This window comes from Rattus norvegicus, chromosome 3 (assembly GCF_021556685.1).
Source record: "Rattus norvegicus strain SHRSP/BbbUtx chromosome 3, alternate assembly SHRSP_T2T, whole genome shotgun sequence".
In the NCBI taxonomy this organism is placed as follows: domain Eukaryota; kingdom Metazoa; phylum Chordata; class Mammalia; order Rodentia; family Muridae; genus Rattus; species Rattus norvegicus.
Window position 1 is genome coordinate 45,235,903 of NC_141536.1, and position 144,179 is coordinate 45,380,081.

General features: G+C 40.3%; 1 protein-coding gene across 18 annotated transcripts; it reads left to right on the top strand.

Annotated features, from left to right (window-relative positions):
• Window positions 1-43,418: 43,418 nt before the first annotated feature.
• Tank (TRAF family member-associated NFKB activator) lies at window positions 43,419-119,907 on the top strand. Of its 18 annotated transcripts, none has more exons than XM_087649299.1 (9): window positions 57,996-58,058; window positions 78,785-78,932; window positions 92,159-92,270; window positions 94,302-94,420; window positions 104,844-104,974; window positions 109,424-109,494; window positions 110,069-110,184; window positions 115,428-115,978; window positions 119,065-119,849. In XM_087649299.1, exons 5-9 carry the CDS (start codon window positions 104,951-104,953, stop codon window positions 119,239-119,241), a joined length of 939 nt encoding a protein of 312 aa, XP_087505425.1. In that variant the 5' UTR covers window positions 57,996-58,058; window positions 78,785-78,932; window positions 92,159-92,270; window positions 94,302-94,420; window positions 104,844-104,950; the 3' UTR covers window positions 119,242-119,849.
• The last annotated feature ends 24,272 nt before the right edge of the window (window positions 119,908-144,179 follow it).

A 144,179-nucleotide genomic window follows, 5' to 3' on the forward strand; every position in this document is an offset into this window, starting at 1 on the left:
TGCTGCTTTCTACTTCCAATGCAATAAACCTTGATTTTTTGCTTCCAAAGGTATGGGACAGAGTGAATAGCTGACAAGACTTCCTAGGGATTCAGAATAGTATCAAGTGAATTCGAGTGAAAGAACTAGAGAATTTAACTTGAACATGACCATGTTGTTCTGATGTTCGAGCTGGTCCTACCTCTCAGTAGTTGCTGTAGGAGGAAGAGCTGGCCCTGCCCCTCACCTGGGCAGCATGTGAGAATTGGCCTGTAGGGCATGAGAGCAGGTGGTGGTTCGGGCACATGAGAGCCAGTGGGCTGACCAACTCAGCTTCCACCCAGGCCCAGATTGAGGGCTTCGAGTTGGCTCACCCCAACATTGATCTACCCTATCTATGAACTGCTGGAGTGTATGAAAGGGACTGGTCCTGCAGAACCAAAGCCAAAGCCACAGGATCTCCATGGAACAGGTCAACAACAGGCTATCTGAGAGAAGCCCTGATGAGGATCCAGTATTGAGAGTGTAGAAGTCAAAGGCCTCAAGCCAATCAGCGACTCATTGCAAGGCACATTTGCAAGTAAAACTGTTCAGGCAAAAGGGTATATATACTGTGAGACATCATCATAGCTTCCAGAGCTTCCACACAGAGATTTTGTTGTTGTTTTGCTTGTTTTGTTTTTTTGTTTTGTTTTGGTTTGGTTTGGTTTTTTTGGTTCTCTTTTCTTTTGCAGGGGAGGTTATAAGGATGGAGGGCAGATATGTAGGGAGGGGTAGATGAATGGGAAGAGGGAGCAAGATATGAAATTCACAATAAATAAATAAATTTTAAAAGGTTAAAAGTGTTTAAAAAGGAAAGAAAAAGAAAAGAGACAGATAATCTGCACATAACTTCCGTTCTGCCTCATTGGTGGAATCACATGGCCACACTTAGGGTCAAGGAAATTTAGAACTTGTATTTGGATCATCACATGTCTAGGAAGAATGAATCTGGGAGACAAGTGGCCTGCTTGGGGGCACATATTTTTGTTATTGCTGCTGCTGCTGCTGCTGCTGCTGCTGCTGCTGCTGCTGCTGCTGCTGCTGTTCAAATGCAGAAAAAATACACTCAAAATGTTCATAGTAACCATCTCTTGTTAGTGAGATTTGGGGGGACTTACTCTGTATATTTTCTGAATAGTCTAAACTTTTTTCAATGACTTTTCTTCATAGGGAGATAGCTCGAAACTTTATTGAATTAAAAGAAAAAGGACTAGAAATGAATACTCTGAAACATTACTCGCAGTTGTGTTTGGAAGACAAGATCCCCTTTTCTTCTTGCTTTCCTGTGTTTTCTGATTTTTTTAAAAATTTATTTGAAATTTTAGAAAGTAGTTCACCAAATGTCTTAGTTCTTACAGGGGCAGGTAGAAATGTTGTCACGGACTATATTTGGGCTTCACACATGGTCACAATTACAGTGTACTTCTGTCAAAGCCCTCTGCTTTCTTTGTTCTAAAATAGAAAGTAAACCTGTTTATATATGACTCTTGGTAAGATGATGAATAGCACAAAGATCTGCAGCCTAGCCCCATAATGCAGCCATTTTAAGGAAGTCATCTGCTTTATTGTAGACTGGAAGATCTACACACCTGCTAAGTAGTTCTCCTCATACAAGTCATAACAATTTTTCAACTCCTTACTCAGCTATCCCTATGGGACATAGCTGTCCCTTCTCTCTTACCTGTGATCTATCGCAGTCTATCATGCATTCAAGTAGGGTTAGCTCACTAAATTATCCTCTATGGTTCCAAATGGACACTTAAGAGCCATCTTGATGCTGCACTTCATATTTCAATGGCATTCATGAAGACCTGAAGAAATTAATCCTGATTAATAAAGATTGAAAGAGAAAGAACCTAAACTATCATGAACAAAAATTATTAGACATGGCCAAGCAAAATAGCTCAACAGAAAATGTGGGGAAACCATGATAATTAAGGTCCAAGTCTACTATGACCAGATCTCCTCTGAGCGCACGCAAAATGGAGGATTTCCTTTACAAGCAGGGATTCTCTGCTTGTCTGGGGAGCCCAACCCCCTACACCCTCTACCTGGGGAAGGTCAAGTAGTTTTTGGCAGACCTACAAGTTTAACTCCCCAGTCCCTTATATAAAAACCCACCCAGCATGTACCTGGGATTCCTGGAATGGCCTCTTCATGCAAATGAGGCAATCATAGTACTTTAAACTCTAGACAATGATTTACATTTACCCTGAAAACTCCTTCCTGCTCTCCAAAATTCATATATAGCCTTTTCCATCCTGAATAAAATGTATGCATACAAGCCTACTGTCTTAGGATTTCCATTGTTGTGAAGACACACCATGATAAAGGCAATTCATATAAAGGATAACATTTAATTGAAGCTGCCTTACAGGTTCAGAGGTTCGATCCATTATCATCAAGGTGGGAAGAATGGTAACATCCAGTAAGAGGACTGAGTTATCCAGAACCAGGCAGACTCCATGACATGCTACAAACTGGCAGTTTGGAAGACTAGGCCTAACTTTCTGTCTCCCAGAAATGAGAACCTGGATCCAGAAACCTTTGGCAAACCAACCACATCCTCAGGCAGCCAATCCAAGGATACCTTGTCATTTGGCCTGAAGCCAAATAAGAACAGGTAGCTAGAATGAGTAAGTAACCACCCAGAAAGTTTCCAGAGTCCTAACCAGTTATAGAATCAGACAGACCCCTAAAGATAGAGCTAAGTAATCAAGATAAAAGGGCACACGTACCCCTCCTTGGAATTCCCCTGCAATAAAAGCTGGACCTGAGAGTCCACCAGGGGTCTCCAAATGGGGAGACCCCCTACATGCAATGAATAAATGCTCTTTGCTTTTGCATATTACATGTGTCTGGGTATCATTCTTCGGCGATTCTCAGCCCCTAGCACCAGACAGACATGCTGGAGGAGCTGAAAGTTCTACATCTTGTTCCAAAGGCAAAGAGGAGGAAGACTGTCTCCCATGTGACTATGAGGAAGGTCTCAAAGCCCACCCCCACCGTGACATACTTCCTCCAACAAGGCCACCCATACTCCATCAAGGAAACACTTCCTAATAGTGCCTCTCCCAGGGACAAACATACTCAAAACACCACATTCTATTCCCTGACACCCACAGACTTGTTCAAACACATGAGTCTATGGGAGCCATACCTAGCATAGCATAATGCAAACTACATTTAGTCCAATTCAAAAATCCCATAGTCTATCACAGTCTCCTCAGTGTTAAAAGACCAAAGTTCAAAATCTCTTCTATGATTCATGCAATCTTTTATCTGTAATCCTCTATAAAATCAAAGTGCAGAGCACATCCCTCTAACATCACAGGATACACATTATCATTCCAAAACTTCATAGCGAGAAAATACTGGGCCAAAGCAAGACTAAAACCAGATGGACAAACTCCAAAGTTCAAATCTCCATGTCTGATGCCCAACTCCTTTCTGCTATTTTGACTGAAGCACAATTCCCTTTGGCTGGTTCTACTCTCTGTTAGCAGTTTTCCTACAGCTCTAGCATCTCGGACATCTTGGGTTATCTGAGGCAACTCCAAGGAATGTTACAGCTTTTTGTTCCAATGTCTGGGATCCACACGTGATCTTCTGGGTTTCTCAAAGGGGCTCTGCCTCTATAGCCCTCTGGTTGACCCCATTCTACTACTGCTGCAGTTCTTGGTGGTCATCCCATGGTAATGGCATGACCAATATGCTGGGGTCTTCTGCTGTGACTAGTCTTCACCAATAGCCTTTTATAGGCTATCTCCATGGTGCCAAGCCTCAACTTCTTTTTATGACTCCTTCAGCCTGGACCATCAACTGCAACTGAGGCTGCACCTTCACCAACGGCCTTCCCTGACCCCACACAATGCCAAGCCTCAGCTGCTCTTATTGCCTTCAAAACCAGTACCACCTGGGTGATTCTTATGTATTTCCAAGTCCAGCTGAAGCAACCTTGGCACTCTGGAACACAGCTTCTTTGTGCTCTCAGAAAACATTTCCCAGATTTCACCTCAGGGATGCTGCTGGTCGCTTCCTAATCACTGCTAATTTCTTAGCTCCGCCTAGTCAGCATCAATATTCCCAGTAGTTCTATTTTTTCTGGACTCTAAAACCAAGCCACATGGCCAAAGCTGCCGAGTTCTGCTGCTTATGGGGCTGGAACATGGCTCCCCTTGCTCTACTACATTATCACCAGCTTTCTGTTTTTCAACTCTCTCTCTCTGCTTAAGCTTGGCTGTCCTGGAACTTGCTCTGTAGATTGACTCAGAGATCTGCATGGCTCTGTCTTTTGAATGCTATGATCAAAGTTGTATACCACCACACCTGGACTTAAGCTTTTCCTCACCTAGAACTTGCTCTGTCCCAGGCTGGCCTTGAACTCAGAGATCTGCTTGCCTTTGTTTCCTGTATTCCACCATGCCTTAGCCAAAGCTTTTCATGGTCACTATTCCTCAAGATCCAGGTCAAAAAAGCTTGTATCTTCCAGCCTCAAGATCTGGATCACAAGTGTGCCCTCCATTTCTGGATTGTAGTTTATTCCAGATTAAAAGTCCAAATGAAAACAATAACCAGGTAATAATGCTTAACTATTCCTTGTTCAACTGCAAACACATAAACTATAACCTTAGCTGGATGAGATCTCGTCCCAAGGTCATCACTTCCGTAATCTATCTCCTTGAACACAGCATTCAGCTCCATTCTACTTCTTTATTCTTTGAGGCATACATTTTGTACTTTTCCTTATGAGGCTTGCTACGCTTGATCAAAATGTTCTTCATGAGACTAAACCAGAGAACAAAGTCTCTGCTGGGCTTCTTTGAGACATTTGCTGTCACTGCCATTAATATAAATCTCTTTACCTTAGCCTCAGGTAGACTCTTCGGACAAGGGCAAAGGGCAACCACATTCTCCACCAAAATACAACAGAAACAGTCTCTAGGCCACATAACTGAAATTCTTCTCCACTGAAAACTCTTAGACCAAGTCTGCACAGTTCAAACACCTTCAGCCTCAAAGTCTTCCATATTCCTACTAGGATGGGCCACTAAATACCACTTAAAGCATTCCACTGCTTTTCAAAATCCCAAACTCCACATTCCTCCAAACAACATCACGGTCAGGCCTATCACAGTACCCTAACTCTGGAACCAACTTCTGTCTTAGTCAGGGTTTGCATTGCTGTAAAGAAACACCATGACCAAGGCAACTCTTATAAAGGACAACATTTAATTGGGGCTGGCTTATAGGTTCAGAGGTTCAGTCCATTATCATCATGGCAGAAAGCATGGCAGTGTGCAGGCAGACATGGTGCAGGAGCTCTATATCTTGTTCCAAAGGCAAACAGGAGAAGGCTATCTCCCATGTGGCTAGGAGGAGCGTCTCAATCCCATCCCCTGAGTGACAACTTAGTCCAACATGGCCACGCTTTCTTTTTTTGCCCTTTTTTTAATTGGATATTATTTATTTACATTTTAAATGCCATCTCCTTTCCTAGTTTCCCCTCCAGAAACCCGCTATCCCATCCCCCTTCTCCCTTCTTCTATGAGGGTGCTCCCCCACCCATCCACCCACCCCTTCCTGCCTCCTCACCCTGACACCCCCCTACATTGGAGCATTGAGCCTTCACAGGACTAAGGGCCTCTCCTCCCACTGATGTCTGATAAGGCCATCCTCTGCTACATATGCAGTTGGAGCCATGGGTTCCTCCATGTGCACTCTTTAGTTGGTGGTTTAGTTCCTGGGAGCTGGTGGGGGAGGGGTCTGGTTGGTTGATATTGTTGTTCTTCTTATGGGATTGCAAACCTCTTCAGCTACTTCAGTTCTTTCTCTTACTCCTCCATTGAAGACCCCCAATGGTTGTCTGCGAGTATCCACCTCTGTATTTGTTATGCTCTGGCAGAGCCTCTCAGGAGACAGCTATATCAGGCCCCTGTCAGCATGTACTTTTTGGCAGCCACAATATTGTCTGGGTTTGGTGTCTGTATATGGGATGGATCCCCAGGTGGGGCAGCCTCTGGATGATGGCCACACTTCCTAATAGTGCCACTTCCTGGGCCAAGCATATTCAAACCACCATACCTACCCCGAATAAAGTTATGTGCTAACTCAGTTCATCTAAGAGAGCTGTTTCACTGAAGATCATTAGAGAAGGTTTCCAGCCTTCATCTAAAAGAGCTGTAACACTAAGGTAAGATCTTAGGAGAAGCACCTATCCTTTCACTCTCCCACCCCTCACTCCCCCAACCCTCACCCTCTGAGACACACTCATTCCCAAACAGTATCCTACAGATCCCACAGCTTCCAGACTCTGCTTCAACCATCTAGCCCGGTGTGCACCATCTGGACTCCCTGAGAGGGAGGAAGTGAAGGACACACAACCACAGCTGGACCTCAACACATGCACCACAGCCAGCACCTGGAGTGTAGGGCCACAGCTGGAGGAACCACATACCTGATCCCACACTGCCAACCCTGGTGACCTAAGTTTCTTCCCAGGGAGTCACAGGGTGGAAGGAGAGAACCAATTCCCACAAGTCATCCTCTGACCCCACACGTGCACTGTGGCACACATAAAAGTATAATAAGACAAAATAAACAAGTATTTAAAAGCAGAATTCTCAGCAAACAACGAACAGCTCACTCACGAGGTGAGTGCGTTTAGAAGCATTCGTGGGGGCAGAAAGCCAAGCAAACAAAAGGAAGGCACTACACCTGGAAAATGCAGCAAAACTGCAAAATGCTTTCCTTCCTTTTCTCTTCCTCTTATCTATTTCTCTCCCCTTGAACTCAGGATACCTGAATATCACCTTAAATGCAAGCATCACGACATAACAAACAGCAGGAACACTTATGACACACTGGTACTTACAAACATCTTACCTTCCAGGGGCCCAGTGACTCTCCCTGCCCGCTTTTGGCATGATGTGTGTGTGTGGAAGAAGATCTGGAGGAGAGAGAGTGACCTAGAAGAAGTCAGGTCCTTTTTACCTCTCATCTTAGATAAGATTGCAAATGTCTGCTTTCTTTTTCAGACACATCCAAGTATTTACAAAATCCACCCCTTGCTTTATGTTCAGCGGCATTTTTGTTTCATTTAATTGTTTTGATACTACAGGGCTTTGGGTTTGGCCATGTTCTGGCTGTTTAATCAGCTGCCCCGGCTGTCCTTTGTTCCTCTAGATCTCTCTTTTCCATCTCTGAGAAACACACTGAGCACATCGATTCCTGGCAGCTGTTCTGCATCTCTTTGTGACGACTGAGACAAAGAGTTAGCTAGGTCTGGTGTACCTGTCAATCAAACTGTCCTGGGAGCTTGCATTTATAAATATTTCATTTATGAAAGCTACTATTGCTGTACTTCATGTTTTCATTTTCTAACCTGTCCTTATTACTTATGAAGCACAATACATAACCAGTATAACATCCTTATGTAAGAAAAAAAAGTCAGACATGATGGCATGGAGCATGCATACACACACACACACACACACACACACAATCCCAGCACCAGGCAGGCTAAGGATCGCAAACCCAAGCTCATCCTGAAATACCAAACAAAGAACAAAACAGCACAGAGAAGCAACACCTTCCTCAAATGTCCTGAAACTCTGGATTTTTTAAAATAATTGAAGATCAGTGACTTTGCAGAATAGATTTTTATGGTTCTTACCCCTTATGACCCCCAGATCCCAGAGTTTGCTCTAGAAACTAATTAGAACTTTCACTGAAGCCCGTTTTTAGCTTATGTTGACACTGTAGGTCACTGTTGACTTTTTAATAGCTAGAAAACTTTTTCTTCTAAAAATGGGTCTTCTAGAAGAGCGTCACACCCATGAGGATGTATTTGATGGCAAAGAAATGTGCTTCTTTGGTTTATGGCAAACCATGTATCTCTTTGGTTTACTTGGGCCCTCTTCTGTTGTCTGACAAGAGAAAGGTCCTGCAGTTCACTCTCAGCAAAATAGCAGAGGCCTAAGCTGTGGGAGAAGGCTCTCCTCACACTGTTTGCATTGTAAAGGAAAGAAGAATTTGTTGTAAATTTTGCAAGTTGGTGAAACAATAATAAATTGTTAGGACCAAGGAGCTTTATTCTGTCCCCCCCCCCCCCAAAAAGAGTGCTGCAAAATTATGAATACAGTGCAGGCAGAGAAACTTTAGTGGTCCTTTCTACCATGAGGAAAGGAAACTAAGGCCTGCGAAATGTGGATGAGCAGACACATGACTAGTGGCTCCTTTCCCAAAGCTGTTGACTTTTTAACAACCAGCAACTTCCAGTCGTTTATCGAATGCTTTATTGATTATTACTTTTATCAGCATATGATGGCAGGATATAACTGTGCAGAAGGGTTTTGAACAGAGAATTGTGTGTGTGTGTGTGTGTGTGTGTGTGTGTGTGTACTGGGGAGGGGGAATGGCAACTTTAAAAGACAGCTCTAAACAAGAATAGTGAGTTTTGATTCTGTATCAGTCAGGGTTCTCTAGAGTCACAGAGCATATGGAATGTCTCTCTATACTGAGGGAATTTATTGTGATGTTTTACAGTCTGCAGTCCAACTAACCCAACAATGGGCAGCTGTGGACGGGACATCCAAGAACCTAGTAGTTGCTCAGTCCCACGAGGCTAGCTGTTATTGCTGGTCTATATAAGCTGGAATCCTGAGGAAGTAGGCTCCAACAGATATGCTAACAAGTAAGTGCAAGGAGCCGAAGAAGATTGATTCCTCCTTCTTCCAATGTTGTTTTGTAGGTCTCTGGCAGAAGGTGTATCCCAGATTAAAGGTGTGAACCGTCGAGCCTGGATCATGAACTTGCTTTGTCCCAGGCTGACCTTGAACTCAGAGATCTCCTTGCCTCAGTCTCCTGGGATTAAAGTTGTGGGTTACCTTGCCAGCTTTCATGGCCACTATGATCTGCAAGATCGGGCTGACAGGTGTGCCCTCCAGTTCTGGATTGTAGTTCATTCCGGATAGATAGTCAAGTTGACAACGAGGAATAGCCTTTACAACATCCACAACGAATTCCATATGAGGTAAATCTCGAAACTCACACTCACTCGCCTCTGAGTACTGAAGTCTGCCTGGATTCACATGGCCCCAGTACAATAGCATTAAGAACAGTCTATCATTGTTTATTCTTTGTGAGCAGTTGTTTATCCGGTGTTAAACAAATATTGTGGGAAGAATAGATTGGAACAGGCTTCAGAACTACTCCTTGGAAGCTCATCAACAGAAACACACAGAGACAGCAGAGCTCAGCACTTGGATAGATAGAATCCAACAGGAAATCTAAAAGAAAACTGACTCGAATTTTAAATCTTCAACAATGAATAGAGTCATGGGATTACTGGTATAAATGCAAACCTGATGCTGCAGAAAATAACTCTGAATTTTTGTTTCCAAAAAATAAATATATCAACTTGTCTTTCCAAGGAGATCCTTAATGATACATGTGCCAGGGTAATGTATGCATATATATATATATATATATATATATATATATATATATATATATATATAATGTGTGTACTTTATATATAGTCTTTTTGAAAAAAAAGCAGAAGTAAAAAAAAAAGCATGAAGAACATATAACATATGGCATTCTCTGTCGCCTCAGCTGGTGTTTGCCATTTCCTGCTTGTAACTTTCTTAATTTTACATCTTCTTCTCAATTTCAATATACTAGACATTTAAATCAGAATTTTGAGTTGGCCTCCCCCCTTTTTTCCCATTCGCTGTTCCCGCGCCTATTAATGTGTTCAGCTGCGCGATGCACTATATCTAATTTAGAGCAGAGTCAGTGATTGCTCTGAGGTATTGTCAGGGTTCACGCTGACATGACTGCCCAGGGGTGGGAGATGCTCAGGGGACAGCGATAAAATAAAAACCTGTTTGGATATCCTAATCAAATTCGGTAGGACTTTCACTGACATTAGGGAGAATGAAAACCTGTGACTGTTACAGAGCCAGTCTTCAAAATAAAACCCAAAAGTCATTCTGATCGGCTTACACATCGCCCCTCAGAGTGGTGCCTCGCTTTCCTAACTTCAACCAAAGCAAGAGCACCTGAGGAAGAAGCCCTCTTTAGAAAACTCAGGAAGAAGGGGTTTGCAACCCCATAAGAAGAACAACAATATCAACCAACCAGATACCCCAGAGCTTCCAGGGACTAAACCAGCAACCAAAGAGCACACATGGAGGGACCCATGGCTCCAGCCACCTATGTAACAGAGGATGGCCTTGTCGGGCATCAGTGGGAGGAGAGACCCTTGGTCCTGTGAAAGCTCGATGCCCCAGTGTAGGGGAATGCCAGGGCGGGGAGGTGGCTGGGAGGTGGCGGGGAGTGGGGGGGAGCACCCTCATAGAAGCAAGGGGAGGGGAGATGGGATAGGGGGTTTCGGGAGGGGAAACTGGAAAAGGGGATAACATTTGAAATGTAAATAAAGAAAATATCCAATAAAAGAAAAAGTACATATTAAAAAAAGGGAATTCCTACTCAGGAAAGTAAAAGTATCCTTAACCCTTGCACAAACAAGTTCTTCCTCAAAGAACCTTACTAGGATTCCAAAGTAATTAAGAGCATGGCCTCGGCTGACTGCAGAAACATTTCTCATCAATTCCGAAAGTCAAAAGTGAAGGAGAAGAGAACAAACAATAAAGCCACCTTACTCCTACAATGAATCTTAGGGGCCAGCCGGACGGCTCAGAGGGTTAAGTTATCAGAGCCTGAGTCTGACGCCTGGACCTACGTGATAGGAGAAGAGAAACAGCTCTCGGAGTTGTCCTCTCACCTCCACATGATTGCCCGGCACATAGGAAGTAAGTAAAGAAATGCGATATAATAATATCTTGGCGGGGTGGTGGTGGCACACGCCTTTAATCCCAGCACTCGGAAGGCAGAGGCAGGCAGATCTCTGTCAGTTCGACCAGCCTGCTCCACAGAGTAAATTCCAGGACAGCCAGGGCTACACAGGGAAACCTTGGTATCTTGTTCTACACTGGAAATCGGTTGCTTGGAAACCGCAGCAGTTTGGGGTTGTCCCCCACTTCTATCAGAGTTCTCTCCGGGATGTTGCGTTTCTAAAAGTTCTTCTAGTTTGTTTCGGTAACTAACTCTTGTTCCCATAGGTATTCCAAGAGGTGTTCCTGATAACAAAACAAAAAGACAGTCACCTCAAAGGCACTCTTTCGTACTCAGGCCGCAATGCCTAAGATGGGACGGTGTCCGCTAAGGGCTAAGGCGGCTAGACCGGATTCCAACTGCATCTCAGCTGTCAAAGTGTGCCTAGCAGCTCTTACTCGAAATTCCTAAGCATATACATATACATATACACATACGTATACAGGGATCCCACCACACCCCTCCTGCTTCATTAGCTTTTAGAGAATCGAGGAAATTATCTTAAAATCTTAGTACTTGCGAACGCAAACTCTCACCAGCACCTCTGTTCTTCGCTTCCTCAAAGTTGTCTGATGGCGTTACGCTTTGCTCTTTTGTAAATCCTTTTCCCACGAGGATGGCCAGGTTTCAGTGGAGATAGGAATAGCCGGAGAGAGAGAGAGAGAGAGAGAGAGAGAGAGAGAGAGAGAGAGAGAGAGAGAGAGAGAGAGAGAGAGAGAGAGAGATCAGACTGCTGTTGGCCCGGAGCTTGGTTCCTGGTACCCATGTGAGATGGCTGGCAGTTTCCTACCACCCCAGCTCCAGGGGACTCTAAAGCCTCTATTGTCTTAGGGTACTGGCACTCACAGACACAGATGTAGACACACGCACATAGTTAAAATGTTAAAATAAATGTTTAAAGGCAAAAGACACATTCCAGGCTACCAGTCTTCCTGAGGTATTGAGGGCAGCAATTCCCTCAGTCTGTTGATGCTTTTGATGTTAACAGTTCATAAGTCAAAGCACGAGTCTCCATCACAGAACCGAGACTTCAATAGACAAGCCGGGATGGAAGAGAGTCAAATAAAATAGCCAAAAGGGGTGGAGGTGGGGGGATGGTCCAAAGCAGAGAACTCTAGTGTCCTTTCGCCTTGAGTTACCTATCTGCAATGTGGAATTACAGGCATTCTCGTCCAGCAGCCATGAGCACGACTAATCCTTATTGTTAATATTTTCATGATCACGAACATCTAGTTTAGAATTTCTAAAAGTTTATTCATAAAAGAGCAGTCACTGCCTCATGCCACTGTGAAATTTGCTTCTCTACAAAAGTAAAGGAAAAGCGACAAATTTAAAACAATGCATCTCAGACCTACACGAGGATCTGGGTTCCAAAGCTAACAGCAGAGATTAGGGCTAGAGATGTCAGAATGAATTCCTAAGTCAAGTGAAACTTGGACTCTGTAAGAAATCAGATCTATTGCTAAATATAAGAAATTTCGTGTTACTAAACGAAAAGGCTAAAGATTACACAATTGAAAAAAAGCCAAAACTTAGAGTGTGTCTTCACACAAAATTTAATGTTTTCAAATCTTGCCCTCATGCCTTACCCCAATATGGAACCGAGGCTTAAGAGCATTAGTTCCCAACACCTATAAATCACCATGAAAATGCACTATTAGAAGATTGAGGAGAGGGAGTTCTTATGGTGAACATTTACAGCATTCAAAAAAAATGATGCCAGATGTCAAAATATGTATTTAGTGACTCATAAAATTCCATTGCCCTAACACGGAAAAAAAAAAAAAAAGGAATACCACAGTTAAAAAATCTTTTCTGCAGATGTCCCTGAAATACTTGTAATTTTCAAATGATTATTCTTCTTGGCACTTCCTCCTTCCTTTAAGTATTCTCACTTCACTGGTATTCTCCTCGCACTGTTCTTTAGGATAAGGTACAGATAGATCTAAAGGCAGGAGAAAAGGGACTTGAATGCCGGGCTCTCTCCCCGTTTATCCCCATCCTTCTCAACCTTCCCAGACACACAGGCAGACAGGGAGATCGGAGGCAGAAGGAGAAAAAACAGGAGTGTTTTTAACCACATCCCTCACTTCCCTCTTTGTGTAAAATGATGTACAGTTTCCTTATCACATATAATGTTTTGAGATTGTTTCGTGGTCCGTCAAAGTAAACACCATTAGCAAAACAGCAATTTCAAACTGAAAAGGATGAAGAGATCATCTATACAGGAGAAAAAAAATCAACACCAAAGTCCCTCCTTTCCCCTGCCTCTGACGGAGATAATCTGTTACAAAAATCGAGACCAAAGGCTAACTAAATCTGTCTACAGATGGGTGTTCATTGTCGTGTATTTTGTTTGCTTCCCAATGGTTTTGTTTGTAAGACGGTGTCACGTAGCCCAGGCTTTTGCAGAGATGGACGGTCTTACACTCCCTCTTGACCCTCCCTCTCCCCCTACCAACACTGAGGTTACAGACATGCACCACTTTGCCAGGGCACAGCTACATTCCTGACAAATGAAATATCTTTCAAGAAATCTTCCCGATTTGACATGGTCCTTACCACCACCACCTGACTTTCGCAGGCCCCTCCACACATTCACCTATTTTCTTAGTCTCTGTATGGACTTCTGATTTCGGACCTCAAAGTTAAAAATCACCTTTTATTCACTCACATAACCTCAGCACTGGCAGGGGCTTCCAAATCCATACTTAAAGACAATCATCCGTTAGATAATTAGATTTTACACACACACACACACACACACACACACACACACACACACACACACAAGCTTTTTGCAAATCAGAAATCCAAAAGGACTTTTGAAAAATTAGAAGATTGTGCCCTATCTATCTCCCACTGAACTAAAATAACCAAGGATCAGGAGGAGGGAAGCCCCTCATCCATTCGTGAGGTGAGGAATCTACCTGGTGAGCAGCCAGCCCACTGCTATCTATTCGTTATATCTAATACCAAAGAGCTCACAGTTTGTTTTCTGGGTTGGTTATTATGCCCTGGGGTAGTTTGACAGTATACCACAGAGCCTTGTCAAAACTTGAGGGGTTTGTTATCAAATCTAGTCTTAACTTCTTCATCCTGTTGTACATTTCACTCCCTGCCTGCTCAGTCTAGAGAAAACTGTCCATCTCTTTTTTTTTGGGGGGGGGTTCTTTTTTTCGCAGCTGGGGACCGAACCCAGGGCCTTGCGCTTCCTAGGTAAGCGCTCTACCACTGGGCTAAATCCCCAGCCCCAACTGTCCATCTCTTCGTCCATGTGAATACCTATTTAGGTATCCACCAGCTGTCACCAACAATATCTTGGAGATGGAATGAAGACGATTTTGCTTCCCAAACCATGAAAGAGAGTTGGCGTGCAGAAATGACACGTTATGAAATGAAGAACGACATCTGGCTCAGGCTGAGTCATACAGGTGCTGTCAACAAGATAAACAGGAAGCTTCCATACAGAGTTAAACTTCCAGGCTATTTTGGACGATATACGGGCCTATTAATCAACTGAGTAAAAATGTAATTAGAATGGATTTGACCAGATGTTTGGCTGAACTAGTTGAAGCGATGATCATTATAACATGGCAAAAATTCATCCACACAACTGACCACAGAAATTTAATACCCATAGCTAATACATTATAACTTAGCATAACATAATATAATATAATGTGCCGGGTAGAAAGTATAAGGTACTTGATACTTTTGCACTTACAGATAATCTTTCTGCAGTAATAAGTAAATCCAGTGTCAAGTGGTAACAAACCCACAAGAAACAAAGAACAGACACCTGTCACAAGATTTACTCATTTAAAACTAGCGCCCACTCAGATAACTAAATTCCCAAATCTGACACCGATGCTCACGCCCTGCATCATCTTTCTGGTTTACAACGTCTAAGAGGAAGCTGGGAAGAGAAGGAAAACTTAGGCAACATAAACCAAACCGTGATTGTAGGAAACACATCCCCAAACAGAGGAAAAGCAGGAGAGAAAATAAACCTGAGAACTAAGTGGCGACGTACTGCTGGGACATCAACACCTGCAAGCAATTCCCAGGCACATCAGGAACTGTCAGAGACACAGAAGCAGGGCCACAGACAGGAAAACGGCACCGCCCCGCCGAGCAGCCGTGGCACTGCAGTACAGAAGAAAACTGACACTTTCCCGTGCAAGACTGATCCTGTCTAAGGAATTGAGCTCTGGAACATCTGCAGGAGGTAGCTGGAAGCACCTGACGATCACTTAACCATCAGAGTGGGAGACACAAAGTAGATAGTCCATTCTGCAAAGAAATAACTTTGTAAAAAAACAATGGATAGTTATCTGGTTCTGCCACAGACACATTTTGTTTGCAAGCAAAGGTCCATCAGGAAAAAATGAGGAAAACCAGTCTCTTCTTCTATGTCAAGATGTTAATTTCTTCTAGGGACTAAATCCTGGAATTATCAGTTTGAAACAAACAAGAAAAAAAAAATGATTGGCAGACCTGGTGGCATACAGCTTGAATTCTCTACTCAGGAGGCAGAAAAACAGTAGACCTCTGTGAGTTCAAGACCAGCCTGATGTGCATACAGAGCCCCAGACTAACTAAAGCTACAAAACACAACCCTGTCTCAAAAAACAAAACAAATAAAAATATTAAAACCTGACAGTAAAACAACATAGTATTACATGCAAATGTATGGGGATAGACTAGCTGTGGACTGATTCCTTCTTCCCTACACTTCTTCAAGAACATGATATTAAAACTCTGCTGTAGAGTTGGAAACAGGTCACAGATCTCTTGGAGGTTTATTTTTGTTTCGTTGTTTGTTTCTTTGTTTTCATTTTTTGAGACAGAGTTTCTCTGTGTAGGTCTGCTTTTCCTAGAACTCACTTTGTAGACCTCAAACTCAAAGATCGGCCTGCCTCTGCTTCCCGAGTCCTGAGATTAAAGGTATGTACCACCACACCCAGCTTTCTTTGAGGTTTGAAATATTTCAGTTCATTTCTTTCAGTTTTTAAATTTTACTAGTTTCCAGTGTTGGTTTAAAGATAGATAAACTTGCTCTAATTGTCATGTGTACCTATACTAATACTTATTAATAAGTTTTATATGTATATGTGTGTACACACGCCTGCTTTAGAAAAACAGAATTTTAATACACAGGGGAAGCCAAGATAACAAAATTTAAAATATTAAAATCAAGTCAAATCGATTATTCACCTATGTCCCCACGAAGTCTGTTTTGTGTTATAAACTGTGTTTATTGGAAAGATGTAAATTGGAATACAAGTAAGGCATATCTGAAATGCTTATGACCAGAAAGCCTTCAGGTTTCAGAATGTTATTTAGATTTTTGGAACATTTGTATAAGCATTATTAAGTAAACTTCAGTATAAAGTACAGAATACTTCTCTCTTAAGAGCCTTACTATGAAAAAAAGAATGTTATGGGGTTCACAATGAATAAAAGGATGAAACTATAATGGTATTCAGAGGAAGGGAATGACACACGACAGTTGTCAGGATTCTGATTGAAAAGCTCTCAGGGAGAACTTTCCCTCGGGATGGAGATCCTCTAACTCCAAAGACCAGACCGAGACACCACAGGATGCAATCAGCAAGAGGATTTGGTTTATTGTCGGGATACACAGGCACAGGCACCTGCGGGCGCTTCAGTCACTTGGGGGACTGGCGCGCCCCACGGAACCAAGGATGGGCTTTTATAGGATTTTGGGGAGCAGAAGCAAGCATACAGAAGCAGATGCATGGTTACAGGGATATAATTGGTGGATTCTAATATGGCAAGGGTTTAGCCCGGGGGCAAGTTTCCTAGCTACCTTCCTGAAACATAACGGCTGACTCGGCCCCCCAAGGGTTCAGCCCGGGGGCAAGTTTCTTAGCTACCTTCTTGGAACATAACGACTGACTCGGCCCCCCACCAGGGTGTGGGACCTCTCCTGGGGCTTTTTTTCATTGTCAGGTGCTCAACCGAAGTCGTCCTGTTGCCAGGCCTTCAACCAAACATATCTTGCTTGGCAGCCGCTGTGTACTCAGTGTTCTAACCTTTCCCTGAACCAGTCATCTTAAGTACAGCCTTGCAAAATGGCGTTACTGCTGTTAAGCTGGGGTCTTTCATGATGATATAATATAAAGTTAGTTATCATCAGGCAGGTAGACATTTTACTGTAGGCAAGAGCCATTGAGAAGCTCTAACGATAAATGATTCTTAATATTGTATTTCTTTTTCTAAAATTTTTATTGGTTATTTTGTTTATTTACATTTCAAATGTTATCTGCCTTCCCAGTTTCTCCTCTGAAACACCCCCATCCCAACACCTTCCCCCCTGCTTCCACGAGGTTGCTCCCCCACCCAACCACCCACCCACTCCTGCCCCACTGCCCTAGCATTCCCCTACTCTGGGATTCCACTATCAGACAACAAAATAGTTAAAAGGATCAAGACCAGACATAAGGAAACCAAATACCAAATCTAGAGTTCACGTGATAGGGTTAAGCTTGTGGTTCTCTCTCGTTCTCTCTCTCTCTCTCTCTCTCTCTCCCTCTCTCTCTCTGCATTTCAAAGTAAAATGGCCAGGTCTTAAAGTAGAAATATTGAAAGGAAATAGAATTAGAACAGAGGAAGAGTAGAGTAGAGATGGATGTAAATACATTTATTTATTAGACTCATATAACGCTTTGAGAGGATCTCCCTCTACACAGTATCTCAAGCTAGAAAAGCCCTTGCTTTCTAACAAGTAATAAGATAATAGTTCAAGAATAAGCGACTTTCTTTGTGAGACTGAATGTCTAAAAAGACAGGCAGAAAAGAATGTATAAAACCCACAGTACAGAGCAAATGAGACGTAGCTACGGAAGCTTACTGAGTCAGCATAGGAGACTCCGCCCACAAGATGGGAGTGGGTGTCATCGAAGGAAAAAGATACCAGGCAAGGGATGTGAATCAATTTCCTCCAAAGGAGATACACAAATGCCCATTAAGAATCTAAAATGATGTTCTATATCACAAATCTTCAGAGAAATCAAATCAAAACCACAATGAGCTATTGTCTCACCCACTAGAGCAATGGGAGGGGGATAAGAAAGCATGTTAGTGGGAATGTGGAAAACGGAAAGCTTTTTACACTCTGTTGGGATGGCAGGATTGTGAAATGGTGCCACTTCCATAGCATCTCCTTTAAAAATTAAAATTAGAACTACCATGTGAACCAAGAATCCCAGTTCCTGGTATTTGGAAGAATTGAAAATAGTTTTAAGGAGAAATATTTAGATTGTGTTCAAAGTGGCATTTACAATATCCAGGGATGGGGAAAAAAAAAACTGTGTACCCGTGGGCCAGTAGAAGAATGGGTAACAGTGGCATTTCACTCAGTCTTAAAAGGAAGGAAAGGCTATCATATGCCAAACATGGATGAAACCTGAGAGCATCATGTTAAAGAAAGCAACAGGAAAAGGCTATAATCCATTCCCTTCCATGCGATGTACAGATCAGTGCACAATTGTCTCAACGATTCACCTACAGAACCCAGCACTAGGGAAGACCTCTGTGAGTTTCAGGCCAGTCAATTCTACATAGTCTTAAATAAATACATAAATAAAATCCCCTACAAAAAGAGATTCTCAGCACTCTGTTCCCCAGGGTCAACTTGTGGCCAGGACATTGAAGATAGCTCACAGCATTGGCTGTCAGATTCTTGAAAGAATTATCAGGAGCCATGATGACTTCCAACAGAAGACTGCACAGAAAAGGTTGAGTAATTGCCTAGGGGACCGCTTTCAAGGTGCACGTTATCGGCACAATCAGTGCGCTCTACCATCAGTGAGAAGGAGGTCTCCAGAGTACATGGGAATCAGTTGTAGAAAATAAAATGAAAACATGAGTCTTGGTGTGTAAATTTCTACCACCTGCTCCATTTTCCATGTTCTGAGACGGAACAGTCCCTGCAAACTGCACGGATAAGAATAGGTTTCTGGGAGTCTTGTTTTGAGTTTTGGTGCTGAGTTTAACCCAATGCATGCCCATAACAACATGAGAAAAAAAAAGAGTACTTGAAAGTAATGTATATGGAGATGATCACGACCATCTTGTATATCTCTTACTTTTCCTGGAATTACAACATATGTCCTTGAGCCAAAAGCAACTCTGTGACAGAGGATCATCTCAGAAGGATCGTGAGGCCCTCCCTCTTCCAACTACATAGCTGTGCGAGGCTGGATTTTAAAAATATACACTTCAACCAAAACAACATTTCACAACAGATTGAACGCAGGAATAGACACGAGAATCCAGCTGTCTTCTAGTGAGACAGACATTAAAGAGCTTTGCAAAGATGTAAAACAATGCCACTCTCCACATTGATTTTTGTTTTTAAAAATAAAATTTATATATATATATATATATATGGTTGTATAATATATAACTATGTTACTAGGTTGATAAACCTGTCACATTATTTCTCAATAAATTAATAAATCTACTTAAGTTTCTCTAATTTCTACCATGATTAACATTAGTATAAAACATAAATCATAGATTTGGATGTCTCTTCAGTAATTTTCAAGAGCATCAGGTTACCAAGGATGAAAATTCATGCCCTTAATCCCAGCAATTTGGGAGGCTGAGGCAGAACAGTCGGTCCTTTTGTATTGCGAGCTAATGTGGGATGCAGGCAAACAGTTTATAAATTAAAAATTAACCCAAACTTAAAAGTATCTTGAAAGCAGAGAGAGCCATTGTTCCTAAGCCTAAATGTATGCTGTATATAAAAGACACTGATTGACTTTGTAACACAGAGGAACCAGCAGACACTAAGGGTACATGAAAATCACAAATACTATATATATTAAGTGGCATTAAGCTTCCTCTTTAATATCACCCTCACAAAAACACTCCATTTGAAGTAGTCCCCACTAGCAGAAAATGACATGGACTTCAGGGAGCATCGAAGACTAATAGTACTTGACCACTCATTTATCAGATTTTACTACTCTGCTTTGTCCAAGTTTGTTCTAATAACTGGTTTAGGTTCTAATTTGAGAAAATCATCAAAAAGTTCAATGCCAAAATGTACACAATACATATACACAAACATGTGTGAGCAAACATGCATGTATGGATATATGTATGTATATATGCACGCACATCTACACACACTCATGCATATATTGAGACCCGCCCCCCTAGCATAGCTGTAGCCATTTTGTTCCACACCCACCAGCTATTTCATATCGTTGCTGTAATATGCCTGACAGCCATTGACACAGAAAAATAATTTGACTTGTGGCAGGGTCATACTAAAGAACATACCCTGCTATGTTCTGCATGTTATCAGGTTTGTTAATCTTAAACTCCACGACCATAAACCTCACGTAGGATCCATCAAATTAAAGGTCAATATGAACTGTATGTCTAAAATGGCTTGAGTCAGGGCTGACCACTAGGCAGCACTTCCAGCACCTGCATATGAACTCATTGTGGTTTTTTTTTTTTTTTTGTAGTTTTAGCCTTTATAAGCTGGCTCTGAGAAGTGTTCAGTGCACAGCTTTTAGCTCTAGAGCATGAGCTGTTGTCCTGGTTGATCAGTCTTCAATAAATTATCCCTGTCTGACTGAGATCAGTGTTTGTGTGATTCATGGGGTGACTCCTGGACCCCGACATACGGACAAGTATGCACACACATATATGAGATCAGGCTGATCATACTGAGTGCATTTCAATGAAAGGGGGCAATGTATGCTAGGGGAAACAAACAAGGGGTATTTATTAAGGCATTTACAAAGAACACAACACATATTCCTATACACACAGTTAGCATCCCCTTAGAGAGAGGATCTGATCATTTCCCGCAAGGTTATGAACAGCACTTACTGGATCATTAAATTCTAGATTCTCCTAGATCTTTAGTTTACAACATAACCCGAGAGTTCCAAGGCCAACACGTGGTATACATTCCTGGTTGAATCTGAGTTTGCCTCATCACAAAATTCCTTGCCAAGGTGTTTTTGTTTGTAATATGTAGATAATAATATCTGCCTCAATAATTCATCCTAAAAGGATGCTACAAAGGGAGATAAGATTAGTGGCAATGCTCTTTGTTTGAAAGGTACTATTTAAATTTTTAAGTGCTATTATTAGGGCTCTCTGCAGTGCAACAGATGGGACCTGGAAGACGCTTAGTGTTGTTGATATTTCCTTTGAATATTTCTTCTTCCCATCTCTCTCATTTATTATTTATTAAGAGTCTAGCTCTGATGTGCATAATAATAAAAATATAGAGGTTTCTGTATTTGAGCTGAATTTACCAAGATAATCTTATCCAGCCAGACAGTATAAAGTGTGTTCTCCCATCCTTTGGCGATGACCTGTACAATTGGATTACTGGCCTGCTAGGACTTGATGCACATAAATGGATGGATTGATTTTAAGCTATTTTCTTTATAAAAAACATTGCTTCTTATAGTTGAAAAAGAGAATATGAAGAAAAAGCAAAGACACACTATTGGTAGGGCTGTAAATTAGTATAGTCTTTATGGAAAATACTAAGGTGCCTCCTCAAAATATTTAAAATAGAACTATCACGTGATCCAGACTCCTACGTCTGGATCTACATTAGGGTAGTGCAATTAGTTTATCAGTATATGGGTGAGACATCTGCACTCCCATGTTGGTTGCAACATGATTCGCAGTAGCCATGATAAATCAACTTCACTGTCTGCTAAGGAATGAATGGGCAAAGAAAATGTGATGTGTATACACCACACTCAAGCCACAGTGAATGAAATCCTGCCATTCGTGATAACATGAGTCAATCTAGACAACGTTAAGGACGAAAAAATAAGGATAAACACAGATAAACAAACACCTGGGGATCTCATTTATGAACTCTGCAAAAGTAGATTCTACAGCAATAGCAGAATGGTGGCTACCAGAGGCTGAAGTAGTTGGAGGAGGGCAAGGAAGAGCTATTGACTAAAGATTATAAGAATATAGTTGGGAGGAATAGTATCAAGTATGATAACTGTAGTTGATGATTCTGTTGTTACACAATCTTAAAATGCAAATATAATGGGGGTGTTAAGTATTCTTATTATAATAACAGCCACATGAGGCGGCACATTTGTTAATACCTAGACTTAACCACTATGTGTGCATGTGCTTCAAGATATTAGATTGTGTATGAGAAGTGTATAGTTTTAAAACTATATTATTTAAAAAAACTATTTTATTTAAAAATAAAAGTGTTCTCGATTGGCACTTAATGCTTGTGGAATGGAAATAGAGCGATCCAACACCTATGATTTAGATGTTGACCTGGGATGGCTAAATGAATTTTGTAACTGAGAGCACCACAGGTCAATTGTCACTAAGTACCAGCAATTCACAGCAAGGAGGAAGGGAGAGCAGGGAGGCTCAGGAATGGGGGCACTGGCCAATAAAGGCCAGTATTACAGCAGAGATAAAAATGGATTTCCTATAAAGGCCTGATTCGAGAACCTAACAGAATCAGATCATACTTCTCTCTCTTACACTACCTCCACCTCCAACTTGGTTTCTGTGAAAAGTCACCTCTGGCCAAAGCAATTTTACTTCAGGGCTGACTTATTCTTCCTTTTAATTTAACATAAATTGTTTCTGCAGCCAACTTACTGCTGTGATACAGTTCCGCACTGAAGATTTGACAGGGGAAAAATGCCTAGGATGAATCTTTACCTTGCCCGACTTGGATTAACACAGTCACAGAGAGGAAGATGCTGCTTCTGAAGCAATCCAATGAGCAGGCTGCTGCTGGGCAGAATATGAGAGAAAAGAACAGGTTGTGCCTGTTTATTGCTGCTTGGTGTTGTTCCCAAATAAATGGATGCTAATTGAGAGGGAGTGTGGCTTCATATTTTATGACACCCCGGGTATATGCTAGGAAGTCTCAGGAGAGGTGATTTAAATTAAAGCTAATGTTGAACTCCACTTAATTAGCATTGCTGTGGATGGTTTCATCTCTTCCCTGTTAAGGGAAGAATGTGCTAGGTTACTGTTTTCCTGTTGCAAATACGCAAGTATATGACGGAGGTGAAGAAGTTATTTCAGAACTGAATGACTTGCTGGCAAAAGAGAACCAGACAGGACGGCACGTTACTAATTAAGATGAGCGATGCCCGAGCCAGATGGAAGGAATACGGACTAGAACAATGGAAAGAAATCCTCAGAATGACACCATTACTTTGGAAACTATTGTAAATCAGCCAGGGGTAGAGACTACAAGCAACTTCCCTAACAAATGAACCAGTCACCCTGAGCGTCCCGTGGGAGGCACATTAGAGAGAGTCCATACTAAAACCTTTGAATTGAATATTCATCTCCACCTAATGGAAACCAAAAAGTCTAGCAGGAGAGTGAATAGCCCTTATGTTTGCCAAATCCTGCCAGTCGGTGTGACAATTACTCTAACATTGGCCTCCCTTCCTCGCAAGCTCTGCCACTTGCCTTTATTTTTTTCTCACATTTATGTGTATGCTGTGCAGGCTTCCTGCATCAGATCAAGTTTCTTCCTTAAGTGCCAGGGAAGGAGTTGTCATGTTGTCTACAACAAAAGGGCTCAGACGGGCTCTGATCTCCTCCTCCATGAGATCATCTCTCAATTTGGAATCCCAGCTTCCTTCCAGTCAGACAACAGTCCCGAATTCACCTCCCAAGTTTCTCAAGCCCTATCTAAAGCACTTCACATCCCTTGATATTTTCATATTCTGTATTAACTCTAGTCCTCGGGAAAGATAGAATGACTCACCCTTCCTTAAAAACCAACCTTCCTTGTCAAACTGAACTTAAAAGCACATGGCTGAGGTGTTGTGATTTGGCCACCTGACCCTAACCTCTGACCATGACACCAGACACAAATGTGCCAGAGGCATTTTTGCAGATTACTAGAGCAGTAAGTGGGCCAGAGAAGAAACGCAAGTGTGTAATGATCCTACAAACTATTTGCTAAATGGCCTGTCCTGCTCAAAGTCTCAGGAGAAAAATTCTGAAGTTGGCCAGTACTCAGCTGCCTACCTCTGCCAAAGTGGACTACTGCCATCTCGGAATCAAATGATTATTCAGCTCTCTGACGCAAGTCAAACACACTCCCATCTCCTGCTCACAAGGCGCCAACATAAAATGGATGCTGAACTGGGAGAACAGGTGTGTTTGTGCTTGGAGAAAGCAGCCAGGGATATGAAAATGACTTAGCAGCTGGTGGGAGAGAAGATTGAAGTTGTGCCAGGCAAAAGGTGCTTTTCCCTTAATTATGCACAAGCTTTAATTTCATTGATCATATTGTTCTCTTCTTTCTCCCTCTAAATGATATGAAATCTATATAACAACTCTTTGGGGAAGTCAAAATCATTGCCAGGGATGCTTAATAAGGGAGTGAGGGTTAGGAAACACTCTCTGGTAAATGACCTTGCTATTTTATGAGGATTTGTGAACTGTGGTAAGATTAATTAGCAGGGAAAAGACATATAAAATGAGATGTAGTCATTAGTGCTGAAAAATATGTCAATAGAAAGTGTAACCTTTGAAAGCAAGACCCAGGAAACCCAAAAAGCTCTTTAATATCCCCGCTGCTATTAAACTATTGACATTTATTCATTCTTCTCATTTGATAAAAAAGTATCAACCAACAGTGCCTTGGCGGGCACTGCACCATACTTGTGAAACATAGGATGAAAAGTAGTTTCTACTTTCTATAGTGGCTCACAATGTAGGCATGAGAAAAATGCTGTGCCCCACTCCTCTGAGGTGAGAAAGACACAGCGATTTACATGGAGCACGATTCTAAGTCAGTCTGTCTTTTTACTGACGGGTGCAAACTTAATTTTTTAAGTTGAGTCTTGGGTGAACTTGATGATTTGTAAAAACAACAACAACCTGGTAAAGGATTTTAATTAAGGGCAAGAACCTTGCTTACTCACATGTGACACTGACCCACGGGTTTATGGTTTCCCCTAGCATCGCTCTGTAACGTACAAGTGGCCCCATATAAGTATGTTTGCAAGTTATGCTTGGCTTTTCTAATTAAGGTTTAAAAAGCAGGGAATTATAAAATCGCACGCACGCACACTCACACACACACAGGCACATGCACACACATGCACAACCGTGCACACATTCACAGCAAAGAACAACTGCATGCAAATGTGTTGGTGACATTGTTGCTCTTAGTCTCACTTCGTTCCCATTTAAGAAAGTAACGTGTGCCAAGTCACCAAGTTAAGGCTACCTTCTGACTCTACAGCTTGTGGTTACGAACCAACATTACACATCTCTCCACACTGTCAAAAAACTGTATCAGCCGTCCTCGGAGCTGGAAACAGCAGTCGCGGAACGAGGTTCCGTATCTCTGTTTGACTTATAAAATGTCAATCATTGTGTGGTCTCAGATACATTGACTTGCTCACTGTTTGGTAACATTGCAATGACAATGTGTTTTAAATATATGCTGGAAGGACAATTTAAACACTTCACAGCAGTGAGAGTCAAGACAGACCATATTTTCTTTGCTCAATCTAGTATGCAAGAGAATCTGCACATACTGCCAGTGTTTTATTGTCATTTACATAGTCTTGGAATGTGAAAGTGGCAGTTCAGCAAGCATTTTGCTGGGTGGATTTTACCTTGAGAGCCTGACATGTGGAGGAGAGTGTTAGTGGGGAGAAAACAAAGAAGACATAGCGTAAGGAGCCAGCCTGTGGGTACTGCCCTTTTGTTCTGCTCACTCTCTGCAATTAATTAATTAACTAGTTTTTATTATTGGAAAAGACTCAAAGGGAATATAAAGAGCAAGGTATAAAACACAATGTAGCCATAGTCTTTGTTGAAATAATAAACTGTGCTTTATTGTCAAATGTTTCTCTCTCTCTCTCTCTCTCTCTCTCTCTCTCTCTCTCTCTCTCTCTCTCCCCCCACCCCTCCCAGAATAAGAGTCATATACTTATATACTTTAGATTCTAAGCAGCATGGTGGTGCACTTTTAATCCCCTGTGGAGGTGGAAGTAGGAAGATCAGAGGTTGAAGGTCATCCTTGGCTATGTAGAAATTTTAAGGCAAGCCTGGGCTACGTGAGGCACCATCAAAAAAAAAAAAAAGGTATTTTGTTCTCCTTTGCTCCAGAGTGTTTCCTTCCTGACTTTGTCCTCAGAGAGTATGAGCTTCTCAAAGAGAAAATATTCACTGTAATGTGGGAAGAAAGGTGGAGTGCTTAAGACTTGTACCTCCCTCCCTGGGCAGAGTCTCACGGCTAAGATCATTATAGAAGCAGCTGGGGCTACCTACATCAAGGGAACCACAGTGACTTAGACAAAGACATGTCCCAGGTGAGCATAGTGGGCCAGACCGACTCTATCCTTATTTTCTAGGTACCATATGGACAATAACTTGATTTTCTACTAGTTCAGTATTTTACTACACTATAATAAATTTGGTTGATACAAGTTGGTTATTTCCAAACTCAACAACTTGAAATACCAAGAAAGATTCATCATCTTTGTTAATTATCCTACACAAAAAGTTTTCCTTTTCTGTCTCACTCTTGTTTTGCTCACTGTCTGCAGTTGATTAATTAATTAATTAGTTGATTAATTCTGGGAATATTTGGCTTCTCTTGTTTTCTTTATTGCTGAACTTTGAAGGCCACATGCTATGGATTTGGAGTAGAGGACCTAGATTTTGCTGGTGTCATATGATTACACTTCTATTACACAGACTTCAACTGAACTTCTCTTTATTTATTTATTTATTTATTTTTAATTTATGCGCTTTGGTGTGAGGTAACTCTGGAACGACAGTTATAGATAGTTGTGAGCTGCCATGGGGGTCGGGAGCGTGCTAGGAATTGAACCCGGGTCCTTCGGAAGAGCAAACAGTACTCTTAATCACTGAGCCATCTCCCCAGCCCCTTACCTCCAGTCTTTAATACAAATAACTGCCTGTAGAATTTAATTTTACTGATTAATAAGTTAGCCTGCCATGATTTAATTGGATCTTGCTGACTGATGACATCTTGGGTCAAAGACAACAAATCATATAGCTGATGGTAGGAAGCTTCTTGAGTGCCATGGTTTATGTGAGTGTATGTTGTTTGTTTGGACAGTTCTTTCCTGCCTTTGTGTCTCAGGGAAGCCGTCTCAGTGTGTCCACATATATGTGTGTACATGCCGTGGGCTACATTTCAAGAATGTCGTGCTGAACTTAAGGGGCTCTAATCTCTTCTACATTGAGCGTGTTTGTTTTAGGCTCTTTAGGTTTGAAGACTCTGTCTTCAAAACCTATTTGCTGTACAAGCCATTTTGAAAACGCATCCAGCAATACCAGATTATACCTCTGTTCCTACGGAATACAGAAATGTCAGAGACCCCTGGAAAATTATCTCCCCGCAGTATTAATCCTACTGTAACATTTACAAAGGCTTAGAAAAAGAAAATGCATGACCTCAGCCCTTCAAGAATCCCATAAAAGAACTCAAATTAGCTGATGCAAGACAGCAAGCAAAGAGCTTCACTTTTCGGTGCTCCTCGATTATAAAACAGAAATGATATCCGCCCACTCGTTGCTTATTTTGAGAAATAAAGGGAAAAGAACAGTTTGACAAATACTTTGGGTTCCGTGATGGACACTAAAATAGGAGAAGAGTATATACGAACATATTGAGTTCCAATCACACTTTTATCCTCGGATGCTTTGGAAGGAAGTATGATAACTCTACAGATATTTTGTTCTGATAAGGTGGAAAGCACATTTTTGGTTAGTGTTAGTGTTAGCATAAGTTTAAGCCTTTAGATTCATCAAACTATAAAAGTCAATCAGATACATTTTAAATACTCTGTTATTATTGAAATCACTAAGTGATGCCTGAGATCACATGGTCCTCCTTACAGCTTGTTCCCTGTCCCCCTCATTATCACACACACACCTGGTGGCCATAGCGGCTGGCCTCCCCTCCTCCCTTCCAGCTCAGAACTGGATGTTATCTTCACTTTTGTTTTTCTGTCTTAACATTCTCTCTGCTATCTGGGGAGTGTGTGAATAAACCCAAAGTAGACTTTAGAGGTCTAGTAAAAGATTCATGTAACTTTAGCAGCTGCCTTTTCCTTTTTATCTGAATGTAGACATCCAGCATTCCATGGTTAACCTGCTAACAATTGAGATAGCCCGCATGTCCCTAGAAAGTGTTTGCCTACATGCAGTCTCTAACCCTCAATATGAGAATGCCTCCCTCACACCCCAGATCAACTGAATTAGAGTATCTGAGGATGGAGTCAAGAAATAAGCAACCTAGGTGATTCTGAAAGTCTCTAGGGCTTGAGTACTGCTCATTAAAATAATCACTAATACGATTCCAATAATTATGTTAACCTTATACATTTTAGGATATAAGACACATGCATAGGCTACTCATTAAAAGGAAAATGAGACATAAAGAAGCTGTGTTTTAAGTGAAACAAAAAAAGACCAAGTGTATCTTGATGATGCACTTTTGTTAAAAGGACGATGAGCTAAAAATAATTCAACAATGGGAATGCAGCTTAAGTATCCATTCAATGACAATTTTTCAGTTATTATAAATGGTCATTATGGAACATGAACAAAAATATGCATGACTGATACTAAATATTTCCTGTATTTGGCAAAACCGGATAGAGAAAAGGTCAGAGTTATAAGATTATAAGCGAATTCTCCTCCCATTTTTATTTTCAAAAATACATTTGCTTGTATAATTTAAGCTGAAGCAATAGAATGTAACCAAACAGGAATTCTTACCAATCTTATGAAACAATAGATAGTGGTGGCTAGTTCTGAGCATATATTTCATATTAATATTTGAAATAGTCCCATTTCTTATACCCAGTCGCTTATGACCAAGACCTAAAGTCACTTGTCAGTCTTGGAATCACATATTCTTGTCTCTTCTGTCCACTACTGGCCTCCAATGATTGCCTCTGCCAGGCATTCACTGTTTCTCTCGAGAACTCTCAGTAATCACTTTCCAGAAAGTACCTGTACTTTTTTTCCTCTGAAAACCCACAGACCTTATGGCCCAACCTTAGAATTCACAGTGAATTTTGTTCTGCAGTGCAAAGGTCACTGACACACCTATCAAAACTGAGTGTATAGTTTTGGTTGTTGCTGTTCCTTTTAGAGTTTCTAACTAGGAAAAGAGATTATTTTCCCCCTCCTCTACTTTTTAGCTGCAAACCTACGAAGTGGACAAACCTCAAGATGAGATGCCCTTCCATCTCATTGAATTTAATAAGAAGCAATAATGTTTCACATCAGGAATACCATAAAGTGCTGCTCAAGACCTACATAACTGGAGAGCTGAGGCAAAAGTTGAGTGGCAGCCAGAGCTGTGCCCTAGATCTGTTCCTTTGTTGATTTAACACCTGGAAGGGAGTGCACAGTCCCTTACTGGGAGAAAAAAAAATCTGCAATATGTTTGTCTGTCATTAGAGCTCCTTGATTGATTTTTCATACCATCAAAAAATGCCTGCCCAAGCATTCAGTATAACAGAGGATCTGACAATACAAAATCGTTCCTTTTTGGTGCTTTTTCTGACTGTACTTGAAAACAAAGGAGCTAGCTAAGACCCTGCCAAGATTGCCTTGAGTATTTGATTTCTCCGGTGCACAGCCTACTAAAGAGAACACGGCTTGTGTTTCCCTGCTTAAAAGTAACTAGCATTTGCCATGCAGGACTCCTGGGAAATCCAGTAATAATAGTGTCAGTGTCTTTGGAAACAGAATAGTTTCTTCAGTACATAGAGTAAGATGTGAAAGTAGGTACTATGTAGACACAATAGGTCCTGCTAAGAAGCTTTGAACCTGAGTTAACTTATAATACGTAGAGAATACACATGTGTCTGATGAACCATTGATATTATCACTGTGATTATTGTCTCATGTAAAGTCTGAAAAAGAGAAAGTCAATCAAGGGTTAAGTTAGAAGGGAGAGATCCCAAAATAATATGCGAGCTGATTTCATCTTCCTAACAGTTATATTTTCCATTTAAGTAGCTTTTACCGAAACTAATGACTGTTCGTGCCATACGCGGTAATAAAAGCATGACTCATGACAGTCACGTGCCCATTCAGCTTCCCCCACCATCAGAGGTCCTCTTTGTCACTTGCCGGTTTTCAGCTCATCTGTTCTTTAATCAGTGATGTTTTCTAAGATTGTTCATTTTAGCACTCTTTGTAGTTCCAACTAACCAAGACTACAGCTTTCATTTTGGATATTTGATACTCAAATATCCATCTTATAGAATTTCCATCAAATCTCCCTTTAAGATCTGCTTTAATGACTCAATTAGTCTTAAGTGCATCCAATCACAAGGGTAAGAATCCCCAGAGATTCAAAAGTACAGTCTCAAGAACCTAGGTCGCTAACGATGAGAGTTAAGCCTGAACTAATCTGACGCAGAGAGTGAGAGCTGTAAGGACAGAATGATTCTGCTCCGCATCCATCACAAGATCATGGCCAACAGCGCTGCAACAGACGGGAGATTAGCAAGGGAAAATTATGCAAATTCATTTAATAAGTTTTGGGTGATGCGAGCCTCAGAAAGGAAGAGCAGGAGAAAGCATTTCTTCTTTGCACAGTTATACAGAAACGAGATCGGACGACAAGACACCTGATGTGAACGGAAAAAAGAAAAAAAAAGGGGGGACAGAGTGCTCAGAAAAGCCTCTTTGTTCAAATTTTCTTTCGCCTCCCTCTCCAACATTCTTTCCTTCGTGTATAAAGCAGAGTGACTTATGACCTACTTTCATGGCAGATGAAATGGAGAATGCCTTTATGACCAGATCTCCGAGGAGAAAAGTCGAAGGTGACTGCAAAGCTAAATATTGCTTGCCAACAACCTGTCTATTACTGAAAAATATCTAGAAATTCATAAAGCAAGTTCTACATGGATCTGTGAGGGCGTTTCCAGGGGTGATTGGCATGTGGGTCAGGAAACAAAGTGAGAGCAGCACCTTTCAATAGGCTGGCGTGGGGGCTCTAAAAAAGTGGGCGGCACGCTTTCCACTTAACCCTTATCGAATAGGTGGTGATTTTGGCTGCTGCCCCCACAGATTCTTAAGCCTCTGAACACTGATTTACTCCAGCTCTGTATCACTGGTCCTTCTCGTTCTGAGACTGCCAGCTTCCAGGGTTAAGCAGCTACTGGTTGCTTCGGCTTTCAGGCCTACAACCATCAACTGTTCAGCCTTTGTTTCCTGTCTTGGTTACTTTTCTATGTGATAAAACACCGTGGCCGAGGCAACTTATAAAAGAAAGCATTTGATTTGGCTTACACTTTAAGGGTTAGAGTCCATGACGGCAGAGCAAAGGGGTAACCTAAGAGCTCACATTTTGATCCACAACCATAGACAGAGAGAGAGAGAAAGAGAGCGATGGGAATTGCACCAGTGTTTTGAAACCTCAAAAGCTCCCTCGGAGACACATCTAACAAGGCCACACCTCCTAACCCTTCCCAAAGAGTTCCACCAACTGAGGATCAAATATTCACACTTATGAGCGTTTGGGGGCCAGTCTCATCCAAACCATCACGATCTTGTAAACTCTGTCTTTTTACTGGAAACATGTCCTATTGATGCAGCTTGTCTGCAGCAGAGACTAAACTTTCTACCTTGTTTTGTTTGGTTATTTAATTTTCCTAATCCTGAACAGAACTCACAGTTTTATTCCAGGCTTACCTATGTGGACTTAAACACGTTCAAGCACCATCTATCTCATTGAATATGTTAGTTATCTTCAGACTTGGACTAACCTGACCCTCTTGCCTGAACTTCCAAGACTCCGGGCCAGAATCTGCAGCTAAGAGATGTGTTGGGTATCTGGCAGCTGGGCCAGAAATTGGCTCCTCAGCCACACGGGGAAAGATGTAGCAGACTGAGAAGTATAAATACTCAAAGAACGCATAGGACGAGGGTGGTGAGAGATGAGGTGAGACAGGGAGCATGGCCCACGGCCATGATATGAAAGATATGAACCTACCTAAACTGGGTTTCACATGTAACTCATTTGTTCATTGTGGGTGTTTTGGCTTAGCTTTGGTCTGTGTGGGTGTGTTTTAAAAACATTCTTTTGTCCATTTTTAAATAACCGTTATCCATCTTTTTGTGTAGAATATATCTTCATGGGCATAAAGATGGATGCTAGCAGTCCCATCTGTACACACACACACACACACACACACACACACACACACACACATGAAGACCACAGATCCATGAATCAAGTACTAGTTAATGTCTATTGTCAAAGTGATTGATTGGATCTGGGATCGACCAAGAGACAAGCCTCTGGGAGAGTCTGTGGGGGCCATTTTTTGGGAGGTTTAACTGAGGCGGAAGAACCCTGTCCGGAAGTGGGCAGCACCTTCCTATGGCTACCCAAATAATAAAAGAGCTGAAGGCAGGGGGTGGGACTGTATTCATCCGCCCACTTTCCTTCTTCCTGGTAAGTGTATCTGCCCGGTGGTTGCTACTATGGCGGTCCTCCACGGACATTAGAACCCAGGTTCTTCAGCCTTCCAGCATGGACTGAAAACCTGCAGCTCTTCAAGGATCCTGCAAGCCTGCAGCGCCAAATTGAGATTCTTGAAGCACCTGGTCTTGTGGATGAGCGAGCTGTGAATTCTCAGCCTCTCCAGCATGCAGATGGCCACTAGATCTCCCATGTAAGACATTTTCATTCCCGTGGTTCCGTTCCCCTAAAGAACCTTCACTGAGCACCTGGCAACTAAGGCATCTGCTATTTACTGTGACCAAGTCACTTGTCTCTTGGCCTGCCTTGTCGCCTGGAAAAATATCAAATTTACAAGATAATTAAGAAAATAAAATGAAAATAGCCTAGCCCTGGAAGAGGTACGCAATACAAGTTAGCTTCCTGCTCCTTTCTTTCACTGAAATTTGCAAACTAGGTGTCAAGGTAATAAAAAGAATCTCCCGTGTTTCCAAGGTTAGCCTTTTGTGGAACTGCTCCACTTCAAGGCAACCTCATTAACACCCATTTCACCTTCATCCACACAGCCATCAGCTCCAACAGCAGTTAATCACTAGCTGGAGGTCACAGCGCACATCCAGGCCTCCTGACTCTTACTCCCAATTTATAGTTTCTGAGCCTGTTTGCTACAGGAAATTTAAATACAATGACAACACAATATTTTATTTGTTGTTCTAAAAATAACAGAGCTTTGAATTTATGCTTCCCCCTTATCCTAATTTCTAGTATAAAAAGATTATCTATAAATACTCTACTATACATTAAATATTGCCAATTAAATATTTTGTATAATTTTCATATTCATTTATGCATCATTTATTTGTGCTACAAAAAAAGTTTTGTGTGATGTAAATACGTTTCTGTTTCAGGACTTTTAAGGTAATTTTTTTTAGTTTACGTATTTTTGTTGTGTGTATAAGGGTAACAGGCATGCATTCTAGAGAGCACAGGTACAGATCAGAGGACAACCCTGTGGAACGGGTTCTACCACTTCACTGGATCACCTTTTAGGTCTTTAAAGACATAGAATGTTACAGTTTGCAATGCAAAAGTACAAATGCCAGCTGCCGGTAGTACTTTAAATGCTGTTGCCCAGGGCAGCATATCTATCTGGATCACGTGGCAAAGCTAAACTGCCCCCTCACGTCCAGAAAGGAAAAAGAGATGAGAAAGAGACCAAGGTCTTACCATCTCCTTTAGGACACGCCCACACTGGCCCAAGTACCTCCCACAGGCCAAACCTCCCAGAATTTTCCTCCTTTTCTATGTGTGCCATCCTGCGAACAAATTTTTTTTTTTTTGGTTCTTTTTTTTCCGGAGCTGGGGACCGAACCCAGGGCCTTGCGCTTCCTAGGCAAGCGCTCTACCACTAAGCTAAATCCCCAACCCCACAAAGCGTCTTTTTAATACATGGGCTTTGGCAGGGTGGAGTGGAGTGGGGATACACAGTACACATTATTCAAGATCCAGCCATCAGGATTAAAAATCGGTACCAATCTCCACCACAGTGTGAATGTCTTCCTGTTAGTACTCTGGACAGCAAGGAGCCAGCATCCCAGAGTCCACCTTCCACATCTACATGTCTGTTTGTCCCCGTCCCTCTTCTCTTTGCTACCCAAGGGTCCACATTCATAGGCTCTAGTACATCTAAGGTATGACAATCTTCTTTCCTATCAACTGAAGAAATTTCAGACCCTGAACGAAAACAAAACAAAAATAGAACCTCTTACTTTTTCAATTTTTCTGGAATGTAAACATCTCATCTCTGTCAAGTTGCCACAAACAGCTTTCTCCAATGTGGGCTGCATACATGAGCAGACAACACAGTGTGAGCAGCAAGAGTAGGAACAAGACCCTGAATCTCTGTCAGGATTTAATTCTGCCATCGTTTAAGAGTTAGTGTTGCGGCCACAGAATCAACGAAGCAGGGCTCACTGACCCTATGTGGGTCTGAGGTAGCCTCTGCATATGCTTTACGGCTATGTTCTTGTGGGACTCCTAACAGGGTTATTCCTGACTCTATTGCCTGTGCTTGGGACTCTTCCTGCTACGGGGTTTCCTCGTCCAGCCTTGGCATGAGGATTTGTGACTCGTTTTATTATAATTTGTTATGCTGTGTTCAGTTGATATCCCTGGGAGGCCTGCTCTGTTTGTGAAGGGAAACAGAAGAGGAGTAGATCTGAGGGAGAGGAGAGGGCGGCGCTTATTCCTTAAAACCTTTGCTGCTTTTCCGCAAGGCTGGAGTTTGGTTCCCATCATACACGCCAAGTGGGTGGTTCGCAACCCGGATCATGCCTTTTCTGGACTGGAAAGGCACCCACATCCATGTGGCATGTGTGTGCGTGTATAAAATAAATATAAAATCTAAACATAGGAGGAAATAACTTGATAGAGGAGGCAAAATTATGTTTTAACTGTGCTTTAAAATTAGCATCAATGTTCAAAAAGGGCTTTTGAATTTAAAGACCTGACGTGTGGGTTGTTGACGTGTAGGCGCGCTGTGACGGCGGAGACAGTGCTCCCTGTTGGGTGGACGCCATGGAACAGGGCCCAAGGGTAAGTAAAGGCAAGCCGGTAATAACAGAGTTCACACAAGGGAGGAGCAGAAATCAGGCCCAGATTGTCCACTCAAGCTTGAGAGCAGACCACGGATTTCCAGAGTAGAGCTAGTTCAGGAACACGGGCTTTAACGTGTGGGAACTGTGCCCAAATCAGGAACACAAGCTCGGAATTAGGTCATCATAAAAATGAAGACCAGAAGCAAATGAATACTAGGCAAAGCCCCGTGTCGGACTTTCACCGGAGAGAAACCCCAAGCGACCTTAAACGTACGTTTTGTAAGTCTTCTCCGTCCGCCCTAAGCGTCATTTCCCATCTCTGTTTCCCAGCCTGTTGGAACCACCCTGAAAGAATTACAAAAGTCTCAGCGCTTACACACCAAACTGGTCCAACCACTTGGGCTGAAGTAATTCCTTTAGAAAAACATGTCCATGTCCCAAACTATCTTCTCCTATTAATAGACATAGATAGACTCATAGATTACTGAGGTATAAAGCAATACAAGCAGGATTTTTTTCTTGCATTACAATGAGAGGTAACCTATTTCAAACATCAGTTGGTTTTGAGGGAGTACCAGACTTTTTTTTTTAACTATATCCAAAAAAAATTATAGTTAATGTTTGTTTCTCCACCCTTCAACTAATATAGCGGACTCACCTAAATTCGTGCTGTTGTTGAATGCTGGCATGCCAGGATACATAGGAAAACCAAAGTGTGCCAGATACATATGCACTGCCCTTTTGCTCCAAGCCCATCTTTTGCTGTTTGCTTTTCAAAGGGCGTGGGGGGTGGGGCTGAAGCATTGAAATGCTTCTTCTTTGCAGTGAGCACAAGTTTGATCTTTTTCAGGATGGGAAGCTGCAGAGGCATAGAAATGGAACAAAGATTTCCTTCTTCCTTCCTCCCTTCCTTCCTTTCCTCTATTTTCCATTTGCTTCCTTTTCCTGTCTCCTGGCTGGCACCTGGGCATAGGCATGGGTGCCTGGACCTTAGCTCAAGTGGTAGTGTCCATGTATGGGAGGCTTCTAGAGAAACTTCAGCTTCCCAGTGAACCCCACGGGGACCCGTAAAGCTGACTTGCCAGGCTCAGTCCCTCTGCACTGGGGAAGCAGTCACTGCCGACCCAGCAACATGTAAACTATTTCTGGTGTGAAGGACCAAGCACACTTCCTGCAGGTCTCCCCCTTCCTTTGCTCCTTATTTGAAGACTCTTTGAGGCCTGGGATAGTCTCATGGACTACTTTTGCTGACTCTTAGTAGAATGCCGCCGGGCACAATTTGCCATTCTAAAATGTCCTGCTCCAATTGCCATATGGTTTCTGTCTCCTACTAGGACACTGACTGACCTCATGTGGTGGAGGAGACCTTTATTCTGGAAGAACAAACCTTAAAATGATTACCTAAACCTCCAAATGTATAAAGAATCAGAGGTAATTTGACTCTCTGCCAGTTACCATGATTATAATAAAGGAAACAAAAAAAATGAGCTATAATTTAAAGTTTAGAAAGGCCATCCTCTTAAATCTTCAAACCAAAGTAATGCAAAACTCTGAAGCAAATTAAAGCTTCAAGCCGGAGAGCCTTAATCAGCTATGGGATGTCCTTATTGTTACACCCTAATATCTTCTGCAGCAACCGACTGAATGAATAACAAGGTTAAGGGATCTTCCTATCTCCAAACTGTAACACCATCGTCCTTTAAATATTTATTCTTCTTAGTATCACTATTTGTATATGAGCTGTGTGGTGTGGTGTTGTGTGTGTGTGTGTGTGTGTGTGTGTGTGTGTGTGTGTGTTCATGCTTGGTGTTGGGAAAATCAGTTTGTGTCTTCATGTCTGTTTCCTCTTCATTGAGGTAAATGAGTTCAGCCAGGTTCAGCCAGAGAAGTAGCATGCCCCACTCTGTATACTTAGCTCTATTTGTGTCTTTCCCCTGGTAACAATAGCTTGTGATTTTACTTAGAACCTGTTTATTGAAACTTCTATCCCGGATCAGACATCCTACTAAATATAATCAAATTTAAAAGAAACCTAACTGATGAATTAAAGAACCTTGAAGTCACTGCAAGCTTCAGCCAGTGAATCCTCCCAGCGGCAGCATGCTATCAAGCTTAACAGTTTTCCAAGGTCAGCTCTCACAGCGAGTCTGACTGTTTTATTAGAGTCCTCGAAGCACCCAGAGTCATGGATTTTCCTGTCTCGGCAGCTTTCCTCTACATCTTACTGCTGTTGTACCTTAAAGATTGCAGACAGGCTAGCATGTGTTTTTTTTTTTTTTTTATTCTCCTCATTTACAGAGAATTACAAGGATGAACTGCGAATCTTGCTAATCTTAGGCGCTCTGTAAGTACTGTTACCATGCTGTGTGTACTCAAATGGAAAATTATCAATGGCCTTCGGTATCTCGCAGCCATTTCAATTTTATGAATTTATCAATCCAAGAGAGTCATTTGCCAGGCATACGGATTTGTTCTCTGTCATTTTATAAACTCTGAAACTCTTTAATGGTAGCCAATATTTCTAGTTTATCCTGATATCTAAGCCCTTTCCTAGGCTTTTCAGCTTCAGAGGAAAATGCCTATGAGACACATTTCATTGGTGGTTCTCACTGACATCAGACAGGAATTCGAGAGCACACATCAAAATAAGAACATTACTTGGCTATAAACTAAATGGATTGGTGCCTTATGTCTTGAAAGAGATAGCAAACTATCTAATACTTGAAACAGACTTGCCTCCTTCCCTGATAGGATTCTGTCAACTTTCAAATTTTTAATGAAAACACCAGCAGTTCTTCCTCCCTGAAGACTGACCAAGCTGTCTGTAAGAGATTAGAAATGAAAGAAAAGTGGAAGAACAGAGAAATCGGAACGTACATTGCCAACTCCCTTAATGGCATTGCACCCTCCAAGGCAGCTCAGTTTTGCTAAACTGGCACTTGAGAAGAGTCCGTGAGCCTAATTTGCTCCTCCAGCTCTTAACCAGAGCATCCACACTGCATCACCCTCCGTTCCCATTACCTTTCTCTACCTTATCTAACTGTACTATGATCACACACCCATCCCATGGTCGAACCTGTAGGGAGAGAGTAGAGGTTGAGAGTGCTATATTCTCAGTTCATTCCTTCTTTTGTAAATGGAAGCTTCCAAATGGCATGAAGTAACCAGAAGTGGCAGAAAAAGAAATTTGAATTCCTTTCACCTCCCTTCCAATTCTGTGCCGCTGTTGAATGATGGCCTCCATGTTTAAGTGCACGACAGTAGACAAGTAGACCTTCCAGCTGTGCTACAAGATGCTTGTTAAAACCATGGGCTTTGGAGACACACATGAGGGCTTCCACACACCAGTAGTTTGCACTTAACTGGGCTAGCTCATTTTTATGCATCCATTTTTGTAACTGTAAAATAGCACTTTTACCCTGGGGTACTTAGAAAAATGAATGAAGTAATGTAAATAAAGGGCTTGAAATTGTGTCAGGGCCACAGTCATTTTGTTAAAGTCATTGTTAACTGAGGTTTTCATCCCCTTTCAATGTTCCCAAACAACCATCACTTGTCATGTATTTGATGTATCTGTACAAATGTGTTGCTTCCTGAAGTGAACATCTTATTTTCCAAATACAAAATTCTTTCCTTGTAGTAAACCAAATTTCTTTCCTAATCACTCCTATCCACTAGCCTGAGGCCTACCTTGAAGAATTTAATTGATATTTGAATATGATTGGGGTTATTTTTCTTCATATTCTCTAAGAAAAGCATTAACCTTTCCTGTAATTATGTATTTATGACATGGATGAGTATTTAATAGTTTATCTTTGGTCTCAAAGATCAGAAAGATGGGTCAGAACATAAGAATGTTGCTTCCTTTTTTCCTTAGGGAATTCCAAAGCCCTTATTAGTTTGGGGATAGTTTACCACCTCCACATTACCACCTATAGGAAAGCTCGTCAATTTTGTATGATTTCACATAAATTGAATCTTATCTTCCTAGGCACAAGCAATTTTTTTCCTATTGTTTCTGTGTATAGGATGGTAGGAACCAGTAACTAGATAATTTGTAATTGTTCCTATCAGTTCATTATATATCACAGCGTCTTTTGTTCCTTAGATAGCCAATAATATTAGTTGTCAAATAAATGAGGAAGGCCGAATGCTAGGGAGCTTACGACCCTGCTTTCATTGCCATTCTCAAAAAAATAAGCCTAAAGTACCTCTTAGCTGCTCAGTTGTGCACCTCAAATCTTTACTTTAAGAACTGCCAAGAATATTAAAATCATGTGCGCCATCAACATTATAAATGTTCTTCTATAATCCTAAAAGCAAGTGGAGATTATGTTTTAATCTGCTCGAAAAGCAATAAAAACAAGCAAAAGCCATAAATGTAGCCTAAAAGAAACAATAAATTCACTGAGATCATAGGAAAAACATATGAAATACAGTTTTAACCCTTAACTCGTTTACTTCTTCAACGCCTACTCTTCGTGAGTAGTTATTGGGCTGAGAACTGTCTCTTTGCCCATAAAGCACTATTATATTATGTAGTCATTTGGATATGAAGTATCCTCCATGCTCCCACACAAAAGACCTATGTGTTAAGAGCTTGCTCTCCAGATGGTGAGCATTTGAAAGTGACTGCAGCATACGGGTTCTCACTTCCTCGAAAGATGAGCTCACTGATGAATTCCTAGCTTAATGTTACATTATTAAGAGGTGGAACCTACTTGGGAAAAGTATGTTACTGTGTGCACTTTGTCCCTTCCTGGCTCTTGTCGGTGTCACTCTTTTCCCTCTGTGACATTGTACTCTTTGCAATGATGTCTTACCATACTATGCCAGCACCAGAAATAGTAGAATCAAGTAACCATGAAGTGAATTCTCTGAAGTCATGAGTCCACAGAAATTCTTCCTCCCTTAGCCCATGCTCTCAGGTGTCTGTCACAGTGACATAAAAACTGAGTAACACACCCGATTTTCATCTTCTTCAATGAGTTGAGTACATGGTCCTGCATTCCACTGAGATGGCTCAGTGTGTAAAGACACTTGTTCCCAAAGCCTGATAACCCGAGTTGAAGAAATAGGTAATAAATGTTTATTAAATAAGCACTCATATAAGGTTGTCTTAGGGATTTACTATTATAAAGAAACATCATGACCAAGGCTGGCTTATAGGTTCAGAGGTTCAGTTTATTATCATAAAGGTAGGAACATGGCAGTGTCCAGGCAGGCCTGGAGTTGAAGGAACTGAGAGTTCTATATCTTTGTCCAAAGACAGACAGGAGAAGTCTGGCTTCCAGGCAGCTAGGATAAGAGCTTAATGCCCCACAGTGACACACTTCCTCTAACAAGGCCACACCCTACTCTAACAAGACCACATCTCCAAATAGTGCCACTCTCTGGACCAAGCATATCCAAACTACCACAAATGTCAATCATTGAATTGGATTAGAGCTTAAATAGAAAAACTGTAGCTCCATCCTATTACCAAAAGCTTAGGGAACATCTCAGAAGAAGGTGGAAGGAATATGAGAGCAGACGGTGGAGGAAGGTGATGGGAAAGGTTCTTCTGGACACGATATGTTTGGCGCAATCATGGGAGCTCTGGTTACTTGTTCATACAGGGCTCTTACAAGATTTGGCTTGTCCATATTTCATCATGAAAGAGGGGAGGGCCAATGAGACCTTGCCCTTCCCTAAGGGACTAATGACAGTTAATGGTGGCTTTAGTGATGTAGTCACTGACAAGTTACCTGTCCTTCAGTAAAGAGTTTCCCTCCCAAGTTCATTCAGGCAACCCCATGGCACACACAAAACAAAGGCATAAAAGTAGAAGGTGGGTGAGTTAGGAAGAATAAGGGTTTCTGGAGGAGGGGGCATAAAACAGGCTAATAGCTTTTTCTAAGAACATACATGTATAGAACTGTCAAAGAATAAAAAAAAATTTTTGAAGAATTGTAAAAAGTGAATTTAGTTCCCTAGCTAGCTTCACTCCGTGTAGTCACCATCCATTCATGCTAGCCCCCAATTCTACTGAATGTGGATACCAAACCTAAGTATCACCACTAAGAAAGAAATATTTGGCAAAAACTTGTAATCAACTACTTTCCCCTGCACATGTTTATAGAAGCTGGGGGAATAAGTTTAAAATAAAAGAGCATGAATTTTCTCCTCAGAAATGGTAATTCACATCTCAGCGTCAGCTGCAGCCACAGATGAACAAAACCTTAGCACTTGCGCCTGTGAACAGGTAAAGGCAACAAAATGTTTCTACTCCCAGAAAGCCCATATCCGGGCATTCATCTTCCGGGTGCTGGTATGGTAACCTAAGTGACGTTTCTGAATGAAATATCTACTTCAGTACCACATGGCTGCCTAACTAGCTTCTTGGCCATATTTGCAAGTATCTGAGTCTCGCTGAATCTTAGTTAGCAGTTAGTAGAGCTTGCCTTTTATGTTTTCGGAGGAATAGGAAAAGATCAGTTGTAGCACATTCTCTATGGGGAGACCTTCCACACAGGCTTACAATGAGAATCCTACAATTAGAGCTGGTCCTGCTCTTAATAGTCAGCCAACACCTTGGCCATTTGTCTTTTTGAATCAAAACCTAAGCTTTTCTCCTACCCACCAACTTGAGCTTGCCGCCCCCTTCCCCCCTACCATCCCGGTCACTGTGCCCATCTATTCTTTTCCTACTGGGATTTCTATGAGAGGATAAAAATAGAGTCAGGGGCAGGAATGAACAAAGGACTCAATAGGGACAACAAGGGAAGCTATTACCTTGCTTGGAGTCTAAATTAGTCAGCAGTGTCTTCGGCTTTTAATGTCGCACGCGTAGACTTGACTGCTTCAAAATGCATCTCTAACCAAATCAAAAAACTTCTGCACCAGGGCCTGGAAAGCCCCTCTCAATGTCCCACCAGGTTGTGGCCAATATTCCAGGAATAGCCAGTTTTTCCGGAGTTTGGGCCCCAGCCAAACTCAATGGCCAAAGTAAATAATAAAAGGAGGAAGCCTAGGATGGAGAGGTGAAAAAATGAAGGTAGGTAGAGCGCTTGCCTAGGAAGCGCAAGGTCCTGGGTTTGGTCCTCGGTCCCGGAAAAAAAAGAAAAAAAAGAAAAAAGAAAAAAAAATGAAGGCAGGGGAGTGTATTTCCCAGTCAATACGGGAGGGCTGTTTTAACAAAAAGCTGTGCGTTTAAAAGCTTGCTTCCCAACTGTCAACTCTCAAGGACTAAAATGTCCACACGCCAGTGCTATCTTAAGTTTTTGATGTTTCACTTCGTTGTATTTACTTTGTAAGATTTTAGTTTCCCGTTGCACGAAAGCATGTTTAGTATTTGATATTCCTCGGTGAGAGTGTGACAAGCACATAGAGCTGGAAGAAAACAAACGCTTCGCTGCGTATTTTACGAGCACATAGAAGAGTTTTTAAGCACATGCTTATTCAGCACTTTAGAAACTTTAAAAAAAATATTTTTGGGGAAGGAATAATTCCACCATATGCAGCATTATCTCTGATGTGTTTAAGATGCAATTTTAAGAGACAATAGTGCTTTAAAGTAGTAAAGGGACTAGACTATGAATCGGAAATTGGAAATTTTAGTTTCCATTAACTGGAGTTTTGGGAGATGCCTCCGCACACTTACTCGGGAACTCAGCAGGGAGACTACCCCCAGGACTCAATCTTGTTCCGACTCCTGAACTTGCTGTGAAGGAGCACAGTACAGTACGTATGAATTGCACCTGGAGACAGACCACTCCAAGTGCCCATTGCTTCTAACTTTGTGACATTGCGCACTCTCCCTCCTCTGTTTAATCATCTGCAATAAGGGGAAATGGAACAGATCGTGTCTAAGGACATTTCCATTTTTATAACAAAGAAAAATGTCCAGATATTGCTGTCTTCCATTTACATGTAAAGCCCACAGTTTAGTTCCATGCGGTCCGAGAGAAACACTCCCCCAGGGTGTGGGAACACGTGCTCAACTGTGTCAACAGTGACCTGCGTGTCAAACTAGAAATCCTGTCTAAAGAATCCTTTTTTGCTTTATTTTTCTTCCTAGTACTTACAGTCTCATTCTGGAATCTTAAGATACACCTTATTATTATTATTTTTTCTCTCTAGGCTTCATCCAACCGACCTTTGTAAGTCAGAAAGCAAAGAAAAATATACTTAAATTTAGGTTTTGCCTGTTATTTATAAATTTGATTTGGGGTCAAATGTGACTCCTTAAAGGCTAAAATGGCAATTTTTTTTCAAATAAGCTTACTTTTAAAACGTTTTACATGAAAAACACTTCTTCCAAATTAAACTTTCATGTTTGTAATTTCTAGATTTTTTTTTAAATGTCTTAACTATTCAGGTGAAATATCATTGCTTCAAAAGGAAGTCAGAGTTAGAGTCACGGGTGGTTTCAGAACATTTTCTGGTAGTTTTTGCTTCATTTCAATATTTTGCCATGATTGGCTGTTGATAGCTACAAATAAGGAAGTCTTCAAGTCAGGGGATTTCTCAGTGGAAGTCCCCAGTTCCTTCCACACAAGGGAGAGCTCAGGACAGTTTGGGCAGCATCTGGTAGAGCCTGTGCAAACGGTTTCCAGAATGTGTCCGTGCCTGTCTTTAAAGAGACACAGTCAGTGAAGGAAAACTTGTCACCTGGAGAAGAGGTAATCAACTCTTACTAATTTCTTTCGATTCTTAGCTTAGTAAGGAGGTTGGGGTGCCTTAAGTGTGGTAAGATCTACTCCACTCCGGCACCAGCCAACTAGGTGGTCCCAGGCACGAGTCAGCGATGCCTTTTGGCATCGTCGTCAGAATTAGAGGGATCCAAACAGTCTTTAAAGCACTGTGACTCTTTTACTCTTTGCCTAATTTTTAAGATAGAATGGGTTATGTCTTTAATTGAAATGAGTTTTAAAAGTCTTTATCTGATATGTGAGTCTTCTCAAGAAGTGATATACATGTGTGTGTGTGTGTGTATGATGTGTGTGTGTATGTATGTATGTATGTATTGTGAGACTGAGAGATATTTGGCCCAAGTTAGGTTACATAAAGCTTACTATGTCGAAAGTAAATTAAAAGTATATATAGTCCTACTTTTTGCTTATATTTAAGAAAAATCAATTCCAGCCTGATCGAATGTGTCTTTCTAAATGCCAAACTAGCATTAGTACTTTTACTCTCATAAGAACTATGTAATAATGAACATGTATGACATCAAGTATTAGCTTTACAAGCTATTGTAATTACAGTAATCAAAGCTTATGCTGTTTCCAACAGACCCTTTTATTTCCATCACCACAATTAAAATTGAAGATCACATCACATTATTTTCTCAAGGACAATTTCAAACTAAATATCAAGAACTCTTTTCAGTGTTGTTGTATTAAATAGTTTCTAGACACTCAATAAGAGTGTCTGCTAAAAGAAAAGGATCACATGTTTTCAGTGGTATAGTCAGACAAGACTTACTTAAATAAAAAGTCATACCATTTCATTTTACCTGGCTTTTTATCACTAACCAACCTGTCTTCTTACGATACTGAAACTGTGTTTGAGATGTTTTACCCAAGCTGGAGTAGGATGGGGAAGAGAGAAAACAAATTCATCTGAGTTACAGAATAATCACGTCATCACTGGAAACCGTCTCCCTTCTCACTCGTCCTCTGCCATCGCTAGGGTTACAGTTCCGTGAGTGTACATAGCAAGAAATACTAGTCTGCCTCTGGGAATGTGGAACTCTGTATCAGCTCAACACACTCAAAACGTATGCCCAGAAGCCAACTGGGGTTCTAGAGAAATGTCCAGTTATTTCTCTTAAACGTTTGTGATTTATGGTTACCAAGATGACTCAAAACAACTGTTAAATTCCCCTGGGGAAAAAATTCTGGTTGGAATTTTAGAAATGTGTCCGTGCCATTTAAAACCTTCCTGTCTGTGAACATCCTGTCTTTCTATGCATTGAGGATGGGACTCCGGTAAACATATGGAGTCCTTTGCATTATACATTATACATATAAATTGTAGAACGTGTTCCAGGCTAGTTTGCTTTGTCCCTTTCTGATGTGTGCACTAGGGGAATTATCTGTGTAAGGATCTTCTTTCTGGTGTGTTTTAACTACTGCTAACATCTTGATCTCATAATTTTATGTAGTCATTTTATTGATCTCTAATTTTTTCTAAATTATATAATTCACATGACCTTTTCAGATTAAAAAGAAAAATATGTGGACTTGCTTCCTCCTTCCCATCCTTCAGCATAGCAGCTAGAATTTCTGGATCAGGGCTTCATAACACAGGAAAAAGCAGTCGACTGTTACATTTCTGATCTCAGAGGAATTTCCCTAGTGGTTAATATGAAGAATGAGATTGGCTATTGGTTTGAGGTAAAAGCTTTCATGATTAAAAAAAGAAGCCCAAATAATTACCAATATCCTGATTTATTAGGGGTACATTTAATAGGCAATATCAAAGTTTCATGTTTAAAAAAATCCAATGTCTTTGATAACTTTAGAGACAACTGTGTGAGTTTGGCATTTCAAACGAGGCAGCAATCTGCCGTTTTAAAAGACTTCGAAGAAAACAGGTTGCCCTTGTGTTTCCCTGACAGAGCTGATTTTATAGTTAGAAACTGTACTCCATTGTTTCTCAGATTAAAATAATAAACTGGTTGATCAAACCGAGCCTACACATTTCCTATTTCTCTTCCATCCACATGCTTAGACGCCTCTCTCCTATCATTTTGGCTTCATATCCAGTTTACAGCTCAAACTACCAGGAAAGAATGAAAACAGTGTGGTGGAAGCCAAGGAGCCCTATCTAGGGCGAGCACCCAGAGTTACAAAAAAGCAGCTGTTCGTACGCTCCCTGCAAACAGCTTTCGAACATTACATCCAAAGAGGGTCTGCAAAATGTGTGTCCAAATTGGTTAGCATGAATGCAGTTTACATTAAGGAAGTGTATACCGAAAAGCAAACGTTTGTGGTTTGCTGAGAATTTTTGCATTCATAGACAGAAGGCAAATTTCATCCAGATTTTCATCTCATGGCACCTATCAGTAAGGAATTTGTCTACCAAAGTTTCCTTTCAGAAAGTAAAACAAGGAAAAGGCCAAAACACTTCAAATTCTAACAAGTTTCATGCATGTGGTCTGTTCCCTGAAACGTTTAAGGAATAAACCCAGAGCATCGACCTCGGCATCCCAGCCCCAACAGATAGTTCATTAAAACATTTTCCCAGTATCTTCTACTGTTGTTGATCAGAGCAAATTTAATGCCCCCCTTTTTACATAGTTTAGGTTTTGTCTGAAAACAATTATTTTTTTTAAAGATTTATTTATTTATTTCTAAGTACACTGTTGCTGTCTTCAGACACATCAGAAGAGGGCAGTGTATCCCATTACAGATGGTTGTGAGCCACCATGTTGTTGCTGGGAATTGAACTCAGGACCTCTGGAAGAGCAGTCAGTGCTCTTAACCACTGAGCCATCTCTCCAGCCCGAAAACAATTATTTTTAAAAACAATTCTGTTCAATTTTTTTCAAACGCATTGATGCACACAATATTGACCTACACTTTTTAAAAATAATTTCTGTAACTGTATAGATAATCCTTTCGGTGCTCACTTTTTTTTTTCTATTTGTATTTTCTCTCTCTCTCTTTCTTGATTGGTCATATCACGGAACTAATCCCTTGGATGTGACATTTTAACTTAGCTTCTTACAGAACAGCTTTTGGTCTTATCTTTACTAATATTTTCATGATATTTTAAAGATTTCTTTTTTACTCTTCCTAGTTACTGGTTTGAGTGTTTAGGTTATATATATTTTTAATTCTTTACCATTTTCTAATAATATTTTTAAGGCTATAGAAGGTTTAGGACCACTTTAACTACATCTGATAAATAGTTATATGTCACTATCACATTAGCATAGCTTCATAGTTCTAGCGAGGCTGTGTGGCTTGGCTTTGGGGTGTGCATGGGTGGAGGTGAGGAGAGCTAAGGACTGACCCCAGATTCTCATAAGAACTCAGTAGGTAACTTTACAGGTTTTAACTGCAGTTTTACTCTCTCTTTAATCGTGAAGCTATTTAGGTCAGTAAAATTATTTTAGAACAATTTTAGATTTAGAAAAAAAATCAGGCAGGAACCATGATAGACAATATATGTATTATAGACACTATACATATTACATTTTATATATTATAGACAATATATGTATGTGTGGCTGTGTGTGATCCTACTTCCTACCTTTAAACCAGAGTCACCGCTGTTGACATCTCTATTAGCATAAGTAAAACAAATCTAGATCTTTTTATTTTATTGAGTCTTTAAACATTTTTTATTATTTATTCTGCCTATCTCTCCTCTAGTGTCTGTTAGACCCTTTCCCCTGATGATTTGTTTGTCTTTTTCTAGTTCTTTGGAGTATGCAGGGTTTCACTTTATTCTACCTGTCTCTGGTTCTCTAGCAATGGAATTACAAGAGCCCCATCACCATGCCCTCTTACTTGTTTTCACTGGCTCTGGAGATCATCTTGGGTTCCCAGTCTTGTAAGGAAGTGCTTTATCAGCAGAGCTAGCTCCCCACCCTAGGCTCCCCTTCCTTCCCCTTCCTTCCCCTTCTTTTCTTCTCTTCTCTTTTCTTTTCTTTTTTTCCTTCCTTCCTTCCTTCCTTCCTTCCTTCCTTCCTTCCTTCCTTCCTTCCTTTCTTTCTTACTTTTTTAAAATCACATTTATGTATTTACTGGGTGTGGTGATCAGAGGCACCTAGAGGGTGTCAGCTTTTTCCTTCTACCTTGCTTGTGATCAGGCTGGTGATGAGCGCCTTCATAGCCACTGAGCTGTCTCATCACCCTCGGGTTTTCTTTTCAACACAGATGTCAATTGATATTAGTGTTCCATGAAGCACTTTTAAAAACTATGTGAGCCTTCATGTGCTGCAGTTTTGCTTTCATTAACCTTCTAACAAAATCTTCTTTCTTTTGTGATTTCTGTTCTGGCTCAAGAACGTGTCAGTTTTCAAAAATTTATGTCTCTTCCAGTTTTCCTTCGATTATTGACTTCCAGCTTCTTTCCATCTTGGCTGGGAAAAGATTTCATATGACTTCTGTTTTCTGCCGTACGGTGAGACTTTGGAAGGAGCAGTATTTGCTCTATCCAGGAGAAGAGTCCTCGTCCACTCGCAGAGACTGTCTTCTGCTTCCTTTTGGCACAGTGCTCTGTTTACACCGCTTTGGCCCAGTTGGCTCACAGTACTGTTTCAGTTGCCGTTCCCCTCTGGTCCATTTTTCTACTTATCATCAAATGTGGCATAATGCAATCTCCAAGGACTACTGTAGTCTGTTTCTCTTTTCAATGTTATAAATGTTCTTCTCAATTTCTCTAGGGCTCTCTTTGCTGTTCATATGTACAATTGTTATATCTTCTTGGTGAATGATTCTTAATATGTGTGTATGTGGATATGCATATATATGTGTGTGTATGTATATATGTATATATATATATTATTATTTGTCTCCTATGGAATGTTTTTACTCGACATATATTCTGTCTAATATTAGTACAGTCACCCATATTTCATTCGATTACTCAGAAATATTTTTCAAATTTTATTATTATTATTATTATTATTATTATATTTTTGTGTGTTTGCACACAATGTGTACATGTTTGTGTGTGTGTGTGTGTGTGTGTGTGTAAGCATTCCCATGTGTGAATTCATGTGCATACACATCATGGTGCATCTGTGGAGGTCAGAGGACGCCCTCAAATGCCAGTGGCTCTCACCTTCTTCCATTTTTGAGGAAGGTGTTCATAGTTTTGTTTTATTTGTTTCCCACTGCATAGGCCAAGTTACTGGACCCCCAAGCCCAGGGATTTTCCTGTCTCTGTCTCCCATCTCCTCATAAAGGTGTTGATATTATAGACATTTGCTATAGCATCTGGCTTTATATAGTTCTGAGGATTCAAACTTGAATCCTCATACTCACATGGCAAACTCTTCAGACACACCAGCAGAGGGCATCAGATCCCATTACAGATGGTTGTGAGCCACCATGTGGTTGCTGGGAATTGAACTCAGGGCCTCTGGAAGCACAGTCAATGCTGCTAACCAATGAGCCATCTCTCCAGCCCTGGCAAACTCTTTATACGTTGAGCCATCTCTCCTGTCCACGTCTTTCACTTTTACCTCTGTGTGCCTTTTTATCTAAAGTGTCTTCTAGATAACATAGTTTGATCGTTCAATTATGTTAGATTTTCCATTGGCCAAGCTCTGTCTTTTATCTATTTTTGAAGTAATCACTAATAAGACTTCTTCCACTTACTACTCAATGAATGTATTTCTTATAAAATATTTCTTTTTTAAAAGTCCAAAGTAAAAAATATCCAGGCTTAAGAGTAGATGAATCATCATGTCACTTAAAAAAAAACAAAATAAAACAAAACAAAAACAAAAAACCTCAATGAACTACTTTTTTCACCATGTCACAGCCTTATTCCATAATCACTTTCAATAATTCAAGTGATATTATATTTAGAAATGAAGTCAAACATAAAAGTGAATGGCTAACAAAGTTACAAAAAGCTATAAAGTTACAAAATAAGCCAAATGCATTTAATCAAGAGTAACAGACAACAAGAAGCCTTATCAGTCTAAGGCAAGGCAAGAAGTCGAGGCTGCTCAGATCTGATAGGTCGACACTGAGGAATTTGTAAAATAAATAGAAATAACATCTCTGACTTACTGGCAAAGAAAAGCCTAGATATTGCCTATCAACATTCTTATAGTGAAATTTAAATATTTCATTATTGAAAGAAAATAATCTTTAAAGGCTTATTAATCATTTCATGCATTTACAATGGAAGGCCTAGTTCTGAAATTAAAATATTACTAAGTATTTGGTTGAGGATCAGTTTAGACAAAAATGGCTTTTGACATTCAAAGTTCATGAGAAAAACTCAGCTATCTTTTAATTTTGCTTTAATGTCAAATTAAATAAGGCAACTTTAAAATTCGATAAAAACACGGCTAGTCTGTTTCCAGAAGAATTTCCAAAATTCAACCACTGAGCTTCTTTTTAGGAGAAATCATATGTTAGAACCAATTATTCTAACTTAACTTCAGAAGTTCAAATGGAAAATAAGGCTCACAGCACAACGGTGTGAGATAATTCCTCCTCAGTATCAAAGAATTACCTTTATGTTCTTAGATGCTATGCTGTAACAATGGGTGATTCAACTCATTTGGTAGCTTGCCTGGTCGACGTCCTTCTCAATAGCTTCATGTTTGCACTGAAGATGTTCTGACATCATTGTCACTTCCTTAAACTATTCTGTGAATGCAAGCTGGTGACTTTCTGCCTGACCCAGCAGCTGATGACAGCGTCTCGAGCATAATCACTGCTGACAGCAGAGGTCCATGTTCTCAAGAGAAGCCCCTTCGTGGACTGCTTGAATCACCCTTGTAATCCGGTTCCCAGACGCCATTGCCTTAACTAGCAAATGCCTCTGCATACTCTTACAAACTGTCAATTCCTTCCTTCCTAAATTACTTCCACCTTCCCTATTTAACTGATTCTTTACACCCTTTTAGCCCCTTTTCATTTTTCTATTCCATATTTGTTTTTAAAGATATTTTTAGGGGTCACATGGAAATTAAGATAATTTAAATGAATACAGGTTTAGTTTTAGTAACATCCATAAACTGTCCTATTGGTTTAATCTCTCTCTTATGCTTTCTTGCAAGTTATCTATCTTTCTATATTGTATGCTTACGTAGAAAGTAAAAAAGAAACTATACATAAATATTGAATCATGCTGGAATTTATATTCACATAGTTGATTGATTTATATCACATAGAACAAAAGGTTTTGTTTTTGTTTTGATTTTGTTTTTTGTTTTTTGTTTGCTTTTGTTTTTGTTTTTGTTTTTTTGCTGTTGTTTCTTTGTGTGGTTTCAATTCTAGTAGGCTTTTTTTTTTCTTTTTCTTTTTTTTTGGAGCTGGGGACGGAACCCAGGGCCTTGCGCTTCCTAGGCAAGCACTCTACCACTGAGCTAAATCCCCAACCCCTCTAGTAGGCTTTTAAATTTTTCATTTTCCAGTACTTTCTTTATCACTCTTTAGGTTAATCTGCTAACAACAAATTCCTTCGACTTTTATTTGATGTCAAAGTGTCTTTGTTCTCTTTAATTTTTTCTGTAGGATAGTTTTGCTGGATATAGAATTCTTCGTTGATAATTTTTCTCCTGTATTTTTAGCATGTCATTAGCTTGTTTTGATATGTCTTTTTGTATGTCTATATACCATGTGTCCCTGGAGCCCAGAAGATGGTATCTGATCCCCTGGAACTGTATTACAGACTGCTGAAAGTTACAGACTGTTGTGAGCCACTGTGTCGTGCTTTGGGAAAGCTCCCAGTGATCTTAACCACTGAACCTTATGTCTAGCCACCATACTACCACTAATCTTAATAATAATTGGTTGCAGATAGAATGACACATCTTTTTTGAGATAGGTAGGTAGACAGACAGACAGATAGGTAGGGACTTGTGTAGCCCAGGCTAGCCCCAGGCTTGCTGTGCTTCTAAGATTGGCCTCTACCTTCCCCTGAGACTACAGTTGTGTGTCACTGTAGCCTGGCTCCTCTTCTGGTTCTCTTGGTACTTCCAAGATTCTCATTTTGTCTTGGGCTCTTTCTGTCTCCCCGGAAAGGCAGAGTGTCATGTAGCCCGGGCCGAATTAGAACTTGTAACTGAAGATGGCCTTGAACTTTTGATCCTGCCTCTAGCTCCTGAGTGCACTAGAGGTGCACAATGCCGCACGTGGTTTGTGAAACTCTGTGATAAAGCACAAGGTTTTGTGTATGTAAGGCCAGCACTCTAAACAGGCCACATACTCAGCCCCAAATAAGGAAGCTTGTTTTCTTTTGAGACAAGGTTTCATGTAGCTCAGCTTGGCTCAAACTCTATGTGCGAAGGTTGACTTTGAATTCCTTGATCCCCTGCCTTGACTGCCTGAGTGCTGGGATCCCATGTAGAGACGTGGGACTAGTACTCATTCCAGGCTTGTGGTTGGGATTTTTATGTTAAGGTGATGAGATGGCATAGAGTGACTGTAGGTGATTAAAAATCTAGGAACATGGTAACATTAAATTTTGATGAGAGACAAAATGAAAATAGATATAATGCCAGTATGTTGTTATGTTGTTATGAATTAATGGTGGTTTGAACAAAGGGTGGCAGTGGAAACAGGCTGTAACATTGAGGAATATATATATATATATGGAATTTTTATTTGCCACTGCTATAAATCATTTCCAAAGTGTTCACTGTCTTGTGTGTCCTTTATGCTGCATAGTCTTCTCAAAGGCACGCTTTGTCTCGCGTTGCTCTTTTGTATTTTGCTTTATTTTTTAAGATAGGATCTCATTGTGTAGCTCTAACTGTCCTAGAAGCCACTATGCAGATGAGACTGGCCTCAAATTCACAGAGATCTGCCTGCCTCTGCCTCCTGAGTGCTGGGATTAAAGGCTCGGAGCCACTACTCGGCTTCTATTTACTTATCTGAAGCCCAGGAGCCCTTTCTAATTGGATGCAGGGGTTCTCCCTGGTTCTCTGCCTGGTGGTTACTTGTTCTTCAGCACGGATCTCGAACTGAGACACCACAGAGACATGCGCGGTTCACGGCTAAGTCTTCACTTGAAACTGATATTCATCAGCTCTGGCACTGTGGGGGTTGGGCTAACGTGAGATCCCTTACACAGACTGTGTGCTTTTCACTATGAAAAAGAATGCCCGGCTAAGTAGAAACTACTGTGGGTCTTTTCTTACTAGGAAGCGTATGTAAAGCATCAGCTTTGACAGAGACTCGATGCCCCGGCTGTCTAATCCTGTCCTCTCGTTACCCACATAATCGGATGTAGAGCATCATATCTCTCCCTCGCATTACGACATTGTTATCCTCCAAATCCTAACCCCCAAACAAATAATAAAGACACTAACCGGGAACACTAGGGCCAAAACACCACCTGTAGGTCACACATAGTAACAGTTACTGTCTGATAGGCAGGTACCCCAGGACTGTGAGATTTCCCCCATTTCTTCAGCCAGACTTGCTTGCCTTCACACAGCCAAGGGCATGTCCAATGCTTCCAGACAGTGTCTTATCAGCAGGGTTTTCAGGGGATTTTAACAGTGCCATTGTGCAAGGTAGGAAAAAGAAAGCATTTCTCTGGGAAAACTCAGACCAACCTCAGCAAGTGAATAGCATCTGCTCAACCACATGTATTTGGTATTGGCCTTAACCTTCAGCTCCCTGTGATACTGCGAATATTCATATTTAAAAACAAAACACTTCAGTCGGAGAGTCTAAGATGCAAAAAACTCACCCCAGATGTGATTGTAAATCAAAAGGCACCATGTTAACTCTGATATTTCACATCAGAGGTTTATCTAATACCTGACATTCCCAACTATAGGAAACATCTGTATTGGCACGTTTCCTTGCTCCTAGATTTATATTCAGAACTCTCTGTAAAATACTTAAAAAATATTTTAAACACTTTAAATGCATAAAATACTTTAGCTTCAAAAATAGGTCCTGTTTTCATCCCCTTTCCCAGTACTATGATAAAATACTCTAACAAAAGCAACTCAGAAGAAAAGGGGTTTATTTGGCTCACAATCTCAGGTTACCGTCCATCGTTGCAGGGAAGTAAAGACAGCAGGAACATCAAACAGCCGCTCACATCCACAATCAAGAGCAGACAGTCAATGGATGTTTGCTTCCACACAGCTTGCTTTCCTTACTCTTATATAGTTCAGGAGCCCAGGCCTAGGGAATGCAGCCACCCAAGTCAGCAGGTTTATCCGCCTCAATTACTTTAATAAAGATAACACCCAACAGAAAAGTCTACAGGCTGAACCAGACAATCCCTCACAAGGACTCCCTCCCCAGGTCATTCTAAATTATGTTAAGCTATGACTAAAACTTTCACAGGCCACAAGGTATTTTTTTTTAAAGCTTGCAGTTCCCCGGACTACCAACATCAATACCCATGTCACTGCTTACTAGCAAGAAGTATATATTAACGAGCAAGGAGAATTGCATGACTGTTTAAAATGATTATCCCTCAAATATCTTAACTCATTATATTTTAAATGTGGAATCATAAATACATTTGCTTCTTAGAATTTTACAGTCCTGGGGCTGGGGAGATAGTTCAGTCAGCAAAGTGCTTCACAGGCATAAAGAACCAAGTTTAAGCATCAATACCTATGATAAAAGGCCAGTTGTATCCCAGCCCTGGAGAAGTGGAAATAGGCAAATCCCTGGGACCCCACAGCCAGAAAGCTTATTCTAATCAGTGAGCCAGCCCCAGGTCCTAATGAGAAACCAAGTCTCAAAAAACAATAAGGATGGCCATGCCTGAGGAGCAACACCCAAAGCCAATCTTCACCCTCTACAGGCATGCATGCATGTGTGTGCAAGCACATGTTTAGAAACACATGCATGCCTGCATATACAAACACACAAAAGTAATTTTACCAATGGTATCCAACATAGTTTTAAAAGTTCTCATAAAGCATATATTGTACATTGATCAAATGTCCCCACACCCCTTACCCTCCCTTTCTTAGGCCTCCCTCTTCCCATCAGCCCCTCTTGCTCCTCCAGATAGCTTCACTTCAACTTTTGTATTTTGACATTATGTATTTATTTAAAATCTAGGAAACACAAATGAAGCTAAAACTTAAAAAAAAATCTATGTTCTTCGTACGTTCTCTGTCATTGGACACCTTGTTCTATAATAGATACTGTGAAAAAAAACTGCAATATTTATTGCCATGCAGGTATCTTTACGATATGTCAACTTGGAGTTCCTCAGGTAAATACCCAGGAATGATATAGCTGGGCCATATCAACTTTTAGTTTTCTGAGAAGCCTTTGTATTGACTTCTGTAGTGACTGGACTAATTTACATTCCTACCAACAGTGTATAATGATTTGCTTTTGTCCAAATCTTGCCAGCTAGCATTTTGGTTTTATTTGTTTTTCTTATAGCTGCCATGTTGAATGGGGTAAGTTGGAGTGCCAATATAGTTATAATTTTTATTTTTCTGATGGTTCATGACATTTAACATTTTTATATGCTTATTGGCCATTTGTATTTCATCCCTTGAGCACTGTCCATTTTGTCAGCTGATTTTTTGATTGGATTGTTGTCATGTTTAATTTATTCAGTTCATTATATATTCTAGATATTAATCCACTGTCAAATATAGGTAAAACAATTTTCTCCCATTCTGTAGGCTTATTTAACATGAGATCCCATGTGTCAATTATTGGCTTTATTTTGAGAGCAAATAAAGTCCCATTGAAAGTTCTTGCCTAAGCCTAGATCCCCTCTACTTTTTCCCCTAACCATTTTAGACTTTCAGTTCTGAAATTCAAGACTTTGGTTCTTTTGGAGTTGATTTGTGTCTCTCTCTCTCTCTCTGTGTGTGTGTGTGTGTGTGTGTGTGTGTGTGCAGGTGAGAGATATGGATCTAGTTTCATTCTTCTATATATAGATGTCCACAACACTATATTTTTAATCTCATTGAACCTACCGTATGTCAATGCTGATGAAAATGATAATCATTGCAGGAAAAAAGAAAATATATATCACTGTTTTTATTTAAAAATCATCTATTTTAAACAATTCTGTCTGCATTCAGGACCTTTACACATGCACAGTCATTTCTCTTCGTGACTAAACATCATGGGAATGGAAAATGAAAAATGTGCTTAAGAAATGCCTATTTCCCGTATTCAAAGTTTGCAGCACATCTATATTTCTAACTGCCTATGTCGTCAGCCTTGTGTTCTGAATGTACTATTAATTCTATAACTTCAACAAGGAACTTCGAGTGTACTCAAAACCAGTGCTGAATGAACTAGATTCCATTAAAATTTGAAATCTCTGCTCTTCCAGTGATATTATTGGGTGGCCAACGGTCTCTTATTCCCTTAATTCCAGCACCCAGGAAACAGAAAACAAACAGATGTCCGTGAGTTCAAGGACAGCCTTGTTACATAGAGGTTTCCTGGCCATCTAGATCTGTTTAAAAAAGAACAACAAATGTAAGAATCTGCAAAGAAAACCCACGTGTCAAAGGCCATGCCCTTAAAGAAAACACTTCCTCTCCTAGAAGCCATCAGTTAAAGCAATCAAAACAAAAACAAAAACTGTAAATCTAGAATACTGAAAACACTGAATGCTGGCAAGCATTGAAACTTTCCTTGGTCACTGGTGCTAACACAAGCAGTTTTGCAGTTTCCTAACAATAAATGCACACCATCTCTCATACTCCTTGAATTGCATTTGCCTTAAGGAGTCGATCATTTTCTCCTCATGAAAACGAGGACACTGTTCTTTCTAGCAGTTTTTTTCAGCCCCAGCACGGAGGAAATTCACATATGAGAGGATGAGGGGCATGCTGGAAATTTCTAGACCTTCCTATCGATTTTGTTTCGCACCTAAACCTGCTCCAGAGAAAGCAAAGCATTTTGGTTTGATTTCATGTAAGCAGTGCTGTATCACATTTAACTTGATGACTTACTGCAATTTTTCTTTTTACTTGATCCAAATGTTATAGACGGGAAGTTCTGCTTGTTAAAAATTTTAGTAACATTTTACAATTTTTTTTTTAAAAAATCATGGGTTCTTTTCCTTTTTCAAAAAAAATTATTGTGCTGGTGGTTTACTTGCATATATATCTGTGTGAGGGTATTGGATCCTCTGGAACTGGAGTTACAGACAGTTGTGAGCTGTCATGTATGTGCTAGGAATTGGAGGAGGGTCTTCTGGAAGAGCAATCATGCTTTTAACCTCTGAGCCATCTTTCCGGCCCCACAATGTTTTCTGATCATATCCTCCTCAACTTCTCCTAGATCCACCCCCTCTCCCAACATTGTGCCCCTTTACCCCCAAATGACCACCAAGTCCGGTTTGTGCTGCCTGTATAAATTCAGACATAGTGTCGTCTACTGAAGCATGGGCCACACCTTAGATAAAACTGGCCTCCTCCCCTCAGATCCATCCCTCCTCAGGGAGACAGGTTTGGGATATGAGTTCGTGAACCCCTCCCACTACTGTGGTAGCAGGTTGATTGTTTGGACCTTGTTCACGTTTTCTGCGACCAACTGCCGCTGATGTAAGTTTTAAAATTGTTTTAAACTATGGTTTACATTTTAAAAGTTGTCCCCAATATTCAAGCTCCCGGCTGGAAACAGACAAGTGTTTGAATTCTTGAACTAGAGAGAAAGTGTGGCAGCCAGAACCCGACCTTCTTGTTCTAACACGGAAAAGACGCTTTTCTCACTGCGTCCATCTGAAACTTCTCTCTTAGCTATCATTCAAACATGTCTGGAAATAGAATTATGAGAAACTTTTAATCCATGGGAAATTTACTAAAAATTGAATTTTATTTAGCAAATATATCTATTGGTAAGTATAACGAGTGGGGGGAAACACTAAACTGATGCGTATGTGTAACAGTTCTCAAGTTGTGGCCTTCAACTCAGTTAATTCGCATAAGGATCTGGTGAAAACCAGTAATTTCCTGGGCCTTCCCCTACCTGCTCTAAACAGGAATTTCACAATATGTCAAGTTTTTCTGAGTGGTTCTCTAATTACATATAGGGTAAATATTTACTGTTTGCTCAAAATTCTAGCTAAGACACTGACATGACCTTTAAACAAATGACCTATGTTTAGGGTTCTCTTGCTGTCAAATGTATTTCCTCTATGGCCCGGGGCTGCGGTGGAGCTTGGTGGGGCGGGGCTCTGTGGGTGGGGCTTTACTGAAGAGGCGGGACGTGGGCGGGGCTGGCCCTGAGGATGGAAGGTGAAACGTTAATGACTCAGAGCGCAGTCGCTGCCCTCTGAACTGGAACGGAAAGCAACTTCCGGCTGCAGTCGTTCTGCCGGGCACCGGCGACCTGTAGCGTGAGAGCGCGCGGCGGAAACCCTCAACTGTGAGTAAAAACGGAGACCGGGTGTCTGGGTTGGCCGAGCCCGGGGACACAGGACAGGGGTGTGTGAGTGGGTGTGGGATGCGCTGCATCGAAGTCTCCTCGGGAGAAGCGGAGCAGCGGCCACAGCCAGTTTACAGCGGGATTTTGAACCACAGAAAGCGCGGGTCCCTGTCCCCGAGCTGACCCTGTGGGGCTTTCCCGGCCGGTGACCTCGGCTTCCCGACGACGGTCCCCCGCCCACCGTGGCTGGGTGACTGCCTCTCTCCTAGCTGCTTCCCGGGGCGAGAAATAAGCGCGGCACGGCCTGCGGTGTTGGGGCACGGGGTACCCCAAAGTCCTTGACTTCCCTGCAGGAGAGAGGCTGACTCGCAGAAGCAGGTCGCCCTGGCGGTTATGCCCTCGAACACTTAATAGGCCCTTTCTGTTTATCTCGGGAGTTGCACAATTCCCGTCTCTGCTTTCCTGTGGAGTGTCATCATAGTCTTGTCAATGAGTTGGGTAACTTTCCCCCACAAGTCCCGGAGAGAATGGGTGGCCAAGGCGCAAAGTGCAGAAGTAGCCAGCCACCTGCACTAGACACCCAGTCATTAGGTAGAGTCCCCACCGTGGTGTAAACTGACTGGCAACGAGTTATACACCAAAAACAAACAAACAGCAAACAAAAGCGGTGCTTGTCAAGAAATCCAAACAAGGGGGAAAATGCTGTCTGTACGAGAGCACTTAGGCTGTCTCACTGTTAGGCTGGATGCGCTAAGCAGCCTTCCTGGGTTCTCGTTCTCTCTCTCTCTCTCTCTCTCTCTCTCTCTCTCTCTCTCTCTCTCTCTCTCTCTCTCAGATACTTTTGAGAAGTTATCATGAAGCAGAAACTATAGGATAGAAAGTGAAATGATAGAAGTAAACACCCCGCCGTTTGCCACTTGGAGTATATACATTTAGCAGAAAAACAAGCACCACCTTCTTGTCAAAAGTCACTTTGTCCCGTTTGAGTGGAGCCCTGAACCCTCAAATGATACAGGAGAAAGTGAAACCACCCTGCTAAAACATTTCCAATCAGGTCAGACAAAGCCTTCCACATCTCTTAAAGGCGCATGCTCATGGTGTTTTTTTTTTTTTCTTCCCTTTGAAAATGAGATCATTGCTTTCTGTGTACACCCTCTCACTTGCTTTGTTTACTTTTCCAAAGTTTGCTTTTTTTTTTCTCGTCTTTTTTTCTTAAAGGTACAGTCGTTGCCAGGCATGGTGGTCCATGCTTTTAATCCGAGGACTCAGGAGGAAGATACAGATATAGTAACTCTGAATGATATGTGCCAAATACTTTAAAGAACTATTAGTCATGTGGCTTTAAGTGCTTAGGTTTTGTATCCAAGATTATTGTCCTCCCGAAAATCATTGAAATAATTTCTTTTTAGTACTTGGCTCATTTTAAATATCTGAAGTTATTCTTGTAAACTTTAGATACATATTTATTCTTATGAATGGTATCATAGGTTTTTTTTTTTCCCAACCTGATAAAAGCAGACATACGAGGAAGAGGAGTTCTCATTTGAGGTATAGTCTCTATCAGATTGGCCTGTGGACTTGTCTGTGAGGTATTCTCTTGATTGCTGGTTGATGTGAGAGGGTCCTGCCAGCTCCGAGTTTATTATCCATGGGCAGGTAGGCCTGGACTTTGTAGGAGAGAATGAGCAAGTCAGGGGAAACAAAGCAGTAAGCATCGCCCCTCCGCCCCTCCATGATCTTTGCCCCAGCTTCCTGCTTGAGTTTCCATCCCAACTTCCCCCAGTGATGGGTTATGAACTTTGAGTTGTAAGATGTAATAAACCCCTTCATTTTCAAGTTGCTTTTGGTCATAGTGTTTATCATAGCAACAGAAACAAAACTACAAAGTGGGTTAAGGGAGTGAGTTGAATTAGCAAGTAAAGGCGCCTACCACTAAGCCTGGACCAGCATTGTAGAAGGAGAGAACTAATCCCACAACCTTATCCTCTGACTCTTACACATGCACGTGGGCTCATGCGCACTCACACACGCAAGAAAGAAAGAAAGAAAAAGAAAGAAAGAAAGAAAAGAAAGAAAGAAAGGAAGGAAGGAAGGAAAGAAAGTCAATCAGTTCTTTTCCTGAAAATTAATTACTTTTTGAGGTAGGAAGATTGGGCCACATGAGACCTTGTCTAAAAGAAAAGCCAGACATGGTGGCACATGCCTAACCCCAGGACTAGGAGACAGAGCCGGATCTCCGTTGAGTTCAAGACCAGCCTGTTTTACACGATAGTCAGGTCTCTAAGTGAGAACCTGTTGTCAAAAAGAAGAAGAAGAAGAAGAGGAGGAGGAGGAAGAGGAGGAGGAGGAGGAGGAGGAAGAGGAAGAGGAGGAAGAGGAGGAGGAGGAGGAGGAGGAGGAGGAGGGGAGGAGGAGAAGAAGAAAAGTTTTACCATGGCTAATTTTAAGCTGTGTGTAATGTGTATTTTGTCACAGGTTTTAGGTGTTTGTTTTGTTGTTTTTAATCTTTTTAAAGATTAGGGGTTGAAATATGTTACATATTACAAAGGCCTGAAATGCATATTTTCAGTTGCTTAGAACCTGGTATTCTTGCCTAGTCTACACTCCTCAGTTTTTGTTTTTGATTTTGATTTTGTTTTTGTACTGCATTAACTATCCATCCAAAATACAGTCCTTTGGTTTCCCTATCTAAATAGAGTTCATAATCTTGATTTTAAAAGTTTTTTTAAACCTATTCTGATTGCTTCCTCTTTTCCTTCAATTATTGAAGTTTAGCACAGCAAGCAGAGGAGAAATGACAGTATAAATTCCAAAGGGAATGTGGTTCGAATGAGAATAACCTTTAGTCACCAGCTTGGTGAGCTGTTTAGGAACAGTTATGATGTGTGGCCTTGTTGGAGGAGGTATGGCAGTGTGGGTGGGCTTTGAGGTTTCAAAACGCCCCCACTATTTCTCTATCTTGCTGAGACTCATGATTTAAATAAAGTTCTCAGGTACTGTCTCCAAATGCTATGATGTTCATGAACTAACCCTCTGAAATTGTAAGCAACCCCTAATCAAATGCTTTTCTTTTTTTAAGTTGACTTGGTCATGACGTCTCTTCACAGCAATAGAATAGTGACTAAGAAGATAAAAATACAAACTTCACTTGACATAACTGAACAGAAATATGAGTTTAAATCACCCTATAATATTTATGTCTTTAAAATGTTAGAGACAAAAGATAAATAACTATAATCATAATAGTGGTTTTGTATTGGCAGACCATTTTTATTTTCCATTTACTTTTATATGAATATGATTTTTTTAAAAATTTTATGTGGTAACTTGTCAATATATTTTTTCAAAATTCATTTTTTTGTGTTTGCATTTGTGGGGAGGGGCATGAACTTAGCATGTGTATGCCATGGTACACATGTGGAAGTCAGAAGCGACTGCCTTCAGGATTCTGTTTTTACCTTCTGCCTTGTTAAAGTGAGGTCTTGTCTCTGTGGAGCTGTGTATACTCCAGTCTAGGTGACCCAGCTTTGGACCATTTATCACATTTTACCATGGGAATGGTATTTCACCTGGCTTTTTATGTGGGTTATGCACTGAGCCATCTCACCAGCCCCAATAATTATTTTTTTACTGTAGAAAATTTAGTCATGAATCAAAATAACCGTTCACTAGAATGCCTGCATTCTATTCAGAGTAGTGTCATGGCATTATCCTCCATGTTTTCAGATATATATTGCCAAGCTTCATTACCTGCCTAAGATGATTCTTGAAAGTAATCAGAAACTGTCTGATATAATCATTTATAAAAGTTAGTAATTCTAGGGCCAACTACATGACTTTGGAAGTAAAGGAGCTTGCCCACCAAGTCTGGTGACCTGAGTTTGATCCTGAGAACCCACATGGTAGAAAGAGAGAATCAATTCTCCCAAAGTCGTTCTCTCCCTTTCAGACATGTGCCATGACTTACAACCTGTACACGCCCCCCCCTCATTTATACCCATATATAATTTTTTTAAATTTCAGCTTAATTGTTCAAAGACTAGCTAGATGGCTCAGCAAGTAACGGTGTTTGCTATACAAGCCTGGTAACCTCAGCTTGAACCATGGTGTCCATTTAAGTAAGTTGGAAGGAGAGAGCTGACACCGTAGAATCATACACAATACATACACATAACATAGATTGGTTAGCATCGTAATTTATGTATCAAGAATAAAGGGTTAGTTAAAAAGTGCTGGCTAGCTTTAGGGCCTCTTGACACAGCTGGAGTCATTTGAGCAGAGGAGACATTGGCTGAGAAATGCATCCAGGGGGATGGCCCATGGGCAAGCAAGCCTGCAGTGCATTTTTAAGTTAGTGATTGATGTACGAGGGCCCAGCCAGTTGTGGGTAGTGCTACGACTGGGCTGGTGTTGCATGAAAGCAGGTTGAACAAGCCATGAGGAGCAAGGCTGCACTCCTCCATGGCTTTTTTGGCCTCTGCATCAGCTCCTGCCTCTGTGTTCCTACCCTATTTGATTGAGTTCCTGTCCTGACTTCCTTTAATGGTGGATTGTGATGTGGACTCAAACCCTTTTTCCTCCCCAAGTTGTCTGTGATCGTGGTGTTTTATCACAGCATTCTAAGACAGTTTTTGTATAGTGATTGGCTTGTAACCAATCCTTAAAGCACTGCTCCATGCATATGTAACACACATATGTATCTTTATCCTGAACTGTCCTGGTACTTTTTCACTTCATATTAAATAGTATGTAATTTCTCACCCATTTCCTTTAAGCTGCCTGTGCAATCTGGCTATAGCGCGGTGTCAACTTGCTTATTACCATTAAAATAAGTTTCCCAGCAAAAATGGGAAGCTAAAAACAATAGAATGAAATTGATAGTTTCCTTCAGGGTATAGAACTTTGCTATGCAGAAGAAGCAACACCTTTCTATTTGAAGAAGGGGATAAAAAAAAGTGTTGTGTTTTACTTAATAGCACTCTTTTAGCTACTTCATTTTTTGTTTTGTGTGCAGGATTAGTGTTTGGCTAAGATCAGTAGAGCAGTTCTCTGCTCTGTTATCATTGATGTCCCCACCCTCTCATCTATTTGGGTTTAATTCCATGAGCTTTGGTTTCATATCCTGGCCTTGATCTCACACTGTAAGCTAGGCAGGCCTTGAACCTACGATCCTCCTATCTCCACCTTCCTGCTAGCTGAGATTACACACTTGTACCACAAGGTCCAGCAACAACAGCAGTTTTAAAGGGACTTAAAAAAATAGTTTTAAAGGGATTTCTGTTTCTTGTTTTGGAGGGAAAGAAATTGGAGGAATAAATATTGCTGATTTTCTCACAAAAAAATATCCTAGACAATGACTTGACATTTCTTCTCTCAGAAATAAAAATCTATAATGATAGGTTAAGTATCAATAACTTTTACTTACCACCAATACGTCTCCTTCACATACACATGCAAAAAGGTGTTAACAGGGAGAAGTAAAGTTTAATTTTTAAATTGGTGAAGTAGGGAATTACTTGAAATTAACTAGACTAAGAAAACTAATAAGAATTCTGTTTTACTTAGCAAGTTTAAAAGTATCAGTTGTTGAAATATTTGCAGTAGAATGGAAATTGTTTGAGCAATGGACCACATACAGTTAAGTAATTTTGCTGCAGGCTTGCTCGGTATCAAGATGGAAATCAAGGACTTCCATCCTCTCAGTATGAAAGACCTGTTCTTTTAAATTACTTGAAGAAAATTAGTTGAGCCAGTCAACAAATCAGCTGTTATTACAGAATAGTTTAATAGTTTAGGCTTAATGACTATTATGCAATATTTTCTGTATCATAATTTCATGACTGTCCCTAAACCAGAAATGTTACTGGATTGTGACATTTCTCAACAGTTTAAAGTTATTTCTTTCAAATTATGTCTCACAACTTGTATATAAAAATTTGTGCTGCTCTTCCCCTACATAATTGTACTTGTCCTCTTCACGTAGCATGCTGAATACAAACATTCTCTGTAGTTTTTCTCATCTATGATGGCCCTGATATATATGACTTATTAGAACCAATTAATAGGAACATATAAAATTACATGTCCTCACTTCTCAGACTCTCGATTCTAACATGGCCCCTACTGAGACCTCTTAAACGTAACTCGTGAGGTGGCCCATTGCCTGCAGTCTCACCATTTGGCAGGCCGAGACAGGAGAGTAACAAGTCTGAAGCCAGTTTGGAGCACATGTGTAGTGTTTCTGTCTTTTCCCCTCTTCCCCTTCTTTTCTCCTCTTCCCTTCTCTTTCTCACTCTACCCTAACTCTATTAAACCCACAGCAGAGTATCACACATGTGCCTAAGTACCGAGTAAGTGCCATATTTATATTTAGCTCAGAGGTAGAAAATCATATACCCAGTTTTTCTTCTGATGTTCTGTCCTCTAAATGTTGCAGAGTAAACAGTCATTAAGCCTAAACTATTAAACTATTCTGTAATATACTTGAGTCCCTTGTATTTGATAAGGAGTTTTGGAGAAAAAAAAGAAAGTACGGACAAATTCCTGATGGCCAGATAGACCATATATGCTGCTACCTGGCAAACAGCCTGGATGTGTAGTAGGCTATACTACTAGATTTGTCTAAGTACACAGTTTGTTGTTTACATAGTGACAAGATCTCCTAGCACATACATCCCCATGTACTATGGAGAAAACAAGGAAGTGAAGCAAAACTGAAAGTCATGGGTGTGGTCTTATAAAATATTTCCTTCTTAGGAGGCACATTTCTTTTTTTTTTTTTTAATTAACTTGAGTATTTCTTATTTACATTTCGAGTGTTATTCCCTTTCCCGGTTTCCGGGCAAACATCCCCCTAATCCCTCTCCCTCCCCTCCTTTATGGGTGTTCCCCGCCCCATCCTCCCCCCATTGCCACCCTCCCCCCAACAATCACCTTCACTGGGGGTTCAGTCTTGGCAGGACCCAGGGCTTCCCCTTCCACTGATGCTCTTACTATGATATTCATTGCTACCTATGGGGTCAGAGTCCAGGGTCAGTCCATGTATAGTCTTTAGGTAGTGGCTTAGTCCCTGGAAGCTCTGGTTGCTTGGCATTGTTGTACCTATGGGGTCTCGAGCTCCTTCAAGCTCTTCTAGTTCTTTCTCTGATTCCTTCAACCCGTTCTCAGTTCAGTGGATTGCTGCTGGCATTCGCCTCTGTATTTGCTGTATTCTGGCTGTGTCTCTCAGGATCGATCTACATCCGGCTCCTGTCTGCCTGCACTTCTTTGCTTCATCCATCTTGTCTAATTGGGTGGCTGTATATGTGTGGGCCACATGTGGGGCAGGCTCTGAATGGGTGTTCCTTCTGTGTCTGTTTTACTCTTTGCCTCTCTCTTCCCTGGGGAGGCACATTTCTACCAGGTTCTAACATTTAGAGTGTTACTCTGAGACTCTTTAGTTCAGCTGGTATAAATGTCCTATTTTGTTTATCTGATAATTTTAGCTAGCTGGATTATAGAAAAAAAAACACAGAACAAAACTTTTTGACATTGTTGGAAATATAATAAGTTTTTTTGTATTAGCTGCATAATTGGAATATAAAAATTGTTTAGTGTGGCATAACTAAAGTTTATGACATGGAAAGTAAGATTAGAAATGCAAACTGTCATTTGAGAAATTGGCTGATTCCTTCTTAGATAGTTCTAGAAGTGATAAATGATCATCAATATTAGGAATGATGGTTCTTTCCCACTTTCTTTTGAGTAAGGAAAACATGAAAGGTCTGCCTAACCCATCCAAAACTGAGAGTAGAAAGAGTCTTATTTATGTATATGCATTGTTATTGACTGATTTTTCTGGGTTTTGAACCTGATACTAAAATTAGAGGAACTATGGTTGAGATACAGAAAAGATGGAGCGTTTCTTTCTTGGACTCAAGTAGTCTCTATTTTAATAGATTGTGAATTCTTACTATTCATACCTGGGCGATGTTGGGGAAGGCTGGTGCCCTTCTTCTCCAGGGCAAAGTAGAAAAGGCTGATGCTTTTGACATCTGCAACTGCATTAGGTTTGACTTGGTCTCTCACTGCAAATGAAAGGCCTAACAAACTTTACTGAGAAGGCTCAGCAGTGGGGAGACCCAGGAGGAGCCTTCCCTACACCCTAACTCTCCCAACAAACAAAGGCGAGCTTGAAGAATTACAGATCACTGTAGGTGGATATGCTAGAACTTTTACCATTAGGCCTGTGGTTTTTCAGTCTGGTGGAAGTAGATTATTGGAGGTACAAAACTGTTTCGTACCGATATCCCCAAGGCTTAGTGATCTCCTAAGCACCACTACATTCTCTTGATTTTTACGTCCTTTATCCAGGATTGGCCGACTCCTTTAGCAGCATAATACTGGCTCCAGAGAAAACAGACTTCCATTATTATGTCTGAGAGTAAGAAAAGTTTATTTTAAAAGACTATGCACCTGGGAAGCCAAAGAAAGGTGATGGTGATCTGAGGGTATGGGCTACATAACAAGACTTTGTCTTCTAGGAAAACAAAAGAAAACAAGGAGGGGGTGGGGTAGGCCAAGCATGGTGGCATATGTCATTAGTCTCGGCACTCAAGAGGCAGAGGCAGGTGAATGTCTTTTGTTTGAGGCCAGCCTGGCCTTCCGGGATAGCCAGGAAACCCCCACCCCCACAAACAAACAAACAAACAAACAAACAAAAAAGCAGGACTAAATAAGCAACAAAGAACTAAAGATTGTGTTTTCACATCAGAGATCAATGTTCACCCAGTACTTTAATTTTCTAGTTCTGTGACCTTAGGTAACTTATGCACCTTTTTGAAGTTGGGTTTTCTTTTCTCCAAAGCACCAGAATATGTGCTGCTGCAACAGAAAGCTTGCAAAGCAGGTGGTTTATATAAAGCATCTGGCAAATATATGTCTGACTCCATGCTAGTCCTTACAGTGTTCTATGAGGAACAGGAAAGCACTTGTACACCCTGACATTTCTTGTCTGCTTTTTACTTCCTTCATTGTTGGGATGCCAATCAAACAAAGAACTTAAGTTGCCTGGGCCCATAGGATTTTTGAAGGCATGCCATTGGGCCGTGTCTTTAATTATCTATAGACAGTTTGAAATTTCAGTAGGATTTGGAATGATTATGTATTGATAGGAGAACATCAAGTAGAAAGAGTCATTGTTGCTTGGTCAAAGAAGGACTGATGTCATATTCAGCTTTCTCCACAATAATGCCGTTATAATGAAAATGTTGGTTTATATTCTGAACAATAATGGAATTCAAATAAAATAGTGTTGTTCTGGCCATCAGCCAAAACATCAAAATACTTACTGTTTTTTTTTTAAAGAGAAAGTCTTCTGTAGCTGGGTGGTAGTGGTGTACACCTTTAATCTCAGTACTTGGGAGGCAGAGGCTAATAGATCTCTGTGAGTTTAAGACCAGTTTACTCTACAGAGTGAGTTCCAGGATAGCAAGGGTTGCACAGAGAAAGTCTGTCTTGAAACCCACAGAGAGAGAGAGTGAAAGCCTACATTAGCAGCTACTGCTTTTGTTTCCACCTTCAGGAACATTTCAAAGAGTATATCGTGTATGGAGGAGCTGTGTTTTACATAGTCCACCTATCACATAACCCTGGCAGTGATTTAAAATGTGCGGCATATCCCTTACACCGAATTATTGTCTAAGAATCCTTGTATACGATTTGCTGATGTTTGTTGCTTGATGATCCCACTATATTTACCAAAAGGAGGCTCTGTTATAACCACATCCTACACATTTTAAAATGGGTTGATGATGAGGTTCATGCTTACAAATTCTGTTAGAGACAGTATATTTTATGAAAATTGTCTGTACTCAGTCTTATGCCATTTAGGTTTTCATTTAGGTTTTTAGAGATAAATAGAATGATATGCAAGACCAACTCTTCCTTCCCTACAATAGGATGGCACAGAAATAATGCTAAAGTTTATTAGGTCTGAATGTTCATGTTTAAGAGAAACTGGCATGACCTTAAAGAAAGGGTGAAAATTGGACAACTGTGGCTTAGATGGAGAACTGAAAGCTTGCCAGGCTACCCAAGGGTCGGGGTAGGTGGGGCTTATCAGGAATATTCAGCAGTTGTAATGAGAGGAAGCTGCACAGTATAAAAATATTGCATCTAGATTTAAATGTACATTATACGTTTAAAGTCACACCCCAAACATCTTGGGAATAAGTGGAAATAGAGATTTGGAGAGCTCTGAAACCTTATTTACTTTCTCATTGGTGTTCTCACAATTACTTCTAATAAAACAAGTTGTGACTTGCAACCATTTGCCCAACAGCCTCTAGAAGTCGTCAGGGGAATTAACAGTGAGGTTTGAGGCGCTATGCCCGTGGTTAAGAGCGTGCAGGTCATGGCTTTACAATCACAAGGCCTTTGCTTCTTCCTTTTATTGATGTGATATTCTCAAGGCTAAATGCTGCTCAGCAGTTTTAAACTTGTGATTTAAGAAAAAAAATGGGCCTTTTGTGAAAAGCTCTATCCTGAAATTTCACTCTCTTTATAGAAAGAAGAGCTTTCTCCCTTCCTAGTCCTCCTTCCTTTTGTTCTGATGCAGTGACTCAGGATGCTGGATGGGAGGCTAATCTGTTGACTCCTAAGATTTTAAGTACTAGTTTAGAAACAGAGTCTCCCTTTATTAATCTTTTACAGCCTATGGCATTTCTTATACTGTTCTCTTGTGTTTAGAGGATCTTTTAATTAAAAGATTACTCAAAAATATTTTTCAAAGTTTTCATATTAAGTACTTAAGATGATACAAACTACTTCTCTTGAAAAAAATTATTAGTCATACTTCATTGCCATACATTTGGCAGCTTAGAAAAGAGATTTTTAAAAGACATGCATTCAAGGCTAAGGAGACGGTTCTGTGAGTAAGAGGCTTGTTACATGGCCCTGCTCTAGGTCCCCAGAATCCATTTAAGAAGGCCTAGGCTGGCCGAGCACGCTTTTCTTCAGGAGGATTGCTATGCTTACTGGCTGAAACCATGAATATCAAGTACAGTGTCAGGGGAATAAGGTAGAGAACAATCAAACAGGGCACCCAGCACCTTCCTCCAGCCTGCACAGGGCCACATGCACATGCATAGACACTCACATAAAAAGAAGTCCAGCACCTGCCAGAGATCTCTCTTTCCTGCTGTTTCCTATGCAAAGGGTGACAGACTGCACTGCTACCTACAGCATTAATAATCTCTTTAGAAAGTGATAGAATTATGTAACAAGTTTATTCATTTCCTAATTTCCCTTCGAGCATTTATAGATAAATAAAGGAGCCTATATATTTTGGGACAGAAAAAAATATTAAATGTTAGTGATACAAAGTGATATAATAATAAGTCCCGATTCTCTGTCTCTTCTCTTTTCAAAAATGATTTTTCCTGTACTTTCCTTGGTGAGAATATTTGAATATTACTGTTGAAAGGTGTACTAGTGTCAGAACATTCAAAACAGATGCCAGGAATATAAACAGTGAGAAAAAAAGTTTAACCTTTAGTTCTAATAAATTATCAATTTATTGGCTGTTCCTATTATCTTTTTTAGCATGCTTGTTCAAAGTTTAATTCAGTGTATTCTCAACCACCCTACCCATGTCCATCAAATGTGTGTCTCTTACCATGTATCTTTCACTACTATAATTTTAATATTCTAGAAAATCTGCAGTGGAATCATTTTATGCTCTGTGTTGAGGTCCTAACACCTCTTACCTAACTAGTTTAGAACACGAGGACTCAAGTTCTGCTTTCTTACCTGTTAATGCATATCAAGTTGGCCATCAAAACTTCTGTCATTCACCTTTGAAATAACTCTTGAATCCACTCATCTTTTATTTTCTCTGGTTTTACTAAGTGCGCCCACTTTCATGCAGAATGTAGCAATAGTTTCTAAAGAATATCCTCACATTGTTTCCTCACCTAGCCTGTACTCCATGCTGGTGTCTAGTCTTATCTTCTTCCTTTTTTTTAAAAACGTATAATTGGGATTTTGTTTTGTTTTTATAGATAACTTTTCTTTAGTCTAAAGACTCAGTACTTTACATGAGCTTTGGTGGTAATTCTAAAGCAGAGTGCAAGGGTATTTCCATGACTTACAAAATCAGTTCTTTAGCCATCTTACAAGAATGAAGACCATAATCATGTAGCTTCATGTATAGTCTGGGAGACACATAGACGCTGCTGAAGATACCTCAGAAATGTCCCTAAGGGCTGTGGCCTCTAATATGTTTCGTATGATAAACTGTATTTTTTGTTTACTCTGTTTGCTTGCTTGCTTTTTGGAGATGGGGTATTACTATATAGTCCAGGCAGGTCTGGAACTTAACTGTATAGCTCACGCTGCTTCAAAGTTGTGACAGTCCTCCTGCCTCATCCTGTTAAGCTGGAGGTGCAGATGTGTAGCATCGTATCAGACCTGAATGGTAAACCGCATACTAGCTGCATTAGGTACTTTTCTTGTCAGTATTGCCAAAATGTTTGACAAGAGGCAACTAAAGAGGGCAATGGCTTATTTTGACTTAGAGTTTAAGACAGATAGAGTTAGGGCTGCTGGCAGAAGTGTGAGACCCCTGGACACACTCGTCCAATCAGGAAGCAGAGAGAGGACAGGCAGTGGGTCAGACTATCAGACTTCAAGGCCCACACTCACCAAGGTACCGTTGGGTGAAGGTTCCACTGCCTTCTGAAGAGCACCAGTTGTCAAGGACCGTTCCTTGAAAGGGATCATTCCACTTTAACATCAACAGTGGACTTGTTCCTGGACTCATTAGATAGAGTTGACGCAGAGAACAGGTTGCACACAGCCGGTTCCCTCTGTGTGTCCTCTTGGAACTATGAACTTGAGAAACTAAGTCTACTTTGTAAGAATGTGTCTGCACCCTGCTCGAAACCCTCATTAAACCTTTAGTTAAACAGGCTAAAGCTTAAGTTTTTAGTGACATTTAATGTTTGCTACAGTCTGCTCTTAACAAATATGTTGAAGTTTGTGCAGTGAACGCACTCTACAGTCCCAGAAGTGCCACTTTACACATTGGCTTTATGAATAGGTACCCTAGGGATTGTGCAGCACACTCATACATGATGACTTGACTGCCATATCTAGAATCCTCCACTCTCAACACTCTGCACTAGACATTCATAAAGAGAATATGCCAGTCACCAAATATAGCCTCTTAGTGCCACTGCCGTTTCTGAATGAACTGAACTCTTTCTTTAATCCTGTTCTTCTGAAGTCCTTCTCATCTTTTAGGACTCATTTTGTCATATCCTATGTGAAGTTTTCACATTTTTTTTTGATTGAATATTTTTATTTGAACTTTTATCTTGCTTGCTTCTTTGGCAATAAATTCTTCAATTCTAACACAAAAATTCATAAAAGTCCCCACTGGATAAAACCTTGCAAATATTTTTTTCTGGCCAAATCCCAATCAAAATATGTTCATACCTTTTATCTAACATTTATAATTAAATTCTTGGGTTGGTTAGTTTTTTCTTATATGTCTGCCTCACTAAATTATAAGGTTCAATGGGAGAAAAAGGTAAGCCCCATGACTATTTTGTCTCCTGAGGGAAAAAAAAGCATCATATACAATGTGTTCAGACTGGCCCTGTCTTAAATATTTTACTGAATTGGATATAGCGAATCTCTTCTCTTTTAGAAACCTACAGAACAGTGGCTAACCAAGATAAATGGCTTCTTTTCCATAAAAGGATTGAACTATAGTGTATCCAGACATTATCTAAGCACTTACCAATGTCAGTGACCAGAGCATCTTCATTCTTGTCCCACCTCTTCTGGGAGCCTTACCTACACATAACCCACCTAGCCGGAAGATGAAACAATACAAAAGACAGTGTATTTGGTAGTTATGTCCACTTGTCAATGTCCACAGTATAGTCCCTTCTTCAGTACCCGCTAAAATTAGAAGAACTTGTAAGTGAAGAGAAACATGCTTACTCCAAATAAAAAATATTTTCCTGGAGAATGACAATTTTTTTTTTTCAGAAAAGCACACCAAAATGTAATTGACATGTAGCTACCCCAGAGACTTTCCTTTTCCTCTGGCCAGTGTCACTAATCTAACACACATTTCTCTTCCTGATTCAATTAAGTGTATCGTTTATTTGTATCAAGGAAAACTTAATTTCTAGCTATATTCTTATTTCAGGGAGTAGTGTGCATCCGTGTGTGATTTACTTAGCAGTTCCTCTTAATGATCTTAGGTCTCATTCGAGGACCTAAAGCGTTGAAAATACCCCCACGATTTATTTCCATATGATGAAGGTAATTTTAATACAGCATTTAGGTTTCTAAAAATAAGGATATACCTTTTTAATGGAATAGACTTTTTTTATCCACAGAGTGAAGAACTGTAAAGTATGTTACTTAGAAATGTTGTCCAAGCATTGTCGTTATACTCATGAGAAAGTAACTCGGGTCACTGAAAGTTTAGTGGTCAATATGAGGATTAGCCAGTAATGGAACAAAACCTTAAGCCAGATAGAGTCTCAGTTCACGGTTCTGGTGTCCTGGAGTTTAAAACAAAAGTGTGGTTTACATTAACAAATTGCTGTGTGTCCAGCTTTTTGAGGTGAGATGACTTCTAACATCCACACTAGTACGCTTTTCTTGCCTCCTTATTTATGTTTTGTAAATAGTGTTCAGTATTTTTTTTCCCAAACAGAGCAAACATAGGAAAAGTGGAAAAGAATGTCTGAGTGTAGGAGCGGCTTCAAGTGCATATCCTTAAATACTTTTGAATGCGAAAGTATTTAAATAAAGTATCAAAATAGTACTTTTTCATCCATCAGAGGTCAATGAGAACTAAATTCCTAAGTGGAACGAGTGAAGAATTATTATTTCTTCAATTCTTCAAAAGTAATTACCACTAATATCCTTGTAATTAAAACCTGGAAATTGTTGTTAAGCCTGATAAGTTACTTAGAAATGTTATTTAGTATCTTAAAAATGATAGGATTTGGTTTATTTGATGTCTTAAAATGGTAGGATATTGGATTATTTGATAGTATTATTGAAGTATTCTTTGTACCTCTATGTTTAAAATGGCAGTGTGGGACTAGGGGTCAGTGGTAGAACATGTGCTTACCATGTATAAGTCCCTGGGTTCAACCTCTATCATCATCTTAAACAAAATACTGACATATAGGCAACTGATTTTCAACAAGGTAGCTAAGGGTATTACTTATCAGGAAAATACTTTCAATAAATACTGTCAGGACACCTAAATATCCTCACAATAAAAAATGAATCTGGATCCTGTCTCAAATCATATATAAAACTAACGTGTGTGTGTGTGTGTGTGTGTGTGTGTGTGTGTGTATGTGTGTGTGTGTGTGTGTCCAAATGTAAATACTAAACTATAAAGCACTTCTAAGGAAACAGTTGAAAATGTGTATGTTCTTGGATTAGGCCAAGATAAGACACCAAAAGAAATTGCAAGTAGCAAAAGAAAACTATTACTAAATTGAAACTCATTCAGGTTAAAAATGTCATGTGCCAAAAACCACTGTTGGTAAAAAGAAAGGAGCTTATTGTATCAGTGAATTTCCCCTGATATCATTCCTCTCATAAACAGTCTTTGTTCTTCTCTAGAAGAGAAGAGAAAACAGGAGCAAAAGCCCCAGACATAGGGCAGAGCTCAGTGTTCTTGCCTCGTATGCCTGAAAAACCCAGACTGCTATTAAAGCACCAGGATGTAAGCCATACACAGTGATCACTTTGTTTGTTGGTTGTTCCACTGTTTTGCATTAGTGTGTATAAAGGAAAATAAGGTTTGTAAAAGATAGGCAAAGGCTTTGAGTGGAAATTATTTCCAATTTGACCAAGACAAACAGCCAAAAAAATCCACATGGAAGAATGTTTGTTTTCATTAAACACAAGGGAAAGGAAAAGCAATCCAAAATTTGATACTGCCTCACACCCAGGCTAATGTCCCGTCCATTTTTAAAAGTATATTTTAAATAAGATACAGTTATATCCTAACCCTTACCTTCTTTCTAATTTTCAATCACTCCCATGTCTTTCCCATGTTCCTCCCTTCACTTTCTCCTAAATTGATGGCTTCTATTATTATCATCATCATCATCATCATTCCCCCAACTGTGTGTGTGCACGAGTGCAAATATAAAATCTACTAAGTATTTTTGAAGTTTATCTGTTTAGGATTTCAGAGTTGACCACTTAGTGTTAAATAACTGTGATGTAGCTGTTTCCCTTTGAGGTTAATCTTGGAAGGGACTTGTTAAGACATAGGATATACAAGAAAAGGAGAGCAACAGGTCACTTAGCACAAATTATGTACAAGGAGGGGAAACAACAGGATTTCTTTTTTTCTTTTTTTTTCCTTTTATTGGATATTTTTTATTTACATTTTTAAATGTTATCCCCTTTCCTGGTTTCCCCTCCAGAAACCTGCTATCCCATTCCCCTCTTCCCCTGCTTCTATGAGGGTGCTCCTTCACCCACCTACCCACTCCCTCCCACCTCCCCACCCTAACATTCCCCTACACTGGGGCATCCAGCCTTCACAGGACCAAGGTCCTCTCCTTCCATCGATGCCAGACAGGGCCATCCTCTGGTACACATGCGACTGGAGCCATGGGTCCATGTGTTCTCGTGGGATGGTGGTTTAGTCCCTGGGAGCTCTTGGGGGGGTCTAGTTGGTTGATGTTATTGTCCTTCTTATGGGTTTGCAAACTACTTATGGGGTAGCAAACAGCTACTCCAGTCTTTTCTCTAACTTCTCTATTGGGTGCCCCGTTCTCAGTTCAGTAGAACAACAGGATTTCTAAGTGAGATCATACAGCCTATCCTGCAGGGAAACTCCCTATGACAAGAAGTCCTTGAAACTGTCCAGATTCTCTAGTCTCTCTCTCGTTCCAAGAGCATACAAACAGTAGACTGAGAAACTACAAATTGATTGCACACTCCCCAGCAATGGAGGAGTGTTCCCCTTACTCCACGTCTTCACAAGCATGTGCTGTTTCTTGAGTTTTTGATCTTAGCCATTCTGATGGGTGTGAGGTGCAATCTCAGAGTCATTTTGATGTGCACTTCCCTGATGACTAAGGACATTGAACATGTCTTTAGGTGCTTCCTAACCATCAGGGATTTGTCTGCTGAGATTTCTGGTTGGCTCTATCCCCGTTTTAATTGGGTTGTTTGTGTTGTTGCTGTCACACAGATGGAGCTTAGAGAGTCTTGAGGAAGAGTTGGGGGAAGGATTGAGGGACCAAAAGACAGGGATTCCACAGGAAGACCAACAAAGTCAACTAACCTGGACCCCTAGGGGCTCCTAGAGACTGAATGTCTTAGGGTTTTACTGCTATGAACAGACACCATGAACAAGGCAACTCTTATCAGAACAACATTTAATTGGGGCTGGCTTACAGGTTCAGAGGTTCAGTCCATTATCATCCAGGCAGGCTTGGTGCAGGAGGAGCTGAGTTCAACATCTTGTTCCAAAGGCAAACGAGAAGACTGGTTTCCCGGCAGCTAGGATGAGGGTCTTCAAACTCATGCCCACATTGACACACTACCTCCAACAAGGCCACACCTCCTAATAGTGCCACTCCCTGGGCCAGGCATATCCAAACCATCACACTGAACCACCAATCAAAGAACAAGAATGGACTGGACCTAGGCCCCCTGCACATATGTAGCAGATGTGAAGCTTGGTCTCCATGCAGGTCCCCCAACAACTGGAGAAGGGGCTGTCCCTGAATCTGGGTCCCCTAACCTTGTCTGGCCTCCTCTGAAAAGGATGTGCGTAAGTCCTGCAGTGACTTGATGTGCCAGGGTTGGTGATACCCAGTGTGGGGGAGGGGCTCCCCCTTTTAGGAGAAGAGGAGGAGGGAATAGGGAAAAGATCTGTGTGATGATATCCTGGGAGGAGACGGGGAACTGGTATTGGGCTGTAAAGGGAATAAGTAAATTCGTGAAGAAACAAACAAAAAGTAGGCTGCTTAGTGTCACTTTCAGACTAACCAAGCTTCAAAGAAGGCTCAGACAAGCCCAGCAGTGTAGGAGCAGGGACCAGCCAAGAAAGTAATCTGAAGAAGGGACCAGCTAAACCACCTGGAAGGGACACCTTCCAGCCTATTGAGCTTGCCTTTAGGTTTGCAGTGTGCCCCAGGTCTCCAGCTTTTGTGAGCTATTACCCTTTTGTCTATTGTCTATTGATGCTGTCATTGTTTAGGTCTTGGTTGAGGCAGCCATTTCTAAGAGTCACAGTCTCACAGCAGACTTCTTGATCATCTGACTCTTAGAGTTCTTCCCAGTCTTTCAAGACGTTAATGAGACTTGGATGCAGGAGATTCGATTAGATATGTCCACCCGGGGTCCCCGACCATATGTTACTGTATCCATTGCGGTTTTCTGTGATGGCCTCCATTTGCTGTTAGAGGAGCTTTTTGTGGTGTGGTTAGTACCTACACTTATTTGTGGGTATAAAGATAACATTTAGAATGTAGTTTGGAATTATGCTTGTCTAGTATATGTGGTGGTAGTAGGGTCTCTTCTAAGATCCATGACTTCACTAGTCCAGGAAAACTGGGTAAGTTTCTAGTACTACTACTGTTAAATGGGCTATAAGTTCACTTAGATGGCTGTTAGTTTGTTAGTATGTAATATGTTAGTACAAGTGCCATTATTGCCATGCTGGTCATTGTTGTGGTTCATAGATGTCCTAAAACTGTGCTTTTGTACAAGAAGTATTGATGAAGATGTATACAGATTGGAACCTTTGTGCATTGCTATGGGAAAATTGCACAGCCCTTATGGAAGCAGTTTGGCAGTCCCCACAAAAGTAAAAGATAGAATTACCATTTGACCCAGAAACTCCCTGCACAGAGGGCTGGAGAGATGACTCTGTAACTAAGAGCACTGACTATGCTTACAGAGAACCTGGGTTCTATTCCCAGTACCCATATACTGGCTTACACAGTATTTGCACTTACAGTTCCAAGGAATTCATGCCCTTTTCTGGGCACTGGGTATGCATATGGTATAGAGATATACATGCAGGCAAAACACCTGAATACATAAATAATAAATGAAAAAATGTTAACGTGACACAAATGTTCACAGAGGCTTTATTCATAGTAGCCTAAAAGCAGAAAGAATCCGAGTACCCAGCAATGAGGAACAGATCCAATGTTACTACCATTCAGTGAACACACAACATTTGGCATATATGCAGCCATATAAAAGCAAATCATTGGTATGTGCTACGGTATGGATGAACCTCAGAAACAATAGCTTATGTGAAAGAAGCCACACATTAAGGCCTTATGTTGTAAGGTTCCATTTATTTATTCATTTTATTATATTTATGGATTTAACTAGTGTCCTGGATATGTTAGATTAGCACTGTACCACCAACCTATATCCCCAGTCTTTATCATTTGAGATATATATATCAATATCTGGTTACAAAGAGACAAATTCATTTAAACTGACCAATTACTTGCTAGGAGATAGATGAGGTGAGGAATTGACATCAGCTTTTAACAGGTTCAGTGTTTCTGTCAGGGAAAAAGATGTTCACAAAATTGTACCCTTCTGCCACATAGAAGTATATGTATGTATGTTTGTGAAAATGTTAGATTTTATTTTATGTGAATTATATTTCAATATAATGATTAAAATATTTAATGATCAGAATTCACATAGTGAAAAAGGAAAACAGAGTCCCAAAAGTTGTCCTCTGACCTCTACATATGTGTTATGATACAGGTGTATGAACACATGGATACAGATACACATAAAGTATTTTAAAATTTTAGTTGAGATTTATAAAAATTTTCCCCAAAGAAACAATTTGTTACCCTTGAAAACCAATAGAGAATTGTGTCTCTACTGTGTTATATATATCCATATATATATATATATATATATATATATATATATATGGTCCAGGTTATATGTTTTTTTTTAACTACCCAGGAAGAGTCAGAATCATTAAGGAGCTCTCTGCACAGTGCCAAGGAATGTATTAGAGATGTTAGGCAAACTGAGATGATAAAACCAAATTACCTCGTCTGGGAAAATCATGTGTAATTCAGAAGCAGCAGGGAAGTCAGGAACCTAATAGGTAGTGGAGTTGAGACTGAAGGGATGTGAGTTTTCTTTCCTTTTTTTTAAATGTACAATCCAACAGCAGCTCTCCCTAGATTTTGTTCTAAAATAAGAGCATGTTCACACTTTTTAATTGCTCTGTGATAACAACAGTGTGAATTCCATCCACAAACATTTATTATCTATTTAGTTTTGCTCTAATTTAGTGTAGCAAGAATTCGCCTTCTAAGTAGGAGTAACTGTCCATTTAGTAAAGAGAAGTCCCTTCTCACATTACTAATCACGCTGTACATTTCTATACTAAAGTGTTAATGATTAAATGATCTTTAATATTTCCCCATTAATAGATGGCATTTACAGGTTCCTACCTACCTCCAAAACAGCATTTTTAGGAACTGGAATAGTAGATTAGTGAAGACTGTTTTACTTAGCATTGTAAATTTTATATTTCATGTCATGATTTCAGGTGAAAATTTTTGTTTTTATAAACCTTCATATCACCTGGTACTATGTTTATAGGGCTCTTTTCAGGAAGCAGTTTTAAAAATGTATGTAACTTTAATAACTACCTAAGATGTTCTGATATTTTCCAGAGCTGGCATTCGTACCATCCTTTATAGTGATGCTACAGGACAAAGAGGAATGGATAAAAACATTGGCGAGCAACTCAATAGAGCATATGAAGCCTTCCGACAGGCATGCATGGATAGAGATTCAGCAGTAAGAGAGCTGCAGCAGAAGGTGTGTGGTTTGCCATTTGAAAATTGGGTATTATTCTGGTAAATTGAGGCTAAGAACTGAGAGTATTAGGTGGTTGAAAACCATTTGGAAAACTATAATTATTAGAACTGAAGAGCGTAGTAATGACTGAACGTTGAGATTTTTGTTACCTTTTAAAAAACATTTTGTGTCATATGGGAAAGGTTTATTCGCTGTGTTCATTTTAAATGATTATGTTTAAGTAGATAGAACATTGCTTCTCCCTATGTAGCTTTTAAATATCACTATTTACTTTCATGTAAGAAAGAAATTACTATAAAGGTCATTTTATGGCTGAGAAATTTATCACTACCCCTCAGTTTTGCATTCTTTGTTTTTTTGTTTCTTTCTTTCTTTTAATTGTTGTTTGGATAACAGGATGAGTCAAGTCTTAATGTATCCTGGAATTAAATTTGTTATCATCTTCCACTCTTTACAACAGCTAAAATAGAGTGGAACATGGTAAGTTCTTACAGTGATGTGCCAGGAGTTCATAACCGAGCATTCATGGGAAAAGGAGTCTAGAGAAATCTGTGCTCAAGTCTTCCTGTGTACTTTCCCTCCAGCTTCACAAGTTTTTTCACATGTGTGGGAAGCATAAGGAATTCCACTAACGATTCACAGTTTTTTGGGTTTTGTTGTGATATTTGAATTTGGAGCTGGCCTCATAGATACTGTCAGCCAAAAGTCCAAACTCAGGAAAGCAGATCCACTTTAAGTTTTATTATACTGTCTAAGTAAGCTGATACAGCAGTTACAGTCTTACCACTTAGGAATGGTTTTAAAGGCCGTTTCCCCAAGTAATGTCAAAGGACCAATTTTGCAAGTAGGCTTTTATGAAAATAACAGCTGAAATCTACTGGGAGGAATATTAGCTTATTCCTCCACTGACAGTTGGAAAGAGAGGATCTTACATTGTTTTCTGTGGTTAAAAATTTTCTCAAGGAGCTGGAGAGATAGCTCAGTTGTTTAAAGAGCTTGCCATGAAAGCATGAGAGCCAGATCTTATTTCCTAGTACCCATGTAAGTGTTGGGGACATATTGATCTGCATGTAATTCCAGCACTTGAAAGGGAGAGATGGGGAATCTTCATAACAAACCACATGATCATACGAGCCACATTGGCAGCCTCTAAGGCTCAAATGAGAGATCCTGCCTCAATGAGTAAGGTGGAAAGTGATAGAAGAAACTGTCAGCATCAACCTCAGGCAGCCTCTACAGGCATACACTGGCACATGTGCCCACACACATGAACATACATGCACACATATCACACATAGATGTGAAGAAAAAATGTTATTCCATGAAATTAGAAGTAAAAAAGAAGATAGCCATGAAAGCCTTTGTTCTTTGAACAAATACAATTTCTTCCTTTGTAGATGATATGGCTATTATTATGTATATACCTCCATGAATTCTACAGAAGCTGCTTTATTCTTTGTGAATCTCCTCTTGGTTTGTAAAAGAATATTCTGTTGTTGAGTAAACTAAAGACTTTAAATCTTCTCATTTTAGGTAGCTAGGAGGAAGGGGAGCATGATATGGCAGGGACTTTAAGGATTATTTAAATGAGAAAAAATAAAAAAGCACCCAGGTTTTATTCTTCCTACTTTACAGTTAGGATCCTTGAAAGACTTGACAGTTCTATTTGTGTTCTAGGGTAGCTTGGAACTAGGGAAGAAGAGTGTTTAGATGTTTTTAGATTAAGACAGAAACCAGAATTTTCCTATCTCTGAGTTTAATCCCTTTTCTGCCACGGAAGAAGCCTTTGCTCAAATGGGAATTTGAGTTAATGTTTCTCAAGTGTTCAAGAATGGATAGAGAAAACTCTGTCCTTTTATTTTAAATGCAATATTGCCTGATAAATGTCTTTGGCCCATTTACTGGGAGTCAGTGTTATTGGACGTTTGATGGGGTTTGAAGACACTAAAGTGAGTAAGACACTATTAATGCTTCTCAAGTCTTCAAAGCTGCTGGCTAGAATGGGTTAAGGAAGAGCACTTCCTGCAGTGATCGTCAGACTAGTGGGGTTTAGAGAAGCTATGTGAATATGAAAGAACGGCCAAAATATCAGATAGCAACAGTTTTGAAGAGAGATAGTGATATAATTGTCTTGCAACTTAACTTTGCTGGTGACATTTTCTGGTAAATATGCATTGCTGCAGATAGCAGAGTTCAGTCCATGAAACAAGATGTAAAGATCTACAGTGTGAGTTTTCAGCCAAGGGGCAAGGGAACCCAAAGAGATTGCAAGAAGCTAAGGGATGCAGAGAGTCCCTAGTGCTGAGATTTTATTAGAGGCAAATGTATACAAAGTTACTATACAACTGAAAGATCCCAGCTCGAGTCTCAAGATGGCGCGCCCCAGGAAACACCGATCCCAGACGAGCCCCCAACTGAAAGATCCCAGTCTGAGAGACACCCTTATTTAGGTCTCGGGAAATCGCGGACCCCAGACACAGAGAGACCATTTTGGATGTAATAAGCAAAGGCGAGGTTTATTACGGAGATCTATTATGGGGGTCTCTGGGCCAACACGTACCCCACGCAGGAGACAGAGGTGTCGACCCCGAAACTCAAAAGTCAGGGGTTTATATAGGGAAAGCTAGGGGGTTTGGTGCGGTTACACACAATTGGCTAATTTTTGGCGTGGCTATAAGTGATTGGCTCATTCAAACAGACAACACAGCAGAAGAGTACGTGCTGACTGGGTCGTACAGGATTTTAGAAGCTAGGGGCTTATCAGGTTTGAAAGACATCTGGTTAAGGTGTGACTCCGAGTAAGCTGGGGGAGGTGCCCTTCTGTATCTTAGTGCCCGTCAGTCTTGGCTGTAGGGCGGGCCCTGCCCTGTCTGGATTTTGAAACTTATTCTTTTAATTTTATATTTTAAACCTTAAATCTGTATAATTTTCTTCTCACAACCACTAAGCCATGTTAAGCAAATACAATGTTTTGTTTTAACAGATCACCAGGGAGAACAATGGTAAGGAAGTATGGCTAGAAAAATATATGGGGACAGAACAAACCTTAAGTCTTAAGAAATAGCACAGTCCCAGGTCCTTGAGGTGGAATGTCGTTATGTAGATCATTTCCCTCTGACTTAGTGTGCCAAGGGTCAGTCTGCTCCTAGGTTTCTCAGGCAAGACTGTTGCCAACATGTATGTTTTAGCATTTTGGAGACTTTCATATGTTGCCATTTATTCTATAAATTACCAAGTCCAACTTAACTAATTCCATGACAAGAGTCAGTAATAAAATAAAACATTTGAATTTTGTAAATTTATAAAACATAAATATTGGGCTATAGAAAATGTCCTACAGTGGACCTCTACTCCTTTTCCTAGGAGTCTTTTCATTATATAATCAAAAGATATTAACCTCTTTGTTGAAAAGAAATATGTAAGATAAAGTTTATCTTTTTTTCCCTCAGTGTTGATTAAAGAAAAATTCACAGGCTTGCATAGAAAGGAACAATCTTCTTAATTCAAGAATTGCTCAGGTGCTATTCCATACGTTGTTTTCTATATATATACTGATGGGAAAGGTGACTGATGCATGATATTTAAAGCCATCCAATTTGCTAAGGAGCGAGTAACCAGTGAAGCTAAAGTAAAGGCCACAGATAAGATAAAATTTGGTTTTGGTCTTTTTTAATCACAGATACTCTGCAGCGCTTTCTGACAATTAGTATGCTAAGTAAGTAATCATTTGTCATAGACAATACCAATTCATCTGAAGCAAAGAAACACTGTAATATGGGTGCTACTTTGTACAGAGTATCTCTGTGGGCTGCAGGTGGTAGAATAGTTCACTGGCTGTCATACTCAGAGCCCTGGGCTCAGTCTCTAGCTCTTCATAAACAGAGTGGGCTAGTACATGCCTGTGATCCCAGCACTCAGGAGATAGAGGCCAGAAGATGAGTTTCAGGTTATCCTTGGCTTCATAGTATGTTTGAGACAAGCTAAAGACCCTGTTTCAAAATATAAATGTAAAAAGTATTTTCATGGGGGCTGGAGTGATAGCTCAGCAGTTAAGAACATTTATTGCTCTTCAGGTGACCTAGGTTCAATTCCCAGAGCCCACATGACAATTTACAACTTTCTATGCTTCCAGTTTCAGGGGATCTGACCTCCTTTCTGACCTCTTCAGGTTCCAGGCACACTTGTGATATACAAACATATGCACAGGCAAACCCTCATACACATAAGATAAAAATTGACATACAGCTTAAAGTATTTTTGTTAAATGTTAAGTGTGCCTGTGTTTAATAGCACTAAAAGCTTTATAACCAAGAAGAAAGTGCTTTCACTTAAGGTGACAATAACCTCATTATTTAATGCTCTACTTCTTTTTCTCTTATTCCTCAATATATTCTCTTTGTAGAATAGATAAAATATGTCACTGTATTTTTTTTTCTGTTGAAGCAACTGGTATTAAATAAAGTAACTGCTGGTGGTTTCTGCTTTGAGTCTTACTCCTCCTATAGATGTTGTCAGTTCTGAGCCATAAAACAGTCTCCTGTGCCTTATGACCAAAAGGATCTGCATATTTTCTCTCACATTTTAATCCTCAAAAATGTTTTGTTAAAACTTTCAGACATCTCTAAATGTCTTGGTAGGGCCAGTGTCCATTTTGAAGGTAGCTTCTATCTACTGCATCCTCCATGAGGAATAAACACTATTTGTCCTCACTTTTTAACATGAATTTTGCAAACATTCAAAACCTGTCATTCTGCCCCTGCTCTCCATACCTCCAAATTCATGTATATAATAAATCTTCCAAACTGCAAAGACTTGATGCATTCTAATGGCCCATGGTTCTTGACCACAGCACAGACCACAGACACCATCATGTCCCTCGATGGCACACAGGCCACACAGGCAAGCATCAACATGGCTTCAGTAGGCAGCAGAGACCAAGGGCATCCACGTGGCCTTTGGTGGTAGAATGGGCCACAGTCATCGCCAGAACTGTCCATATCCACTACTGCCATGTTCTTTGTCTGAGGCCATGTTCCTGTGTTGCTTCCATCGCCCCGCCTGTCTTTTGCCATTCTCCCCTGTGAGAGGCTCTGCTCCTTCCAGTTTCATATATACACTTTTTAAAAGCATCTTCCCGTAGGATCTGCCATTTTTCAGTTGTTCAAGAGAGACTGCAGGCTCTGCAGACTCCTTCTCTACCACTGAGTCTCCCCTCAGAGCCCCCATGGGTACTGGAAGCTCCTTGGAGTTGCTCAGCAATCCCTCAGAGGGTGCCAGGGGTCACCACCATCTTCAACCACAGACATGCTTCAGATTTCATCTTCATGTGCAGTGATATTCTTCCACATCACTGGAAATGCTCCACACACTCAAGCAGCTAGTAGATGACATAGATAACAGGGTGGACCCACTCACAGCACTGGATCTTGGCTGAACTGGCCAGCTGCTGCTGGTTCTCATGGTGCAGATGCAGCACCCATCCTCAGAGTTGTGCAGCACCCAGCTTTAAAAGTCTTAGGTACAGAGTCTTGCTTAAGTAGCTCAGTCGGTACAGTTAGACTCAAGGTGTAGTTCATCCTGTAACATTTTTACCAGTTGTTGAGCCTTATCAAAACAAACAAGTTATATGCTTAAAAAATACAATGAGGGGGTTGGGGATTTAGCTCAGTGGTAGAGCGCTTGCCTAGCATGCGCAAGGCCCTGGGTTCAGTCCCCAGCTCCAAAAAAAAAAAAAAAAGAAAAGAAAAGAAAAAAATACAATGAGGAGGAGCTGGAGAGGTAGCTTAGAAGTTAAGAACACTTGCTGCTCTTCCAGAGGGCAGGAGTTAGCTTCCCAGCACGCACATAGCAGCCCACAACCTTCTGTCTCTCCAGTTGCAGGTGATCTGATGGCCTCTTCTGGCCCTCATGGTCACCATACACATACACATACTAGACGGCAATCAAAACACCTTTACACATAAAATAAAAAGACTTTAAAACTCAACGATAAGACAAGTATAGGATAGACTGCCATTCTAGAAGGGATCAGTGGGGAAGAAGAAAGGGATAACAGGTTCTGATGGAATCTAAAACCTAGCAGAGCAAATATGAACTTATGAGGCATGACAATCTTCTTTGATGTCCATGTCTTATCTTTTATACAGCGTGTGGTGGAAGTTGGACCCTCAAAGCTCTAGATAACCTTGCACCCATTTTTCTGTCTACAGATCTCCTGGTTTGGATGACATGCCCTTGATTCTCCCAGGCTAAAGTTATACATTGGTCATTTTATCAGTTTGGGGTCTGAGTAGACTTTTTTATCCTGACTGTTCCACAAAACATTGCCCTTGTAGAGCACTCTACGGTGACCCAAACTCAATTACCCTAGTAGAGACTTCAATGGTACAGCTCCCGCAATTCTAAGTACTATGTAGATACTTGTTATTTAAGAGATCTAACATTTGCAAAAAGGTTAATATATACCAGAATGTTATATTTGCCATTTTTGATCATCCAGTAAAGATTATTTTTACTTGTGTATTTATTTTTAAAACAAGGTCTCACTATGTAGCCCTGGCTGTCCTGGAACTCACTAGACCAGACTGATCTTGAACTCAGAAATTTGCCTGCCACTGCCTTCCCAGTGCTAGGATCAAAGTCTGTGCACCACCATACTAGGCTTATTTCTATTTCTTATAGAAGCCAAGTTCTTAAAGGGGGGAGGGTTACCAAAATTGGATTATAAAATGTTTTGGTCTGGGTTTTCTAGAGTAACAAAACTTACAGGATAAATACACGGAATGTCTTAAAAACTCTAGTCCAGCTGATACAACAATGACTACCTATAAACTGAAGGTCCAAGAATCTAGTAAGTTGTTCAGTCCATGGAGCAAGCGGCCTCATCTGGCCTTCAGTGTACACTAGAAACCTGAATAACTAGGTTCTAATGCCAGTGAAGGAATGGACTTGATAGCGAGGCCAGAGCGAACAAGAAAGCAAAGAGCAAAAGCCTTGTTCTTCCGTGTCCTTATATAGGCGTCCAGCAGAAGGTGTGGTCCAGATTTAGAGATCTGTTTAAATGTGTCTTCCCACCTCAGATATCCAGATTAGAAGTGGATCTTCCAGGCTGGAGAGATGGCTCAGTGGTTAAGAGCACTGACTGCTCTTCCAGAGGTCCAGAGTTCAATTCCCAGCAACCACATGGTGGCTCACAACCATCTGTAATGGGATCCGATGCTCTGTTCTGCTGTGTCTGAGGACATTGACAGTGTATGCTCATACATTAAATAAATAAATACCTACCCCCAAAAAAATTATAAAAGAAAATAAAAAGAAGTGGATCTTCCCACTTCAAATTAAGGAAAAATCACACAGTTACACCCTTCCATGTCTGGGGTTGGTTGATTCCAGTGTAGTCAAGTTAACAATCACTAGTCCACTTCTTGTCAACCTGACACAATCAGACCTCTTTATGTCATGATTAATTTCCAAATGAAAATAATAACCAGATCATATTTATGCCCAAACATGTATAATCTCAAACATTATATATTTAACCAGGTTATAATTAATGCAACATGACATAACTATCCCCCAAACAACCAGCCACAAATGCCTTATTGTAAAAGTATTGCCTCTATCTCTAACCTAGACCTAGTCCTATATGCCCTAGTCCTATAGCTTCTAGGCTCCATATAGTCTATCTAGACCCAGAATGTTTTCAGCCTCTAAGACTTACTGCTGAATAAGCTCACCCCTTCCTAGTTCTTTCTGATCCCTGGCTGGCTGGTTCAACTCAGCTGTTCTGGTTCAAACTCCTCTCCAAGCCGACAAATTCAATCTGGCGTCTCTGGGCTTCTCCTGAGTTGCTCCGCTTTAACAATCTGTTCTGATCTTTTGGATCCTTCTCATTCTCTGTCTCCTTCTGTCTGCGTCTATCTTGTTCTCTCTTCAACCTGTCTCTGTAAAACTCTCCCACTAAAACTGCCTCTCTTCTTTTTCTCTCTACACTGCTCTCTCTTATGTTGCTTCCCTTTTCTTGTGCGAGTTGGGCGTATCCTATTCTGTCAAATCTTTCCCTGACTCGTCACTTTGTCTACCACTCAATTAGACATCACTTTCAAACATGGCTGCTTCCTCCTACAAACTAACTTTACAACTTCATTGTTTGGGATTAAAGGTGTCTGCTAAGGCTGAGCCACACAACTAGAAAAGGTTTTTTCAGTAAATAACACAATCTTGGGGTATACAGTGTAATCAAATATCCTACAGCATTTTATAAATTAGACTAGGTAGCCATGTTTCTCAAGGACATTCTTTGAGTATCTCAAACTTAAATGTGATAACCATTGTCATTCTCTTAATTGATGTTGCATAACAATACAGAAATCGAGTAAAAAATATAAATGTCTGTACAATGAATTTTTTCAAACTATGACAGAAGCACTAGTATCATCTAGTACCCTCATTTTTACAACCAGTCACCTGGCCTTAGCTGGTATTTATAACCACCTTCCTCTACTCCCCATTCTGTATTTCCTCCCCTTGGCAAGCACCTCAGCAGTTCTTGGCTCTTTTCCTGAAGGAGTGACCCATACCTTCATTGCTGAAGACGCTGTTGTACTTTCCCATTGATTTTAATCACAGGACATGGTAGACCAAGAGACACCCTAAAGGATGTCCTGTACTGCAGACATAATCTTTCTCCGTTGTGGAGAAGCAATTTAATTTCCTCATGTTGTAAGTGGATCAAGCCCCCTGCCTAACCCCTTTACTCCTTTTTTTAGCCTATTTGCTTAAGGGCATCAGAAGTCCAAAGTGGCCCCGAGGAAGTCTGAGGTTCAATTGAGTGGAATGTTTGCTGTGACTCCTGGAAGGAGTGCTCCTTCCCCTCACCCTACCCCTGCATTACCATTTGCTCTGCTGAGAAGTGGATGACAGCACTAGCAGTACTACAAGTGGATAACCTGATGTTCCCAGCTCAGTGTATCCTAGTTCAGTCCTAGTATACAGTCGGTGGTAGGTGGGGAACTTGTTAAAATAATACATAAAGAATGGTTGAAGAAAGAGCTACATGTAGTCCAGATACATGATCTTGGACATTTTAAAAAGAAAGTAAAATTAATAACTTAGTTTACCAGTTTTATGGTGGATATTAAAAATAGATTGTGTCCAAACTACTGTTTATCTGGTGTGAATAATATTTATTTTCATGGCGCTCCCTATTGAGAGCATTTTCATGCAAGCAGAACCTCCAATAAAGGTCTCATATCTACTACTGTTGGAGCAATTTTGAATGTTTTTAAATTGAGAGTATGTTTTATCCACTTAACACTTATTAAATCCCCTAATAAAAATCACTGGAAGAAAGCTATTTTTCAGAATGTTGGGATTAATTCTTGAAGATGAGATGAATATTTGATGATTTAAGGACATTTGAAGTTTTCTTCTAATATAGGAAGTAAACATCTTAGGAAATATGAAAAATTAGAGCATCCAATGTCTGTAACAAGAAAAATTTCAATTAACAGAACTCTATCTTAATATTTATGAAACTCATGAAAACTTGAACAGCTGTATGTCCAAAATTTGGAAATATGGTATCTTTGCTTTGAAGAGAATGGACTGAAAATTTGCTCTACTAAAAGAATACTTTTTAGTTTATTTTTATCTCATGTATATGAATATTCAGCCTGAATATGTGCCTGTGCACCAAGTGCATGCCTGATGCCTACAGAGACCAGAAGAGGGCATTGGAGCCCCTGGAACTCGCAATACAGATGGCTGTGAACTTCCCTGTGCCTGCTGGGGACCTAACCCCGGTCCTCTGTAAGAGCGGCATTTACTCTCAGCTGCTGGTCCAGATCTCCAGCTTCAGAATAAATCTTAGGATGAGGCTTTTACTTTATTCCTGATAAACTGTAGTATGTCTCGATGACCCTTGTTGATAAATCGATGGTATGTATTGCTATATATTTGATCTCCAGCATGCAGTTTTGCTGATGAGCACTAAGAAAGAACACACAACCCTTAAGACACGAGTACCTATATACCTGTTTACTTCTTAGGTTCTGATAGACCACTTGTTTGGCTAGTCTTTGGAATTAGAAGGAGTGTCAAGTACACAGAAGCCAGAGTCATCTTGGCCAGATGGTGTTTGATACAGATGGATGGTTAGTTGTCATGCAGATCTCCTAGTTGGTAACTTGTTGCTGCCATCTGACTCAAAGAATCATTCACACACACTGGCTGTCAAAAGCATCTTCTCTTCTGTCTGTTTTAGCTGTCATGTCTGTGCTCTGTACAGAAGTGTTGACAAGACATTACTGTTGTACATTTTCAATGTGGTTGTTAGTGAGTTTTCTGTTTGTGGGGTCTTTGATAGTACTGGAATGCACTTGCTTTGTAATTGTAGCTTTTAAAATAATGTGACTGTGCATCAATTTTCTGATTTTTAAAAAAAATGTATGCTATTTGTTTATTTGCAGTGAACATAGTCTTTTGATTTAAAAAGAAAAGTAAATGTGTCTAGCTTAGTATCAAGCATCTAAAGCAAGACCATTCATCCTTCTATTCCTTCAGGTCATTTTTGAAGACACATCAATTTCTTAGATATTTCATTAACAACTTAATTAGCATGTTATTTGATTACTACTGAACATCTCAGTGTATGCCAGACACTTTGTGACACTAGAGATTACAATAACTGCTGGTCAGACATGTAGACAGATGAGAATCCATAAATCCACGAAAAGCCAGAAAAACATGGGCCACTATTTGCCCAGCTACATTTTCAACATATTGATTTTTATGTAAAAAGGTTTTTGCCTTGGCTTTATAATACATTATCATCTGACTTAAGAAACATCTCAAGACTTTTATGTGAAATGGCCCCTGATATATTAACTTTCCCAGCTATTTAATGCATTTCAGCATTATTTATTATAATACGATATAGACAGATGTGCTGAAGTGTGTTTTTAGGCTAGAGAGAAGAAGATGAAAATTAACTGGCAGAAGTGTTCTGAGTTGGTTCCAAGTGAGCATACATGGTGTTTTGGTTTCTTCACTGAAGTGGGGGAGTCTGCATAATAGATGAAGAATGGTCTGAGAGTTGAATAATTTAGACATTTATTCTTAGCCTATCGCTAATTTGCTAGGTTTTTTTTTTTTTCTTAAAAAAAAAAAAAAAACCTGGTTACTTGCTCAAGGATGTATGCACCTATCCAGATATAGTGAAAAAATGGGTTATTACTAAAATTACTTATTTATGTTATAAAGAATTTTGAGTTCTTTGAGATAAAAATGTTGTAAATGCATAAAGTACACGGGGCAGACCATAGTGTATTGCTGATCCTTCCACCTCAGAGAGCATGGGCACCCAGACACTTAACTATGAACTAGCTACTACACTGGCATCCTCTTGTCAGTGTCCCCACTCATTCCAGCAGCACAGGTGCCGAAGTCTACAGAACGAGAGAAACATGGCTCTATATCAGACTCGTTTGGTATCTAGGGTTCCATATCTATGGCTTGAGTCCTCTAAGGCTGAGATTCATTCTTGATTCTTTCTTCTGCTTATAATAATCAGCATATATTTAACATCGTTTGTGAAGTTCTGTGGGGAATGTGAAGTTGCGTAAGACTGCTCCCAGGAAACACACAGAGCCATGCCTCTCAGCTTACTACCCACTTTCTCAATCACAAGAGTCCTGCATATAAAAGTGCATCTTTTGTTTGAGTAAATATAGTGAAGTGGTTTTTTTTTAACTTCTTGCATTTATATTTGAGGCATAAGGAACAAATCTTTGATTTATAAAGAACTTTAGGCTTACTTGGGACCTAAAATACTGCAACTTCATTAATTGTGAACTTTTTGATTTAGCCAATTAAAAAGTTCAAACATCTAGTATATACCAAATGTTGCTGTAATTATTAGAACCCTTTTCATATTTTGAGAAATTTACGTTTAGTCATTTGTAGAAAGTGTCAAAGACTTTCATTCTGTGTATGCTTTCTTAATGCAGCTCCTAAGAATGTACTCATTAGGTAATTGTGATATGACACGTTGAGATTTTTCTTGAAGGTTGGCACATCTGTATGTCTGTATTGCTAATATCATGTCATTTTCATTGTTTAGTTTTCACCGCCATTATAATAAAGTAGTAAGGTCAGTCGAATAAAAGTATGAGGGGATTATCCCTTTAAAATCTATAAATAGTGGGTTTTTTCAATTTTTATTGGATATTTTCTTTATTTATATTTCAAGTATTATCCCCCTTCCTGGTTTCCCCTCTGGAAACCCCCTATCTCATCCTCCCTGCCTCTATGAGGGTGCTCCCCCACACACCCACTCCCTCCTGCCTCCCTGCCCTGGCATTCCCCCACACTGGGGCATTGAACCTTCACAGGACTAAGGGCCTCTCCTCCCATTTATGCCCAACAAGGCCATCCTCTGCTACATATTCAAATGGAGCCATGGGTCGCTCCATTGGTGGGAGCTCTGGGGGGTCTGGTTGGTTGATATTGTTGTTCCTCCTATGGGGTTGTAAACCCCCTTAGCTACCTCAGTCCTTTCTCTAACTCCTCCATTGGGGACCCTGTTCTCAGTTCAATAGTTGATTGCTAGCATCTGCCTCTGTATTTGTCATGCTCTGGCAGAGCCTCTCAGGAGACAGCTATGTCAGGCTCCTGTCAGCAAGCACTTCTTGGCATCCCCATAGTGTTTTTATATCATAAAAATTAACCCTGGCATTCTCATATCTGGCCACAAAAGTTTTAGAATTTATATTTTTTTTCCTTTGGCTTTCATAATCTCTATTTACAGTTATTTACTCCATGATTTTGTACTCTAAAAATTAATTTCAGTGTTTATTTAAGACATAAAATTCTGTTTTGAGACTGGTTTATATTTTTAAAGCATAGCTTTTAATATAGCATGTACTTTACCATTTGTGCATTTTTCTTATTTTTAAGTATTAAATTTCAAATTCTAATTTTTCTCTTTACTGAAAGATCAAGAAAACAGTGTCAAACTCTTGACTAGAATTTCTTTAAATAAGGTAATTTTTGAAGTTGTATATTACTCTAATAGTTTTAAGTCACTGATACTGTAATGGAGTCAGTAACGCGTGAATAGATTTCTCAGTTACCTGGGTGGGACTGGCAGCTCCTGTGCTTATTAATAGACAGTAAACGCATCTGTCAGTGAGTATCAGGCTAACTGGTTGGGTTTTTTTTGTCAGCAGACTGAGAACTATGAACAAAGAATACGCGAGCAACAGGAACAGCTGTCATTTCAACAAACTCTCATTGACAGGCTAAAGTCACAGCTACGTCTTGTGGATTCTAGTCGAGGTACTTCTTTTGTTTTTATGTGTTTCTGGAAACTTTTCAGAGAAGAGAACATTTGAATTTCTCCTTTTTTGTCCTGTTTGTTTTTTGTTAATTCTGCTGTAAGAGTCATAGTGCGGCTGTACACTATGATGCTTGTTTAATTGAAACTTGTAGGAAATGAGGAAGTGGACATTCAGATATTCTGTAGGCTGGAATCCTGGGTTACTAAAACTTCCTTGAAAGTACTTTAGCAATGAATACGGAAAAAGCTTTGTAAAAGGTGTGTGCCTTTGAGTTGAAAATAGAAGCCGTAAGAATTTATCCTAAGACAATTGGTGTAAGTTCTAGAAGGTGTGCATACATTGACCATCACAGTTGACTGCTAGAGGTCAGAAATCAAAACAAGCATCCAAGCTCCAGATAGTTGAGCATGTCCTGAGCCCAGGAAGGGTGCAGAAGCTCTGGGCACTTCCCACGTTCCTTGCCCTGGCCATCTCTCCCTTTAAATATCCTTTGAACAAACCAGTAAATAATCCAAAAAGGTACAATGTCCAAAAGCTATGTTACAGTGAACAACTAAATAGCCAAGAAAATCAGTGATGATTGTTAACCTACCAACAGTCATGTTCATGATGTGCAGCAAAATAAAGAACACAAGATATAAAAATAAAGTCATTTCATGTGTACAACAAAACATTCTCGCTTGAATTTACATGTAGAAAAGAAAAACAAAATATAAACCACAGTGCTAATAAGAATAATTCATGAGTGATGAAAATTATAGGATTTTTAAAATAGTTTTTAAAGTTTTTATTTTATTTTATTTTATGTATGGGTGTTTTGCCTGCATCTGTGTATGCACCAGATGTGTGCCTCATATCCTCCCAGTCCACAAAAGCGCCTTGGATCCCTGGACCCGCAGCCAATAGATAATCACCAGCTTCAACCTCCAGTGCTGCTTTTTTTTTTTTCTTCATACTTTTTGTCATTACTACATTTTCTAATTTTCTATAAGCATGGAGTTTTTTTAAGTAATTGTCTTAAACTGACATATAAAAGCTTAATTGGCCTAGGAGGGGAGCACTTAGCTAGTCCATCCCTAGGAGGGGAGCACTTAGCTAGTCCATCCCTAGGAGGGGAGAACTTGGCTAGTCCATCCCTAGGAGGGGAGCACTTGGCTAGTCCATCCCTGGGAGGGGGAACACTTGGCTAGTCCATCCCTAGGAAGGGAGCATGGCTAGTCCATCCCTAGGAAGGGAGCATGGCTAGTCCATCCCTGGGAGGAGAGCACTTGGCTAGTCCATCCCTAGGAAGGGAGCACTTGGCTAGTCCATCCCTAGGAAGGGAGCACTTAGCTAGTCCATCCCTCACACTACCCCTCCCTTCAAAGCAAAGCTCTAAGGTCCAACTGTCAATAAAGTAAAATGCCAGAAACATAATTCTACTTTTCTGAATTCTATATATTTTACTTATGGGAAAATAAGTGTTTAGTGGGAAGAAAAACACTCAATAAATGGGCAACTTGCCGAGGTAAATATTGCACAAATTACTATAAAACTAGAGTTTACAATATATTCTTTTGAAATTACTGAGATTGTGTTTTTGTTTGTTTGGTTGGTTGGTTGTTTTGTTGTTATTGTTTTGTTTTGTTTTTTGAGATTAAAGTCTCACTACGTAGTCCTGGCTATCCTGGAACTTACTATGTAGAGCAGCCTGGGCTCAAACTCACAGAGATCTGCCTGCCTCTGCTTCCAAGAGTACTGGGATTAAAGGCTTGTGCCACCATGCCTGTCTTCATTTTTTTTTTAAAGATTTATTTATTATTTATTATATATGAGTACACTGTAGCTGTCTTCAGATACACCAGAAGAGGGCATCGGATCTCTTTACAGATGGTTGTGAACCACCATGTGGTTGCTGGGAATTGAACTCAGGACCTCTGGAAGAGCAGTCGGGTGCTCTTAACCACTGAGCCATCTCTCCAGCCCTTCATTTTTATTATAATTATTTTTCCAGGACTTTCTACTGATGTGCAAGTGTTTTGTCTTGCAGATAACACTTGTGACTATGTACCTTTGCTTGAAGACAGTGACAGAAGGAAGAATAATTTGACCCTTGATGAACCACATGATAAAGTGAAACTAGGAACACTGAGAGATAAGCAATCAAAGGTAGGAAGTGCTGTCAGTCTCATCTTTAAGGGATCAGGCTTCACAGAGTTATAGATTATTTAGTTTATATGCTCGCACAGTTTGAGTGGGTTGAACATGGGAAGAAGGCAGGCAATATTTTTTTCACCCCTAACATTGCTTCTGCATAAACTAACATTTAAATGCTGATATACAATATATTTCATTTCTTCTTCCTGAGGCAATGACTCACCACTGATATATTTTTAGAGAGATTTTTTAAATTAATTTTATGTATGTGCCATATGTGTACAGTGCTTTCAGAGGTCAGAGGATGTATCAGACCTCCTGGAACTAATTACAGACAGTTGTGAGCCACCTGTGGGTGCTAGGAATTAAACCCATTTTCCCTATAAAAGCAGTAAGTGCTTTTAACCACTGCACTATCATTCTCTAGCCTCTATTTTGTTATTTTTAACTTGTATATGTGTGTCTATATATGCACATGTATGCAGATGCTCATGGAGGACAGATGCAATAAATCTCCTTAATCTGGGATTACAGATGCTTGTGATTTATGCAGAGAAAGTGCTAGGAACAAAATTCAGGTCCTCTGCAAGAACAGTATACACTATTTACTAATGAGTCATCTTTCTCCCCCCACCCCACCACTAGAATTCTAAACTTTCTTCTACAAAGTTCTGTATCTGCAGACATGACATATCCTCTTAAGTAGCGTTACTAATATTTAAAATAAGCCATAAGCTTCATATTTCCTAGTGTTTTTTTAAAAGAATTGTTGGTGTGTGTCAGTATGTGAGCATGCTCTTTGCATGCCTAAGTACATGTGTCTGTTACATGCTCACAGAGCTAGGACAGCACCAAGTGTCCTCCCTACCCTTCTCTGCCCATTCACTTGAGGCTGAGTCTTTTTAAATTTATTTCTGAGTTTTATGTGTGTGAGCGTTTTGCCTGCATGCCTTCATATGCACCGCATGCATGCCTGGTGCCCATGGAAGTCAGAAGAGAGCTACTGTATAAATGCTGGGAATCAAACTTGGGTCCTCAACAAATAATCTTAACCACTGAACCATCTCCCCAGCCCCACAAGTGGAGTATTTCTCTGGATCTGGGACTTGCATTTTCTGCTAGGTTGAAAGTCAGCAAGTTCCAGCCAACCTACTTCCACCCCTTCTAGTGTTGGGGTTGTAGATAGACATAGGTTCTGCTTGTTATTTGAGTACTAGAACCAGAACTCCAGCCCTCACAATGACACATAAGAACTCTGCGGAGCCATCTCTCATGGCTTCCTAGTAGTTCCCCAGCCCCCTGGTATCATAAGCAGTTAATGAAGTATAAGTTTTAACAAAGTAACAAAACTCTAAACTGAGTTAGATAGTAAGATGATCCTAGGTTTAAATTGTTTTCTATTTTTTTCCTTCAACTTCCTCTGCTTGGCTAGCTTATGTCCAAAGAATTAACAATGCTGCACCAATTGCACTGTGTTTGTGGACAGACCATGGACAAGGGCTAAAGAAATAAGCTCTGGGTAAGGAAGAAATATAAACTCAGCAACTTATCATCACCATCCTTGTCAGTAATACAAGATTTATGTGATAGCCATAGTTTAATTCTTTGACTAGCTCATGAATTTCTTGTGTTGTGACCATTTAATAAAAATAAATTAAACTGTATTTTAAACTGTTTTTTCTTTTATGTTATCGTCAGTCCAAAGGCTAGCAGACACTGAATGTTTAGACAAGAAATCTACTCTTTTTTATGTTCATATTTACTTTTTAAAAATGTTTTTAATTAAAATGAATTACATTACTTTCCCTCCTACTTTTCCTCCCTCCAGCTCTTCCCAGCCACCTTCCCTTCAGCCCCCTCACATGTTTCTCTTTCTCAAGTTGATAACCTCTTTTTTCTTGATTACTATTACAATTTCTCTCTCTCTCTCTCTCTCTTTCTCTCTCTTTCTCTCTCTCTCTCTCTCTCTCTCTCTCTCTCTCTCTCTCTCTCTCTCTCTCTCTCTCTCTCTCTCTCTGTGTGTGTGTGTGTGTGCTTTCTGAGTCCACTTTTGTGAGTCACCATGTGGTTGCTGGGAACTCAGGGCCTTTAGAAGAACAGTCAGTGTTTTTAACTGAGCCATCTCTCCAAGCTGACTCCATTTTTGTTGTTTGTGTATATGAGGTTTCAGGTCTGACCATTCTGCCTTGGACAACCAATAAAGGAGCTTATAACTGAGAGAGGCTAATGATCCCCCTCTTAATAGTCATTGAGTACCTATAGTTCTTTGTCTCGGCACTGGTGGGACTCCATGAGATTTTCCCTCCCAAGTTAATGTCTATTGATCCTGCCATTGTCCTGGTCTTACTTATGCAGCCGTGTCTAGGAGAGATGTTTCACACTTGAACTCCTGGAATTCCGGCTCGTACAGTCTTCTCACCAACTTCCTGGTATTCTGGTTCTCAAAATTTTCTCCACTCTTCCATTATGTGCCCTATAGAAAGGAACAGTGATGTAGTTGTATCCATTGGGCCTGGACTCAACCACCATTCATTTATCTCTGCATTGTGTCCAAAGTGGTTTTCTGCATTGATTTTCATTTGCTGTGAAGAGAAGCTGCTTTGATTTGGGGTCTTAGCTACACTTGAATGTAGGTATAAGGGTAAGATTTCGAATGTAGTAAAGGCTTACTCTGGTCTAAGAAAGCAACAGTAGATTATTTTCTAAGGTCCATGATCTCACTGGCCTGGAAGCTGGATAGATTTCCGATACCAGGAATGATTTCCCCCTGTTGAGTGGGCCTTAAAAGTTCCACATCTTGTACACCACAGTAGTTCCATGTCATAAACTGGTTTCTCTAAACTTACTCCAAAAACTTAACAATATAAAACAAAATTATTCTCTCTATCTCCGTGTGGCAGAGATGACGTTAGACCACTGTTGACCATGCCTGCTGTGGGAGCACGCCTATTGCATGCTCTCTGTGTCTCCGTGCCAAGTGTTGCCGTGTTCACACGCATTACAGCTCTTCACTGCATCTCTTTGTAACACCTTGCATAGTGGATTCTGGAACCACAGCAAGGAGACTTTGAGGCCAGATCCAGCTCGAATCATCAAGTCCTGTGTCCTAAGTGATATGGTTCAACCCTAGGGAGCCCACTGTCAACCCCTAAGTGAGAGTCAAGGGCTTCATCTGCCCTGTGTGGGGAAGCCTGCACTGTCCTTACCAGCCGTTCAAGGGAGGGCTGCTTATACCTGTGCTCGGGTTTTTGTTGCTCTGGGTTCTTGAGGGGAGCACCATCAGCACAAGTAGCTTAGCTTCCTCCAATAAACATGTGTAGTATATGTGTGTGTGTGCACATGTACTTATGAACCATGTATAATTCTAGGTAAATATAATGTAATGCAATTCCTTGATGCTTTCTCAAACATCTTGGTGTTAGGTGTCCCTTGTTCCTCCCTCCGTCTGTACTAACCACCTCCCTCCTACCCATTGGAGATCCCCTCCCTGTTATTCCTTTTCCTATTTCATATCATTTGTATCCTGCTACCCCCTTACCTCTCACACTCAGTGGTTCCTTTGTCCTTTTGGATTCTGTGGCTACTCCATGCTTATACTCCTTTCTGAGGACTTGATGCTAAGGATGAGAAAGAACACGGAGGGTTTGTCTTTCCGCATCTGAGTTGTCTCTCTCAGTAATCTTTTGTAGGTCTACGTATTTACCTGAAAATCCTGAGTTCATTTTCTTAGAGCTGAAGACTATGTCATCATTTATATGTACCACTTCTCATTGCCCATATTTTTTGTTGAAGGCCATTTAAGTTGTTGCCATTTTCTGGCTATTGTGAGTAGAACATTGCTGAGCAAGTGTCTATAGAGGGGAATGTCAAGTCCTTCCGGCAAATGCCAAGGAGTTAGGCCAGATCATGTGGTAGATTCCTTTAGAGTCCTTTAAGGACTCTCTAAACTGGTTTCCAGAATGGCTCCACCAATTTACATTCCTACCAACAGCGAAGGAGGGATACCCTTCCTCTTTGGCTTCACCAGCATTTGTTGTCAGTTGTTTTCGTTGATCAGAATCACTGTAACACGGGTAAGATGAAATCTCACAGTAGTTATTTGCGTTTCCCTAATTGCCAAGTATAGTAAACGACGTTTGGGGTATGTCTTAGCCAGCATTATTCTTCCTATTGAGATCTCCGATTAGAGCTCTAGCCTGTTTTTCAGGCATGTCATTTGTTTGCTTGACTCTCTGTTCTGTTAGTTCTTTGTATATTCTGTATGTCAGTCCTCTGTCAGATGGATCCTGTGAGACTCTCTTCCATTTGCGGTGTCTTCTTCCCTTGCTTAATTGTTGTCTTAGTTTGGTGAGCTCCTAGTTGTTGGCCTTAATTCCTAGGCAAATGGAGTCCTGTAGAGAGTCCTTTCCTATACCTATGTCTTAGAGCTCTGTGTCTGCATGTACTTTCTTCCAGCAGTTGTAATGTTTCGGGTTTCAAATTTGAACTACTTGTGAATTCGCTGTGTATTGATCTGTACTTAATAAATTATAAATAAATTCACTCTTACCTAATAATATAAGAAATTATGTACTAGGACTGGAACTTTGAAATATATTGTTATATTAGGTGGTATTTTTTTTTAATGAAGGCAGTTCACACTTAGTTCCTATTTTGTAAAATTGCATGTTGAGAGTAGGAAGGCATATAATGGGTAAAATATACACTTTAGTAACTGAGTTTCACATCTTGTTCACCACAGTAGTTACATATTTTTTACGCTGTCATATAACTGGTTTCTCTAAACTTACTCAAAAACTCAACAACATAGAACAAAAAATAATTTTCTCAATTTCTGTGTGTCTGAAATTCAGGAGTGACTTAGCTGGGCGGTGGTGTCTCACAACTTCTCATGTTGCTGAAATCAAAAGTAGTCGAGATTATAGACTGAAGGCTTCATGGTTGGAGGACCCACTTCCAAGATGGCTCACTCACATAACTTTGGCAGGAGAGTTTGCCATATGGGTGTCTACTCATAGCCTGGCAGCTAACTTCCCCAGAGCAAGGGACCCAAGAGTAAGGTGCAAGGTGCTTTCAGTGACCGAGTCACCAGAGTCACTTACCTTTCTTCCACATATTCTGTTCTTTACAAGTTGTCTATTCTTCCAAGCAGCGAAGAGTCAAAGTCTGTCTTTTAGAGCATCACAGGCACTGTAGGTTATAGTCTATTAGGAAAATGGAGGTGGTAGTGGGTAGGGGAGAGAGTTAGTCCCCAACATCAGATGATGACAATAAATTCCATTTTCCTGTGTCCTGTGATTAAGCTCAGAAGGAAAAAAATAATACCATGGCCTATGGTCTTAAGAATTTGAAAAATTATAAATATAGACTTTATAGAGGATGTTAACGGGCAGTGCTTAGAGAACTAAAAAACCATTACATATTGTTACTAATTTTTATAAACGACCTTTAAAATTGAAAATATTTATAAATTAATCTATGTGAAAAATGCACTGTCCACCCCCCCAGCTCCCCACCCCTGGTGAATTTGACTTCCTTTTAAGCTTTGAGCACTCACTGTTTTGCAGCTCAGAGTTCCAAATGCTACCACAGTTGTTCCCAAAACAACACATTCAGGTTTGTCACAGCAGTACCCTATGGCCCTGGCACCAACTTCTCTATTCCTTTGCTTGCTTTTGCTGTGGTAAACACCATAACCAAAAGCCACTTGGGAAGGGGAAGTATTTATTTCATCTTACGCTGCCGGCAGTTCATCCTGAGGAAGTCACGGCAGGAACTCGGGAGGAGCCTGGAGGCAGGAGCTGAAGTGGAGACTGTGGAAGAGTGCTGCTTGTTGGCTTACTCTCCACAGCTTGCCAGTTCTTGTGTTTGTTTGTTTGTTTGTTTGTTTGTTTGTTTGTTTTTGTACAACCTGAGATCCCCTGCCAAGGGATGGCATCACTCACAATGGGTTGGACCCTCCCACATCCATCACTAAGAAAATGCCCCACAGACAGACCACCCGGATGAAGGAAATTCCGCATTTGAGAGTCTCCCCTCCCAGATAACTCTAGTTTATGTCAAGTTGTCAGAACAATTAGCACTGGCCCCTTCAGTTTTTATGCGGGGAGTGCTTGAAGACAGTGTAAAGTTCACAACCGTTAAGCTTTCTGGCCTTCTGTAGTTTATAAAATATTACATTAACAGGTCTAGGCCTGGCTGGCATCTTCATGCTTGTACTGTGTGCATTTACAAACTCTGAACTTGTGGTTGGTTTTCAACCTAGGAATATGTAGGTAAGTGTTGGGCACTGTGCACTTTAGACATTGTTTTCTGTTGCTAGTCTCATAAGCTGCACTGTTTGTTTTTATTTAAGTTGCTATATATATATTACAGTCCAGATGTTGTATCAAGAGAGCATAACATACAGATAGATGACAGACGTATTATTGGTCATTTGAACAAAACTCAAATTTTAGACTTTTTATCAAGTCATTAATCACGAAGTTACTTCCATCAGAAAATAATACCTAATTTATATCATCTAAACATACTACATATGTAACTTTAAGAAGAAATTGCAATAAAATTGACATTTACTCAAATGTTAAAACATTGTTCCTGTGGTCTATTAACGTTCACCTTTGCTTCTGTCTCTCAGTATACAGAAATGATAGTTGTAGTTAGTAAATAATGGTACATGCCAACTTGGGGTTATAGAAAACTAAAGGAAAATGTGTTTTTATGTGTACCATGTTAAAAGAATTGTTGCCTTTTCAGTAGAAGCAAATGCCCCATTCCACCTTTTCCCAACCAGTTTTATTTTTATTCATTAAAGTTCAAAGTTTTTTCCAAATTTATCAGAATTAAATATCATAAAATCTAAGAAAAAAACATTGATATATAAAACTTTCTAGTAAGTTCCTTAAATTTGAATTAATATATTAATTTATATTAACATTAAAAGAATTTTTAGAAAAATTATATTTAAATATATAAGAATTTTTAGAAGAAAAACAGAAGTGGCATCTTCCCTAACATTTAAGCAAATCTGAACATTTTCAATGTAGCTGACTTTTCTCCCCTTATGTCCCCAAATTGTCATATTTTCTACGTCCTGCCCCTCCCTTTTCTTTAAATGATAAAGCCTACAAAGTGGAGTTGGCATGTTCATTCCAGCCTTGGTTTCTTTAAAGCATGAAACCAACCCCAGTAGGTAAGGAGCAGACCCCACATACACAAGGCAATCCAGTTCGTCTTAACTGTTATGTTAAAATCTGTCATCCTAAAAGCTTTCCACATCTGTTTTGAAGATACTGTCTTTGATTTTTGGTTGGTTGTTTTCTTTTGTTTGGAGGGGTTGTTTTGTTTTTTGTTTGTGGTGGGCTTTGTTCCCGTAAGACAGGGTTTCTTTGTGTACCCTTGGCTGTCCTAAAATGACCAGGCTGGCCTCAAACTCAAGAGATCCACTTGGCAAAGATATTATTTTTCAGTCTTGTAGACTACATCTACATTCAATTTGTTGTATTATGGATTTGTTTTATATTTTCTTTATTAAATTGTATGCCAATATTCTAGCCTCACATACACAACATGGCTGTAATAGGAGCTTTTAGCTGTTATAAGTATTATTCTTCGATACTACACAAAAACTTAGTAAGAGGTAGCTACTTTTTTTATTTTGTTTGCATGCATGTGGGCACACACCTCATGGTACACACATATGGAGGTTAGAGAATGGCATTCAGGAGGAGTCTGTTCTGTCTTTCCATCATGTAGGTACCAGGGAGTAAAAACCAGTAGTCATGGTGGCAGGTGCCTTTGCCTGCTCAGCCATCTCACTGGCCCAGTTTCTTAACTGTTGGCTGCAATGTGACATCTGAAGCCACATCAGTGAACCTCTCACCTACTTACCAGCCCGTGGTCTGTCTTACATTGACTGTCTTTTTACTTACGTCTGGTTTTAACATAATGAGTTAGATAGTTGATTATTGGCTTACTGAATTGTATAGATTATAGATCTTCCAAGTGTTGACTTATTAGATGATATTTAATGTCATCACCAAGCTTACCACAGAAACCTTTTAAGTTTTGGGCAGCTGTCAAGCTTACTATAACAGGTACAACTTTTCCAAAATTTTAATTCTCACTTGAAAGCTCAAATTTTATCATTGGCAACAAGTCTTGTCACTTGTTTTCCTTAAAGTGACAGGCCAGCTTCATTTGCTTTTGAGAAAATGTCTGAATAACCATAGCCTGCATGTCATTCATTCTTTGAAGTGAAAATAGCATTCTTTTTAAAAAGTGACTAGTTCAGCTCACAACTCAAGCGTTAGCAAGCTTCCCCAAGAAGCCTCGCACTTCAAGACACATCAGAAGCTTCGCTTACAGTTGCTCTCTGTACAGTCCGAGTACATGCCAGTGCAGTAAACACCATACAAACCATATCAATACTACTGTGAAGATAGTTTAGTTAGTGGATGGCATTGCATAAATTTAATCATTAACCATTTAGCAGATGCCAAAAGGAAATATAGACAAGGTCAAAGCAAAATGTCTGTATTGGCCATAACATAGCAAGCAGTAAGGAATCTATCTGCCTTGCTCCCACCTGGGCTTGAGGAGGTGTACAGAGCCCTCAGACGGATGCCTATAGTTACATTAGTGGAAAGGAACATGGATCTTAGGGAGTCCTGCGCTTTAAACAAGCACCAGGTAAGCTGGGTCTTTGAGAAACTATATGGTCTTTCAAGTAGACTGTCTGTAAAAATAGCAGTCCTGAAAAATGACCATATAAAGAATAGTCAAAGCCTATATTCATGACATGTGCAAGGATACTCAAGGCCTATGACAGTCTTCTCTCTCCAACAGCAGACAGATTGAAAGGATCTTGGAATTCACAGGGGTCCTGAATTCTATGTTGAGACTCAGTGCTTTAGATAAGTTGTAATTTCCTGTTAAAAAATCAAGTTACCTTTTGTCATTAAGAGAAACACTAGGATTATTCTAACATTTCATCAATTTTAAGAATATATGAATATCACAATGTTTCCTCATCATTTCTTTGTATATTTATTAGATAACTATTAATATATTAAATGATACTTATAAATTATTGCCAGTTGTTTATCTGTATCTATTGTACTAAGTACATATCAAATGTTGATTTTTTTTTTACTGTAATCTATTAAAACTATGGAGACTAGGGGTGTATAGCTCAGAGGTAGAGGATATGCTTACCAGCCACAGTCCTGGAGTTAAGAATGTACAGGGACTAAGCCAATACCTAAAGACTATACATGGACTGACCCTGGACTCTGACCCCATAGGTAGCAATGAATATCCTAGTAAGAGCACCAGTGGAAGGGGAAGCCCTGGGTCCTGCTAAGACTGAACCCCCAGTGAACTAGACTGTTGGGGGGAGAGCGGCAATGGGGGGACGGTTGGGAGGGGAACACCCATAAGGAAGGGGAGGGGGGAGGGGGATGTTTGCCTGGAAACCGGGAAAGGGAATAACACTCGAAATGTATATAAGAAATACTCAAGTTAATAAAAAAAAAAAAAAAAGAATGTAGGTAAGAGGAGAGCAAGGTGGCTCAGTGGCTAAAGATGCTTCCTCCATGTCTGATGACCTGAGTTTGGTCCTAGGAACCCACATGGTGAAAGGAGAGGACTGCTGTGGCATGAATGCCTCAGCCTCACCACATATAATGTATAAATTAGTGCAGTAAAATTCTAAAAGAGAGAATACATGTGGACCAGAAATGAAGGGCCAAAAAAGCCACTTACTTAGCTTTGCTTAACCATGGGATACCCAGGACTTTTCCCAACGTGGTATTTTGACAACTTTATACTGGTTTTGTAATCTTTTCCATGACATTGCTAGAATTTGGAGGCTGGGAGGGGGGGTGGAGCTCACCTAATTTTTCATCTGCAACTAATACATTACACTCTGAACTCTGCTGCTTACTTAGGCAGACTTGCTGTGTTAGGACAACAGACTCACCCTGAAAGGTTTTTTTCCTTTCCCATTAGTCATATTTCCATATTCTCATTTTAATTTTTTAAAAAGTTTTTGTTTTGTTTTTTGTATTTTGAATATTGTTTAATTAAATGTTATATATATATGTACACACACACACACACACACACACACACACACACACACGTGCACGCACTCACACAGGTACAAAACTATTGCTACCGAAAGACTTGGCATCTTTTATTACTATGTCAAAGGTTTTATTTATCCAAATAAAAGAAATATAGGAATATTAACATCATCTACATTTTCCATTTATAGCAGAATAAAGCATCAACTCTGCTTTTTTTCTTTTTCTACATAATTAAGATAATTTTACAGTTTTTAAAAACTTAATTCACAAAACACTAGAGTCAGGTCTTTGAAACTCATTGGTTTTTCTTATTTGCATGTGTGTTTTGCCTGGGTGTGCAGCACGTGCATATCTGGTGGCAGTCACCTTGCGTCCACACTCAGGAAGAAAGCAGTGGCAAAAGCTGGCTCTGTGCTCTTCCACTTTGTCTCCAGTCTCAGCTCAGTCCATGAGGCGGGAGAGCACATTTAAGGTGAGCCTTTCCTTCTTACTTTTCTAGAAGCACCCTCATAGACACACCAGGGTTATGTTTCCATGCTGATTCTAGATCCAGTCAAAGTAACATTAAAGAGTGAGCATCACAGTACTATGTGCATTAAATTATAGTTAAGGGTTTTCCTAGAAAAAGAGAAATGAGAAACCTTATTTAAAATGATTAAGTTAATGTGATTTCTATTTTGCATGAGAATTCACCCCCAGGAATAAATATTTATACATCTTAAGAAGGTAAAGTAGAGGGCTGGAGAGATGGCTCTGAGCTCACAAGCAGTGGGTGCTCTTCCAGGGGAACTGGATTCAATTCCCAGCATCCACATGGCAGCTCCAAGGGCACTAGGTACACATGTGTTACATAGACACACATACAGGGAAAATACCTATACACATGGATAATACAGTATTTTTACACAAAATAAATTCAGAAAGATAGATGTAGAGTGTAATGGAAAGTGAAGGATGTAAAAAATAGGTTAATAGAAAAGTTTTGATCTCCAAGGTTATGTTAGTAGATTTGAAGTCATATTAGTCATACATAAATGACGTATTTTTGACTTTTTAAAGTGTATTTTTATTGTAGTATTGAATTGATGGATATTTTTGGTGGATTTATATTAAACCACTAAAACCCTGTAAAGAACTTGGAAGTGATTAGGGTGTTTAATTTTATTTTTATATTGTTTATTTTCTTGCCATTTCCTCCAGAACACTGGGATGAATCCCATTTTGCCCTGGAGTAGTTCCCACACTGGCAGGGGTTTGCCTAGCACACTACACTGTCTCATGCAGAACAGACCAAGCTCCTAGTATTTTGTCCCTCTTGTGTGCTGTATTTTCAGGAATGTTAATGAGGGTGAAAGAACCATAGATTTTTCATGTACAGAAAAAATTTTAGATTAATTACAATTTCCCTATTTTTATACTTACCTCATTTATTTCTGTATTTTTTTTCCTGATCCTGTCTTCTGGGATCTTAATCCTCTTGTTTTTGCTTTCTCCTTAGTTCAGTTGAATCTAATACTTGATGTCACCATGAATTCTGCCTCACTATATCTGAAGCTCATATGGAAATATCCAGACTCAGTTAGTCTTCTAATATTTAATTCTTTTAAGTTCCGAAAGTCTACATAAAAGTGAACCCCATGTTTTCTGTTTCTTTGTCCACTGCTCTTTACTAGTGTTTTGGTTTTCTGTGCCGACTTTACCCAGCTCACACTTAGAAGTTCACAGCTTTTTGCTCCTTGTCAACCCTTCCTCCTCCCTTGTGTGTCTCTTAATTTGCATTGCAAGGTCTCTTTACAGTGCCAGGTTAGCCTTGACTTAAGATCCTCCTGCCTCAGCTTCCTGAGAGCTAGGATTATAGGCATGGCTCAGTTTGCATTGCTGTCTTGGAGGGATTGCTATCTACGCCTAGTATGTTTTAAAAGGCAACACAAAAGCATTTTCAGTTATCTTTTCGTCTTTTTTTATGTTAAGGAATACTCCCTGTGTCTCAGGCATGCTAGCAGGTGCTCTACCATTGAGCCACATGGCTAGCCCAATTTTGTATTATCTCGATATGAAGAATAAACTGACTTTTTGAGTAGTGGAATATTAGCTGCCGTTTTCTCTTTCCTCTTTAAGTATACCAAATACTCTGGCTGACATGCCTCTCTTTCTATGGTACCTGCTTTAGAAAAGCTAACTGGTGAACACCAAAGTATCTTAGCTCACACAGACGGACATCTTCGACTTTCATGTGGATTTCTCTTCATAGCTTCAGTTTAGGGCTCGTCCCCACAGAGAGTGAGTATGACATGCAGCACTTACCTCATCAGTCACTTCCCTAGTTACACACTCCAGACTAGAACTCGAAATAGTTCATTCTGTTGTATTATGCCTCAAAATAAAACTATTTGTTAAATGATTTGACACTTAAAAATCTCTTAAGATAATGTTCAGATTTCTTTTGCTTTCTTACTTGAAAATACAATAAGTTTGGGTTCCTACAGTATAAAATCCACTTGAATAATATTTGAGAATCAAAGGAAAAAATACATTATGTCTTTCTAGCATTAAATTCCTCTCTGGCATGCACTGCAAACAGTGGTCGTCGTTAAGGAAGGTGACGTTAAGGCAAGATGAGCTGGTACATACATGCACATGGTCCTGTAGCTGGGAGGCTAAGAAAGCGGCAGACACATAGGAGACCCTGTCAGAGACAGAGGGCAGTGCAGGAGGGAGAACATTGAAAAGAAAGTCTGGGCTGAGCAAAGAGTTGATGTTGTCACTGACTACATTAATCCTAAATCCTTTCTAACATAAGCAGTTGTCTTGAGAAAGTTGTTAGATTGTTACAGTGGAAAATAGCGTCAACAAATTGTGCCTATTGTAACCAAACCCTACCTCAGAACTTCTTCAGAAATCCACTCAACAAATTGTGCCTATTCTAACCAAACCCTACCTCAGAACTTCTTCAGAAATCCACTCAACAAATTGTGCCTATTCTAACCAAACCCTACCTCAGAACTTCTTCAGAAATCCACTCAATCCCTATTTTCCAGTTACCATGTTAAAGCATCTTTTTTTAATTCTTCATTGAACACTCAGGATTCTAAAGTTTTCAGTGTGGGCTGGAGGTGCTTGCACACAGCACTCTGGAGGCTAAGACAGAGCAGTCTCACAGCCCACAGTCTGAGTTCCAGGCCTGTGTCAAAGAGAAAATGTTTACTTGCAGCATACTAACAGACGTAGTATGAGTAGTAGAAACTACAGTATACTGCTTGACATGGTAATGCTTTTTCTTTCATGGTAATAAGAACAAAACTAAGAAAAGCTGTCTTTTTTAATCCCAAGCTAAAAGATTTTCATTTTTAGATACTCAATAGAAATTCCTGGCTCACCTGGATCCCCTTTGCCTGTGCCAATACACTCAATGGTCTTTTCACTAGTTATTAAATCTAGACATCAAAGGAGGTTGGCACCAGGCATCTTCCGAGCCAAACAGAAACGGATCATTCACCTTTTCTTTCAGCCCTTCCCAGTCACAGTCTGTTTTTAATGTTCTCAACATCCGATCAGTCACTCTTAGTTATGTAAAAACCAGACTTTGGAAAGTAGGATGTTGTCATTACAACTTTCTCTATTTTATCCTCAGTTTTAGGTTAAACATTCTTTTTAGTTCTTTTTAGCTCCTAGTAAAATAGTTACTGCAAATTTCTAGTGGCAATTTTTAAAAGGAAACCACTCTATTTGTCCTAATCCCTTTTTATAATTGAACATTAAGCCACCAAATATTCTGTCCTCTCCTTTGACTTTGTCACATATGTTTGGTTAGATCGCGGTGGCAGATTGGGTATAGGGGCTGCAGAGATGGCTCAAGAGTTAAGAGTTCTCGCTGCTCTTCAGGGTACCTGAGGCCTCTGGTTTACACGGGCATCTGCACACCACACACCCCTACACATAATTAAAAATAATAAGATTGAATCTTATTTGCTAATAGCTAGCAGTGACATTAATTGAATAAAACCAGAAGTTACTCAGCATTGGCTTGGCATGATGATCCAGTGAGTACAGGTGCTTGCTGCTAAATCCGCATCCTGAATTCATTCCCCAGGTCTCAGATGGCAAAGAGAACAGAGCCCCACCAGTTGTTTCCACATGTGCACACAAAATAAATCAATGAAAAAAGGTTTAAATTTTGATTTAAGAATTATACAGCTTGGGCTAAATTAGGAGTATATGATATTGGAATTTCTTCAGATTTCAGACTTTGTCAGCTTACGGCTTCAGAAAGCCCACCAGACATGATTAGAGGATTTGTGTGTTTTACCTCTCTGGGCCATAGACTGTGACCACAGTGTGTTCTGCGGATATCAGTTTTCAGCGTCAGAATATATATGTAATACCAGTGTAGGCCACAGGGTGGGAGTGAAAGGCAAGGACTTGTAGCCAAACAACCCAAATACATAATACATTATCTTGATAAACCTCTAAATGCTTACTCTTATTTTTTTTAAAACTGTAACAAAAGACAATGGGGTTGATTTGCATATATAGGCCATTATTAGTGACTCCCCAAGGACAGTGTCAGAAATTTTTTTACTACTAAGTTTCTAAGCGTAGAGGTGCTCAGTAATCAGATTAGTACTTTTTATTAACTGAATATGAAATTTTCTTATAATTACCATTAGTAGAGATAGTAAAAGATATCAAAGAAGTTACCAGAAATAATTTGCATTTTCTATCTTCCCTTCTATCTTGTATTTCTATTTTCTTCCCTTGATCTCATTTAAAGAAAAGAAGACCTATCATATTTTTTATGTACTGTGTGTGAGAGATCATGTCTGCACTAATGTGGTTGGTTTTAAGTAGGTGACTGTTGTATTGTGTTTTCTTCTGTGAGTTTGGATGCATATAAAGTGTCATCATTTCTATTTATCTTCAGGTGAGAAGACAAGAAGTTTCTTCTGGAAAAGAGACCTCAAAGGATCTCAGCATCCCTTTGCATCATGAAAGGTGGTTCTAGAGCCTTCTTTGCCAATCCAAAATGTATAATTATTACAATATGCAGTATTTGGATGGTTTTAAAATTTTTAAAAATTGTAAAAGAAAAACAGTTGATCTTAACCACTGGAGTAGACCTGTGTGTGGAAATGACCTAAGTATATCACATGGTTACAAGCAGAACAAGATCTAAAACACGGACCGTGGTAGTGTTAATGGTCCCCATTTCAATAGCCCTGTATAGTAACTGTATCGTTTGACATGGGTGGATCCTGATAGGAAGCAGAGTGAGGAAGAAATACTGCTCTATTTATGGTGTTCACAGTGAACTGATGTGTGTAGAACAAGTATGCACAAGTAGACTCACGAGCCTGCAGTGCGTTTATGAACTCGGACTTCTGTCATTTGCTTTGTACCTAGCTTTCCAAATATTAGAATTGTCTGAGGATATTTTCTTCAAATTTAAATTTTATTTTTAGCGTTTCACTTTCCAATAATTCTGTGGTCCATAAAAACTATGCTATGTATATTTAAACATCATTTGAAGGTATAACCCTAACATTTTAAAATATGGATTTGTTTTTAGGGATAATATAGAGAAGACTTTCTGGGACCTTAAAGAAGAATTTCATAGGATATGCTTACTAGCAAAAGCACAGAAAGACCACTTAAGCAAACTTAATATACCAGATATTGCAACTGGTAAGATTCAATTTACCTTGTAATATTTTAATTGTGCTTGTTGAAATTGATGCCATTTTCAATGTAAAAGTACCTCCAAATTTGACTTATGAAAGGCAAAGAATCGATACCTTGCTACTTATATTTTAAACAAATATATGCTATTAAATTCTGGGAATATTTAATTTATCTTGTAGCAATTTTTATTGTACTGGTTGAAATTGATTTAATTTGCAATATAAAAATACTTCTAAATTTGGCTTATGAAAGGCTAAGAATCTAGGCCTGCCCTTTATATTTTAACAAACATATGCTATTAAATTCTATAATGTACATTATAGAATTCTTGAATTTTTTATTATCTTCATTGTATATGGTACTGTATAGATTTAATTGAATAGCCCAATAACCATCAGATTAATGAAAAGTCCCATCTTTAAAATATAGGATACATGCTTATATTTTCTAAGGGTCATATTAAACATTAACTTACATGTCAGTAAGTGACCTTAAATCAACAGCTCCATATATGAGCTAATTACAGCATCATATTAGTTTTTAACTAAATTCTACCTGAAATGTTTCTGATAATCTAGTTTAAGTATAAAAATGTAGAATGCACATTTTCTTAGACCCAGTTCTCTTGGCAGCACAAAATTGAAATTGAGTGTAAAATACCACTTAGGAACATCTGCTTTGCACACATGCCCGGTTTTTGTTTTTATGAGGTAGGGTCTCAGCCTGCTGTCTGAGACATGGAACTCACCGTGTCAACCAGGCTGGCTCAAACTCATAGCAATCCACTTGCCAGTCCCCGAGTGTTAGAATTGTAGGCCTGCGCCACATGGCTATTGCACTGTTTGGGGGTGAGGGGGCTGTTTGCTTGCTTGCTTGCTTTTTAAGCTCTAGACTGTGATCTTGGTAGTTGCTTCAGTAGTTGCATATCAGTAACAAAATAACAAATTGAGTCTAACATCAAGACAATTCAGTAAACAAAACAAAATAAAATGATCATTTGTAATGATAGATTCTTTTATTGCCCTTGTGATCTGGGACACTCTACCGGCAATTCCCAAGTGATATGATTGACAGCTTTCACTCTGAGAGTGCAGCAATGAAGATGTGCACGTCCTTCATTGAAGGGCCCCTTTTCCTGGGCTCTCACTTCGTAGCATTTAAAGTCATGGTAGTGTGGGTTCTCTTTTTGCCACTGCTCACACTTTTATTTCCACAAAAGTTAGACCTTGAAGGCAAGCTTTCAGATAGATAGAATTTGTGTTTCTCCTCTTGCTGTCTTCCTGACTTCTCCAAAAGAAAATTTAATTTCTCCTTCTTAATTTGTGTAATCTTCATTCTACAGACTAAAGATATAGAAATAAGCAGTTTCACTTAAAATAGGCTGGCTGTATCTCGAATTCATAAGCATGCTCTTTGAACATCAACATCTTATCAAAACATTGTAATAGTGATATATTCTTTGCTATACAGAGAACATAACCCATTATCAATTACTTAATACTTTGACCATTTTTAAATTGCTTAAGTCTAACTCTTAGTATGTATCTGTCAACCTGAACACTGAGTGTTTAACTTCAATTTCTTCCCCACTAAAGCTGTTTCCTAACATTATTCTTGTGCATTATATTAACTGTGTCACAAATAATAAGTAAAACATTACTCTTGAAACGTTTTAGATCTGCATTAAACCAAGTAAAGCTTTGCTTGGTCCAGACAAAGCACGAATGTTAAATACTATGCCCTGACAGGATAGCACTATGCTATCACCTGCTGTATATTAGGGGAAAAGAAAGAGGACACAGTTTAGACACCTGCTCAGGGTTTCCAGATATACATGTCATTACCATGTCTCTTCCAGTCACTCACTCGGAGCAATGACCTTGAGGAAGGATAAGGTGGAACTGTATGCTCAAGCAAGTGTCTTCTCAGGGGAAAGTACCTAGTCTAAAAGTGGGCTCCTATTTCATTGGCTATTAAAATAGACTATAGGATTAGACAATCAACTCTTTGGTCAGCATTCATGATAATTTGCAAACGCTGTCTAAACAGCCTATATGTACATTTGGAAATCTAAAATTTTTCATTTTACTTCTTTTCCTTGCAAAACTAAGTGTTATTGAAACAAACAAATTACAAAAGCTGCATGCTCGCTGGCTGGCACTATCAGTGTGGTAGTAGGTAATGGGCATTTCCCTGGACTTTGTTCCATTTTATCTAAGATCAGACTTGGGAATCGTCATGGGATTAGCTCAAGTCACTTTAATGTGACTAAGCTTGCATACAGTTAGCTATTCCAAAAGAAAATACCTGCCTACTTACTGCAGCTGTTTGATGGCTCTCTGTTTTCTTTGAAGGGGGATTAGATCAACTGTTAAGAAAGTCATTCAGGGGTTGGGGATTTAGCTCAGTGGTAGAGCGCTTGCCTAGGAAGCGCAAGGCCCTGGGTTCGGTCCCCAGCTCCGGGGGGGAAAAAAAAAAAAAAAGAAAGTCATTCAAACACAGTTCTGTCAGCTTGAACAATCCTCCCTGTGTAGAAACCACCATGTTCAGTTTAGCATAATGGTTCTGAGAACACTCTGGAGTTGACTACCTGGGTTCTAGTGCCAGATTTAGCACTCGCTAGCTGCATTACCTTGGAAGTAGCCATGAATTAACCTTTCTATACCCCCTCCTGATCTATATCCCCTGATGTACATCAGGGATAATAATAGTGCCTGTGTTGGCATTAGCCTGCACATTAAGTGAGTTCATGTACATGCCACAGTCGGTGCGGCACATGGAAGTGCTCTCGGTGTTAATAGTCGTTGCCATTAGCAGCAGCTGTAGATTCTAAAGTATTTACCCTGTTCTCCTGAGTGTCACTTGAGAAAGTTTTCCTTCTCAGGTATTACAGAACGTTATTCCTGTTTCCTAGCATTTCCTGCCACCCTCAAGTCTACTGCCAAGAAAAACGACTACTTGAGAGTAAATGGAGTTTTATCTACCTCAAAGGTCAAAGAAATCTATTGAGTTTGGTCTCAGTTACTATCCTGTTCCTCCTCACAGACTATCTAGTAAATATAGCTTATAATCCTAGATCCTGTGAGGAAAAGAATACAGTATCATATGTGTGCCAGGCATTAGGTGGGACACCTCGGTAAATAGAGAGCAGAACATGGTTTTACATGTCACAGAAGCTTGCTTTAATGGGGAAAGGAGTCTACTTGCTAACATAATACTGTTCAATCCTCACATCATGTAAGCATCATAGAGCCAACCAGAGAATCAGTGTCTAGGTCAAGATGGGAAAGTCAAGTAACAGTTAGGCAAAGAGCTACGTGTGGGTAAATGTGCTAAGCATAGCACCAGCAAGGCTGGAGCTGGGGACTGACACTTTGGAGTGATCTGGGTACCATGTTGAGACAGTCTGAGAGAGAGATGGCAGGTACATAAGTATGTATGTAGTGTTACAGAATGAGCCAAAGAAGGTCGAGGCATCGTACGACACATCAGTCATATCCAAACAGAAGGCTTTGTGTGGTGGAATGTGCTGAGGCAGCGTGTGTCATAAACCCCAGTGAAAGGAATATGAAGAGATCGGCATCTGTTGAGTGCCTACTAACGTAACAGACTGTGGAAGGTGCTGCGTATACCCTGAACTCTTATGCCTGCTTCATTGGTAAAGTCTTCATTTGTGAATGTAAGATTTCATCAATGACTATTTATCCATTGGATAAAATGTATTACAACACACACACTACTGCACTCCTACAGTTCCAGTCCTTGGGTGGGGAAGTCAGGAGGATCAGCACTTGAGTGCTAACCTCACCTACATAGTAAGTTCCAGGCTAGCCTGAGCTCCAGGAGACCCTGTCCCCAAAGACAACAACAAACAACCAAATATGCTACAAAACACATTGACTTCTTAAAATAGCATTGTGAAGCCTAATCTTGTTCTTTCCAGTATCGCAGAATCATAAACAGGGGTAGTACTTTGAAAATTGTTGGGTGTGGTTTGCTTTAGTTGGGTGTTATAGCTCTTGCTGGCCCTTTATCACACTGTGGCCTTGGTTACTTTGCTTTTAAGATCTAATTTTAATCATGTGTGTGTGGGTATGTGCATGACTGTGGGTGCCCATGGAGTTACAGGTGCAGTGAGCCACCCAGTGTGAGTTCTGGGATACCACTGAGCTGTCTTTCCAGTTCAAAATTGTGTTTTCTGAATTCATAAGTTTGCATTTTTGTTTTGCTTGCCTCCTCCCATACACTGGCATTAGCTAGTTCTCGTCTTTCCTTAACAGCTCGTAGCTCCATTTAGTTTGCTGTGGTCTCTGTAGCTCCAACCTGGTTCCTCAGAAGTCTCCATTGGGAGCCTAGAGATCATGTTGAAAAAATAGCTTCTAGATATGTGAACTAATGAAACTCTGCCCACCTCACAGCTGCTTGTTTGTTGAAGGGACCTTTCTAAATAAGAGAAAATGACATACAAATACAATTTTAGTTTGTTTCTTTGTTTGGTTGGTTTTTTTGGAGACAGTCTTTCTATATGGACAGTGGCGGCCCTTGAACTTATTTTGTTGACCAGGCTGGCTGTAATTCACAGAGATCCGCCTGCCTCTGCCTCCTAAGTGTTGGGACTTAAGGTGTGCAACACCACATTCAGCCATATTCACATTTAATTCCTTAAAGTGCATCCCAGAATGTCAACCTCTTTTGCCTCTACTGTCCTTTTCTTTCCTGACCCTGACACCACCACTCCTTCCCGTGAACTTGTGAGTACGGACAGTGACTAACCTGGCCAGTGTTACGTTTAATAGCACACTGCCCTGATTTTATACATAATACATATATGTGTATGTATATATGTATACATGTATATATATGTATAAATATATAAAGCATTTCCCTTTTAAACTTATTTGTCTAAGTAAGCTTACAGTTGTAGCTTCTTTTACAAAGTAAAATATGTGTGCTGTAAGTAAGTGTTTTTAGTGTACCGCCGTATAACTGAGACTAGATGCTAAGCTTCCAGAGGAAGAGCTTGCTGGAGACAAAGCAATGAAGTTGTAGCCTGCACACTGCTCAGTTCACCTGCCGGGGCCTGCTGTTATCCTCAGGGAAGACAGTAGCACACATAAAAATACACTTGCCCTTAGTTGTTATAAAAACCAATAGAAAATACAGAAATCCTCTGCTCGAACCTAGCTCAGCAATTTTCTTCAGTGATTTGACTGTCACTCTTTGCCTTTTGTATCCGTTTCCTGCAGACACACAGTGTTCTGTGCCTATACAGTGTACCGATAAAACAGAAAAACAAGAAGCGCTGTTTAAGCCCCAGGCTAAAGATGATATAAATAGAGGTATGTCGTGCGTCACATCTGTCACACCAAGAGGACTGGGCCGGGATGAGGAAGATACCTCTTTTGAATCGCTTTCTAAATTCAATGTCAAGTTTCCGCCTGTGGACAGTGACTCTACTTTTCTACATAGCACTCCAGAGACCCCGAGCATCCTTGCTCCCTCCACACCTGAGGCAGTGTGCCAGGACAAGTTTAATGTGGAAGTCAGAGACAGCCCAGGAAACTTGGTTAAAACAGAAGAAACTTTATTTGAAATTCAGGGAATTAACCCCATAACTTCAGCTATACAAAACCTTAAAACAACTGACAAAACAAAACCCTCAAATCTTAGAGCACCGTGTTTGCCAGCTGGAGACCATAATGTGTTCTATGTAAATACGTTCCCACTTCAAGACCCGCCTGACGCACCTTTTCCCTCACTGGATTCCCCAGGAAAGGCTGTCCGAGGACCACAGCAGGTAACTGTTTTGCATTAACAAATATTTTATTATGTGTGAACACACATTTTGTCATACATGCACAGATACGAATCTGTTTTAAGCTATCAGGCATCCATTTAAAATTAATGACTATCCTGAGTTGAGGTTTTCAAAAAGATATGTAAGGTCTGTATTAAAGGACATGAATTTTAAATACGAATATGATAAAGCTTCCTCATGATACTCATGCCATGGCTTTCCTTGCTTAGTCCTCTTCAATCACGGCTTGTTTACATCAGTGCTCTAGTGGATGCCTTATTAAATTCAGGAATATGAAGCAAATAATTTTTTAAAAAACTTGTGTATGTATACATAATAATGTCTAATTTTCCATAGGGAGATATTGCACCAAATATTCAAAATAAACTGTCATTCAGCTACTTCTGTTGCACTCTCAGTTACAGCAGTACAGAGCTCTGTAGTGTTTGGGTTTTTTTCTAACCTGATACTAAACAGATATCCTTATACAATTTTCAAATAATCCCTGCATATGAATAATATAATCGGATGTCTTCTTCACTGTCTGTGAAGCAGGAAGACTTTCCAGCCCTCGAGTCTAATCTTACCACCCTTTCTTCCAGATTCAGGTGCTTTCACAGAAGCATTCTTTCTTGTTAGGGAGAAAAAAAGTTTTGTGTAATTTCTGAAGGTAAATGTCAAGTGTTAAAATGTTAAAAATAATAAATAGGAGAACTTTCAAATATTTGATTTTCTTTCAGATCAGAAAAATTACTTAATACCTTTGGCTTTATGCCGCATCCTTAGCAGTTATAGGCTTTTCAAATAGCAGGAAGGAAGCAGTAGTCAAACTGCAGGATGCTTCAGTAGTGGGTGTAAGTAGGGTTCTAGCAAGTCTTAATTCCTAACTCTCTCCCGTTCCACCCTGTTCCTTGTCTCACGTTATGGTCTGGGCTACAGTGTGATCAGTGAAACAATGAAACAACTGCGTGTATTGCGGGTGTGCTCCTGGGGAGCTGTGAACCGCGGACTCTCATGCTTGTTACTCTCCTCCATTACATCCCTCGCTTGTTCTTTTACTCGTCAGCCCGGGCGGGCGTCATGTCTCAGTAGATGGCACCCTGCATTGTACACTCACTGTCTGTACTGCAGCTAGGGAAACAGCTGGTCTGTGATTACAACTTGAGGGAAAGGATTCAGCTTGAAACATGCAAGAGAATTGGTGTCGAGCTGTCACAAGACATGGGGCATAAGGTTAGATAATTGATATTTTGGCATAAAAACCAAAGAAATTGGTTTGATTTAAAGGCTATGTTACAGTTTTAGTTTGCAAAAATATTTCTTTAAATGGGCCTTTTAAACATTACTCCCTTATATTAACAAAGCTCATAAATACAATTCTTGAGTTGTCCACAGTAAAAAGTTTTGGTTACATATTTTGTTTTTACTTTATATTAATCATTACTACCAAATACGTAATTTTCTCTTCCACTTTCATAGCAAAGACTAAAATATATATCATCTTATTTCTGTTCTGTGTGATTTTCTTTTTTTCTTTTTGCTGAGTCAGTAATTGGATTCCAGTTAAATTCTAAGAACATATCCAATCTGAATCAAAAGCTACTAATGTCAGATTTCAAAAATTGTCAGTCGAAGATTGGTTTACCAAATTTAGGAACTGGCTCACTTTTAAGCTAATTTCTTGATGCTTTATAAATCTTAATAAAAAATATCTTTAAGGTAATAATTTTTATTTCTAGCCACAACAGTTTTGCATTAAAGCTTTTTTTTTTACTGAAGTAACATTTGAATCTAGTTAACTCTTAACTAATTTCCATTTATACACTTAAAATTATTACTGATTTTCTTCCATCAGGAAAATTTTTCGACCAAAAATTACTTTGCCCCAAATCTTATAACATTTATTTTAAATACTGTTAGTTTTGTGGCAACAATCTCTTCTCATGGAGACAAATTGAGTGCACATTTTAAGGCGTTTTTACTAACACTTGAATGCATCTTGCTACCTAAACAAAGCTTATTTATTAATACAGTTGTCCTGCAGTGCTCACTGCTAGGTAGTAATGCATTGAAACCCAAATATTCTGATTAACAATACTATGTTTATGTAAAAACTTAACTAGAATGAAGTTAAAGGCATAAAAACTGTCAGGTGCTGAACCAAGCTGTGTCTCATTAAAAACCTATTAGTAACTGGAGCACAAAGAAGTCTCTTTAAATGGTTTTCTGAGGTTACACTCTACCTATGTCAGGCTAATTTACCTGTGCCAAGGTATGTGCCAAGAATATGTTTTTAATAATCAGACTTACACAGTTCAGAAAATAAGATATTTTTGTCAATATCATTTCTATTGAACACCTACCATTACACTAATTCATATATATATATGAATAATATATATAACTCATATATATATATTATTCTAGACTTCTTAAAAAGATACTTACAAGTTTTTATTTCCTAATAATTAAAACGGAGATTGTTCTATTAAATTACAATTTCCTATATTCCTTTAATTGGGCAATTACTGATAAGCGTCATTTCATTCATTTGCAAGAAAGAGTAACACGAAACCATAAGACAGAAGTCAAAAGAATGTATCTCAGCTTAGATTTTTATTAAGTGATTTAATATTTGAAGTTTTTAAAGCTGATAAATGGAATTTGTTTAGTAGATTAAAAGAAACTTTTTTTGAAGAAATCAGTATGCTGATATATGTGATTTGTTTATTTGTATTTTGAATTGCTTTTAATAAAACTGTGCCCGCACGTGTACTATTGAAGACTATTAAATTCGGAACATAATATGGTCTAAAGTACTGGCCATTGTTTCAAAACTATTGCCACTAAGATAACTGAATATTAATGACTGCTGCTGGTAAACCTTAAGTATTTTTAAATGTGCAAAGATAAAATTCAGGAGGATATGGTTAAGTTATGCCCACTCTGGAAAAGAAATCTGCTTCCACATTAGAGAATTTCTTATATAAGCACATATAAAAGTTATTCAGATACTTGGATTTGAAATTTGATGCAAGTTGATTGAAAACATAAATGACAAAAGATGTTTTGTTTCTTTCCTGCAGCCCCTTTGGAAGCCTTTTCCTAACCAAGACACTGACTTAGTGGTACCAAGTGGTTCAGACTCAGTACTCCTTAAACCTCAAGTGTGTGAGTTCTGTCAAGAGCTTTTCCCACCATCCCTTACATCCAGAGGGGATTTCCTCCGGCATCTTAATACACACTTTAATGGAGAGACTTAAATCACATTTGAAAACAGACATATCATGTTCTCTGTGATGGTTTTGAGTTTGTAATGCTAGAGAATGCTTGCTTGTAAGCTAAATTTAAGGTTGTGTATAAAAGAAATTCATTGTCACAGCTATTTGAATTTTTCTCTAAAGTTGTTACTCTATCTTTTAAGAGATCATTTTGTATATAAAAAACTATAATTCATTATATTATATTATTCATGTTTATACTATAATTTCCAGATTTCAAAATTACGCATGTGACCTACAGAGTTATGTAATCATAATTTATGTTCTAAATGGCTAAGTTTATTGTTTGACTCTCACAAAATCTATTAAATTTGGTTATATCAAATGTTTATAGGGTATTCTAATTTCATTTGAATTTTTAATTATGCTACAGGTAATATTCCTTTAAAATATGTTTGTAACTTACAGATAATAGCAGACAATATGATCAAAGTAAATATCAAATCAATCATTAGTTGCCCAGTGAAAATTATTTAAACATTTTAGATCATTTTTTAAATAATACACATGGTTTTAATTTTTACTATGTGTATAAAATGCATGATTGAGTGATTATTATTAAATATTAAAAGTTCCTTATGTCATGATTATTGAAAGTGTTCTTTGTTTCTGAGGTAAATAAATCACATTTGGGGAGGGTTCATAAAATTCATGTCTGATGGCATTTATTACACATTAATAGGTCACTTTAAATTTCAAAATGATCTTTCAAACTAAGCATTCTAATTTTTTTCCTTTTATTGGAAACAAATGTAAAAGCCTGTAAGGAGAATACATATTTATTAATTTAGATTAGAAACGTTCAAATTCTTGTGGAGAAATTTGCTATTCATTGTTAGCAGCCTGATTGATGGCCACTGGAGACGTCTTAGGAACCAAGTACGCAGTGCGGCAGAACTGTTTAAAATGAGACTTGCCTTCCTTTCTTCATGATTCTCTTCCCACTCCCCTCCGCCCCCAATTTTTAAACATGGTTGAGACACAGCTTCCATTTTATGAAATAAGCATTGACTTGTAGCTTTCAACAGAAAAGTAACTGTCCTTGAGCAGTGTCTCATACTGGAGGTTTAGCATGGGGGAATTCAAGCAGGCCTCTGTGCTCAGTGGAAGAATGAGAATGGTACCTCGATGTCTCAAGGTGCCGAGCACATCACATTGACATCTTCCTCACCAGGGTGACATCGTGATTATTAGGTATGCACTGTGAAGGGTTCTGAGGCATGTACATCTTTGCCATCAGGCTGAATGGAAATGCCTAGACAATTACCCAAAGACTCTCTTCTTCCTCCCAGCTTCCCCTCCACTACACACACACACACACACACACACACACACACACGCTCAAACTCAAAACTTCCCAGTATGTGTACTAATCAGAATATACCCCACCGCCTATCAAAAGAAGGATTTTTTTTCCTCTCCTTTTCTCACACGATTGACATCTTTACTGGCTTGCTGACAACCAAAAAGAACTCCATTCCAGAAAGTGACTCGAAGTGGCCCACTACCCTCTTCTGGAGCAACCGGTCCTCACCACTTTAGTAAGGTGGGAATTTAAGACTCCAGCAGTACCCCATGCTCCAACTTCTTAGGGCAGAGACCCAATTGGGCCGCCAGAGAGGGGCCTTCTGTCCTGCTCTGAAAGGTTGACAGGACCCCGCCACTCGAAAGGTATAGTGAACACCGGTCAGGTCTATCCCTCTACCCTATTACTGAGCGGGGTGCTGGGCTTCTGCTATGCGTAACCGGGTAAGAACAGCTCCCAGGTAAGAAAGCTACGTGCGCAAAACGCTGAGTCTGGGAAAAAAAAAAAAAAAACCACCCCTGCCGAGGCGAGGCAGTTGTGAGCGGGATGCCTGAGAAGTGGGAGGTGAATGTCCTCGGGATGGCCCCCCCGGTGCAGCTTTCCCCGGAGGCTGAGGCTGCTGCCAGCGGGGACATCTGCTTTCTTACACTCCAGCCTGGCTCACCCCGCCCCCTCAGCCCCGGGTTGCGTGGTTATTTTACCAACACCGGGGGAGGGAGAACTTGAGGAGGTAGAAAAGGAATGGATGGAAGCTTAAAAGATTTTCTTCGCACCCCCCCCCCTCAGGTCCCCTCCTTTCTTCTTCACATCTTTTAACCTTCAAGGTAAAGACTTTATAAATATGAAACAATAAGGGAGTCTGCTGACTCGCAGGCCCGCCGTGGGCTGGCGAGGCTGCCGGGTGCCGGGCCTCGCGCTTCTCTCCATCCTCCCAAGTCTGGCCGCGGTTCGCTGGGTTAGGCTGGGCGCAGGGGCCGGCGGTGAGCGCTCATCCCGTGGCGCCTTCGCTCGCGGGCTGCTGCCTCGACAGCTGCTTGTAGCTACAGTAATTAGACTGTCAGTGCTTGTTAGAGGAGAGAGGGGAAAACACGCTTCTGACAGCAGATTCCGAGACTCCCCAGTTTGTTAATTTCTAAGAGATCTTTAAAGCATTAATTGAGGTCTCCCTAACTCTTCCCTCCCGTCCCTCTCCTCAACTTCTCCCATCCCAAAAATATCTTGAGGAGAAAATTCTCTCCGCGTGGAAGCAGTGTTTCCCGCAAAATTGCCAGCCCGCCCCTTGCTCACACACGCGCGCGCGCGCGCGCGCGCACACACACACACACACACACACACACCCTAGTTTACATATGCATATATAGGCACACACGTATATGCAAGGTTAACTCGGAGGAGCACTCGTCCAAATAGGCACGGAGATTGCATTTAAAATGATAATAATAAATAAATAAATCAACTAGGAAGGAAGGGGGGAGGGAAGCAGAAGTCGGGAAGAAAAGAGAAAAGCAGCAGGCTGATTACGAGGTGTCAAAACTGCCAGGAGCAAGAAGGTGATAGCAATCAGGGGTGAGAAGAGTGCGGCATTCGTGCGGGGCAACTAATTATCCGTCTCATTTGAGAAGAGCAGCATTTGAGGCAGCAGCGTTCGCCTGCTGAACGGTGACAGATTGGCGCGGAGGAGAGGGGAGGTGTTAAAACAATGGAGCCGGGCGCGCGAGCGCTGCTGCATGCTAATCAGCCCTCCCTCCGCCTGCCTGCCGCGCTCCCTCCTTCCTCCCGCTCCCTCCTCCGCGCGTCGTCCTCCCGCCTGCGGCGCTCCCTCCTTTCCAGCGGGCCCGCCGCCGCCCGCTTCCCGCTCCCTGGCTTTCCCGCGCGTCCTCCCCGCCGCTGGCGAGCCGCACCCGGGTTGGCCGGCGGGCCGGCGAGCGATCGAGCGAGCTCAGCCCGCATGGGGCGCCCGGGACCCACGTTTGCAGCGCGCGCCCGCCCGCCAGGCCTGCCTGCGGGGAAGCGAACGCGCTGGGTGGCGGGGTAACCGAACCACGCCAGAGGCCCAGGGACAAACCCCGGAGTGGAAGAAAGAGCCAGAAAAACAAAGCCAGATCGGGCCGAGCCGGATCTTTCCCGCACAGGCTTCCAGCCTTGGTGCGAGCTGCCGAGCCACACTGGTTTGAGCTGTCGGCGTGGTCAAGCCCTCCCCCCCTCACAAACACCCCCACATGCCCCCAAAGGCTGCGGGCTGTAACCCTCGCATCCCTGCATCCCCGGCCCCGAGCACAACTGCGAGCGAGCGATTTAATAAACCAGAAAGGGCCTTACAATTAGTTGTACTCCCAACCCCTGACCTCCTGACCCCAAGACTAGGCTAATGAGCTTCTGTGACATATACCCCCGGGGAATACCACCTAAGACAGTAGCTGGTAAGACGAACGCCTTTTCAAAGCAGGTAACCTTCCCACGATCCGGGCACCCGAAGATGGGGGCCTGTGCATGGCTGGAGCCCTGTGTCCCTTCTTGACCAGGTGGCTCAGTGTTCTGGCCTGTGAGAAGTTGAACATGAACAGCAACACCAAAGAATGCATCATAAACTTAGTCTGGTCAAAAAAGTCTTCCATACCTGTTGAGGCTCGCTGGGGAGTCAGGGGAGGTTTCACAGCGAGTTGATGGTTGAGCAGAAAGACACTTAAACTACCATTTCATCAACCATTCTTAGGATAAAAGACGTTGATGTCCCTTCTCACTCTGAAGTGTCTTAGCCGGAACTCAGAAACAAAGACCTGCCTGAGAAGGCAGTTTTTCCTAAGACTCCTCAATATTAGCTAGCCAGGTGCCTAAATTAACATGATAAAACTTTCCTCTAACCATGGATGGTAAAAGAAATAGTTGCAAGATAACCTATGCAGTATGATTTTTTTTTCTACCGACTTTAATCTTGGTATAACGACACAAACAAGTGCGTGGAGACTTACTGAGTACACAAGGGTTTCATTTCTATGATGGCCTTTCCCCAAAAGTTGCAATGTCTCTTAATAAAAGTACATAAATACATATAAAATCAAGTGGCGTGAGTGAATCGGTGTTTTTAGACTTTGATTCTAGTCATATGGAAAGCTGCACAAATGCTCAACGTAATTTTCCCGTTAGAATACGCCCAGGCATACCAATAAAGTAACGAATGCACGATTATTAGAATCTACTAAAATGCTGGAAAGCTTTAAAATTGAAAATTCCTGAAAGGACTTCTATAAAGTGTTTTGTGCTGGTAAACAGAAGTACTTTTGGTTTCTCTGGAAAACCACTGTGCAGCCCTCTGCCCTTAGCCTATCAGACTTTTCAATGCTATACTGTTAGCCTGCCTTGGGAAAAATCCCTGAATCTGTTAGAATAGGAATCCATCCACCAGCAAGGGGGGAGATTACATCCATTGATGTAAACCTGGGTTCAGCAATTCCATCGACATCGAGATTTATTTATTAACTATTTATCAGCCTTTTCTTTGTTAACTAGTTCTATGGAAGCATTTCATTGAGGGTGTGAATTTATGGAGTTCAATCCCTTGTGGCCTTATGCATATCCAATAGCTAACAAAATTATTTACCTTCCATCGGCTTTTTATGGACTAGGATAGTTTCTTCTCCACCCTTAGGGCCTCACAAAATTGCATGGCTGTTTGAATGGCATATTTACAAATAAGTTTTATTTGTGCATAAGGACAAAAAGGTGAAATGAAATTTGGTCCCAATGGAAACCTGATAGCTTCCCTGAACATATGGCTCCTTGGGCTGTTACTTCCTCTTTGAGATCATTTTCCAAGTTTTTTTTTAATATATACATCAATTTGACACCAGTTATAAAGAAAATATATTGGTTTCGAAGATGCCTCCACCTGGGACCTATCTCTTAATAACAAGCCACGTAGTCGGGTGTACCTTTACAGGTCTTGGTGAGCAAGGCATACTTTGATACTGGTTATCACTGACAACTGATTTACAGTCTTCAAAATGAGTTAGTTCTGTAGGTTCTTAGAACACCACAACCGGGATGATTAACACAGGTTAGGGGGTGAGTGCAGAAAGCTCATTTTGCTAGGACTTCTCTCTCTCTGTGGATACAAATGATGTAAGTCTCATCTGATGCAAGTGTGTGCTGCCAGCTTAAGACTTAAGGGGAAAATCACAGCCCTGAAAAAGATGTAAATGTTCGATTGGTAAGAAAGGGGGGAAACCGTGCTAAAACATGTGCCTATTTCCATGATGCTTAATTTACTATTCAAGACAAGTTTTTCCTAATAAGCTCTATTGTTTCTTTCTGTTTTGTAAAATTTAGTATGTGTGAGACAAAAACCAGATTCAGAATGTGAATGAAGTCTGTTTAGCGAAATTTTGTTGGAGATTATGGCTCAAGAAAGGCCCCAAATCAAAAGAGATATCACCCGCCTCACTGACACCATGCAAGGGTGAGTTTTCCAGCTCATATCTGTGACCACTTGCAAGGAACTTCTTCTGCCAGCGGCACCCATCATCAGAAGGCCTCTGGGATGGATTGATACACTTAGAAGGGCACCAAGTGCCCAAATGTTCAGAATGATGGTGCTCTGTTTGTCTGCTGCCAAGCTTTAGCTCTTGTCTCAGAACAGTCTTCTTCCATTGGCCACAATCCAAAACTAGAGCAAAAGTTAAGATCTGGGGCATGTCCATCTGCCAACGGTGGATGTTTCTAAGTCACACCTCTCCAGAGAATAGGCATTTCACTATGGAATCCCTTCATAGTTAGCCACACACACCACCACCACCACCACCACCACCACCACCACCACCACCACCACCATTTGAATATGAACCCTAGCCATCTAGAAAGCACAGATAGTCTGAAGTATGTGTCCTTTCTTATTGAGAACTCTACAATAAATACACTGAAAAACTGACTTATTGATAATATTTGTTTGGAAAGAGTATAAAAAACACGTTATCACTCACTAACTCAAAACAATAGCTGTTTTCAAAGTAACAATGCCTGAAAGATGGCTCAATTCAATTTTCTTGGTTTTGGGGGAGGGCAGGGAGCAACACTATGCCCAAAGAGAACAAATGAATCTCCCAAAAGCATTTAAGTTAACCAGAACACTCTCCAGACCGTTAAGCTATTCTTCCTCCCATAAAATCACACCCACTTGCACACACATAAAGTATAGTACTCCTTTGACCTAATTCTGGGCTTAATAAGGAAGCTAAATCCATCTGAAAGCCTTTTGATTCAGAGACACCAACAATTAAGTGTCATGAGTAGGGTAGTGAGCCTGGCTACAGAGTGCGTGTGGCCAGCTGTCCAGGTACCATTAAGTTCTCCACCACCCTAGCAAAGGCCTCAGTCTCTGTCAGAAGGGCCTTCATTGCTGAATGCTGAGAAATTCAGCTGGCTCAGATGAGGATAGAAAAATTATTGGAATGGATTTTTGTCGTTTGAGATCCTTCAGGTAGGACAGCAATCATGCCTTTAAAATCTTCAGCTAACCCTCACCATAACTCCCAAACTACAATGCTTACTTCTGACGATCTGAATTCTGAACCAGAGGTAGAGTCCCCTAAAGGAAGAACAGGGGGTTGTGGGAAGCAATGTGAGCTCAAAGGAAGCCTGGGTGCACTCTGAATCTAAATGTGCTGCTCTCCAGCTGAAGGCTCTACTTGGCTCCTGTTGGCCTTCCTCATCTGTGATGCCCTGCAGCTCAGAAGGAGGTCTCAGCCTTACAGTCTCTTCCCTGGGTGTTGGGGAATCAACTCTGAAAACAGCTCTCATTAGACAAATAGTTTCTCTATTTGCAGTTGTTAAATAGCACTAAGTGTCAGTGAGAAAGGGGCATCCTGTGTGGGCGTATTCATACAACTTCAAGCAATTGGCTTAAAAGGCAGGCTAGCTCACTGGGAATCCAAGGAATCCAGAAGGGTAGCAGAGCTTGCTTGTAAAAGCTCTCCCTGACTGGGGCTGGAAAAGAAATACAAGCAGCCCCAGGCTTCCTCTCTTTCTCCCTAAAGCAGCTTTGAAACACACACACACACACACACGCACACGCACACGCACACACATGCATGCACACACAACACACATACATACATGTGCACACATACACACATAACACACATACATACACACATATATACACTTAGACATATATGCACATGCACACATGTACACACACATATACACTCAGACACACACATACACACGTACACATACACATGCACACACATACATACATACATACACACACACACACACACACACACACACACACACACACACTCGAAAAGCCCCACACTGGCAAGCCCCACTCCTGTTTGGTATCCTTTAACATGAGGATTTATTATGGACATTTTGAAAGCCCTTCTTAGGCACCTACAAGACATTAGATGAGGTTGATTTCTAGATTAGAATCTTTGATAACTTTCTACCCTTTATCCTTAAAGTTTCTAAGCCCCAACTTTGTTTTCTTTCACAATGAACACTGAGAGGCAATACTGCTTAATATTACAAACAATCCTGACAAAGGTTCTTTGTGATGACCACAGATGTGGTGAGACCCCATAAACCAATAACCCCAGGGAAGGAACCCCAGTCTGTTTCTTTATAAAGAAATGAATCCGCTTCTCCCAAGCTGTCTGTCAAAACTGCCTGTTGTCTTCCACACCACACACTGTACTGGGAAAACTATGCCGCAGAGACAACTAGTTTTCGAAAGAAAGAGCTGATAAAAATATACACAAGTCAGGCTTGCATCAGACCTGCCGGTTCGGTTTCTCCCATAAAGGAGTTGTGTAGAGTTGATTACAGATTTAGCCAATAAAAATACAGGATTCCTGATACATTTTTAATTTTTTTTAAGACAAGTATGCACTATTTGCTAACTCTATTTGTAACATAGCATGGACTATAAAGACATTCTACCAGGTCTTAAGGGAGCCTTCCCTAAGGATCTGGGGAAATAGTGGTGGAGCCTGGAATTTTGATTTTCCCTCCAGTCACCAGACAGCCCGGACCTCTCAGATCTGTACACATCACTCCTCTGGCTTTTGATTAAACAGAGCTCTATGTTGTTTCCATAAGCGTTCGTATAGTCTCCATAAGAAAGGGAGCTTTGAGAAGGGTGTGTCCTACTTTCTCTCAGAGCTCTCCGGTCTCTGTTCCTGAGGCCTCGGGTGGTTGGGACACCTGAGCCATCTGGACTCTCACTTCTGACCCAGATGCGAAGCAAGGCTGAGGCTGAGAAACTGGGCCCATGGAGAACAAAAGCAGGAAGCCGAGAGGAAGGTCCTATCCAGTTAAGCCTACAGGGTTGAGGGCCTAGTAGGCCTTCCAGAGGCCTGAGCCAGAGGCCACCTCTAGGCCAGCTGACCTTCACTGAGCGAAGCTCAGAGGCCGAGGACCTGGGCTGGAGCCGAGGTGCCCGCACCCTTGCAGCCTGGCCGCTGCCAGGCTTCTGCGGGGCGATTCTTCCCCTCATTTGTTGCATTGTTTGCATTAATATGAATATCTTGTTCTGTTTGTTTTGTCTCCTGGGAGCCAATAAAGCTGTGAGTTTTTTCTTTACACCAAATGCGGCTCTACGGGCGATCAATCAATGGGTAGTCTTCGGATAATCTGTGAGAGTGAGAAATCTAATAAAGCTAGCGACTAAAAAAGGAAAACCAGATCTATTTTTCTCTTAGGTTAACTACGTCAGGATTAGTGTGCTCCACTTCCGCTGCTCCTCGAGATGAGCTTAACTTTTAATGGATTTGAATGTCAAGATTGGAGTGAGCCGATGGGGGCAAAGAGGAAAGAGGGCCTCTTAGGACTATCACGGGCTCTGAGGTTGGTGGGTTCTGGCAGGAGGAAAAGTCAGTTCTTCCTTAAGTCCCAGAAAATGAGAGATGTCGGGGTCTAATAAAGTACACTCTTACGGCGAGAGCCTCCTTCAGCTTTACAAAGAAAGAAAATATACATCGATAATGAAGTAAACCAAACAATGGGAAATCAAGGTACCACTGTGTCCCAGCTCCACGCCCCTGTTCACCAAACGGAACACAGCAAATCTTTTTCTGGGAGGCGTTCAGCTGTCCTTGGCAAGGCAGGAAAGAAAGATCAGGATCTGCCCGGACCGCCACAGTGTTCCTCAGAGCATAATGTGACCCAAATCAATTATAGACAGATCAAAAATAACTCTCCGAATCATCTAATATTAACAGCTGAACTGAAGAGCCTGAGATTAGGTGATGAATTTGTTAAATCGCAGAAGCATTGTTTTGGATTGCTAATTAAAAAAACAAAAACAAAAACAAAAGCAAGTGGAAAAAACATTAAAAAAAAAAACAAGCAAACCCCATGACTCTACATATGACAACTGAAAATACCCACAAATTATTTAATAAATGAAGTGTCTAACAACTTTAACACTTCCTGGTCGCCCTGTTAATAAATGTAATTTGAGGTAGATTTTAAAAAATCTTCCATCTAAACAGTGAATTCATTACGTGCCATTCGGATCTCTGGATGCCTATGGACTTCTTGGAATTAGGTGCTAAATAGACAAAAGTGAACCAAACTGCCTTTAAAAGCACAGCATGACCATGTAATTCTTTTTCCAGTTTGTGGTAAAAAATGATGAAACTTCTTTCCAAGTAGCTATCACCCAGATTTAGTGTGAAAAGTAGTGTAATTGTAATTCACGCCATCAGGGTCTATCGCTGATAGACGATCAGCTGTTCTGTGGTGGGAGAGGCTTTCTTTTCAAATAGGAAAGCTGCCAAATGCTCTAAGATACCTCCAGCTAGCTTATCGGATTGAGTTCAGAGCCAAAACAGCAGCTGCACACATATGCAAATTGGCAATTAATAGTATAACATTCTGCAAAAAAAAATTGTTTAAAAAAATTTTTTTAAGGAAAATAGAAAGAGCTACCTGCACATTAACCTCCCCTGTACCTGAGACTCCTAAGATGAACGGCTAAGGATTAATTACCCTCTGGAGAGGGCTGGCTCTGTATTGCCTCCCTCCTCTTCTGTAGACCATGTCTTTGTTGTCTCTCGGAGTTTTGCCTGCTTCTCGGAACACAATGGGCTCTAAGACAAGAAGTTTAAAAATAACTTTTTAAAAGACCCTACATGTTTGATTCTAGGAACAGCACTAAGTCACTCCCATTGATCGCTCTTTCCGTATGCGGAGTCCTCGTGAGATGACACTTTGTGCCCAGTGTTATCTTCCTCCACTACAGCTTACAGTGGGAACAAACTTCACATCCCGGGGTGCTGCTCGCCTCCCCTGATTTCTGTCTGTCTCTTCCTCCCATTGACAGCAGTACCATGTGTATGCTTCACACAGCAGTTTGCAGTAATCCAGCAAGGTTTACAGGTTATGTTACCCAGCATGTATAAACACAACACTCAATGTTTCTTTAAAAACCAATTTGTTAAATTTTGTATCACCCCTGTTCCCCCACTCCACCCCAATGCAATTCTCTCTTTCGCTCTCTCTCTCTCAAACACACACACACACACACACACACACACACACACACACGCACACACGCACGCCCCCACACACACACCATGTACACATGCAGTCCATTGTTTTCTTTAATATAATGATACAGTAGCTGTGGCTAGAAGTAAGTTTGCTACCTAAACCCCTTCAAGGGGCCTGCCATTCCTCACCGCAGCCTCTAGTTCAAACACTGAGTCTTCTCTTCATTGTCTCGATCTCTCTAGTGTGCGAGTGGATTAACAAATGTTTCTATGAACTCCCCCCGCCCCCACTACTAACAATTGAAGCCAGGGCTTCAGGCGTGTGAGTCAAGTGCTATACTCTAGAAACACGTGTCCCATGTCATGTGGTTTCTAACACTTCCATGAGTGAAAGGCTCCTTGTTTCTGGAATGTTCTGGGTCCTTGGCGTTTCCTCGTTCCAGATGTTTGGAACTCAGGTCAGGATCCTGCTTCCCTTTACTGTGGAAAGGGAGGAAGGTTTATCTTGTTTTTTTTTTTCTGGCTGTTCAGAGGTTGAGAGCATCTCCTCCCTCACCTGACTATAGCACACAGAGCAGACTTGAAACCATCTTTTCTTTTTCTCCATTTTGCACCCGTGTTCCTGGACTCTTATTTTATTGCAAAGGAACTGTGTCTTTGGTTTACAAATGCGTTTCCTACATTCTATGGACACTTCTAAACTGAGACATATTTGGGGCTACTAATGTTCTGATCGAAAAGATAGTATACACTTTCATTGTTAAGATAGTCTTTGAGCTTAGATACTAACATTCCTCATTTACATGAAGACATACACTCCTGTAAATTTTAAATATATTTGTTTACTTTTCTAGAAAAAATACTGGGATAATGATAAATTAAGCGTAGAAGCAGTGTGACATAGAATGTTTTTCCCCTAAAAAACCATCTCTTAAGCAGTTCACTGCAGTTTTTTTTGTTTTGTTTTTTTTAGATATGATTACCTTTCTCTGATCTCAGCAGATGCATCCTATGTCCAGAAGACTAAATGTATAGGAAGAAAATGATCTTACCAAGTTTAAAATTTTATGTGTTAAGTACTGCTTTTCTTAATTTGATCCAACTTGAAGACATTGTTAGACCTTTCAGTTTCCTTATGATTAAATGAAGAAAGGTTTAAAAAGCGAGAAAGTCATTGAAAAGTTGCTTTTGAATAAAACACAAAAATGGGATTGCCAACTTTCTCTAAGACTTCATTAGCATGGCTGTATATACATTTGCATGTAAAATGTAGTTAACAAAAATTACGCAGAGGTAAATTTAGTCCCCTAGTCCCTACCTCTATGGTGAAATCAGACCATTTGGCATAGTGTGAAGTCTTCCAAGAAGCCTGGTTTCCACCTGGAAAATAAATTACTAAATTTGAATGTGTTACTTATATTGTGGTGAGTTGTCTATCTGTTACATTTTATTTTAGTGCATATACTAGAGATTGTATTTAGAATATTCTAAAATTGTCATCTGTCAAGGTAGAGACTTATAATAATATAATTATATACAGAAAAAGTGTCTGACTTTAGATTGTTTTGATGCTGTTGCAAGTATGATATACTTTTAGAAATTCAGAATGTTTATCATAAATGCGTAGGCTTAATGATCAGATTTTAGCAGTAATTTAGATTAGCAATAGCAAAGTTATTCCCTCCCTCCCTAATTGGGTGCTGAAGGTTGAACTCGTGACTTCATGCATGCGGTGTGCCTGCCGTTGAGATATATCCCCAGTGTTCTTCATATTTACAGATACATAGAAAATATTTATATGCAGGCTTCAGTGTAACAGCATCTACTTGTACTTCCATTGCTCTGTCCCAAATAATACTCAAAGGTTCTCAACTGAAAGAATTCAAATCATTATAAGATTCCCGATTCATTAGTATGTCTTGGTGTTGTAAATAATAAATAATTTGACTCTAAATTATAAAAGCCTTTTTTTTTTAGATTTATTTATTTATTTTATGTATGTGAGTACGCTGTCTTCAGAGGCATCAGAAGAGGACATCAGATCACATTACAGATGGCTGTGAGCCACCATGTGGTTGCTGGAAATTGAACTCAGGACCTCTGGAAGAGCAGTCAGTGCTCTTAACCACTGAGCCATCTCTCCAGCCCCTAAGAGCCTGAGCTGGGTATGGTAATGTACTGAAGAGGTAGGTTCAGGAGGAGCCAAAGCTTCAGGCAAGCCTGGGCTACATAGTGAGACCCTGACTCAAAAAGTTAATCATTTTGCGTAGTCAAAGAGTCTGTGTCATTTAGCATCAAGTGTCATAATGGCATCGTTGGTGAGATGTCACAATTGGTGAAGGCAACACTTGGCAAAACTATCAAAAAAGGAAAGATACTAATATTTTCTAATGTTGAAGAGGAGAGGGTGAAGAAATGCTTTAATCCCAACACTCAAGAGGCAGAGGCAGGCAGATCTCTGAGTTCAAGGCTAGCCTGGTCTACAGAGGGAGTTCCAGGACAGCCAGGGCTACACAGAGAAACCCTGTCTCAAACAAACACACAACAAAAAATGCAAAAAAAGAAAAAAAACCCAAACAGGAATTAAATGAACAAACAAAAAGGATAAGTTCTTTGTCATCTCAAAGGATATTGAGTTAATCTCCTGAAACAAGCCAACTTCCTTTCTAAAGTAGGCATTTTGTAAGCAGGATTTACCAGAACACGTGTGGCGCTGGCCTTCCAGATACCCTCAAGTGCAGACACTACATAACCCAGTACGCTGCACAAAGCGTGTCTCCTTATTATACTATCTTCACAATAATTATAGTTCTTCTGTCGTTCGGAAACTTCCGATGGGCTCTGTGAACGCAGGTGAGTCTGTAATGGATGCGACCTTCTGCGTGAGTGAAAGGGAGAAAAACTGATTCCTATTTAAAGGTGCTAGAGTTGAGCAATATGGTGTTAAAAATATTTTCTTCTGCACAAGGCATTTGTTTAAAAGAATCTATCTGTGGGATTCGTGACACTGCTAGGCGGTAGAGCAAATGAAGATCCATTACTTAATATGATAAAGGGGGTTGGCTTAGAAAACCATCCTGCTCGTTAACTTAGCCATTGGCTTAGGAGTCTAAGAAGTGACCATGGAGAAACAAAAATAATGTCTGGGTTCAGCTCTAGGGAACCAGCATTATTACCTCTTTTTAAATCAAAAGGCTAGTGAGGGATGAGCTCCCCAGGGCCTCCAGAGACCACGGCCTTCTCGCATGCCTCAGGTCCACTGAAGTGCAGAAGATGGGGAGGAGGTTTGAAAACTCTTTCCAGGTCCGTGACTTCGGTACCATAGCCACGGTCCATTTGATTAGGAAATTTCTCTGTGACTAACAGCACTGGCACATGCATGGAGACCGGAGATCTACACATCCATCCTCAAATTTAGCAAGTTGAAGCAGTCAGCTACGCGGACAGTTTTGTATGCATTGCTAAATGCAGACACAAAAACTGCATTTGCAAAAAGAGGAAACCCAGTTAAACTAGGTTGCAAATTTGGCCCTAATTTAGCGTAGCATTTGTGATACATATAGGTTAGAGTGACATTTATATAATGGTGTGAAATACGAGAAAGCTCCAATGCTAGACACAAAGACTTTTACGATTGCTTTTGCCTACTTTGGTTAGTTTAAGAAACAGGAGGAAGAATTTGGTTTTTCAAGTGATGGGAAGCCTTTAAGGATGTTGGAACACTGTTCAGTCCCCTGGGGTTCTGCCTGCTGTACAATTTTAAATGTCTTTTAGCTAAAAAATTGGCCAACAAGGGAAACATCGAGATGAAATCTCTTCTAACTTAGCTGGGAAGTGAGAAACCATAGGAGGCTAGCACAAGCTAATTGTGATAGCCAGGGTATGTGGTCAGCTTTTGGGGTCAAAGTCCTGCAATGTTTCTAGTTAACAGTGGTTGGTGCGTTTCCCGACTGGAGAAACTACATGCATATTAGAATCCGTTTTGGAGAGTCCTTATGCTTGGATGTAGACAAGAAATATAACCAGAAGTGAGACTAAATTAATACACCACACGCAAACGCTTCCGTCATGGTACCTGAGATGCTCTCCATCTCCCCGCTGGAGGCCACTGGAGGGCAGTGTTTTCTCCTCTGGGAACAGCACCTGGTCTTTGAGCTAGATTCCAAATGCTCGAAAGGCTGCCCTTTGTATTCAGACCTGTTTGGGGGTTACCCCTCCTGTTTACGTGCCATGGAAGCTTTTGTTGAAACTATACTAGTGCCAGCCAAACCATTTGTGTCTAAGACCAGATTCCAAAAGAAGATCATGCACAATGTTTACTCTGTAGGAGCCTTTTTAAAGTTATTAATCAATCATTTGAGAACTGCGAGTGGGAAATAAAAGAAGATAGGGAACCAGGAGTGGATAATGCTTACTGGGGGCTTTGCATTGGACACCTTCAATGCTTTATCCAGTTTACAGAATCGACCACTGTATTATATTTAACATGTGTATATGCTTTAAACCATTAAGTCAACATTTTCTAGAAAAAGAAAATGAGGACACTGTCTAGAAAATTGTTCACCATTCTTACCATGCACTTGCTTCCTGGCCTTAGCAAAAATGATGTAGGAAACTATTTTTATTGTTATCATCATCATCATCATCATCATCACCACCACCATCATCATCATCATCATCATCATCATCATCATCATCATCATCATTACTTTGAAGGAACAGAATCTGGCCCAGTGGCACATATCTGTAACCACAGCATTTGGGATGAGGAAACAGGATGATCAGGAATTCAAGGTCATCCCTGCTCTACAGCAGACCCAAGTCCAACCTGGGCTACATGAGACACCGTCTAAAAAATTAAATACATCAGAAAATGATCTGCTCTCCAGTGTTAAGTTATAAAATTGCACTTATTTGTTTAAAACTGAAACTAGATTATCTATTATGATCTGGTAGGTATGGGAGAATTTAATCTTTACTTAATGGCATATAAAGCTAATTGAATTGTTTTCATTATAACAGCCATTTATCATTTCTTAAATGAAAACATCATTTATTTTATATTTACAACTTTTTCCAAGCCAAAGATTGATTTTGTTTCTAAAATCAACATATAGTTTTAATCTGGTGTTTTATTTTACTTCTTTTTTTTTTTTCAAATAAACTGCCTAGATGCTTAGCTGGGATTTTGCCAACATATGGTAAAGCAACCAGTCACTTGAGAGAAAAACGTACATTTTAATGTCTATGCCACACATGGTTTAAAATTTTTTATTTTTATTACAAAAGTTATACATATTCATTGTAGAAATTATAAAAATAACAAAAGTTATTAAAAGGTGTACAATATTTGCATGGAAGCTAAAAGCTTAAAAATAAAGAAATAAATGAAATAATTACACATTATCTTTTTAAACCATTATCTTCGCTGCATATTATCTTTTTTTCTACTGCTTGTATGAGTGTGTTGAGGACGGATCTAGGACCTGAACATGCTAAGCAAGTGGCCTCCCATCCCCATACACACACAGCCCATATAATTTTTCTACGCCGTAACCAGTGCTACGATAAGCTATCTTGTAAACAAATATTTAGATGCACCTATAATCTATCTCTTTTAGGTAAATTTCTAAAAATCGGAATTTCGAGGTTTAAATTGTGTTTTTCGAAACCCGTTTCAGTACATAAACCAGAGAGTCTAGCAACATATGAGAACACCCATTCATTCACATCTTCAACCACACTAAATGTTTTCAGGCTCAGCCTTCTACAAACTGAGAGCTGGGGTGGGGGGGAGGTGCTGTTTGCACTTCTCCGCTTCATGTGAGAGGCACCCAAGTGATCGAGCATCCTGACCATTTCCCTTCCTGCTCCGTAACTTGGCGATGCCTCTATGCCACCCTTTGCTGCTACTGGGGTGTTAGTGTTTTAATTATGAGAACTCTCTTAGGGGAACAGTAAGAAAACCACATGGTAGCGCCCATTAATAAATGCAGTAAAGTGCATTTTACGAGCATATTTCACAGCTAAGTTTTATAACATTTTGATACTAGCTCTTTCATGCTGAGATTGCCAATTTCTCAATTGTTTCATTTATGCTGTGGTGTCTACATTTAGAAAATCATCCCCATAAAAGATTATTCACATTATATTTTCTATTTATGCATCTGTCTGTCTCACCTATTTTGGTTTATTACATGAGTTGAGGGTTCAGTTATTTTTTTCAGTTGCTAATCAATTGTTTCTTTCTCTTTTTTTAATGGATACTTCCCTCTAAGTGACTTAGAAAGATTTCGCAATCCAACTGGAAGCTTTTATGGTTCCGGATCTACTCCTGAGAGTCATTTCTCTTCCACCAAGTTCTCCAGCCTTCCGCTCTGTCACAGAGGTGTAATTACTCCTCCATCTAATATTGAGAGCCCTGATTAGGCGGCTTCTCAAAATTTGTCCCCCTTGACTATTCTTTCATGCAGTGCAGAATTCCTTTGCTAAGTTAAAAAGATTCACTTGAGAACATATGCTTTGGTATGGAAAAATGCCCAAGATATATTAAGTGAGGAACAGTATGTATAACATCATCTCCCATAATGTAAAAGAGGCAGAAAAAGCAGAGGGAGGGTTCGTGTACGGGTGCATGTGAGTCTGTGCCTTATGTGGATGCACACAAAAGTTTTCTGGAAATGATTGAAAATATTATTAACAAAGTTTACTAAGGTCAGTGGGAATGAATATTATATGGAGAAAGGAACTTTTGCTTTTTACTCTAAGGTATCTTTATACTCTTTAAATTTTCTGCCATGATAAAGCATTACTTTTACAAGTTTTAACAATTTTCTTTTTTTTTTTTTTTAAATCTGGAGCTCGCCGAGCTTGGTGGCACTCACATTTAATCTCAGCACTGAGGGTGGGGGACGGGGGGGGGGGATGACAGAGGCAGGATTCTCTGTGTTGAGGCCAGCCTGGTCTACAGATTAAGTTCCAGGACAGCCAGTGCTACACAGTGAGACTGTTTCAAAAACAAGTGAATAAATAAACCTGGGGTCAAGGATGTAGCTTTGTTGCTAAAATGCTTCCCTCAAATACAGAAAGCCTTGGGCTCAATCCCCAGCACCATTTAAAGTCAACATGGTGGTACAGGCAAATACACAGAGACAGAAGAATCTGACATTTAAGGTTATCCTTCACCACGCAGAGAGCTTGACGCCAGTCTGGGTCACATGAGACCCTGTCTCTAAATTAATTAGTGAATTAATTAATTAAAAAGTCAATCATACACAAAAGAATAAATACTGCACTAAAGTGTGTACTGCACAGCACAACAGAGGAGGGACAGACAGACAGATGAACGGATAGACAGATTTCAGTTCCATGATTAATTTGAAAATTCTTTGGAAAACATAAGCAGAATTATTATGAATTTACAAATGAATTGAGGCAAATTTATAATACTAAAATACCTCCCCTCCCCTCAAAAAGCCTTTTTGTGTATGGGTTTGTTTGATTGATTGATTCTTACTAAGGATCTGACTGTACAGCCCTGTCTAGCCTCCAACTCTTCTGGGATTACAAGTGTGTGCTAACATGCCCAGTTGTTCTTTTAAAAACCAACCAACCAAACAAACAAACAAATCCAAGGGGCTGGAGAGATGGCTCAGCGGTTAAGGCCACTGGCTGCTCTTCCAGAGGTCCTGAGTTCAGTTCCCAGCACCCACACTGCAGCTCCCAGCTGTTTCTGATCCCAGTCTCTCCCTGGGTGTTCGATGCCCTCCTCTGGCATCGCACTCAGCTGATACACATACGCAGACAAAATATCCACACACATGAACAGAAATCTTTTGAAAATAATTTATTTGGGGGCTGGAGAGATGGCTCAGCAGTTGAGAGCACCGACTGCTCTTCCAGAGGTTCTGAGTTCAATTCCCAGCAACCACATGGTGGCTCACAACCATCTGTAATGGAACCCAATGCCTGTTCTGATGTGTCTGAAGACTGCTAGTATACTCATATATATAAAATTTATTTAAAATTTTGTGGTCTTATGTAACTTCATGAAAGTTTCTTCACGTAGGTTCTATACAAGTTCTGAAGTTTATTAGTTTATATCTGAGTTCTGCTTCTGTAGCTATAGTTTGATATATAGAAATAAAAGACATGCAACATATAATCCTTTGTGAATTAAATTTGCTTAATTAAAAATATTTCTCAATTTTTTATCTTTAAATACTTTAGGGTAACACTGTGTTTTGCATGTTTCAAACTTTAATTTTAAAAATGAACCTGAAGTAATCATTCAGTTCAAGTTTAGGGTAAAATAATTTGTTTATATAGAAATGTTTTGAGTTTAGTCGATATAACTTTTCCTTTATATGTAAATTTTTAGTCACAGAAACATGGCTTAAGAAAATAGTTACTACCAAAAATATTCAGGGTGAAGCAATACCTGTTATTTTCTAAAAGAAGAAATGAACAAAAAATATTAGTACATATGTGATTCCCATGAATAATTTATGAGAGCCTTGAAAAGAGCAGATATGACCTATTTCGGAGCCTGCAGACCATATTTATAGATGTTTCTTTAAATATGTGTTTTTATTTTCAAAATCAAGTATTCCACTGCTACTATCTCTAACTATAATGCCCTAATCACAAGAAGCATCAAATATTTTCCTAACCTTCATTTCATGTGTACATGTATTTTGCCTTCGTGTGAGCTTATGCAGTGTTCAGTCAGAGGACAGAAGAAGGCATCGGGTCCCTGGGGACTAGAGTTACAGACGGTTGAGAGTTTCCATGTGGGTGCTGGACGTCAAATCTGGGCTCTCTAGAAGAGCAGTCAGTGTTTTAACCACTAAGCCGTCTCTCCAGCCCCTCAAATAAGGTTTTGTTTGTTTGTTTGTTTGTTTGCTAAGGCAAAGCCTCACCATGTGGTTAAATATCTCTTCCCACCTTTCTCTGTTTCTGTCTGTCTGTCTGTCTCCACCACCCCCGTGTCTATCTGTGTGTGTTGGTGGTAGTGGTGCTGCTTCTGCTGTTGTTGCTGCACAGTTTGATTCATGTCTGTGAGTGTGTAAGTGCACACGCCCATGCCAGTTCTATGGCTGGCCTAGAACTCACTATTCTTTCTCTGCCTCTTCAGTTCTAGATAACACCACTATGTGTCCTTATGTGAACGTCAGTAACTTATCTTTTCCTTTTCCCCATAAATAGCAACAAATGTTTTGGTGATATATGGCTTGTTCTTCAAGAATTAATTCTAGGGGGTAGAGAAATGTTTCAGGGGTCAATGCACTGGCAGTTCATAACTGCCTAAACTCCAATCCCAGAGGACCAGCAGGCACAGCACCCAAGTGGCACACAGACATGCATGCAAACAAAACACCCATACATAAGAAAGATTAATAAAACTATTAATATATGTTCCACATGCTTGTGAAAATGAAACTGCACAATACATGGTTTTGTAGATTTCGTCTCCTCTTGATGTATAGACCTTCATAATCCCATTTTCTAGCAATGCACTTTCATGTGCATGAAATGTATTTTGATCATGTTCCCACGGATCCCCTTCCTCTTCTTACCTAGCCCATCTTCAACCTTCACCTACCTTTTCTTTCTTCTTTCTTTCTCTTCCTTTTTTTTTGATTTTTTATTTGCGTTTCAAATGTTATTCCCTTTCCCAGTTTCCCACCCATAAGCCCCCTATCCTATCCCCCTCTCCTCCCCTTCTTCTATAAGGGTGTTCCCCCTCCCCAACCAACCCCCTCTTCCCTCTCCCTCCCCTGATAGTCCTCTGCACTGAGGCGTCCAGCCTAGGCAGGACCAAGGGCTTCTCCTCTGATTGGCATCCAACAAGGCCTTCCTCTGCTACATATGCAGCTGGAAGCATGGGTCTGCCCATGTGTAGTCTTTGTGTAGTGGTTTAATCCCTGGGAGCTCTGGTTGGTTGGCATTGTTGTTGTTATGAGATTGCAAGCCCTTTCAGCTTTCAATTCTTTCTCTAATTCCTCCAACAGGCCTCTGTATTTGTCTAGCTGAGCCTCTCAAGAGACAGCTATATCAGGCTCCTGTCAGCGTGCACTTCTTGGCGCATATATATATATATATATATATATATATATATATATATATATATATATATATATATATATATATATATATGCTGTATACCCAGGTGGGCATTCATTCCGTCCCTGCTTCAAACTTTGTCTCCATATCCCCTCCTATGAATATTTTTGTTCCCCCTTTTAAGAAGGACTGAAGCATCTGCACTTTGGTGTCCTTTTTCTTGAGCTTCATGTGGTCTGTGGATTATATCTTGGCTAATTCGAGCTTTTGGGCTAATATCCACTTATCCACTGATGTGCACACCATGTGTGTTATTTTGTGACTGGGTTACCTCACTCAGGATGATATTTTTCCAGTTCCATCCATTTGCCTAAGAATTTCATGAAGTCATGGTTTTTGATAGCTGAGTAGTACTCCATTGTGTAGATGTACCACATTTCCATTTCTCTGTTGAAGGGCATTCTGTTCTTTCCAGTTTCTGGCTATTATAAATAAGGCTGCTGTGAACATAGCTCTCACTCCTTCTAATGACCATTTGCTGCTAGAGATCATCATGGAGGAGTAAAGCCTCATGAGCATCTCCCGCCTACATCATCCGCCTATGGTCCTTGGCGAAGGGTGGGCATATAAGATCTAGCCTATGACTGGATATTGACCGGCCTGGTTTTGCACAGGTCTTGTGTCAGTGATCACAACTGTGATGAAGACCCTGTGATTTGAAGCACAGTGATGGGTTTCAAAGAGAGTTCTGACTTTACTCCACTCCTTCCTTTGAGTCTTAGGCTCTCACCCCTTTTCTTCTGCACTGTTCCCTGGTCTCTGAGAGAGTGATGAAGAAGCTCAATTTATGGGCGATCATTCAATAGTTAGTTGTTTTCTCACATTGAGTAATCACTCAATCAATGGGTCTCTGTACTTACAGTTGCCCCCTGCAGCTTTTTCTCACCAAAACTAATGGTAGCACTAACCTGTGGGTAGAAGCATAATTATTCAAATGGAAATTTGATAGTCATACCATGTCCACTTAGAAAACAAACCTGGGAGCTTCCCTACTTGAAACCATGAGTGTCCCAGCCACAGATTTTTTTGGACAGATTTATAGTACCAGATATGGATGACTTTGGACTGGCTCTCAACTCTGATCAGAGTAGTTTGTTACCCCCATTGCTGACCAACAAATGGGGACTTCTTCACTGGCCAGTTGGTAGAATAGCATGCAGGGTACATAACTGAATAAGACTTGACAACAGTTCTCCACCTGCTGCCTGCAGAGCATCCTCAGGCACTGCCAGAGCTAGACAGCCAGTGGGGGGTTTCTCTGCCAGTTCCAGCCTCATTTCTCTGTGTCTTACGACCATAAAACGTGTAGTGTCTTTAGGAATAGAGTCTTATCACTTAGTTCTAGGAGATGATCAGCAACCCTAGCAAAATCCCTCTTGTTTGAAGGGGTGTTATTTGAATGAGAATGGTTCCCCCATAGGTTCATACTTGGTTCCCTTTGGAGGAACTGTTTGGGAAGGATTAGGAAATGGGGCCTTGTTGAAGGGAGTGTGTAATTGGAAACAGGCTTTGAGGTTTCCAAAGGGCATACCATTTCCAGTCACCTTGTGCTTGTGATCCAGATGTAAGCTCTCAGCTAATACTTCAGTACCATGCCTGCCTGCGGCTGTGCTCCCTACCGTGACTCTACCCCTCTGGAACTGTAAGCCCAAAATTAAATACTTTCTTTTACAAATTGCCTGGGTCTTGACATCTTATCACAACAATAGGAATTCCCAACTAAGCAGCTTCTTCCAAGCAACTGCTTATAGGAGGCCCACTTTATTTCCTGCAGTCCTTTGGTGTTTTCACTTAGCAGCCCACGATCTTTATAACTCTTGATGGTTAGTGCTAAAATGTTTTTGGTTTTATGGATGTCCTATAGTTTATCGATGAATCTTCTGGTTTGATTTTTGTTGCATTTTTTTCCTTTGTTGTTGACACTGCTTTGCTTTGAGACAAGCTCTTGCTATGACCAGGTACTCACTGTATAGCCAAGGCTGATCTCAAATTGGATATGCTCCTGCATCAGCCCTCCCAAATACTACAGTTTGAAGTGTATGCCACCATACCAGCTGACTCTCACGTTGGTTAACATTTAATTTTTACAATGAATATATTATTTACAATGGATATTTTTATGTTTGGTGCACTATTACTTCCTTAATAGACGGAGTTGTTTTACGCTGTGGTAGAGGATGTCTAAATGTCGATCATGGGCTAGGATGGTGCACACTTGTAATCCTAGCACTCAGAAGGCTGAGACAGGAGGATTGGGAGTTCAAGGCTGTCTTGAAACACACAGAGGGGGTGGGGATTAATAGGAGGAACATTAGGCAGAAAAGAACTAGAGACCTTCAACCTTCTTGGATGAAGAAGAGAGCCAACTCCCACATAAGAGCTATGGCACCATCACCACCCCCTATTGCATCCACCCATCAACACACACCTTCTTCTTCTCCTTCTCCTTCTCCTTTAGATTTATTTATTTTATGTAAGTACACTGTTGCTGTCTTCAGACACATCAGAAGGTGGCATCAAACCCCATTACAGATGGGTGTCAGCCACCACATGGTTGCTGAGAATTGAACCCAGGTCCTCTGGAAGAGCAGTCAGTGTTCTGAACTGCTGAGCCATCTCTCCAGCCCCAACGCAGACTTCTAAAATAAATAAATGTAGCATAATTTTTGAAGATCATAGTAATTTTACTCTCAACCATTTCCTAGGTAGTTGGTATGTTTATTTTAAAATTCTTTTACATTTTAAGTGAAAATGATATCTCATTCCTCTCTTAATTTCTAATACAGCTTACTATGTTTTCATATTAAGCCCCACCATGACTTTCTACACTTGGGAATTATCTATTTTATCTCAGTCTTCTGATTCCTTTGGAATATATATTTTGTTATTAGTCAATAAGTGCTTCTTTCAAAAAAATCGTATATCTTATTCTAAACGTACTTATGCTGTTACATTTTTAGTCATATCTTTAATCTATGCACATGTCTCCTTTAAAGTGTAAGTTAAAGATTCAAGCCCACCTTTCCTTTAATTTTCTAGTTAATATGGCCACACCCTTTAACACTCCATATTTTTTTCCTGCCAAGTTCTCAGTTGCATTATACTCAAGTTCCTGGTTTTTCTCTCCTGCCTCATCTTTTTTAGCCATGTGACTCTGGTGCCAAAACTCCCACGATTGCATCAGCTCGCAGTAGCAAACATTTATTCCTGTGTTTTGAGTTTCTGCGTCAGCTGAGAGACTACAGTGTTCTGGTGACAAACTGAACTTCCCTCTCTCTGGACAATTTTAGAACTACTGTGCCTTTCCCAGGCTGACAGCCACTGCCATTGTCGTCTGCTGTGTGTCAGGAGGACAGGGATGGAATAGACTCCGTGACTCTCCCAATTCCCTTCCCCTCCCCTGCCTCTCCCCTCTCTTCCTCTTCCTCTCCTCTTCCCTCCCTTCCCCCCCTTCTTGTTTTGAGATATGGTCTCACATAGTAGCCCAGACTAGTCAAGAACTCGTGGGAGTCTTCCTCCTGCCCCAGTGTTTTCATCATGGCCACCCGTTCATCCCCGACCTCCATCTTGGCGCATCTCTTAAGACCCAACTGAACACACGCTCCTTGCTTTCCTCATTATATTGGTCTGAGTAAATCACATGACCAGCCCTGAATGGATGAGGATGGAAAAGCACCACCCCCACCTCACAGAAGAGAGGACTTAAGCGGAGAACTAAACAAATAAGCTGTCCATCACACAGAGCTGTTTACCTTTTCTTCCCCAGTGTGTCAGAACAGGATGACTGTGGGATTTCGGCAGCATAGACAGCAAATGTCACACACACTGCACCTGACCTTTAGTAACTTAGAAATTTATTTCTGCTTCCTAACAAAGACACATTATCATAATTTTGCAAGATATAGCTATGGGGAAAGGCAGGTTTACTCCTGCCCCATTCCCGTGTAAAGAATGTTCCTAACTCTTCTCTACCCCTTGTCTCCAGATGACTTCTG

What these genes read in the sequence shown, in the direction of transcription:
- Tank (XM_087649284.1), top strand. Translation starts at nt 78,834, where the DNA reads ATGGATAAAAACATTGGCGAGCAACTCAATAGAGCATATGAAGCCTTC. An exon ending in TAAGAGAGCTGCAGCAGAAG is followed by an intron (nt 78,933 to 92,158) that starts GTGTGTGGTTTG and finishes TTTTTTTGTCAG; the next exon opens with CAGACTGAGAACTATGAACA. An exon ending in TGAGAGATAAGCAATCAAAG is followed by an intron (nt 94,421 to 109,423) that starts GTAGGAAGTGCT and finishes ATTTATCTTCAG; the next exon opens with GTGAGAAGACAAGAAGTTTC.